This window comes from Cibotium barometz, chromosome 52, assembly GCF_041138505.1.
Source record: "Cibotium barometz isolate CiBa-2024 chromosome 52, ASM4113850v1, whole genome shotgun sequence".
Lineage (NCBI taxonomy): Eukaryota > Viridiplantae > Streptophyta > Polypodiopsida > Cyatheales > Cibotiaceae > Cibotium > Cibotium barometz.
The window spans coordinates 37337429-37481607 of NC_141097.1; positions in this window are offsets into that span (position 1 = coordinate 37337429).

The following is a 144179-nucleotide window of genomic DNA, read 5'->3' on the forward strand; positions in this document are numbered from 1 at the left end:
CGGTTGGCTAACCCATGGGATTGGATGGGGTTAGGCTGGACTGATGGATCCGTAAATCGAGACTCAAACTTTTGTTTTTACGATCGATAAAATAAATTCCGGACAGTAACTGTTCTATGGATAAGAATCAATGGCTGTGCCTCTTAAATGGGGAAAAAAGCGTTGATCCCAATGATCCAAGTGCAAGTTTCTTCCTTAATCTGACCAAGTATCTTATAGATGTAATTAGATCAGCTCGATCAGAAATGACCTTGACTACGCTAGAGTAAAAAGTTATCCTGGAGGAATCGCCCGTGTTTTCCGGCAAAGGAAGTTTTTTCGGGTTCGGTTTTGGAACAACCGACGGATTAGTCTCTTATCCAAATATCCGTGGGTGAGGCCCCGAATGTGGGACCCCTGTCCCGCGCGAGAAGTGCTACTTCCGCTGCTAGTATCCCGAATCTGTTGCTCGGTGGGAACAGGGATCTTACAGTAAATATCTCAATTTTTATAAGTTTAAACTTCATTCAAGCATGTAAAATATGCACCTCCTTTAAAGAACTCTCCTTCCTTACATATGAGTCATAGTTTTTTTATTAATAAACCTTGTACATTTTCAACTCTTCATCTTATGTGAAATATGCACCTCCTTTAAAGAACTCCCCTTCCTTACATATGTGTTTTTTTACTAATAAACCTTGTACATTTTCAACTCTTCATCTTATGTGAGCATTTACTCCTTTTTGGATACCCAAAATATCTCATATTTTTAATATTGCTCATAGTTTTTTACTAATAAACCTTGTACATTTTTAACTCTTCACCTTATGTGAGCATTTACTCATTTTTGGGTATCTTCTTTTTACAAATTGGATTTATCTCCTCCCTACACATGGATTGATGCTATTGGCCCATAGGAACCTTAATTGGACCCTAAAGATTTCTGAAAATCTAGACCCTTAGACTAAGGTTCTTTATACCTATTTCCAATTAATTCCAATTGCACATTGGAAAATTCTTTTTGAATTTCTATTTCAGGGGAACTTATTTTAATAAGATGAGTTATTTTTCTATCCAAAAATATTCATAATCTGAATATTCTCTCTCTAGAATAATTTTTTCTCTCTAGACTAAAACAGTTAGAAACAAGGTCTTTATATTTCTGAAGAGTGATTGATTACAGGGGAAGATACTAGACATCAAAAAAAGGGGTTGGGGGAGGAATCTTACATTCTACCCCACTTAAAAAAACGCGAGATGTCCTCATCTCGCAACTTGGGATAATTTCGCAAGATGCACGAATATGAGACTTAGAGAAAAATTTTAATCAAGATTAACCACCAAGAAAGTCTTAAAGAGGGCAAGATAAGAACAAGATTTAAACTTTATTCATTTTCAGAACTTATACAGTAAAGATAGAAGAACTCTTTACACTTCCATAAGCCCGTCCATCATATGGTCACAAAAGCAGTCCTCACAAGCTGCACAAGTATAGGGTAACTCATCTATGGGAATGATTCTGCTAGTTATTGCCGCACCTATCTCAGTGGTATGAGGTGATCCAACAAAAGGACCTCTGAGAGGCAAGCCAAAAACGGGGTAAAGGCATATCTTCTCATGAGGAAGAAAACACGCCAGTAAGAAGACCCGCTCAGAAAACCCAAGATGCCTTGATCTCATGACGCAGTATTATCGGGGACCCAAACCCAAGGCTTCGATAACCATGGCCAAGCGGACATTGTTACGAAAGTGCTGCTGACCCCAGGGTGTTACCCTAGTTATGTTTTGATAGGTCCGCCATTTGGTCTGCGCTACAGAAGTTCCTAGGTGAGGAAAAAGTGAGCGCTCATACTGTTCTATAAAGTCTTTCTTCACAGACTCTCTTGCGTCTTGAAGGTGAGAAATCATCATGGATAAAACTAGTTCTTGTTGCCAAGCCATGAAGGAGATTAAGAAAGAAAGGAGATTGATGGGAGTAAGATTACTGTGAGCGACAGCTAAAGGTTACGACTTATATATAAAGGAAGGAGCTAGCGTAACCTAGAAGCCAACGATAACTTGCCACCACTGAAGTTTTTCCGTCTTTCCATGATTTGAGTTTGACACAATTTTCTATAGAAGGCATTAAGAATTTTGAGATGAGGAGATAAAAGAAACTTGTAGGCTAAGTCACCTACTTTCATTGAATTCAGAATATAAGGGTCACAATATCTGGGGGATAACTTCTTATACTCCCCAAAAGATAAAGAACTTCTTTTGGGCCGTACTCGAATGAAAACCAAAACCTTGGTATCCAAAACACCAATTCTCACTTCTGAACTCATTGTTCTAAATCCTTAAAATAGGTGGGACTCCTGAGAAGTATTCTAGGAAAAGGGTCTTCCTTTTTTAAACAGAAACTTTCTTTTATTTTAGAGAGGGAATAATTATAAGATCAGAAAGGGAGATTCTTACTCCTATATACCTCGACGCGGCTGGGGAGGAATCTTACATTCTACCCCACTTAAAAAGTGCGAGATGTCCTCATCTCGCAAGGTAGAGGACAGCTCTTTTTCTTAAGATCCAATTTTATTCTGGGGTTCCTTATATTCTGGTCAACCCAATAGAACACTGGGATAAAATATCCCTTATATAGAACTCATCATTAAATAACAATTCATTCAGATCATATCATTCAAATCTTTAACATGATAATGGTCCATTAGACCGAAAAGTTTCCTTCGGAACATTCCTCCACGGAAATTTCAGTTAAGCAAGTTCTCAATTTGACATCCCTTAACTTGATCTACCGATCAAGTATTAATAGTAGCAATCTGACAGCACAACCCACTAATCTCATAGTGATTTGCTGAATTCATTATCATCATTCTAGTTATGAATATCATCACAGGGACTCGTCCCATTCCCCCTCATTGTAGTTTCATTATATTTCAACTAATTTTTAAAAATCATCATTTTTCAATCAGAATTTTCAATCAGAATCCAAATCAATTCATCAATTCTCAAACAGAATTAAAAATCATATCAATCACATTCGAAATCATCATCTGGATAGCATTAACGCTTATAATTTCAAGTCTTAGATTTACTCGTATATACTGTCAGTAAAGAGCTACAGTATACTCTCGATATATACGGGTAGTCACGGCCCTTGGAATTATAAGGTAAATAAATGGATGAGTCCATGGCTCTTTATATGGATCTGCTGGTTGATCTTGCTGATCTTCAACGAGAGTCCATCTTGATAAGTGATTATATTGCCGAGTATTATGGGCTAGGAACTATGGAAACGGCCCCTGAGCGTTCTAGTTGCCAATGATGCCATAGATACTCTGATGAAGGAATGATGGAAAAATTAAGAATCAACTGGATAAATTGGAAGATGGTGATTAGTGATACTATGGTTTTATTAAAGGATTGTTTTAAACTGGTTGAATCTAGTTGAAAAAGGCAATTTCATATTGGGTGTGTGAGTGGTGTGACTAGTTTTATTTTGCATGAACATCCGGCTAGGGGGCCTTGGAACTCTTTTCCTTGGTACCCGGGACAAAACCTAACCAAATTCTTAATTGGATCCCATCACTACAGTGGTTGGGCGGTTGGCTAACCCATGGGATTGGATGGGTTAGGCTGGACTGATGGATCCGTAAATCGAGACTCAAACTTTTGTTTTTACGATCGATAAAATAAATTCCGGACAGTAACTGTTCTATGGATAAGAATCAATGGCTGTGCCTCTTAAATGGGGAAAAAAGCGTTGATCCCAATGATCCAAGTGCAAGTTTCTTCCTTAATCTGACCAAGTATCTTATAGATGTAATTAGATCAGCTCGATCAGAAATGACCTTGACTACGCTAGAGTAAAAAGTTATCCTGGAGGAATCGCCCGTGTTTTCCGGTAAAGGAAGTTTTTTTGGGTTCGGTTTTGGAACAACCGACGGATTAGTCTCTTATCCAAATATCCGTGGGTGAGGCCCCGAATGTGGGACCCCTGTCCCGCGCGAGAAGTGCTACTTCCGCTGCTAGTATCCCGAATCTGTTGCTCGGTGGGAACAGGGATCTTACAGTAAATATCTCAATTTTTATGAGTTTAAAACTCATTCAAGCATGTAAAATATGCACCTCCTTTAAAGAACTCTCCTTCCTTACATATGAGTCATAGTTTTTTTATTAATAAACCTTGTACATTTTCAACTCTTCATCTTATGTGAAATATGCACCTCCTTTAAAGAACTCCCCTCCCTTACATATGTGTTTTTTTACTAATAAACCTTGTACATTTTCAACTCTTCATCTTATGTGAGCATTTACTCCTTTTTGGATACCCAAAATATCTCATATTTTTAATATTGCTCATAGTTTTTTACTAATAAACCTTGTACATTTTTAACTCTTCACCTTATGTGAGCATTTACTCACTTTTGGGTATCTTCTTTTTACAAATTGGATTTATCTCCTCCCTACACATGGATTGATGCTATTGGCCCATAGGAACCTTAATTGGACCCTAAAGATTTCTGAAAATCTAGACCCTTAGACTAAGGTTCTTTATACCTATTTCCAATTAATTCCAATTGCACATTGGAAAATTCTTTTTGAATTTCTATTTCAGGGGAACTTATTTTAATAAGATGAGTTATTTTTCTATCCAAAAATATTCATAATCTGAATATTCTCTCTCTAGAATAATTTTTTCTCTCTAGACTAAAACAGTTAGAAACAAGGTCTTTATATTTCTGAAGAGTGATTGATTACAGGGGAAGATACTAGACATCAAAAAAAGGGGTTGGGGGAGGAATCTTACATTCTACCCCACTTAAAAAAACGCGAGATGTCCTCATCTCGCAACTTGGGATAATTTCGCAAGATGCACGAATATGAGACTTAGAGAAAAATTTTAATCAAGATTAACCACCAAGAAAGTCTTAAAGAGGGCAAGATAAGAACAAGATTTAAACTTTATTCATTTTCAGAACTTATACAGTAAAGATAGAAGAACTCTTTACACTTCCATAAGCCCGTCCATCATATGGTCACAAAAGCAGTCCTCACAAGCTGCACAAGTATAGGGTAACTCATCTATGGGAATGATTCTGCTAGTTATTGCCGCACCTATCTCAGTGGTATGAGGTGATCCAACAAAAGGACCTCTGAGAGGCAAGCCAAAAACGGGGTAAAGGCATATCTTCTCATGAGGAAGAAAACACGCCAGTAAGAAGACCCGCTCAGAAAACCCAAGATGCCTTGATCTCATGACGCAGTATTATCGGGGACCCAAACCCAAGGCTTCGATAACCATGGCCAAGCGGACATTGTTACGAAAGTGCTGCTGACCCCAGGGTGTTACCCTAGTTATGTTTTGATAGGTCCACCATTTGGTCTGCGCTACAGAAGTTCCTAGGTGAGGAAAAAGTGAGCGCTCATACTGTTCTATAAAGTCTTTCTTCACAGACTCTCTTGCGTCTTGAAGGTGAGAAATCATCATGGATAAAACTAGTTCTTGTTGCCAAGCCATGAAGGAGATTAAGAAAGAAAGGAGATTGATGGGAGTAAGATTACTGTGAGCGACAGCTAAAGGTTACGACTTATATAAAGGAAGGAGCTAGCTAACCTAGAAGCCAACGATAACTTGCCACCACTGAAGTTTTTCCGTCTTTCCATTATTTGAGTTTGACACAATTTTCTATAGAAGGCATTAAGAATTTTGAGATGAGGAGATAAAAGAAACTTGTAGGCTAAGTCACCTACTTTCATTGAATTCAGAATATAAGGGTCACAATATCTGGGGGATAACTTCTTATACTCCCCAAAAGATAAAGAACTTCTTTTGGGCCGTACTCGAATGAAAACCAAAACCTTGGTATCCAAAACACCAATTCTCACTTCTGAACTCATTGTTCTAAATCCTTAAAATAGGTGGGACTCCTGAGAAGTATTCTAGGAAAAGGGTCTTCCTTTTTTAAACAGAAACTTTCTTTTATTTTAGAGAGGGAATAATTATAAGATCAGAAAGGGAGATTCTTACTCCTATATACCTCGACGCGGCTGGGGAGGAATCTTACATTCTACCCCACTTAAAAAGTGCGAGATGTCCTCATCTCGCAAGGTAGAGGACAGCTCTTTTTCTTAAGATCCAATTTTATTCTGGGGTTCCTTATATTCTGGTCAACCCAACAGAACACTGGGATAAAATATCCCTTATATAGAACTCATCATTAAATAACAATTCATTCAGATCATATCATTCAAATCTTTAACATGACAATGGTCCATTAGACCGAAAAGTTTCCTTCGGAACATTCCTCCACGGAAATTTCAGTTAAGCAAGTTCTCAATTTGACATCCCTTAACTTGATCTACCGGTCAAGTATTAATAGTAGCAATCTGACAGCACAACCCACTAATCTCATAGTGATTTGCTGAATTCATTATCATCATTCTAGTTATGAATATCATCACAGGGACTCGTCCCATTCCCCCTCATTGTAGTTTCATTATATTTCAACTAATTTTTAAAAATCATCATTTTTCAATCAGAATTTTCAATCAGAATCCAAATCAATTCATCAATTCTCAAACAGAATTAAAAATCATATCAATCACATTCGAAATCATCATCTGGATAGCATTAACGCTTATAATTTCAAGTCTTAGATTTACTCGTATATACTGTCAGTAAAGAGCTACAGTATACTCTCGATATATACGGGTAGTCACGGCCCTTGGAATTATAAGGTAAATAAATGGATGAGTCCATGGCTCTTTATATGGATCTGCTGGTTGATCTTGCTGATCTTCAACGAGAGTCCATCTTGATAAGTGATTATATTGCCGAGTATTATGGGCTAGGAACTATCGAAACGGCCCCTGAGCGTTCTAGTTGCCAATGATGCCATAGATACTCTGATGAAGGAATGATGGAAAAATTAAGAATCAACTGGATAAATTGGAAGATGGTGATTAGTGATACTATGGTTTTATTAAAGGATTGTTTTAAACTGGTTGAATCTAGTTGAAAAAGGCAATTTCATATTGGGTGTGTGAGTGGTGTGACTAGTTTTATTTTGCATGAACATCCGGCTAGGGGGCCTTGGAACTCTTTTCCTTGGTACCCGGGACAAAACCTAACCAAATTCTTAATTGGATCTCATCACTACAGTGGTTGGGCGGTTGGCTAACCCATGGGATTGGATGGGGTTAGGCTGGACTGATGGATCCGTAAATCGAGACTCAAACTTTTGTTTTTACGATAGATAAAATAAATTCCGGACAGTAACTGTTCTATGGATAAGAATCAATGGCTGTGCCTCTTAAATGGGGGAAAAAGCGTTGATCCCAATGATCCAAGTGCAAGTTTCTTCCTTAATCTGACCAAGTATCTTATAGATGTAATTAGATCAGCTCGATCAGAAATGACCTTGACTACGCTAGAGTAAAAAGTTATCCTGGAGGAATCGCCCGTGTTTTCCGGTAAAGGAAGTTTTTTCGGGTTCGGTTTTGGAACAACCGACGGATTAGTCTCTTATCCGAATATCCGTGGGTGAGGCCCCGAATGTGGGACCCCTGTCCCGCGCGAGAAGTGCTACTTCCGCTGCTAGTATCCCGAATCTGTTGCTCGATGGGAACAGGGATCTTACAGTAAATATCTCAATTTTTATGAGTTTAAAACTCATTCAAGCATGTAAAATATGCACCTCCTTTAAAGAACTCTCCTTCCTTACATATGTGTCATAGTTTTTTTATTAATAAACCTTGTACATTTTCAACTCTTCATCTTATGTGAAATATGCACCTCCTTTAAAGAACTCCCCTTCCTTACATATGTGTTTTTTTACTAATAAACCTTGTACATTTTCAACTCTTCATCTTATGTGAGCATTTACTCCTTTTTGGATACCCAAAATATCTCATATTTTTAATATTGCTCATAGTTTTTTACTAATAAACCTTGTACATTTTCAACTCTTCACCTTATGTGAGCATTTACTCATTTTTGGGTATCTTCTTTTTACAAATTGGATTTATCTCCTCCCTACACATGGATTGATGCTATTGGCCCATAGGAACCTTAATTGGACCCTAAAGATTTCTGAAAATCTAGACCCTTAGACTAAGGTTCTTTATACCTATTTCCAATTAATTCCAATTGCACATTGGAAAATTCTTTTTGAATTTTTGTTTCAGGGGAACTTATTTTAATAAGATGAGTTATTTTTCTATCCAAAAATATTCATAATCTGAATATTCTCTCTCTAGAATAATTTTCTCTCTCTAGGCTAAAACAGTTAGAAACAAGGTCTTTATATTTCTGAAGAGTGATTGATTACAGGGGAAGATACTAGATATCAAAAAAAGGGGTTGGGGGAGGAATCTTACATTCTACCCCACTTAAAAAAACGCGAGATGTCCTCATCTCGCAACTTGGGATAATTTCGCAAGATGCACGAATATGAGACTTAGAGAAAAATTTTAATCAAGATTAACCACCAAGAAAGTCTTAAAGAGGGCAAGATAAGAACAAGATTTAAACTTTATTCATTTTCAGAACTTATACAGTAAAGATAGAAGAACTCTTTACACTTCCATAAGCCCGTCCATCATATGGTCACAAAAGCAGTCCTCACAAGCTGCACAAGTATAGGGTAACTCATCTATGGGAATGATTCTGCTAGTTATTGCCGCACCTATCTCAGTGGTATGAGGTGATCCAACAAAAGGACCTCTGAGAGGCAAGCCAAAAACGGGGTAAAGGCATATCTTCTCATGAGGAAGAAAACACGCCAGTAAGAAGACCCGCTCAGAAAACCCAAGATGCCTTGATCTCATGACGCAGTAGTATCGGGGACCCAAACCCAAGGCTTCGATAACCATGGCCAAGCGGACATTGTTACGAAAGTGCTGCTGACCCCAGGGTGTTACCCTAGTTATGTTTTGATAGGTCCGCCATTTGGTCTGCGCTACAGAAGTTCCTAGGTGAGGAAAAAGTGAGCGCTCATACTGTTCTATAAAGTCTTTCTTCACAGACTCTCTTGCGTCTTGAAGGTGAGAAATCATCATGGATAAAACTAGTTCTTGTTGCCAAGCCATGAAGGAGATTAAGAAAGAAAGGAGATTGATGGGAGTAAGATTACTGTGAGCGACAGCTAAAGGTTACGACTTATATATAAAGGAAGGAGCTAGCGTAACCTAGAAGCCAACGATAACTTGCCACCACTGAAGTTTTTCCGTCTTTCCATGATTTGAGTTTGACACAATTTTCTATAGAAGGCATTAAGAATTTTGAGATGAGGAGATAAAAGAAACTTGTAGGCTAAGTCACCTACTTTCATTGAATTCAGAATATAAGGGTCACAATATCTGGGGGATAACTTCTTATACTCCCCAAAAGATAAAGAACTTCTTTTGGGCCGTACTCGAATGAAAACCAAAACCTTGGTATCCAAAACACCAATTCTCACTTCTGAACTCATTGTTCTAAATCCTTAAAATAGGTGGGACTCCTGAGAAGTATTCTAGGAAAAGGGTCTTCCTTTTTTAAACAGAAACTTTCTTTTATTTTAGAGAGGGAATAATTATAAGATCAGAAAGGGAGATTCTTACTCCTATATACCTCGACGCGGCTGGGGAGGAATCTTACATTCTACCCCACTTAAAAAGTGCGAGATGTCCTCATCTCGCAAGGTAGAGGACAGCTCTTTTTCTTAAGATCCAATTTTATTCTGGGGTTCCTTATATTCTGGTCAACCCAACAGAACACTGGGATAAAATATCCCTTATATAGAACTCATCATTAAATAACAATTCATTCAGATCATATCATTCAAATCTTTAACATGACAATGGTCCATTAGACCGAAAAGTTTCCTTCGGAACATTCCTCCACGGAAATTTCAGTTAAGCAAGTTCTCAATTTGACATCCCTTAACTTGATCTACCGGTCAAGTATTAATAGTAGCAATCTGACAGCACAACCCACTAATCTCATAGTGATTTGCTGAATTCATTATCATCATTCTAGTTATGAATATCATCACAGGGACTCGTCCCATTCCCCCTCATTGTAGTTTCATTATATTTCAACTAATTTTTAAAAATCATCATTTTTCAATTAGAATTTTCAATCAGAATCCAAATCAATTCATCAATTTTCAAACAGAATTAAAAATCATATCAATCACATTCGAAATCATCATCTGGATAGCATTAACGCTTATAATTTCAAGTCTTAGATTTACTCGTATATACTGTCAATAAAGAGCTGCAGTATACTCTCGATATATACGGGTAGTCACGGCCCTTGGAATTATAAGGTAAATAAATGGATGAGTCCATGGCTCTTTATATGGATCTGTTGGTTGATCTTGCTGATCTTCAACGAGAGTCCATCTTGATAAGTGATTATATTGCCGAGTATTATGGGCTAGGAACTATCGAAACGGCCCCTGAGCGTTCTAGTTGCCAATGATGCCATAGATACTCTGATGAAGGAATGATGGAAAAATTAAGAATCAACTGGATAAATTGGAAGATGGTGATTAGTGATACTATGGTTTTATTAAAGGATTGTTTTAAACTGGTTGAATCTAGTTGAAAAAGGCAATTTCATATTGGGTGTGTGAGTGGTGTGACTAGTTTTATTTTGCATGAACATCCGGCTAGGGGGCCTTGGAACTCTTTTCCTTGGTACCCGGGACAAAACCTAACCAAATTCTTAATTGGATCCCATCACTACAGTGGTTGGGCGGTTGGCTAACCCATGGGATTGGATGGGGTTAGGCTGGACTGATGGATCCGTAAATCGAGACTCAAACTTTTGTTTTTACGATCGATAAAATAAATTCCGGACAGTAACTGTTCTATGGATAAGAATCAATGGCTGTGCCTCTTAAATGGGGAAAAAAGCGTTGATCCCAATGATCCAAGTGCAAGTTTCTTCCTTAATCTGACCAAGTATCTTATAGATGTAATTAGATCAGCTCGATCAGAAATGACCTTGACTACGTTAGAGTAAAAAGTTATCCTGGAGGAATCGCCCGTGTTTTCCGGTAAAAGAAGTTTTTTCGGGTTCGGTTTTGGAACAACCGACGGATTAGTCTCTTATCCGAATATCCGTGGGTGAGGCTCTGAATGTGGGACCCCTGTCCCGCGCGAGAAGTGCTACTTCCGCTGCTAGTATCCCGAATCTGTTGCTCGGTGGGAACAGGGATCTTACAGTAAATATCTCAATTTTTATGAGTTTAAAACTCATTCAAGCATGTAAAATATGCACCTCCTTTAAAGAACTCTCCTTCCTTACATATGTGTCATAGTTTTTTTATTAATAAACCTTGTACATTTTCAACTCTTCATCTTATGTGAAATATGCACCTCCTTTAAAGAACTCCCCTTCCTTACATATGTGTTTTTTTACTAATAAACCTTGTACATTTTCAACTCTTCATCTTATGCATTTACTCCTTTTTGGATACCCAAAATATCTCATATTTTTAATATTGCTCATAGTTTTTTACTAATAAACCTTGTACATTTTCAAGTCTTCACCTTATGTGAGTATTTACTCATTTTTGGGTATCTTCTTTTTACAAATTGGATTTATCTCCTCCCTACACATGGATTGATGCTATTGGCCCATAGGAACCTTAATTGGACCATAGTCTAAAGATTTCTGAAAATCTAGACCCTTAGACTAAGGTTCTTTATACCTATTTCCAATTAATTCCAATTGCACATTGGAAAATTCTTTTTGAATTTCTGTTTCAGGGAAACTTATTTTAATAAGATGAGTTATTTTTCTATCCAAAAATATTCATAATCTGAATATTATCTCTCTAGAATAATTTTCTCTCTCTAGGCTAAAACAGTTAGAAACAAGGTCTTTATATTTCTGAAGAGTGATTGATTACAGGGGAAGATACTAGACATCAAAAAAAGGGGTTGGGGGAGGAATCTTATATTCTACCCCACTTAAAAAAACGCGAGATGTCCTCATCTCGCAACTTGGGATAATTTCGCAAGATGCACGAATATGAGACTTAGAGAAAAATTTTAATCAAGATTAACCACCAAGAAAGTCTTAAAGAGGGCAAGATAAGAACAAGATTTAAACTTTATTCATTTTTAGAACTTATACAGTAAAGATAGAAGAACTCTTTACACTTCCATAAGGCCGTCCATCATATGGTCACAAAAGCAGTCCTCACAAGCTGCACAAGTATAGGGTAACTCATCTATGGGAATGATTCTGCTAGTTATTGCCGCACCTATCTCAGTGGTATGAGGTGATCCAACAAAAGGACCTCTGAGAGGCAAGCCAAAAACGGGGTAAAGGCATATCTTCTCATGAGGAAGAAAACACGCCAGTAAGAAGACCCGCTCAGAAAACCCAAGATGCCTTGATCTCATAACGCAGTAGTATCGGGGACCCAAACCCAAGGCTTCGATAACCATGGCCAAGCAGACATTGTTACGAAAGTGCTGCTGACCCCAGGGTGTTACCCTAGTTATGTTTTGATAGGTCCGCCATTTGGTCTGCGCTACAGAAGTTCCTAGGTGAGGAAAAAGTGAGCGCTCATACTGTTCTATAAAGTCTTTCTTCACAGACTCTCTTGCGTCTTGAAGGTGAGAAATCATCATGGATAAAACTAGTTCTTGTTGCCAAGCCATGAAGGAGATTAAGAAAGAAAGGAGATTGATGGGAGTAAGATTACTGTGAGCGACAGCTAAAGGTTACGACTTATATAAAGGAAGGAGCTAGCGTAACCTAGAAGCCAACGATAACTTGCCACTGAAGTTTTTTTGTCTTTCCATGATTTGAGTTTGACACAATTTTCTATAGAAGGCATTAAGAATTTTGAGATGAGGAGATAAAAGAAACTTGTAGGCTAAGTCACCTACTTTCATTGAATTCAGAATATAAGGGTCACAATATCTGGGGGATAACTTCTTAAAAGATAAAGAACTTCTTTTGGCCGTACTCGAATGAAAACCAAAACCTTGGTATCCAAAACACCAATTCTCACTTCTGAACTCATTGTTCTAAATCCTTAAAATAGGTGGGACTCCTGAGAAGTATTCTAGGAAAAGGGTCTTCCTTTTTTAAACAGAAACTTTCTTTTATTTTAGAGAGGGAATAATTATAAGATCAGAAAGGGAGATTCTTACTCCTATATACCTCGACGCGGCTGGGGAGGAATCTTACAGGTATCATGTCCACTTTACCACTTGCACTCCGTGTTGGTACTCTGACGACACACTTTGGATGAGAGGTGGGCTCAAGTAACAAGATAAAACAATCACTCGCGCAGGCATAGATAGCCTGGTGTTCCATAAGCATTTCTGCTACACATAGTTTATAGGCATTTCGGCCACCAATAGTTTGTAGGCATTTCGGCCACCAACTCACACTACCCTCTCAAGTGCTCATGTTCCCTTCCATCTTCTCTCTATGGTTCCACCCACACATGGTAGAAACAATCTTCAAGAGAGCACGTAGGACAAGAGAACACTACACAGGGTATGTTGTGCTTGTCACTACTCTTTGAGATACCCATGTTCCCCTCCATCTGCTCTCTATTGTTCACCCCACACATGGTAGAAACGATCTTCAAGAGAGCACGTAAGACAAGAGAACACTACACAAGGGGCAAAACAATGCCAATCTTATGAAATTGTAAGAGCAAACCCTAATTTTGGAAAAACTCCCAAATTGGAAAAAAAAAGGTCAAGAAACCCTAATCCCATGGTTTGAGAGTTAACCAATGCATGAGTGAGTAGGAGGAAGCATAAGGAAGAAGATTATGGAATCAATTTTGGCAAAAATCTCCCAAAAACCCTAATTTGGTGAGAAATCCTAGATCTCAAGAAATTTCTCAAATCTTGTAAGAAAGCATGAGATAAGCAAAATTCAAGCTCAAGAAGGTATGATGAAATGGTTAATGCAAAAAAAAAAATTGTGATTAGGGTTGGAGAAAACACCAAAGCCGACGGTCGTTTTTGAGCTTCAATCTCTTGTTAGCATCAACCGTTCACCCTTCTCTTGCGAAGATCCATAGTATAATTTCCCTCCCAAATGCTTAATGCTAACAGAGAGTTGGTTTAGGGTTTGCGAATGCCTCCATTAATAGGTGACAATGGCTAGCAGATCCCATTCACACAGATTTATCTTCCTTATCCTCTCGGTTGTGCCTTCTACAACCTGGTAAGTCTCCCAATGCTTATTTAGCCACCATGTTACTTCATGGTTTCTCCAAGTCTCCATCTCCACCAATCTTCCATTTATAAGTGAGGGGGAGAAAGATGTTTTTTTTTTTTTTGCAAGTCCACACCTCGAAACTTTGCCTGTCCTAATCAAATTTTGATCCAAAATGTGCTCGGTCATCAAAATTTCTCCAAAATTGATGCAATTTCTCCCAAAATGACATCAAATCTTGTGGCCAAGCTCCATGATCTTCATGCCCACCACTAATCCATGTATAATCAGCTTGAAGCACTTCATTCATGTAACAAAGTTTTCAAGAAAATCAAGAACTCTTGCATTCTATAGAAATTTGCTCAAATCGAGCCAAGAGCTCTAGTACCGATTGGAATGAAGTGATAATAAAGCTGAGATATGGGATAATCACCACATTAATTAATGCAAGATTAAGGAGATAATCTCATACAAAGAGCCATGATGCCTAAGTGAGTTAACCTCTCAGCAGCAGCAGCGAGAGGATGGAAATATCCTTCTATAAGCCTATGCTAGCCAAAGGCTCCAAGGACATACAAATGTCCAAGAGAGATAATGTCCAAAGATCATAAAAGTTCATAAAAGGTACAAATGACAACCCATGAGCCCCTTTTATACCTGATCCCATGACCATGGTCCTAGACCTAATCTAAAGGTTGTTGCGTCATTACAATCCTTTGAGTCCTGACCCAACTCAGAAGGATAGGGATCCGTGCTCCAATTGTTGTGCCAATGCAAGGGTTGGTCAAATCCCTTGACAATATCAAGCTAGTGCAGGTGTCTATAGATTTCCTAGGCAATGCCAATGTAGAGAATTATCTTTGGGCCTTCCTTTTTTCCAGCACAGAGGTTATGAGACTCTAGGTATTTGGAGCATGTATACAAGATATGCCCTTCCTAGTAATCTGAGACCAAAATTTTGTGAGTCAAAGAACACCAAGGTAATTTATCTAGCTGCTTCTTGAATATATCTTGCATGAGCCTATTGCAAGCTGCTGGGGAATTAGTCATTCCAAATGTCATCATCACGGTGTATTCACAATGCCCATATATGGAGTTGAATGTTATCTTTGGGGTGTCTTCCCTCCTCCTTGAATCTAATCTGATAATTACCAGACTTTAAATCAATCTTGGTGAAGACTTGGTCTTCGTGAAATCGATCTAAAAGTTTGACAATCTTAGGGATTGAATACTTATTTTTTAGAGTGAGTTAATTTAGACCCCTATAGTCAATGCATAATCGTAAGGTTCCATCCTTCTTTTGAAATAGGACCAAAGCTCCCCAAGGCAATACACTTGGTTTGATGAACGTTTTCTCTAACATCGGTCAAAGTTATTCCTTGAGTTCTATTGACTCTGGAACTAACATTTTATATACCCTTTTTGCCACAGGTTGTGCTCCGTGAATAAGCTCAATCTCATGGTAAATTTCCCTTTGTGGGCATCTAGGTAAGTTCCTTTGGGAAGAGATCTTTGTAGTCTTATATCCAGTCAGGGGTTTACTCCCTATAGTATCTTTCTCTACCTTGTTGAGTTTTACAACAAACATCCTTTGATTCTTCCTGATACCCATTAGTAACTTACTGCCCTTGACTAGCTGTAAGCTGGGTCTACCAGTCCTCCCTGAAGCCACTACTTCTTCATTTTTGGCATCCTTAAATGAGATTTCTCCATTCTCACAGTGGATGGTGGGCTTTTATTCTTTTAGCCAATCCATTCCAAGAAATGAATATCCAGGGGCATCATATGGAAATAGCAACTCGTTAGTTTGCCAATAAGATCAAACTCTATATCTCCTATGGTATATTGGGAAAGTACTTCCTTGTCATTATCTAGCTCGATGCCATTTTCATGGATGGGTTTTATCAAACTCTAGATCTCCTATGGTATATTGGTACATTACTTCCTTGCCACTAGCTAGCTCGATGCCATTTTCTTGGATGGTTTTTATTAAGACCTAATTGTCTGATGCACTTTGGTGAAGGAAATGAATGAGTACTTCTATAATCAATCAACAATTTAAAATGTTTACCATGATATGATGCTGGTGTCTGGATCACTGAAAATTGTTTATTTTCACCTTGGTGCTCTTTCAACATGAACCTAGGCTCTATCCTCCTCTTCATCTTCAAGGGTTTTTTCTTTAGCTTGGATCATAGCAACTCTTCCTCTTCCACAACCTCTTCAATGATACCCACCTTTGGGGCTGTGAACTCCATTTCTTACTTGACCGGGTTGTTGAATGGAAGCAGATCTTCTCCTAGGATCAGTTTGTGGGTTCTTGGGAAAGTTTAGAGGGGGTAATTTTGAAAGGTTAACAGCCTTGGGTAGAAGAGGGCATTAACATGTCGGTGACCTGGTTGGTGGCAATTGTAGTCATTCCTCTTTGCCATGCTAGGTCATTGTGTAAGGTTTTCGCGAGCGAGGCAATAATGGCCATGAAATTTGACCACTAAATGGCAGTTGATTGAAGGGCAATCTAGAAGGTCACCCTGCATTGGACGATTCAAGGTAAGGTCTTTTCCTAAAGTTGTTGCTATTTCTATCCTTCAACTCATCTTCTAAAAGTCTAGCTCAAAAAATCACATCCTAAAAGCTAGTCGACTGCATGGATTCTAGACGATGGTTGAGGAGAGGGGTTAAAACCTTGTACAAGTTGGCTAATGGATTGAGCCAAGGTCATAGTTGGAGCATACTTCTTGGGCCTAACAAATTGGGAGTAGTAAGCATCCACTGAGGAGTTCTTTTGGGTCAGGCTATAAAACTCATTTATCTTTTTAGGGTTTAAAGTCTAAAGGTAAGTACCTCTCCTTAATAGCTCCCTTGATTTGTTCCTATAGGTGATAGAGCTTTCTTGGACATCCTTTTCTCTACACCACTCCTTCCACCATAGCTTAGCATCATCGATTAGTCAAAAACACGCCACCATAGATTGGTTGGCTTTATTAGTACCAAATAAGAGAGAAATCATCGGTCATGGACTCTATACATGCCTCTGTGCATATTTAACAACATATTTTCCTTCTCTTGAGAAGGAAGAGGGTTTCAACTGCTTAAGTAGGAATTTCCTTTCAGCTTCGTCATCTTGTTGCCATGAAAAAAAAAGAGAGCATGCATTAGCGCCAAATTTGAGGAAAACTAAAGAGGTGCAAAAGATAATGTTCACTTTTTTTACATTTTGTGAACAAGATTGCATATGCTTATTTATAATACTTTCTCAGAGATTGTTTATCCCTAGGAAAAACTCGGGAGGTTGGTTGGTAAGATCTAAGGCATAGATTTGAATCCCACCAATTCTACCCTCAATAGCTTCTTCATTGTGTTGATTCATGGATTGACCCAACTGATTGATCTTCAATAGCTTCCATCTTGGTAGTCATAGATTCAAACTTTGAAGTCAAGGTTTGGTTAATGATATCCAATCTATCTACCATGAGTGGCGTAAAATCAAGTTTACTCACGAGCAATTGTCATTTGAAATGGCTTGCGAACTTATAGAGGTGCTCTTATGGGCACTACCCACCTTAGCATCCTCTTCAACTCCCTTTGAAGTTTGACCCATAGATTAAGAGGAATTTTTAGAGTGATTCCCAAAGAATTTGCTCTTCAAGCTCTTCCATTGTGTCCATAGTGTCGTGTTCCATCAATTCCTCCCCTTCCATATCCTCCACCACCATTGCTAATGATAGCTTTCTAGGTCTACCTTTTGGCTTTATATCGGCAGCCATAATAGGTTGTTCTGGCAATTTTGTGATAGGATGTCAGATTTCGGTGTTCTAGGACTCTATGGGAAGGTGTTAGGATAAGGGGTATGATGTTAATTTTGGTTTAATCAACCCTCTAAATGACATTGTTTTGACATTTTCCTACAGTCAACAAATAGTGATAGCCTGGTGCACCGCTTGTACTCCAATGCTCCAAATGAGTTAAAGCTTGGTGGTTAAGGTATTTGCCTAGTGGAGAATGCAATGGTGAAGTCAAATTTATGATCTGAGACTTGGCTCAAATTTTGTCCAAACATGGTATGCGGTAGAGAAACGGGCATAGCTCATTAACTTGAAAACAAAACGGGGTAGTTGAGGGCTCTATGGGAATCCTTAATGGTGTGGAATAAATCCTAATATTCAATTCAGGTTTAGTCCAAAATCTCCCAGATCGAATCACACTTTTCTAAAAACTATAGATTATGTCAAATTGTTAACATGTAAGCAACCAACTTGCAAACCACTGCATGTATGCATCCCGGCATATCTAAAGCATCATAATGCATCCAAATCGCATCCATCCAAGGCATTTTGACTAGACTTTGGAAAAATTTTGGCATGACCTTAGTGCATTTATGAGCCAATCTCAATCACTATATCTAATATCAATGTGCCCAATAATGCCAACTATGCCTCCTTATAAAACCCCATTGATTTGTCAATTGCATTTCAATTCATTCCCACTTGTATACATATAACTATTGCTGATTTGATTCGATGTAGCAAGTCAATGAAGAGATTTTACTTTGCCAGTTTTCTAGCCAAGCTTTCTCACCCCCTTACCAAAGTTTGGAATCCAATGGCAAGGGTTGAGGCCATGTCTTGATCACCATGTACATAATCTCCCTCCTTGTGCTACTTTTCCAAAAGCACTTAGGACAAGGAGAGTTCAAGCATGCTCCCCCTTGGCCTCTCAACCAATGCCAAGGGTACCCTCTCCACATGCTAGATATACTAGTGCTTATTTGAATTGAGACTGCACAATGGAAATGCTAGAAATGTAAAGAGAATAATGTATAGGAGCTTACAGTCCAAATCTTAGCATGACTCATGCCAAGTGACGATTTACAGTATTCTTTCCACAAGATCAATCTCCCATATTGCCACACACCACCAAACTCAATCGCCACATTACGGTGAGAGTGTAATGCAAGGAATCAATGCAGCACCGAATGCACTCAAGAAACCTTGATTTTTGAGAAACCCTAATTAGTGTGTGATACAATGAAGTTTGTGGATATAAGGGTGAATTATGGTATGAGAAAGCATGATTGACACACTTATGAAGAGAGTTCAATCCCAATCATTCCAAAACCTTAATTTTGATAAAACCTTTATTTCCCCATGAAATGGATTGAAATTCTTGAACATAAGGGAGGGAAAGGGTTCATAGGAGCTTAAAATACATGCTTTATGAAGAAACAAAGTTTCAAGATCTTCAAAGTTTGCTTATGCGCTAGTAGAATGGGGTATTGAGATAGTGTAGAAGGCTATTGGCAATGATAAATTTTAGAAAATGAATGCCATAAACCCTGATTTGCAAAAATTTCCCAAAAACAACAAAGTTTCCAAGAAACCCTAATTTCCCTTCAAGAATGTAGCGAGGGTGGCATGTATGGATAGAGGAGAACATGGGGAAAAGAAGTTACACCTTGGACCTCAAAAATTTTAGGTGGAGACTCTAATTTTGGTAAGAAATCCCAAATTAATGCCAATCCACATGACCCTTGGCGTACACATAAGTCCCTTGCCAACCAGGTATCATGTCCACTTTACCACTTGCACTCCGTGTTGGTACTCTGACCACACACTTTGGATGAGAGGTGGGCTCAAGTAACAAGATAAAACAATCACTCGCGCAGGCATAGATAGCCTGGTGTTCCATAAGCATTTCTGCTACACATAGTTTATAGGCATTTCGGCCACCAATAGTTTGTAGGCATTTCGGCCACCAACTCACACTACCCTCTCAAGTGCTCATGTTTCCTTCCATCTTCTCTCTATGGTTCCACCCACACATGGTAGAAACAATCTTCAAGAGAGCACGTAGGACAAGAGAACACTACACAGGGTATGTTGTGCTTGTCACTACTCTTTGAGGTACCCATGTTCCCTTCCATCTGCTCTCTATTGTTCCACCCACACATGGTAGAAACGATCTTCAAGAGAGCACGTAAGACAAGAGAACACTACACAAGGGGCAAAACAATGCCAATCTTATGAAATTGTAAGAGCAAACCCTAATTTTGGAAAAACCCCCAAATTGGAAAAAAAAGGTGAAGAAACCCTAATCCCATGGTTTGAGAGTTAACCAATGCATGAGTGAGTAGGAGGAAGCATAAGGAAGAAGATTATGGAATCAATTTTGGCAAAAATCCCCCAAAAACCCTAATTTGGTGAGAAATCCTAGATCTCAAGAAATTTCTCAAATCTTGTAAGAAAGCATGAGATAAGCAAAATTCAAGCTCAAGAAGGTATGATGAAATGGTTAATGCAAAAAAAAAAAATTGTGATTAGGGTTGGAGAAAACACCAAAGCCGACGGTCGTTTTTGAGCTTCAATCTCTTGTTAGCATCAACCGTTCACCCTTCTCTTGCGAAGATCCATAGTATAATTTCCCTCCCAAATGCTTAATGCTAACAGAGAGTTGGTTTAGGGTTTGCGAATGCCTCCATTAATAGGTGACAATGGCTAGCAGATCCCATTCACACAGATTTATCTTCATTATCCTCTCGGTTGTGCCTTCTACAACCTGGTAAGTCTCCCAATGCTTATTTAGCCACCATGTTACTTCATGGTTGCTCCAAGTCTCCATCTCCACCAATCTTCCATTTATAAGTGAGGGGGAGAAAAATGTTTTTTTTTTTTGCAAGTCCACACCTCGAAACTTTGCCTGTCCTAATCAAATTTTGATCCAAAATGTGCTCGGTCATCAAAATTTCTCCAAAATTGATGCAATTTCTCCCAAAATGACATCAAATCTTGTGGCCAAGCTCCATGATCTTCATGCCCACCACTAATCCATGTATAATCAGCTTGAAGCACTTCATTCATGTAACAAAGTTTTCAAGAAAATCAAGAACTCTTGCATTCTATAGAAATTTGCTCAAATCGAGCCAAGAGCTCTAGTACCGATTGGAATGAAGTGATAATAAAGCTGAGATATGGGATAATCACCACATTAATTAATGCAACATTAAGGAGATAATCTCATACAAAGAGCCATGATGCCTAAGTGAGTTAACCTCTCAGCAGCAGCGAGAGGATGGAAATATCCTTCTATAAGCCTATGCTAGCCAAAGGCTCCAAGGACATACAAATGTCCAAGAGAGATAATGTCCAAAGATCATAAAAGTTCATAAAAGGTACAAATGACAACCCATGAGCCCCTTTTATACCTGATCCCATGACCATGGTCCTAGACCTAATCTAAAGGTTGTTGCGTCATTACAATCCTTTGAGTCCTGACCCAACTCAGAAGGATAGGGATCCGTGCTCCAATTGTTGTGCCAATGCAAGGGTTGGTCAAATCCCTTGACAATATCAAGCTAGTGCAGGTGTCTATAGATTTCCTAGGCAATGCCAATGTAGAGAATTATCTTTGGGCCTTCCTTTTTTCCAGCACAGAGGTTATGAGACTCTAGGTATTTGGAGCATGTATACAAGATATGCCCTTCCTAGTAATCTGAGACCAAAATTTTGTGAGTCAAAGAACACCAAGGTAATTTATCTAGCTGCTTCTTGGATATATCGTGCACGAGCCTATTGCAAGTTGCTGGGGAATTAGTCAACCCAAATGTCATCATCACGGTGTATTCACAATGCCCATATATGGAGTTGAATGTTATCTTTGGGGTGTCTTCCCTCCTCCTTGAATCTAATCTGATAATTACCAGACTTTAAATCAATCTTGGTGAAGACTTGGTCTTCGTGAAATCGATCTAAAAGTTTGACAATCTTAGGGATTGAATACTTATTTTTTAGAGTGAGTTAATTTAGACCCCTATAGTCAATGCATAATCGTAAGGTTCCATCCTTCTTTTGAAATAGGACCGAAGCTCCCCAAGGCAATACACTTGGTTTGATGAACGTTTTCTCTAACATCGGTCAAAGTTATTCCTTGAGTTCTATTGACTTTGGAACTAACATTTTATATACCCTTTTTGCCACAGGTTGTGCTCCGTGAATAAGCTCAATCTCATGGTAAATTTCCCTTTGTGGGCATCTAGGTAAGTTCCTTTGGGAAGAGATCTTTGTAGTCTTATATCCAGTCAGGTTTACTCCCTATAGTATCTTTCTCTACCTTGTTGAGTTTTACAACAAACATCCTTTGATTCTTCCTGATACCCATTAGTAACTTACTGCCCTTGACTAGCTGTAAGCTGGGTCTACCAGTCCTCCCTGAAGCCACTACTTCTTCATTTTTGGCATCCTTAAATGAGATTTCTCCATTCTCACAGTGGATGGTGGGCTTTTATTCTTTTAGCCAATCCATTCCAAGAAATGAATATCCAGGGGCATCATATGGAAATAGCAACTCGTTAGTTTGCCAATAAGATCAAACTCTATATCTCCTATGGTATATTGGGAAAGTACTTCCTTGTCATTATCTAGCTCGATGCCATTTTCATGGATGGGTTTTATCAAACTCTAGATCTCCTATGGTATATTGGTAAATTACTTCCTTGCCACTAGCTTGCTCTCGATGCCATTTTCTTGGATGGTTTTTATTAAGACCTAATTGTCTGATGCACTTTGGTGAAGGAAATGAATGAGTACTTCTATAATCAATCAACAATTTAAAATGTTTGCCATGATATGATGCTGGTGTCTGGATCACTGAAAATTGTTTATTTTCACCTTGGTGCTCTTTCAACATGAACCTAGGCTCTATCCTCCTCTTCATCTTCAAGGGTTTTTTCTTTAGCTTGGATCATAGCAACTCTTCCTCTTCCACAACCTCTTAAATGATACCCACCTTTGGGGCTGTGAACTCCATTTCTTACTTGGCCGGGTTGTTGAATGGAAGCAGATCTTCTCCTAGGATCAGTTTGTGGGTTCTTGGGAAAGTTTAGAGGAGGTAATTTTGAAAGGTTAACAGCCTTGGGTAGAAGAGGGCATTAACATGTCGGTGACCTGGTTGGTGGCAATTGTAGTCATTCCTCTTTGCCATGCTAGGTCATTGTGTAAGGTTTTCGCGAGCGAGGCAATAATGGCCATGAAATTTGACCACTAAAGGGTAGTTGATTGTAGGGCAATCCAGAAGGTCACCCTGCATTGGACGATTCAAGGTAAGGTCTTTTCCTAAAGTTGTTGCTATTTCTATCCTTCAACTCATCTTCTAAAAGTCTAGCTCAAAAAATCACATCCTAAAAGCTAGTCGACTGCATGGATTCTAGACGATGGTTGAGGAGAGGGGTTAAAACCTTGTACAAATTGGCTAATGGATTGAGCCAAGGTCATAGTTGGAGCATACTTCTTGGGCCTAACAAATTGGGAGTAGTAAGCATCCACTGAGGAGTTCTTTTGGGTCAGGCTATAAAACTCATTTATCTTTTTAGGGTTTAAAGTCTAAAGGCAAGTACCTCTCCTTAATAGCTCCCTTGATTTGTTCCTATAGGTGATAGAGCTTTCTTGGACATCCTTTTCTCTACACCACTCCTTCCACCATAGCTTAGCATCATCGATTAGTCAAAAACACGCCACCATAGATTGGTTGGCTTTATTAGTACCAAACAAGAGAGAAATCGTCGGTCATGGACTCTATACATGCCTCTGTGCATATTTAACAACATATTTTCCTTCTCTTGAGAAGGAAGAGGGTTTCAACTGCTTAAGTAGGAATTTCCTTTCAGCTTCGTCATCTTGTTGCCATGAAAAAAAAAAGAGAGCATGCATTAGCGCCAAATTTGAGTAAAACTAAAGAGGTGCAAAAGATAATGTTCACTTTTTTTACATTTTGTGAACAAGATTGCATATGCTTATTTATAATACTTTCTCAGAGATTGTTAACATGTAAGCAACCAACTTGCAAACCACTGCATGTATGCATCCCGGCATATCTAAAGCATCATAATGCATCCAAATCGCATCCATCCAAGGCATTTTGACTAGACTTTGGAAAAATTTTGGCATGACCTTAGTGCATTTATGAGCCAATCTCAATCACTATATCTAATATCAATGTGCCCAATAATGCCAACTATGCCTCCTTATAAAACCCCATTGATTTGTCAATTGCATTTCAATTCATTCCCACTTGTATACATATAACTATTGCTGATTTGATTCGATGTAGCAAGTCAATGAAGAGATTTTACTTTGCCAGTTTCCTAGCCAAGCTTTCTCACCCCCTTACCAAAGTTTGGAATCCAATGGCAAGGGTTGAGGCCATGTCTTGATCACCATGTACATAATCTCCCTCCTTGTGCTACTTTTCCAAAAGCAGTTAGGACAAGGAGAGTTCAAGCATGCTCCCCCTTGGCCTCTCAACCAATGCCAAGGGTACCCTCTCCACATGCTAGATATACTAGTGCTTATTTGAATTGAGACTGCACAATGGAAATGCTAGAAATGTAAAGAGAGTAATGTATAGGAGCTTACAGTCGAAATCTTAGCATGACTCATGCCAAGTGACGATTTACAGTATTCTTTCCACAAGATCAATCTCCCATATTGCCACACACCACCAAACTCAATCGCCACATTACGGTGAGAGTGTAATGCAAGGAATCAATGCAGCACCGAATGCACTCAAGAAACCTTGATTTTTGAGAAACCCTAATTAGTGTGTGATACAATGAAGTTTGTGGATATAAGGGTGAATTATGGTATGAGAAAGCATGATTGACACACTTATGAAGAGAGTTCAATCCCAATCATTCCAAAACCTTAATTTTGATAAAACCTTTATTTTCCCATGAAATGGATTGAAATTCTTGAACATAAGGGAGGGAAAGGGTTCATAGGAGCTTAAAATACATGCTTTATGAAGAAACAAAGTTTCAAGATCTTCAAAGTTTGCTTATGCGCTAGTAGAATGGGCTATTGAGATAGTGTAGAAGGCTATTGGCAATGATAAATTTTAGAAAATGAATGCCATAAATCCTGATTTGCAAAAATTTCCCAAAAACAACAAAGTTTCCAAGAAACCCTAATTTCCCTTCAAGAATGTAGCGAGGGTGGCATGTATGGATAGAGGAGAACGTGGGGAAAAGAAGTTATACCTTGGACCTCAAAAATTTTAGGTGGAGACTCTAATTTTGGTAAGAAATCCCAAATTAATGCCAATCCACATGACCCTTGGCGTACACATAAGTCCCTTGCCAACCAGGTATCATGTCCACTTTACCACTTGCACTCCGTGCTGGTACTCTGACCACACACTTTGGATGAGAGGTGGGCTCAAGTAACAAGATAAAATAATCACTCGCACAGGCATAGATAGCCTGGTGTTCCATAAGCATTTCTGCTACACATAGTTTATAGGCATTTCGGCCACCAATAGTTTGTAGGCATTTCGGCCACCAACTCACACTACCCTCTCAAGTGCTCATGTTCCCTTCCATCTTCTCTCTATGGTTCCACCCACACATGGTAGAAACAATCTTCAAGAGAGCACGTAGGACAAGAGAACACTATGTCACTACTCTTTGAAGTGCCCATGTTCCCTTCCATCTGCTCTCTATTGTTCCACCCGCACATGGTAGAAACGATCTTCAAGAGAGCACGTAAGACAAGAGAACACTACACAAGGGGCAAAACAATGCCAATCTTATGAAATTGTAAGAGCAAACTCTAATTTTAGAAAAACCCCCAAATTGGAAAAAAAAGGTGAAGAAACCCTAATCCCATGGTTTGAGAGTTAACCAATGCATGAGTGAGTAGGAGGAAGCATAAGGAAGAAGATTATGGAATCAATTTTGGCAAAAATCCCCCAAAAACCCTAATTTGGTGAGAAATCCTAGATCTCAAGAAATTTCTCAAATCTTGTAAGAAAGCATGAGATAAGCAAAATTCAAGCTCAAGAAGGTATGATGAAATGGTTAATGCAAAAAAAAAAATCGTGATTAGGGTTGGAGAAAACACCAAAGCCGACGGTCGTTTTTGAGCTTCAATCTCTTGTTAGCATCAACCATTCACCCTTCTCTTGCGAAGATCCATAGTATAATTTCCCTCCCAAATGCTTAATGCTAACAGAGAGTTGGTTTAGGGTTTGCAAATGCCTCCATTAATAGGTGACAATGGCTAGCAGATCCCATTCACACAGATTTATCTTCGTTATCCTCTCGGTTGTGCCTTCTACAACCTGCTAAGTCTCCCAATGCTTATTTAGCCACCATGTTACTTCATGGTTGCTCCAAGTCTCCATCTCCACCAATCTTCCATTTATAAGTGAGGGGGAGAAAGATGTTTTTTTTTTGCAAGTCCACACCTCGAAACTTTGCCTGTCCTAATCAAATTTTGATCCAAAATGTGCTCGGTCATCAAAATTTCTCCAAAATTGATGCAATTTCTCCCAAAATGACATCAAATCTTGTGGCCAAGCTCCATGATCTTCATGCCCACCACTAATCCATGTATAATCAGCTTGAAGCACTTCATTCATGTAACAAAGTTTTCAAGAAAATCAAGAACTCTTGCATTCTATAGAAATTTGCTCAAATCGAGCCAAGAGCTCTAGTACCGATTGGAATGAAGTGATAATAAAGCTGAGATATGGGATAATCACCACATTAATTAATGCAACATTAAGGAGATAATCTCATACAAAGAGCCATGATGCCTAAGTGAGTTAACCTCTCAGCAGCAGCGAGAGGATGGAAATATCCTTCTATAAGCCTATGCTAGCCAAAGGCTCCAAGGACATACAAATGTCCAAGAGAGATAATGTCCAAAGATCATAAAAGTTCATAAAAGGTACAAATGACAACCCATGAGCCCCTTTTATACCTGATCCCATGACCATGGTCCTAGACCTAATCTAAAGGTTGTTGCGTCATTACAATCCTTTGAGTCCTGACCCAACTCAGAAGGATAGGGATCCGTGCTCCAATTGTTGTGCCAATGCAAGGGTTGGTCAAATCCCTTGACAATATCAAGCTAGTGCAGGTGTCTATAGATTTCCTAGGCAATGCCAATGTAGAGAATTATCTTTGGGCCTTCCTTTTTTCCAGCACAGAGGTTATGAGACTCTAGGTATTTGGAGCATGTATACAAGATATGCCCTTCCTAGTAATCTGAGACCAAAATTTTGTGAGTCAAAGAACACCAAGGTAATTTATCTAGCTGCTTCTTGGATATATCGTGCACGAGCCTATTGCAAGTTGCTGGGGAATTAGTCAACCCAAATGTCATCATCACGGTGTATTCACAATGCCCATATATGGAGTTGAATGTTATCTTTGGGGTGTCTTCCCTCCTCCTTGAATCTAATCTGATAATTACCAGACTTTAAATCAATCTTGGTGAAGACTTGGTCTTCCTGAAATCGATCTAAAAGTTTGACAATCTTAGGGATTGAATACTTATTTTTTAGAGTGAGTTAATTTAGACCCCTATAGTCAATGCATAATCGTAAGGTTCCATCCTTCTTTTGAAATAGGACCGAAGCTCCCCAAGGCAATACACTTGGTTTGATGAACGTTCTCTCTAACATCGGTCAAAGTTATTCCTTGAGTTCTATTGACTCTGGAACTAACATTTTATATACCCTTTTTGCCACAGGTTGTGCTCCGTGAATAAGCTCAATCTCATGGTAAATTTCCCTTTGTGGGCATCTAGGTAAGTTCCTTTTTGCCACAGGTTGTGCTCCGTGAATAAGCTCAATCTCATGGTAAATTTCCCTTTGTGGGCATCTAGGTAAGTTCCTTTGGGAAGAGATCTTTGTAGTCTTATATCCAGTCAGGTTTACTCCCTATAGTATCTTTCTCTACCTTGTTGAGTTTTACAACAAACATCCTTTGATTCTTCCTGATACCCATTAGTAACTTATTGCCCTTGACTAGCTGTAAGCTGGGTCTACCAGTCCTCCCTGAAGCCACTACTTCTTCATTTTTGGCATCCTTAAATGAGATTTCTCCATTCTCACAGTGGATGGTGGGCTTTTATTCTTTTAGCCAATCCATTCCAAGAAATGAATATCCAGGGGCATCATATGGAAATAGCAACTCGTTAGTTTGCCAATAAGATCAAACTCTATATCTCCTATGGTATATTGGGAAAGTACTTTCTTGTCATTATCTAGCTCGATGCCATTTTCATGGATGGGTTTTATCAAACTCTAGATCTCCTATGGTATATTGGTAAATTACTTCCTTGCCACTAGCTAGCTCGATGCCATTTTCTTGGATGGTTTTTATTAAGACCTAATTGTCTGATGCACTTTGGTGAAGGAAATGAATGAGTACTTCTATAATCAATCAACAATTTAAAATGTTTGCCATGATATGATGCTGGTGTTTGGATCACTGAAAATTGTTTATTTTCACCTTGGTGCTCTTTCAACATGAACCTAGGCTCTATCCTCCTCTTCATCTTCAAGGGTTTTTTCTTTAGCTTGGATCATAGCAACTCTTCCTCTTCCACAACCTCTTCAATGATACCCACCTTTGGGGCTATGAACTCCATTTCTTACTTGACCGGGTTGTTGAATGGAAGCAAATCTTCTCCTAGGATCAGTTTGTGGGTTCTTGGGAAAGTTTAGAGGAGGTAATTTTGAAAGGTTAACAGCCTTGGGTAGAAGAGGGCATTAACATGTCGGCGGTGACCTGGTTGGTGGCAATTGTAGTCATTCCTCTTTGCCATGCTAGGTCATTGTGTAAGGTTTTCGCGAGCGAGGCAACAATGGCCATGAAATTTGACCACTAAATGGCAGTTGATTGAAGGGCAATCCAGAAGGTCACCCTGCATTGTTGCTATTTCTATCCTTCAACTCATCTTCTAAAAGTCTAGCTCAAAAAATCACATCCTAAAAGCTAGTCGACTGCATGGATTCTAGACGATGGTTGAGGAGAGGGGTTAAAACCTTGTACAAATTGGCTAATGGATTGAGCCAAGGTCATAGTTGGAGCATACTTCTTGGGCCTAACAAATTGGGAGTAGTAAGCATCCACTGAGGAGTTCTTTTGGGTCAGGCTATAAAACTCATTTATCTTTTTAGGGTTTAAAGTCTAAAGGCAAGTACCTCTCCTTAATAGCTCCCTTGATTTGTTCCTATAGGTGATAGAGCTTTCTTGGACATCCTTTTCTCTACACCACTCCTTCCACCATAGCTTAGCATCATCGATTAGTCAAAAACACGCCACCATAGATTGGTTGGCTTTATTAGTACCAAACAAGAGAGAAATCGTCGGTCATGGACTCTATACATGCCTCTGTGCATATTTAACAACATATTTTCCTTCTCTTGAGAAGGAAGAGGGTTTCAACTGCTTAAGTAGGAATTTCCTTTCAGCTTCGTCATCTTGTTGCCATGAAAAAAAAAAGAGAGCATGCATTAGCGCCAAATTTGAGTAAAACTAAAGAGGTGCAAAAGATAATGTTCACTTTTTTTACATTTTGTGAACAAGATTGCATATGCTTATTTATAATACTTTCTCAGAGATTGTTAACATGTAAGCAACCAACTTGCAAACCACTGCATGTATGCATCCCGGCATATCTAAAGCATCATAATGCATCCAAATCGCATCCATCCAAGGCATTTTGACTAGACTTTGGAAAAATTTTGGCATGACCTTAGTGCATTTATGAGCCAATCTCAATCACTATATCTAATATCAATGTGCCCAATAATGCCAACTATGCCTCCTTATAAAACCCCATTGATTTGTCAATTGCATTTCAATTCATTCCCACTTGTATACATATAACTATTGCTGATTTGATTCGATGTAGCAAGTCAATGAAGAGATTTTACTTTGCCAGTTTCCTAGCCAAGCTTTCTCACCCCCTTACCAAAGTTTGGAATCCAATGGCAAGGGTTGAGGCCATGTCTTGATCACCATGTACATAATCTCCCTCCTTGTGCTACTTTTCCAAAAGCAGTTAGGACAAGGAGAGTTCAAGCATGCTCCCCCTTGGCCTCTCAACCAATGCCAAGGGTACCCTCTCCACATGCTAGATATACTAGTGCTTATTTGAATTGAGACTGCACAATGGAAATGCTAGAAATGTAAAGAGAGTAATGTATAGGAGCTTACAGTCGAAATCTTAGCATGACTCATGCCAAGTGACGATTTACAGTATTCTTTCCACAAGATCAATCTCCCATATTGCCACACACCACCAAACTCAATCGCCACATTACGGTGAGAGTGTAATGCAAGGAATCAATGCAGCACCGAATGCACTCAAGAAACCTTGATTTTTGAGAAACCCTAATTAGTGTGTGATACAATGAAGTTTGTGGATATAAGGGTGAATTATGGTATGAGAAAGCATGATTGACACACTTATGAAGAGAGTTCAATCCCAATCATTCCAAAACCTTAATTTTGATAAAACCTTTATTTCCCCATGAAATGGATTGAAATTCTTGAACATAAGGGAGGGAAAGGGTTCATAGGAGCTTAAAATACATGCTTTATGAAGAAACAAAGTTTCAAGATCTTCAAAGTTTGCTTATGCGCTAGTAGAATGGGCTATTGAGATAGTGTAGAAGGCTATTGGCAATGATAAATTTTAGAAAATGAATGCCATAAATCCTGATTTGCAAAAATTTCCCAAAAACAACAAAGTTTCCAAGAAACCCTAATTTCCCTTCAAGAATGTAGCGAGGGTGGCATGTATGGATAGAGGAGAACGTGGGGAAAAGAAGTTATACCTTGGACCTCAAAAATTTTAGGTGGAGACTCTAATTTTGGTAAGAAATCCCAAATTAATGCCAATCCACATGACCCTTGGCGTACACATAAGTCCCTTGCCAACCAGGTATCATGTCCACTTTACCACTTGCACTCCGTGCTGGTACTCTGACCACACACTTTGGATGAGAGGTGGGCTCAAGTAACAAGATAAAATAATCACTCGCACAGGCATAGATAGCCTGGTGTTCCATAAGCATTTCTGCTACACATAGTTTATAGGCATTTCGGCCACCAATAGTTTGTAGGCATTTCGGCCACCAACTCACACTACCCTCTCAAGTGCTCATGTTCCCTTCCATCTTCTCTCTATGGTTCCACCCACACATGGTAGAAACAATCTTCAAGAGAGCACGTAGGACAAGAGAACACTATGTCACTACTCTTTGAAGTGCCCATGTTCCCTTCCATCTGCTCTCTATTGTTCCACCCGCACATGGTAGAAACGATCTTCAAGAGAGCACGTAAGACAAGAGAACACTACACAAGGGGCAAAACAATGCCAATCTTATGAAATTGTAAGAGCAAACTCTAATTTTAGAAAAACCCCCAAATTGGAAAAAAAAGGTGAAGAAACCCTAATCCCATGGTTTGAGAGTTAACCAATGCATGAGTGAGTAGGAGGAAGCATAAGGAAGAAGATTATGGAATCAATTTTGGCAAAAATCCCCCAAAAACCCTAATTTGGTGAGAAATCCTAGATCTCAAGAAATTTCTCAAATCTTGTAAGAAAGCATGAGATAAGCAAAATTCAAGCTCAAGAAGGTATGATGAAATGGTTAATGCAAAAAAAAAAATCGTGATTAGGGTTGGAGAAAACACCAAAGCCGACGGTCGTTTTTGAGCTTCAATCTCTTGTTAGCATCAACCATTCACCCTTCTCTTGCGAAGATCCATAGTATAATTTCCCTCCCAAATGCTTAATGCTAACAGAGAGTTGGTTTAGGGTTTGCAAATGCCTCCATTAATAGGTGACAATGGCTAGCAGATCCCATTCACACAGATTTATCTTCGTTATCCTCTCGGTTGTGCCTTCTACAACCTGCTAAGTCTCCCAATGCTTATTTAGCCACCATGTTACTTCATGGTTGCTCCAAGTCTCCATCTCCACCAATCTTCCATTTATAAGTGAGGGGGAGAAAGATGTTTTTTTTTTGCAAGTCCACACCTCGAAACTTTGCCTGTCCTAATCAAATTTTGATCCAAAATGTGCTCGGTCATCAAAATTTCTCCAAAATTGATGCAATTTCTCCCAAAATGACATCAAATCTTGTGGCCAAGCTCCATGATCTTCATGCCCACCACTAATCCATGTATAATCAGCTTGAAGCACTTCATTCATGTAACAAAGTTTTCAAGAAAATCAAGAACTCTTGCATTCTATAGAAATTTGCTCAAATCGAGCCAAGAGCTCTAGTACCGATTGGAATGAAGTGATAATAAAGCTGAGATATGGGATAATCACCACATTAATTAATGCAACATTAAGGAGATAATCTCATACAAAGAGCCATGATGCCTAAGTGAGTTAACCTCTCAGCAGCAGCGAGAGGATGGAAATATCCTTCTATAAGCCTATGCTAGCCAAAGGCTCCAAGGACATACAAATGTCCAAGAGAGATAATGTCCAAAGATCATAAAAGTTCATAAAAGGTACAAATGACAACCCATGAGCCCCTTTTATACCTGATCCCATGACCATGGTCCTAGACCTAATCTAAAGGTTGTTGCGTCATTACAATCCTTTGAGTCCTGACCCAACTCAGAAGGATAGGGATCCGTGCTCCAATTGTTGTGCCAATGCAAGGGTTGGTCAAATCCCTTGACAATATCAAGCTAGTGCAGGTGTCTATAGATTTCCTAGGCAATGCCAATGTAGAGAATTATCTTTGGGCCTTCCTTTTTTCCAGCACAGAGGTTATGAGACTCTAGGTATTTGGAGCATGTATACAAGATATGCCCTTCCTAGTAATCTGAGACCAAAATTTTGTGAGTCAAAGAACACCAAGGTAATTTATCTAGCTGCTTCTTGGATATATCGTGCACGAGCCTATTGCAAGTTGCTGGGGAATTAGTCAACCCAAATGTCATCATCACGGTGTATTCACAATGCCCATATATGGAGTTGAATGTTATCTTTGGGGTGTCTTCCCTCCTCCTTGAATCTAATCTGATAATTACCAGACTTTAAATCAATCTTGGTGAAGACTTGGTCTTCCTGAAATCGATCTAAAAGTTTGACAATCTTAGGGATTGAATACTTATTTTTTAGAGTGAGTTAATTTAGACCCCTATAGTCAATGCATAATCGTAAGGTTCCATCCTTCTTTTGAAATAGGACCGAAGCTCCCCAAGGCAATACACTTGGTTTGATGAACGTTCTCTCTAACATCGGTCAAAGTTATTCCTTGAGTTCTATTGACTCTGGAACTAACATTTTATATACCCTTTTTGCCACAGGTTGTGCTCCGTGAATAAGCTCAATCTCATGGTAAATTTCCCTTTGTGGGCATCTAGGTAAGTTCCTTTTTGCCACAGGTTGTGCTCCGTGAATAAGCTCAATCTCATGGTAAATTTCCCTTTGTGGGCATCTAGGTAAGTTCCTTTGGGAAGAGATCTTTGTAGTCTTATATCCAGTCAGGTTTACTCCCTATAGTATCTTTCTCTACCTTGTTGAGTTTTACAACAAACATCCTTTGATTCTTCCTGATACCCATTAGTAACTTATTGCCCTTGACTAGCTGTAAGCTGGGTCTACCAGTCCTCCCTGAAGCCACTACTTCTTCATTTTTGGCATCCTTAAATGAGATTTCTCCATTCTCACAGTGGATGGTGGGCTTTTATTCTTTTAGCCAATCCATTCCAAGAAATGAATATCCAGGGGCATCATATGGAAATAGCAACTCGTTAGTTTGCCAATAAGATCAAACTCTATATCTCCTATGGTATATTGGGAAAGTACTTTCTTGTCATTATCTAGCTCGATGCCATTTTCATGGATGGGTTTTATCAAACTCTAGATCTCCTATGGTATATTGGTAAATTACTTCCTTGCCACTAGCTAGCTCGATGCCATTTTCTTGGATGGTTTTTATTAAGACCTAATTGTCTGATGCACTTTGGTGAAGGAAATGAATGAGTACTTCTATAATCAATCAACAATTTAAAATGTTTGCCATGATATGATGCTGGTGTTTGGATCACTGAAAATTGTTTATTTTCACCTTGGTGCTCTTTCAACATGAACCTAGGCTCTATCCTCCTCTTCATCTTCAAGGGTTTTTTCTTTAGCTTGGATCATAGCAACTCTTCCTCTTCCACAACCTCTTCAATGATACCCACCTTTGGGGCTATGAACTCCATTTCTTACTTGACCGGGTTGTTGAATGGAAGCAAATCTTCTCCTAGGATCAGTTTGTGGGTTCTTGGGAAAGTTTAGAGGAGGTAATTTTGAAAGGTTAACAGCCTTGGGTAGAAGAGGGCATTAACATGTCGGCGGTGACCTGGTTGGTGGCAATTGTAGTCATTCCTCTTTGCCATGCTAGGTCATTGTGTAAGGTTTTCGCGAGCGAGGCAACAATGGCCATGAAATTTGACCACTAAATGGCAGTTGATTGAAGGGCAATCCAGAAGGTCACCCTGCATTGTTGCTATTTCTATCCTTCAACTCATCTTCTAAAAGTCTAGCTCAAAAAATCACATCCTAAAAGCTAGTCGACTGCATGGATTCTAGACGATGGTTGAGGAGAGGGGTTAAAACCTTGTACAAATTGGCTAATGGATTGAGCCAAGGTCATAGTTGGAGCATACTTCTTGGGCCTAACAAATTGGGAGTAGTAAGCATCCACTGAGGAGTTCTTTTGGGTCAGGCTATAAAACTCATTTATCTTTTTAGGGTTTAAAGTCTAAAGGCAAGTACCTCTCCTTAATAGCTCCCTTGATTTGTTCCTATAGGTGATAGAGCTTTCTTGGACATCCTTTTCTCTACACCACTCCTTCCACCATAGCTTAGCATCATCGATTAGTCAAAAACACGCCACCATAGATTGGTTGGCTTTATTAGTACCAAACAAGAGAGAAATCGTCGGTCATGGACTCTATACATGCCTCTGTGCATATTTAACAACATATTTTCCTTCTCTTGAGAAGGAAGAGGGTTTCAACTGCTTAAGTAGGAATTTCCTTTCAGCTTCGTCATCTTGTTGCCATGAAAAAAAAAAGAGAGCATGCATTAGCGCCAAATTTGAGTAAAACTAAAGAGGTGCAAAAGATAATGTTCACTTTTTTTACATTTTGTGAACAAGATTGCATATGCTTATTTATAATACTTTCTCAGAGATTGTTAACATGTAAGCAACCAACTTGCAAACCACTGCATGTATGCATCCCGGCATATCTAAAGCATCATAATGCATCCAAATCGCATCCATCCAAGGCATTTTGACTAGACTTTGGAAAAATTTTGGCATGACCTTAGTGCATTTATGAGCCAATCTCAATCACTATATCTAATATCAATGTGCCCAATAATGCCAACTATGCCTCCTTATAAAACCCCATTGATTTGTCAATTGCATTTCAATTCATTCCCACTTGTATACATATAACTATTGCTGATTTGATTCGATGTAGCAAGTCAATGAAGAGATTTTACTTTGCCAGTTTCCTAGCCAAGCTTTCTCACCCCCTTACCAAAGTTTGGAATCCAATGGCAAGGGTTGAGGCCATGTCTTGATCACCATGTACATAATCTCCCTCCTTGTGCTACTTTTCCAAAAGCAGTTAGGACAAGGAGAGTTCAAGCATGCTCCCCCTTGGCCTCTCAACCAATGCCAAGGGTACCCTCTCCACATGCTAGATATACTAGTGCTTATTTGAATTGAGACTGCACAATGGAAATGCTAGAAATGTAAAGAGAGTAATGTATAGGAGCTTACAGTCGAAATCTTAGCATGACTCATGCCAAGTGACGATTTACAGTATTCTTTCCACAAGATCAATCTCCCATATTGCCACACACCACCAAACTCAATCGCCACATTACGGTGAGAGTGTAATGCAAGGAATCAATGCAGCACCGAATGCACTCAAGAAACCTTGATTTTTGAGAAACCCTAATTAGTGTGTGATACAATGAAGTTTGTGGATATAAGGGTGAATTATGGTATGAGAAAGCATGATTGACACACTTATGAAGAGAGTTCAATCCCAATCATTCCAAAACCTTAATTTTGATAAAACCTTTATTTCCCCATGAAATGGATTGAAATTCTTGAACATAAGGGAGGGAAAGGGTTCATAGGAGCTTAAAATACATGCTTTATGAAGAAACAAAGTTTCAAGATCTTCAAAGTTTGCTTATGCGCTAGTAGAATGGGCTATTGAGATAGTGTAGAAGGCTATTGGCAATGATAAATTTTAGAAAATGAATGCCATAAATCCTGATTTGCAAAAATTTCCCAAAAACAACAAAGTTTCCAAGAAACCCTAATTTCCCTTCAAGAATGTAGCGAGGGTGGCATGTATGGATAGAGGAGAACGTGGGGAAAAGAAGTTATACCTTGGACCTCAAAAATTTTAGGTGGAGACTCTAATTTTGGTAAGAAATCCCAAATTAATGCCAATCCACATGACCCTTGGCGTACACATAAGTCCCTTGCCAACCAGGTATCATGTCCACTTTACCACTTGCACTCCGTGCTGGTACTCTGACCACACACTTTGGATGAGAGGTGGGCTCAAGTAACAAGATAAAATAATCACTCGCACAGGCATAGATAGCCTGGTGTTCCATAAGCATTTCTGCTACACATAGTTTATAGGCATTTCGGCCACCAATAGTTTGTAGGCATTTCGGCCACCAACTCACACTACCCTCTCAAGTGCTCATGTTCCCTTCCATCTTCTCTCTATGGTTCCACCCACACATGGTAGAAACAATCTTCAAGAGAGCACGTAGGACAAGAGAACACTATGTCACTACTCTTTGAAGTGCCCATGTTCCCTTCCATCTGCTCTCTATTGTTCCACCCGCACATGGTAGAAACGATCTTCAAGAGAGCACGTAAGACAAGAGAACACTACACAAGGGGCAAAACAATGCCAATCTTATGAAATTGTAAGAGCAAACTCTAATTTTAGAAAAACCCCCAAATTGGAAAAAAAAGGTGAAGAAACCCTAATCCCATGGTTTGAGAGTTAACCAATGCATGAGTGAGTAGGAGGAAGCATAAGGAAGAAGATTATGGAATCAATTTTGGCAAAAATCCCCCAAAAACCCTAATTTGGTGAGAAATCCTAGATCTCAAGAAATTTCTCAAATCTTGTAAGAAAGCATGAGATAAGCAAAATTCAAGCTCAAGAAGGTATGATGAAATGGTTAATGCAAAAAAAAAAATCGTGATTAGGGTTGGAGAAAACACCAAAGCCGACGGTCGTTTTTGAGCTTCAATCTCTTGTTAGCATCAACCATTCACCCTTCTCTTGCGAAGATCCATAGTATAATTTCCCTCCCAAATGCTTAATGCTAACAGAGAGCTTAATGCTAACAGAGAGTTGGTTTAGGGTTTGCAGGCGACATCCTAGGACATTCCTCGTGAGTTTTTTTTGTACACAACCATTCATAAACTCGGGACCAAGAACTCCATTGGCCTAACCGCTTAAGTACCATAGGTCAAATTGAAGGGTGTCGCATTGGTAGCCGCCTCGTAGGATGTTCGATAGGCCCAGAGTGCTATCGGTAACTTTTGTTTCCAATCATTGTAGCAGCTGGCCTCAACCGTCTTGGCGAGAATGGCACATAAAACTTTGCATTAGGACTTTTTTGGACCCAAAAAGGGCCTCCTAATGATTCCTAATTAATACGTGACAATGGCTAGCAGATCCCATTCACACAGATTTATCTTCGTTATCCTCTCGGTTGTGCCTTCTACAACCTGCTAAGTCTCCCAATGCTTATTTAGCCACCATGTTACTTCATGGTTGCTCCAAGTCTCCATCTCCACCAATCTTCCATTTATAAGTGAGGGGGAGAAAGATGTTTTTTTTTTTGCAAGTCCACACCTCGAAACTTTGCCTGTCCTAATCAAATTTTGATCCAAAATGTGCTCGGTCATCAAAATTTCTCCAAAATTGATGCAATTTCTCCCAAAATGACATCAAATCTTGTGGCCAAGCTCCATGATCTTCATGCCCACCACTAATCCATGTATAATCAGCTTGAAGCACTTCATTCATGTAACAAAGTTTTCAAGAAAATCAAGAACTCTTGCATTCTATAGAAATTTGCTCAAATCGAGCCAAGAGCTCTAGTACCGATTGGAATGAAGTGATAATAAAGCTGAGATATGGGATAATCACCACATTAATTAATGCAACATTAAGGAGATAATCTCATACAAAGAGCCATGATGCCTAAGTGAGTTAACCTCTCAGCAGCAGCGAGAGGATGGAAATATCCTTCTATAAGCCTATGCTAGCCAAAGGCTCCAAGGACATACAAATGTCCAAGAGAGATAATGTCCAAAGATCATAAAAGTTCATAAAAGGTACAAATGACAACCCATGAGCCCCTTTTATACCTGATCCCATGACCATGGTCCTAGACCTAATCTAAAGGTTGTTGCGTCATTACAATCCTTTGAGTCCTGACCCAACTCAGAAGGATAGGGATCCGTGCTCCAATTGTTGTGCCAATGCAAGGGTTGGTCAAATCCCTTGACAATATCAAGCTAGTGCAGGTGTCTATAGATTTCCTAGGCAATGCCAATGTAGAGAATTATCTTTGGGCCTTCCTTTTTTCCAGCACAGAGGTTATGAGACTCTAGGTATTTGGAGCATGTATACAAGATATGCCCTTCCTAGTAATCTGAGACCAAAATTTTGTGAGTCAAAGAACACCAAGGTAATTTATCTAGCTGCTTCTTGGATATATCGTGCACGAGCCTATTGCAAGTTGCTGGGGAATTAGTCAACCCAAATGTCATCATCACGGTGTATTCACAATGCCCATATATGGAGTTGAATGTTATCTTTGGGGTGTCTTCCCTCCTCCTTGAATCTAATCTGATAATTACCAGACTTTAAATCAATCTTGGTGAAGACTTGGTCTTCCTGAAATCGATCTAAAAGTTTGACAATCTTAGGGATTGAATACTTATTTTTTAGAGTGAGTTAATTTAGACCCCTATAGTCAATGCATAATCGTAAGGTTCCATCCTTCTTTTGAAATAGGACCGAAGCTCCCCAAGGCAATACACTTGGTTTGATGAACGTTCTCTCTAACATCGGTCAAAGTTATTCCTTGAGTTCTATTGACTCTGGAACTAACATTTTATATACCCTTTTTGCCACAGGTTGTGCTCCGTGAATAAGCTCAATCTCATGGTAAATTTCCCTTTGTGGGCATCTAGGTAAGTTCCTTTTTGCCACAGGTTGTGCTCCGTGAATAAGCTCAATCTCATGGTAAATTTCCCTTTGTGGGCATCTAGGTAAGTTCCTTTGGGAAGAGATCTTTGTAGTCTTATATCCAGTCAGGTTTACTCCCTATAGTATCTTTCTCTACCTTGTTGAGTTTTACAACAAACATCCTTTGATTCTTCCTGATACCCATTAGTAACTTATTGCCCTTGACTAGCTGTAAGCTGGGTCTACCAGTCCTCCCTGAAGCCACTACTTCTTCATTTTTGGCATCCTTAAATGAGATTTCTCCATTCTCACAGTGGATGGTGGGCTTTTATTCTTTTAGCCAATCCATTCCAAGAAATGAATATCCAGGGGCATCATATGGAAATAGCAACTCGTTAGTTTGCCAATAAGATCAAACTCTATATCTCCTATGGTATATTGGGAAAGTACTTTCTTGTCATTATCTAGCTCGATGCCATTTTCATGGATGGGTTTTATCAAACTCTAGATCTCCTATGGTATATTGGTAAATTACTTCCTTGCCACTAGCTAGCTCGATGCCATTTTCTTGGATGGTTTTTATTAAGACCTAATTGTCTGATGCACTTTGGTGAAGGAAATGAATGAGTACTTCTATAATCAATCAACAATTTAAAATGTTTGCCATGATATGATGCTGGTGTTTGGATCACTGAAAATTGTTTATTTTCACCTTGGTGCTCTTTCAACATGAACCTAGGCTCTATCCTCCTCTTCATCTTCAAGGGTTTTTTCTTTAGCTTGGATCATAGCAACTCTTCCTCTTCCACAACCTCTTCAATGATACCCACCTTTGGGGCTATGAACTCCATTTCTTACTTGACCGGGTTGTTGAATGGAAGCAAATCTTCTCCTAGGATCAGTTTGTGGGTTCTTGGGAAAGTTTAGAGGAGGTAATTTTGAAAGGTTAACAGCCTTGGGTAGAAGAGGGCATTAACATGTCGGCGGTGACCTGGTTGGTGGCAATTGTAGTCATTCCTCTTTGCCATGCTAGGTCATTGTGTAAGGTTTTCGCGAGCGAGGCAACAATGGCCATGAAATTTGACCACTAAATGGCAGTTGATTGAAGGGCAATCCAGAAGGTCACCCTGCATTGTTGCTATTTCTATCCTTCAACTCATCTTCTAAAAGTCTAGCTCAAAAAATCACATCCTAAAAGCTAGTCGACTGCATGGATTCTAGACGATGGTTGAGGAGAGGGGTTAAAACCTTGTACAAATTGGCTAATGGATTGAGCCAAGGTCATAGTTGGAGCATACTTCTTGGGCCTAACAAATTGGGAGTAGTAAGCATCCACTGAGGAGTTCTTTTGGGTCAGGCTATAAAACTCATTTATCTTTTTAGGGTTTAAAGTCTAAAGGCAAGTACCTCTCCTTAATAGCTCCCTTGATTTGTTCCTATAGGTGATAGAGCTTTCTTGGACATCCTTTTCTCTACACCACTCCTTCCACCATAGCTTAGCATCATCGATTAGTCAGAAACACGCCACCATAGATTGGTTGGCTTTATTAGTACCAAACAAGAGAGAAATCGTCGGTCATGGACTCTATACATGCCTCTGTGCATATTTAACAACATATTTTCCTTCTCTTGAGAAGGAAGAGGGTTTCAACTGCTTAAGTAGGAATTTCCTTTCAGCTTCGTCATCTTGTTGCCATGAAAAAAAAAAGAGAGCATGCATTAGCGCCAAATTTGAGTAAAACTAAAGAGGTGCAAAAGATAATGTTCACTTTTTTTACATTTTGTGAACAAGATTGCATATGCTTATTTATAATACTTTCTCAGAGATTGTTAACATGTAAGCAACCAACTTGCAAACCACTGCATGTATGCATCCCGGCATATCTAAAGCATCATAATGCATCCAAATCGCATCCATCCAAGGCATTTTGACTAGACTTTGGAAAAATTTTGGCATGACCTTAGTGCATTTATGAGCCAATCTCAATCACTATATCTAATATCAATGTGCCCAATAATGCCAACTATGCCTCCTTATAAAACCCCATTGATTTGTCAATTGCATTTCAATTCATTCCCACTTGTATACATATAACTATTGCTGATTTGATTCGATGTAGCAAGTCAATGAAGAGATTTTACTTTGCCAGTTTCCTAGCCAAGCTTTCTCACCCCCTTACCAAAGTTTGGAATCCAATGGCAAGGGTTGAGGCCATGTCTTGATCACCATGTACATAATCTCCCTCCTTGTGCTACTTTTCCAAAAGCAGTTAGGACAAGGAGAGTTCAAGCATGCTCCCCCTTGGCCTCTCAACCAATGCCAAGGGTACCCTCTCCACATGCTAGATATACTAGTGCTTATTTGAATTGAGACTGCACAATGGAAATGCTAGAAATGTAAAGAGAGTAATGTATAGGAGCTTACAGTCGAAATCTTAGCATGACTCATGCCAAGTGACGATTTACAGTATTCTTTCCACAAGATCAATCTCCCATATTGCCACACACCACCAAACTCAATCGCCACATTACGGTGAGAGTGTAATGCAAGGAATCAATGCAGCACCGAATGCACTCAAGAAACCTTGATTTTTGAGAAACCCTAATTAGTGTGTGATACAATGAAGTTTGTGGATATAAGGGTGAATTATGGTATGAGAAAGCATGATTGACACACTTATGAAGAGAGTTCAATCCCAATCATTCCAAAACCTTAATTTTGATAAAACCTTTATTTCCCCATGAAATGGATTGAAATTCTTGAACATAAGGGAGGGAAAGGGTTCATAGGAGCTTAAAATACATGCTTTATGAAGAAACAAAGTTTCAAGATCTTCAAAGTTTGCTTATGCGCTAGTAGAATGGGCTATTGAGATAGTGTAGAAGGCTATTGGCAATGATAAATTTTAGAAAATGAATGCCATAAATCCTGATTTGCAAAAATTTCCCAAAAACAACAAAGTTTCCAAGAAACCCTAATTTCCCTTCAAGAATGTAGCGAGGGTGGCATGTATGGATAGAGGAGAACGTGGGGAAAAGAAGTTATACCTTGGACCTCAAAAATTTTAGGTGGAGACTCTAATTTTGGTAAGAAATCCCAAATTAATGCCAATCCACATGACCCTTGGCGTACACATAAGTCCCTTGCCAACCAGGTATCATGTCCACTTTACCACTTGCACTCCGTGCTGGTACTCTGACCACACACTTTGGATGAGAGGTGGGCTCAAGTAACAAGATAAAATAATCACTCGCACAGGCATAGATAGCCTGGTGTTCCATAAGCATTTCTGCTACACATAGTTTATAGGCATTTCGGCCACCAATAGTTTGTAGGCATTTCGGCCACCAACTCACACTACCCTCTCAAGTGCTCATGTTCCCTTCCATCTTCTCTCTATGGTTCCACCCACACATGGTAGAAACAATCTTCAAGAGAGCACGTAGGACAAGAGAACACTACACAGGGTATGTTGTGCTTGTCACTACTCTTTGAAGTGCCCATGTTCCCTTCCATCTGCTCTCTATTGTTCCACCCGCACATGGTAGAAACGATCTTCAAGAGAGCACGTAAGACAAGAGAACACTACACAAGGGGCAAAACAATGCCAATCTTATGAAATTGTAAGAGCAAACCCTAATTTTAGAAAAACCCCCAAATTGGAAAAAAAAGGTGAAGAAACCCTAATCCCATGGTTTGAGAGTTAACCAATGCATGAGTGAGTAGGAGGAAGCATAAGGAAGAAGATTATGGAATCAATTTTGGCAAAAATCCCCCAAAAACCCTAATTTGGTGAGAAATCCTAGATCTCAAGAAATTTCTCAAATCTTGTAAGAAAGCATGAGATAAGCAAAATTCAAGCTCAAGAAGGTATGATGAAATGGTTAATGCAAAAAAAAAATCGTGATTAGGGTTGGAGAAAACACCAAAGCCGACGGTCGTTTTTGAGCTTCAATCTCTTGTTAGCATCAACCATTCACCCTTCTCTTGCGAAGATCCATAGTATAATTTCCCTCCCAAATGCTTAATGCTAACAGAGAGTTGGTTTAGGGTTTGCAAATGCCTCCATTAATAGGTGACAATGGCTAGCAGATCCCATTCACACAGATTTATCTTCGTTATCCTCTCGGTTGTGCCTTCTACAACCTGCTAAGTCTCCCAATGCTTATTTAGCCACCATGTTACTTCATGGTTGCTCCAAGTCTCCATCTCCACCAATCTTCCATTTATAAGTGAGGGGGAGAAAGATGTTTTTTTTTTTGCAAGTCCACACCTCGAAACTTTGCCTGTCCTAATCAAATTTTGATCCAAAATGTGCTCGGTCATCAAAATTTCTCCAAAATTGATGCAATTTCTCCCAAAATGACATCAAATCTTGTGGCCAAGCTCCATGATCTTCATGCCCACCACTAATCCATGTATAATCAGCTTGAAGCACTTCATTCATGTAACAAAGTTTTCAAGAAAATCAAGAACTCTTGCATTCTATAGAAATTTGCTCAAATCGAGCCAAGAGCTCTAGTACCGATTGGAATGAAGTGATAATAAAGCTGAGATATGGGATAATCACCACATTAATTAATGCAACATTAAGGAGATAATCTCATACAAAGAGCCATGATGCCTAAGTGAGTTAACCTCTCAGCAGCAGCGAGAGGATGGAAATATCCTTCTATAAGCCTATGCTAGCCAAAGGCTCCAAGGACATACAAATGTCCAAGAGAGATAATGTCCAAAGATCATAAAAGTTCATAAAAGGTACAAATGACAACCCATGAGCCCCTTTTATACCTGATCCCATGACCATGGTCCTAGACCTAATCTAAAGGTTGTTGCGTCATTACAATCCTTTGAGTCCTGACCCAACTCAGAAGGATAGGGATCCGTGCTCCAATTGTTGTGCCAATGCAAGGGTTGGTCAAATCCCTTGACAATATCAAGCTAGTGCAGGTGTCTATAGATTTCCTAGGCAATGCCAATGTAGAGAATTATCTTTGGGCCTTCCTTTTTTCCAGCACAGAGGTTATGAGACTCTAGGTATTTGGAGCATGTATACAAGATATGCCCTTCCTAGTAATCTGAGACCAAAATTTTGTGAGTCAAAGAACACCAAGGTAATTTATCTAGCTGCTTCTTGGATATATCGTGCACGAGCCTATTGCAAGTTGCTGGGGAATTAGTCAACCCAAATGTCATCATCACGGTGTATTCACAATGCCCATATATGGAGTTGAATGTTATCTTTGGGGTGTCTTCCCTCCTCCTTGAATCTAATCTGATAATTACCAGACTTTAAATCAATCTTGGTGAAGACTTGGTCTTCGTGAAATCGATCTAAAAGTTTGACAATCTTAGGGATTGAATACTTATTTTTTAGAGTGAGTTAATTTAGACCCCTATAGTCAATGCATAATCGTAAGGTTCCATCCTTCTTTTGAAATAGGACCGAAGCTCCCCAAGGCAATACACTTGGTTTGATGAACGTTTTCTCTAACATCGGTCAAAGTTATTCCTTGAGTTCTATTGACTTTGGAACTAACATTTTATATACCCTTTTTGCCACAGGTTGTGCTCCGTGAATAAGCTCAATCTCATGGTAAATTTCCCTTTGTGGGCATCTAGGTAAGTTCCTTTGGGAAGAGATCTTTGTAGTCTTATATCCAGTCAGGTTTACTCCCTATAGTATCTTTCTCTACCTTGTTGAGTTTTACAACAAACATCCTTTGATTCTTCCTGATACCCATTAGTAACTTACTGCCCTTGACTAGCTGTAAGCTGGGTCTACCAGTCCTCCCTGAAGCCACTACTTCTTCATTTTTGGCATCCTTAAATGAGATTTCTCCATTCTCACAGTGGATGGTGGGCTTTTATTCTTTTAGCCAATCCATTCCAAGAAATGAATATCCAGGGGCATCATATGGAAATAGCAACTCGTTAGTTTGCCAATAAGATCAAACTCTATATCTCCTATGGTATATTGGGAAAGTACTTCCTTGTCATTATCTAGCTCGATGCCATTTTCATGGATGGGTTTTATCAAACTCTAGATCTCCTATGGTATATTGGTAAATTACTTCCTTGCCACTAGCTTGCTCTCGATGCCATTTTCTTGGATGGTTTTTATTAAGACCTAATTGTCTGATGCACTTTGGTGAAGGAAATGAATGAGTACTTCTATAATCAATCAACAATTTAAAATGTTTGCCATGATATGATGCTGGTGTCTGGATCACTGAAAATTGTTTATTTTCACCTTGGTGCTCTTTCAACATGAACCTAGGCTCTATCCTCCTCTTCATCTTCAAGGGTTTTTTCTTTAGCTTGGATCATAGCAACTCTTCCTCTTCCACAACCTCTTAAATGATACCCACCTTTGGGGCTGTGAACTCCATTTCTTACTTGGCCGGGTTGTTGAATGGAAGCAGATCTTCTCCTAGGATCAGTTTGTGGGTTCTTGGGAAAGTTTAGAGGAGGTAATTTTGAAAGGTTAACAGCCTTGGGTAGAAGAGGGCATTAACATATCGGTGACCTGGTTGGTGGCAATTGTAGTCATTCCTCTTTGCCATGCTAGGTCATTGTGTAAGGTTTTCGCGAGCGAGGCAATAATGGCCATGAAATTTGACCACTAAATGGCAGTTGATTGAAGGGCAATCTAGAAGGTCACCCTGCATTGGACGATTCAAGGTAAGGTCTTTTCCTAAAGTTGTTGCTATTTCTATCCTTCAACTCATCTTCTAAAAGTCTAGCTCAAAAAATCACATCCTAAAAGCTAGTCGACTGCATGGATTCTAGACGATGGTTGAGGAGAGGGGTTAAAACCTTGTACAAGTTGGCTAATGGATTGAGCCAAGGTCATAGTTGGAGCATACTTCTTGGGCCTAACAAATTGGGAGTAGTAAGCATCCACTGAGGAGTTCTTTTGGGTCAGGCTATAAAACTCATTTATCTTTTTAGGGTTTAAAGTCTAAAGGTAAGTACCTCTCCTTAATAGCTCCCTTGATTTGTTCCTATAGGTGATAGAGCTTTCTTGGACATCCTTTTCTCTACACCACTCCTTCCACCATAGCTTAGCATCATCGATTAGTCAAAAACACGCCACCATAGATTGGTTGGCTTTATTAGTACCAAATAAGAGAGAAATCATCGGTCATGGACTCTATACATGCCTCTGTGCATATTTAACAACATATTTTCCTTCTCTTGAGAAGGAAGAGGGTTTCAACTGCTTAAGTAGGAATTTCCTTTCAGCTTCGTCATCTTGTTGCCATGAAAAAAAAAGAGAGCATGCATTAGCGCCAAATTTGAGGAAAACTAAAGAGGTGCAAAAGATAATGTTCACTTTTTTTACATTTTGTGAACAAGATTGCATATGCTTATTTATAATACTTTCTCAGAGATTGTTTATCCCTAGGAAAAACTCGGGAGGTTGGTTGGTAAGATCTAAGGCATAGATTTGAATCCCACCAATTCTACCCTCAATAGCTTCTTCATTGTGTTGATTCATGGATTGACCCAACTGATTGATCTTCAATAGCTTCCATCTTGGTAGTCATAGATTCAAACTTTGAAGTCAAGGTTTGGTTAATGATATCCAATCTATCTACCATGAGTGGCGTAAAATCAAGTTTACTCACGAGCAATTGTCATTTGAAATGGCTTGCGAACTTATAGAGGTGCTCTTATGGGCACTACCCACCTTAGCATCCTCTTCAACTCCCTTTGAAGTTTGACCCATAGATTAAGAGGAATTTTTAGAGTGATTCCCAAAGAATTTGCTCTTCAAGCTCTTCCATTGTGTCCATAGTGTCGTGTTCCATCAATTCCTCCCCTTCCATATCCTCCACCACCATTGCTAATGATAGCTTTCTAGGTCTACCTTTTGGCTTTATATCGGCAGCCATAATAGGTTGTTCTGGCAATTTTGTGATAGGATGTCAGATTTCGGTGTTCTAGGACTCTATGGGAAGGTGTTAGGATAAGGGGTATGATGTTAATTTTGGTTTAATCAACCCTCTAAATGACATTGTTTTGACATTTTCCTACAGTCAACAAATAGTGATAGCCTGGTGCACCGCTTGTACTCCAATGCTCCAAATGAGTTAAAGCTTGGTGGTTAAGGTATTTGCCTAGTGGAGAATGCAATGGTGAAGTCAAATTTATGATCTGAGACTTGGCTCAAATTTTGTCCAAACATGGTATGCGGTAGAGAAACGGGCATAGCTCATTAACTTGAAAACAAAACGGGGTAGTTGAGGGCTCTATGGGAATCCTTAATGGTGTGGAATAAATCCTAATATTCAATTCAGGTTTAGTCCAAAATCTCCCAGATCGAATCACACTTTTCTAAAAACTATAGATTATGTCAAATTGTTAACATGTAAGCAACCAACTTGCAAACCACTGCATGTATGCATCCCGGCATATCTAAAGCATCATAATGCATCCAAATCGCATCCATCCAAGGCATTTTGACTAGACTTTGGAAAAATTTTGGCATGACCTTAGTGCATTTATGAGCCAATCTCAATCACTATATCTAATATCAATGTGCCCAATAATGCCAACTATGCCTCCTTATAAAACCCCATTGATTTGTCAATTGCATTTCAATTCATTCCCACTTGTATACATATAACTATTGCTGATTTGATTCGATGTAGCAAGTCAATGAAGAGATTTTACTTTGCCAGTTTTCTAGCCAAGCTTTCTCACCCCCTTACCAAAGTTTGGAATCCAATGGCAAGGGTTGAGGCCATGTCTTGATCACCATGTACATAATCTCCCTCCTTGTGCTACTTTTCCAAAAGCACTTAGGACAAGGAGAGTTCAAGCATGCTCCCCCTTGGCCTCTCAACCAATGCCAAGGGTACCCTCTCCACATGCTAGATATACTAGTGCTTATTTGAATTGAGACTGCACAATGGAAATGCTAGAAATGTAAAGAGAATAATGTATAGGAGCTTACAGTCCAAATCTTAGCATGACTCATGCCAAGTGACGATTTACAGTATTCTTTCCACAAGATCAATCTCCCATATTGCCACACACCACCAAACTCAATCGCCACATTACGGTGAGAGTGTAATGCAAGGAATCAATGCAGCACCGAATGCACTCAAGAAACCTTGATTTTTGAGAAACCCTAATTAGTGTGTGATACAATGAAGTTTGTGGATATAAGGGTGAATTATGGTATGAGAAAGCATGATTGACACACTTATGAAGAGAGTTCAATCCCAATCATTCCAAAACCTTAATTTTGATAAAACCTTTATTTCCCCATGAAATGGATTGAAATTCTTGAACATAAGGGAGGGAAAGGGTTCATAGGAGCTTAAAATACATGCTTTATGAAGAAACAAAGTTTCAAGATCTTCAAAGTTTGCTTATGCGCTAGTAGAATGGGGTATTGAGATAGTGTAGAAGGCTATTGGCAATGATAAATTTTAGAAAATGAATGCCATAAACCCTGATTTGCAAAAATTTCCCAAAAACAACAAAGTTTCCAAGAAACCCTAATTTCCCTTCAAGAATGTAGCGAGGGTGGCATGTATGGATAGAGGAGAACATGGGGAAAAGAAGTTACACCTTGGACCTCAAAAATTTTAGGTGGAGACTCTAATTTTGGTAAGAAATCCCAAATTAATGCCAATCCACATGACCCTTGGCGTACACATAAGTCCCTTGCCAACCAGGTATCATGTCCACTTTACCACTTGCACTCCGTGTTGGTACTCTGACCACACACTTTGGATGAGAGGTGGGCTCAAGTAACAAGATAAAACAATCACTCGCGCAGGCATAGATAGCCTGGTGTTCCATAAGCATTTCTGCTACACATAGTTTATAGGCATTTCGGCCACCAATAGTTTGTAGGCATTTCGGCCACCAACTCACACTACCCTCTCAAGTGCTCATGTTTCCTTCCATCTTCTCTCTATGGTTCCACCCACACATGGTAGAAACAATCTTCAAGAGAGCACGTAGGACAAGAGAACACTACACAGGGTATGTTGTGCTTGTCACTACTCTTTGAGGTACCCATGTTCCCTTCCATCTGCTCTCTATTGTTCCACCCACACATGGTAGAAACGATCTTCAAGAGAGCACGTAAGACAAGAGAACACTACACAAGGGGCAAAACAATGCCAATCTTATGAAATTGTAAGAGCAAACCCTAATTTTGGAAAAACCCCCAAATTGGAAAAAAAAGGTGAAGAAACCCTAATCCCATGGTTTGAGAGTTAACCAATGCATGAGTGAGTAGGAGGAAGCATAAGGAAGAAGATTATGGAATCAATTTTGGCAAAAATCCCCCAAAAACCCTAATTTGGTGAGAAATCCTAGATCTCAAGAAATTTCTCAAATCTTGTAAGAAAGCATGAGATAAGCAAAATTCAAGCTCAAGAAGGTATGATGAAATGGTTAATGCAAAAAAAAAAAATTGTGATTAGGGTTGGAGAAAACACCAAAGCCGACGGTCGTTTTTGAGCTTCAATCTCTTGTTAGCATCAACCGTTCACCCTTCTCTTGCGAAGATCCATAGTATAATTTCCCTCCCAAATGCTTAATGCTAACAGAGAGTTGGTTTAGGGTTTGCGAATGCCTCCATTAATAGGTGACAATGGCTAGCAGATCCCATTCACACAGATTTATCTTCATTATCCTCTCGGTTGTGCCTTCTACAACCTGGTAAGTCTCCCAATGCTTATTTAGCCACCATGTTACTTCATGGTTGCTCCAAGTCTCCATCTCCACCAATCTTCCATTTATAAGTGAGGGGGAGAAAAATGTTTTTTTTTTTTGCAAGTCCACACCTCGAAACTTTGCCTGTCCTAATCAAATTTTGATCCAAAATGTGCTCGGTCATCAAAATTTCTCCAAAATTGATGCAATTTCTCCCAAAATGACATCAAATCTTGTGGCCAAGCTCCATGATCTTCATGCCCACCACTAATCCATGTATAATCAGCTTGAAGCACTTCATTCATGTAACAAAGTTTTCAAGAAAATCAAGAACTCTTGCATTCTATAGAAATTTGCTCAAATCGAGCCAAGAGCTCTAGTACCGATTGGAATGAAGTGATAATAAAGCTGAGATATGGGATAATCACCACATTAATTAATGCAACATTAAGGAGATAATCTCATACAAAGAGCCATGATGCCTAAGTGAGTTAACCTCTCAGCAGCAGCGAGAGGATGGAAATATCCTTCTATAAGCCTATGCTAGCCAAAGGCTCCAAGGACATACAAATGTCCAAGAGAGATAATGTCCAAAGATCATAAAAGTTCATAAAAGGTACAAATGACAACCCATGAGCCCCTTTTATACCTGATCCCATGACCATGGTCCTAGACCTAATCTAAAGGTTGTTGCGTCATTACAATCCTTTGAGTCCTGACCCAACTCAGAAGGATAGGGATCCGTGCTCCAATTGTTGTGCCAATGCAAGGGTTGGTCAAATCCCTTGACAATATCAAGCTAGTGCAGGTGTCTATAGATTTCCTAGGCAATGCCAATGTAGAGAATTATCTTTGGGCCTTCCTTTTTTCCAGCACAGAGGTTATGAGACTCTAGGTATTTGGAGCATGTATACAAGATATGCCCTTCCTAGTAATCTGAGACCAAAATTTTGTGAGTCAAAGAACACCAAGGTAATTTATCTAGCTGCTTCTTGGATATATCGTGCACGAGCCTATTGCAAGTTGCTGGGGAATTAGTCAACCCAAATGTCATCATCACGGTGTATTCACAATGCCCATATATGGAGTTGAATGTTATCTTTGGGGTGTCTTCCCTCCTCCTTGAATCTAATCTGATAATTACCAGACTTTAAATCAATCTTGGTGAAGACTTGGTCTTCGTGAAATCGATCTAAAAGTTTGACAATCTTAGGGATTGAATACTTATTTTTTAGAGTGAGTTAATTTAGACCCCTATAGTCAATGCATAATCGTAAGGTTCCATCCTTCTTTTGAAATAGGACCGAAGCTCCCCAAGGCAATACACTTGGTTTGATGAACGTTTTCTCTAACATCGGTCAAAGTTATTCCTTGAGTTCTATTGACTTTGGAACTAACATTTTATATACCCTTTTTGCCACAGGTTGTGCTCCGTGAATAAGCTCAATCTCATGGTAAATTTCCCTTTGTGGGCATCTAGGTAAGTTCCTTTGGGAAGAGATCTTTGTAGTCTTATATCCAGTCAGGTTTACTCCCTATAGTATCTTTCTCTACCTTGTTGAGTTTTACAACAAACATCCTTTGATTCTTCCTGATACCCATTAGTAACTTACTGCCCTTGACTAGCTGTAAGCTGGGTCTACCAGTCCTCCCTGAAGCCACTACTTCTTCATTTTTGGCATCCTTAAATGAGATTTCTCCATTCTCACAGTGGATGGTGGGCTTTTATTCTTTTAGCCAATCCATTCCAAGAAATGAATATCCAGGGGCATCATATGGAAATAGCAACTCGTTAGTTTGCCAATAAGATCAAACTCTATATCTCCTATGGTATATTGGGAAAGTACTTCCTTGTCATTATCTAGCTCGATGCCATTTTCATGGATGGGTTTTATCAAACTCTAGATCTCCTATGGTATATTGGTAAATTACTTCCTTGCCACTAGCTTGCTCTCGATGCCATTTTCTTGGATGGTTTTTATTAAGACCTAATTGTCTGATGCACTTTGGTGAAGGAAATGAATGAGTACTTCTATAATCAATCAACAATTTAAAATGTTTGCCATGATATGATGCTGGTGTCTGGATCACTGAAAATTGTTTATTTTCACCTTGGTGCTCTTTCAACATGAACCTAGGCTCTATCCTCCTCTTCATCTTCAAGGGTTTTTTCTTTAGCTTGGATCATAGCAACTCTTCCTCTTCCACAACCTCTTAAATGATACCCACCTTTGGGGCTGTGAACTCCATTTCTTACTTGGCCGGGTTGTTGAATGGAAGCAGATCTTCTCCTAGGATCAGTTTGTGGGTTCTTGGGAAAGTTTAGAGGAGGTAATTTTGAAAGGTTAACAGCCTTGGGTAGAAGAGGGCATTAACATGTCGGTGACCTGGTTGGTGGCAATTGTAGTCATTCCTCTTTGCCATGCTAGGTCATTGTGTAAGGTTTTCGCGAGCGAGGCAATAATGGCCATGAAATTTGACCACTAAAGGGTAGTTGATTGTAGGGCAATCCAGAAGGTCACCCTGCATTGGACGATTCAAGGTAAGGTCTTTTCCTAAAGTTGTTGCTATTTCTATCCTTCAACTCATCTTCTAAAAGTCTAGCTCAAAAAATCACATCCTAAAAGCTAGTCGACTGCATGGATTCTAGACGATGGTTGAGGAGAGGGGTTAAAACCTTGTACAAATTGGCTAATGGATTGAGCCAAGGTCATAGTTGGAGCATACTTCTTGGGCCTAACAAATTGGGAGTAGTAAGCATCCACTGAGGAGTTCTTTTGGGTCAGGCTATAAAACTCATTTATCTTTTTAGGGTTTAAAGTCTAAAGGCAAGTACCTCTCCTTAATAGCTCCCTTGATTTGTTCCTATAGGTGATAGAGCTTTCTTGGACATCCTTTTCTCTACACCACTCCTTCCACCATAGCTTAGCATCATCGATTAGTCAGAAACACGCCACCATAGATTGGTTGGCTTTATTAGTACCAAACAAGAGAGAAATCATCGGTCATGGACTCTATACATGCCTCTGTGCATATTTAACAACATATTTTCCTTCTCTTGAGAAGGAAGAGGGTTTCAACTGCTTAAGTAGGAATTTCCTTTCAGCTTCATCATCTTGTTGCCATGAAAAAAAAAGAGAGCATGCATTAGCGCCAAATTTGAGTAAAACTAAAGAGGTGCAAAAGATAATGTTCACTTTTTTTACATTTTGTGAACAAGATTGCATATGCTTATTTATAATACTTTCTCAGAGATTGTTAACATGTAAGCAACCAACTTGCAAACCACTGCATGTATGCATCCCGGCATATCTAAAGCATCATAATGCATCCAAATCGCATCCATCCAAGGCATTTTGACTAGACTTTGGAAAAATTTTGGCATGACCTTAGTGCATTTATGAGCCAATCTCAATCACTATATCTAATATCAATGTGCCCAATAATGCCAACTATGCCTCCTTATAAAACCCCATTGATTTGTCAATTGCATTTCAATTCATTCCCACTTGTATACATATAACTATTGCTGATTTGATTCGATGTAGCAAGTCAATGAAGAGATTTTACTTTGCCAGTTTCCTAGCCAAGCTTTCTCACCCCCTTACCAAAGTTTGGAATCCAATGGCAAGGGTTGAGGCCATGTCTTGATCACCATGTACATAATCTCCCTCCTTGTGCTACTTTTCCAAAAGCAGTTAGGACAAGGAGAGTTCAAGCATGCTCCCCCTTGGCCTCTCAACCAATGCCAAGGGTACCCTCTCCACATGCTAGATATACTAGTGCTTATTTGAATTGAGACTGCACAATGGAAATGCTAGAAATGTAAAGAGAGTAATGTATAGGAGCTTACAGTCGAAATCTTAGCATGACTCATGCCAAGTGACGATTTACAGTATTCTTTCCACAAGATCAATCTCCCATATTGCCACACACCACCAAACTCAATCGCCACATTACGGTGAGAGTGTAATGCAAGGAATCAATGCAGCACCGAATGCACTCAAGAAACCTTGATTTTTGAGAAACCCTAATTAGTGTGTGATACAATGAAGTTTGTGGATATAAGGGTGAATTATGGTATGAGAAAGCATGATTGACACACTTATGAAGAGAGTTCAATCCCAATCATTCCAAAACCTTAATTTTGATAAAACCTTTATTTCCCCATGAAATGGATTGAAATTCTTGAACATAAGGGAGGGAAAGGGTTCATAGGAGCTTAAAATACATGCTTTATGAAGAAACAAAGTTTCAAGATCTTCAAAGTTTGCTTATGCGCTAGTAGAATGGGCTATTGAGATAGTGTAGAAGGCTATTGGCAATGATAAATTTTAGAAAATGAATGCCATAAATCCTGATTTGCAAAAATTTCCCAAAAACAACAAAGTTTCCAAGAAACCCTAATTTCCCTTCAAGAATGTAGCGAGGGTGGCATGTATGGATAGAGGAGAACGTGGGGAAAAGAAGTTATACCTTGGACCTCAAAAATTTTAGGTGGAGACTCTAATTTTGGTAAGAAATCCCAAATTAATGCCAATCCACATGACCCTTGGCGTACACATAAGTCCCTTGCCAACCAGGTATCATGTCCACTTTACCACTTGCACTCCGTGCTGGTACTCTGACCACACACTTTGGATGAGAGGTGGGCTCAAGTAACAAGATAAAATAATCACTCGCACAGGCATAGATAGCCTGGTGTTCCATAAGCATTTCTGCTACACATAGTTTATAGGCATTTCGGCCACCAATAGTTTGTAGGCATTTCGGCCACCAACTCACACTACCCTCTCAAGTGCTCATGTTCCCTTCCATCTTCTCTCTATGGTTCCACCCACACATGGTAGAAACAATCTTCAAGAGAGCACGTAGGACAAGAGAACACTACACAGGGTATGTTGTGCTTGTCACTACTCTTTGAAGTGCCCATGTTCCCTTCCATCTGCTCTCTATTGTTCCACCCGCACATGGTAGAAACGATCTTCAAGAGAGCACGTAAGACAAGAGAACACTACACAAGGGGCAAAACAATGCCAATCTTATGAAATTGTAAGAGCAAACCCTAATTTTAGAAAAACCCCCAAATTGGAAAAAAAAGGTGAAGAAACCCTAATCCCATGGTTTGAGAGTTAACCAATGCATGAGTGAGTAGGAGGAAGCATAAGGAAGAAGATTATGGAATCAATTTTGGCAAAAATCCCCCAAAAACCCTAATTTGGTGAGAAATCCTAGATCTCAAGAAATTTCTCAAATCTTGTAAGAAAGCATGAGATAAGCAAAATTCAAGCTCAAGAAGGTATGATGAAATGGTTAATGCAAAAAAAAAAATCGTGATTAGGGTTGGAGAAAACACCAAAGCCGACGGTCGTTTTTGAGCTTCAATCTCTTGTTAGCATCAACCATTCACCCTTCTCTTGCGAAGATCCATAGTATAATTTCCCTCCCAAATGCTTAATGCTAACAGAGAGTTGGTTTAGGGTTTGCAAATGCCTCCATTAATAGGTGACAATGGCTAGCAGATCCCATTCACACAGATTTATCTTCGTTATCCTCTCGGTTGTGCCTTCTACAACCTGCTAAGTCTCCCAATGCTTATTTAGCCACCATGTTACTTCATGGTTGCTCCAAGTCTCCATCTCCACCAATCTTCCATTTATAAGTGAGGGGGAGAAAGATGTTTTTTTTTTTGCAAGTCCACACCTCGAAACTTTGCCTGTCCTAATCAAATTTTGATCCAAAATGTGCTCGGTCATCAAAATTTCTCCAAAATTGATGCAATTTCTCCCAAAATGACATCAAATCTTGTGGCCAAGCTCCATGATCTTCATGCCCACCACTAATCCATGTATAATCAGCTTGAAGCACTTCATTCATGTAACAAAGTTTTCAAGAAAATCAAGAACTCTTGCATTCTATAGAAATTTGCTCAAATCGAGCCAAGAGCTCTAGTACCGATTGGAATGAAGTGATAATAAAGCTGAGATATGGGATAATCACCACATTAATTAATGCAACATTAAGGAGATAATCTCATACAAAGAGCCATGATGCCTAAGTGAGTTAACCTCTCAGCAGCAGCGAGAGGATGGAAATATCCTTCTATAAGCCTATGCTAGCCAAAGGCTCCAAGGACATACAAATGTCCAAGAGAGATAATGTCCAAAGATCATAAAAGTTCATAAAAGGTACAAATGACAACCCATGAGCCCCTTTTATACCTGATCCCATGACCATGGTCCTAGACCTAATCTAAAGGTTGTTGCGTCATTACAATCCTTTGAGTCCTGACCCAACTCAGAAGGATAGGGATCCGTGCTCCAATTGTTGTGCCAATGCAAGGGTTGGTCAAATCCCTTGACAATATCAAGCTAGTGCAGGTGTCTATAGATTTCCTAGGCAATGCCAATGTAGAGAATTATCTTTGGGCCTTCCTTTTTTCCAGCACAGAGGTTATGAGACTCTAGGTATTTGGAGCATGTATACAAGATATGCCCTTCCTAGTAATCTGAGACCAAAATTTTGTGAGTCAAAGAACACCAAGGTAATTTATCTAGCTGCTTCTTGGATATATCGTGCACGAGCCTATTGCAAGTTGCTGGGGAATTAGTCAACCCAAATGTCATCATCACGGTGTATTCACAATGCCCATATATGGAGTTGAATGTTATCTTTGGGGTGTCTTCCCTCCTCCTTGAATCTAATCTGATAATTACCAGACTTTAAATCAATCTTGGTGAAGACTTGGTCTTCCTGAAATCGATCTAAAAGTTTGACAATCTTAGGGATTGAATACTTATTTTTTAGAGTGAGTTAATTTAGACCCCTATAGTCAATGCATAATCGTAAGGTTCCATCCTTCTTTTGAAATAGGACCGAAGCTCCCCAAGGCAATACACTTGGTTTGATGAACGTTCTCTCTAACATCGGTCAAAGTTATTCCTTGAGTTCTATTGACTCTGGAACTAACATTTTATATACCCTTTTTGCCACAGGTTGTGCTCCGTGAATAAGCTCAATCTCATGGTAAATTTCCCTTTGTGGGCATCTAGGTAAGTTCCTTTTTGCCACAGGTTGTGCTCCGTGAATAAGCTCAATCTCATGGTAAATTTCCCTTTGTGGGCATCTAGGTAAGTTCCTTTGGGAAGAGATCTTTGTAGTCTTATATCCAGTCAGGTTTACTCCCTATAGTATCTTTCTCTACCTTGTTGAGTTTTACAACAAACATCCTTTGATTCTTCCTGATACCCATTAGTAACTTATTGCCCTTGACTAGCTGTAAGCTGGGTCTACCAGTCCTCCCTGAAGCCACTACTTCTTCATTTTTGGCATCCTTAAATGAGATTTCTCCATTCTCACAGTGGATGGTGGGCTTTTATTCTTTTAGCCAATCCATTCCAAGAAATGAATATCCAGGGGCATCATATGGAAATAGCAACTCGTTAGTTTGCCAATAAGATCAAACTCTATATCTCCTATGGTATATTGGGAAAGTACTTTCTTGTCATTATCTAGCTCGATGCCATTTTCATGGATGGGTTTTATCAAACTCTAGATCTCCTATGGTATATTGGTAAATTACTTCCTTGCCACTAGCTAGCTCGATGCCATTTTCTTGGATGGTTTTTATTAAGACCTAATTGTCTGATGCACTTTGGTGAAGGAAATGAATGAGTACTTCTATAATCAATCAACAATTTAAAATGTTTGCCATGATATGATGCTGGTGTTTGGATCACTGAAAATTGTTTATTTTCACCTTGGTGCTCTTTCAACATGAACCTAGGCTCTATCCTCCTCTTCATCTTCAAGGGTTTTTTCTTTAGCTTGGATCATAGCAACTCTTCCTCTTCCACAACCTCTTCAATGATACCCACCTTTGGGGCTATGAACTCCATTTCTTACTTGACCGGGTTGTTGAATGGAAGCAAATCTTCTCCTAGGATCAGTTTGTGGGTTCTTGGGAAAGTTTAGAGGAGGTAATTTTGAAAGGTTAACAGCCTTGGGTAGAAGAGGGCATTAACATGTCGGCGGTGACCTGGTTGGTGGCAATTGTAGTCATTCCTCTTTGCCATGCTAGGTCATTGTGTAAGGTTTTCGCGAGCGAGGCAACAATGGCCATGAAATTTGACCACTAAATGGCAGTTGATTGAAGGGCAATCCAGAAGGTCACCCTGCATTGTTGCTATTTCTATCCTTCAACTCATCTTCTAAAAGTCTAGCTCAAAAAATCACATCCTAAAAGCTAGTCGACTGCATGGATTCTAGACGATGGTTGAGGAGAGGGGTTAAAACCTTGTACAAATTGGCTAATGGATTGAGCCAAGGTCATAGTTGGAGCATACTTCTTGGGCCTAACAAATTGGGAGTAGTAAGCATCCACTGAGGAGTTCTTTTGGGTCAGGCTATAAAACTCATTTATCTTTTTAGGGTTTAAAGTCTAAAGGCAAGTACCTCTCCTTAATAGCTCCCTTGATTTGTTCCTATAGGTGATAGAGCTTTCTTGGACATCCTTTTCTCTACACCACTCCTTCCACCATAGCTTAGCATCATCGATTAGTCAAAAACACGCCACCATAGATTGGTTGGCTTTATTAGTACCAAACAAGAGAGAAATCGTCGGTCATGGACTCTATACATGCCTCTGTGCATATTTAACAACATATTTTCCTTCTCTTGAGAAGGAAGAGGGTTTCAACTGCTTAAGTAGGAATTTCCTTTCAGCTTCGTCATCTTGTTGCCATGAAAAAAAAAAGAGAGCATGCATTAGCGCCAAATTTGAGTAAAACTAAAGAGGTGCAAAAGATAATGTTCACTTTTTTTACATTTTGTGAACAAGATTGCATATGCTTATTTATAATACTTTCTCAGAGATTGTTAACATGTAAGCAACCAACTTGCAAACCACTGCATGTATGCATCCCGGCATATCTAAAGCATCATAATGCATCCAAATCGCATCCATCCAAGGCATTTTGACTAGACTTTGGAAAAATTTTGGCATGACCTTAGTGCATTTATGAGCCAATCTCAATCACTATATCTAATATCAATGTGCCCAATAATGCCAACTATGCCTCCTTATAAAACCCCATTGATTTGTCAATTGCATTTCAATTCATTCCCACTTGTATACATATAACTATTGCTGATTTGATTCGATGTAGCAAGTCAATGAAGAGATTTTACTTTGCCAGTTTCCTAGCCAAGCTTTCTCACCCCCTTACCAAAGTTTGGAATCCAATGGCAAGGGTTGAGGCCATGTCTTGATCACCATGTACATAATCTCCCTCCTTGTGCTACTTTTCCAAAAGCAGTTAGGACAAGGAGAGTTCAAGCATGCTCCCCCTTGGCCTCTCAACCAATGCCAAGGGTACCCTCTCCACATGCTAGATATACTAGTGCTTATTTGAATTGAGACTGCACAATGGAAATGCTAGAAATGTAAAGAGAGTAATGTATAGGAGCTTACAGTCGAAATCTTAGCATGACTCATGCCAAGTGACGATTTACAGTATTCTTTCCACAAGATCAATCTCCCATATTGCCACACACCACCAAACTCAATCGCCACATTACGGTGAGAGTGTAATGCAAGGAATCAATGCAGCACCGAATGCACTCAAGAAACCTTGATTTTTGAGAAACCCTAATTAGTGTGTGATACAATGAAGTTTGTGGATATAAGGGTGAATTATGGTATGAGAAAGCATGATTGACACACTTATGAAGAGAGTTCAATCCCAATCATTCCAAAACCTTAATTTTGATAAAACCTTTATTTCCCCATGAAATGGATTGAAATTCTTGAACATAAGGGAGGGAAAGGGTTCATAGGAGCTTAAAATACATGCTTTATGAAGAAACAAAGTTTCAAGATCTTCAAAGTTTGCTTATGCGCTAGTAGAATGGGCTATTGAGATAGTGTAGAAGGCTATTGGCAATGATAAATTTTAGAAAATGAATGCCATAAATCCTGATTTGCAAAAATTTCCCAAAAACAACAAAGTTTCCAAGAAACCCTAATTTCCCTTCAAGAATGTAGCGAGGGTGGCATGTATGGATAGAGGAGAACGTGGGGAAAAGAAGTTATACCTTGGACCTCAAAAATTTTAGGTGGAGACTCTAATTTTGGTAAGAAATCCCAAATTAATGCCAATCCACATGACCCTTGGCGTACACATAAGTCCCTTGCCAACCAGGTATCATGTCCACTTTACCACTTGCACTCCGTGCTGGTACTCTGACCACACACTTTGGATGAGAGGTGGGCTCAAGTAACAAGATAAAATAATCACTCGCACAGGCATAGATAGCCTGGTGTTCCATAAGCATTTCTGCTACACATAGTTTATAGGCATTTCGGCCACCAATAGTTTGTAGGCATTTCGGCCACCAACTCACACTACCCTCTCAAGTGCTCATGTTCCCTTCCATCTTCTCTCTATGGTTCCACCCACACATGGTAGAAACAATCTTCAAGAGAGCACGTAGGACAAGAGAACACTACACAGGGTATGTTGTGCTTGTCACTACTCTTTGAAGTGCCCATGTTCCCTTCCATCTGCTCTCTATTGTTCCACCCGCACATGGTAGAAACGATCTTCAAGAGAGCACGTAAGACAAGAGAACACTACACAAGGGGCAAAACAATGCCAATCTTATGAAATTGTAAGAGCAAACCCTAATTTTAGAAAAACCCCCAAATTGGAAAAAAAAGGTGAAGAAACCCTAATCCCATGGTTTGAGAGTTAACCAATGCATGAGTGAGTAGGAGGAAGCATAAGGAAGAAGATTATGGAATCAATTTTGGCAAAAATCCCCCAAAAACCCTAATTTGGTGAGAAATCCTAGATCTCAAGAAATTTCTCAAATCTTGTAAGAAAGCATGAGATAAGCAAAATTCAAGCTCAAGAAGGTATGATGAAATGGTTAATGCAAAAAAAAAAATCGTGATTAGGGTTGGAGAAAACACCAAAGCCGACGGTCGTTTTTGAGCTTCAATCTCTTGTTAGCATCAACCATTCACCCTTCTCTTGCGAAGATCCATAGTATAATTTCCCTCCCAAATGCTTAATGCTAACAGAGAGTTGGTTTAGGGTTTGCAAATGCCTCCATTAATAGGTGACAATGGCTAGCAGATCCCATTCACACAGATTTATCTTCGTTATCCTCTCGGTTGTGCCTTCTACAACCTGCTAAGTCTCCCAATGCTTATTTAGCCACCATGTTACTTCATGGTTGCTCCAAGTCTCCATCTCCACCAATCTTCCATTTATAAGTGAGGGGGAGAAAGATGTTTTTTTTTTTGCAAGTCCACACCTCGAAACTTTGCCTGTCCTAATCAAATTTTGATCCAAAATGTGCTCGGTCATCAAAATTTCTCCAAAATTGATGCAATTTCTCCCAAAATGACATCAAATCTTGTGGCCAAGCTCCATGATCTTCATGCCCACCACTAATCCATGTATAATCAGCTTGAAGCACTTCATTCATGTAACAAAGTTTTCAAGAAAATCAAGAACTCTTGCATTCTATAGAAATTTGCTCAAATCGAGCCAAGAGCTCTAGTACCGATTGGAATGAAGTGATAATAAAGCTGAGATATGGGATAATCACCACATTAATTAATGCAACATTAAGGAGATAATCTCATACAAAGAGCCATGATGCCTAAGTGAGTTAACCTCTCAGCAGCAGCGAGAGGATGGAAATATCCTTCTATAAGCCTATGCTAGCCAAAGGCTCCAAGGACATACAAATGTCCAAGAGAGATAATGTCCAAAGATCATAAAAGTTCATAAAAGGTACAAATGACAACCCATGAGCCCCTTTTATACCTGATCCCATGACCATGGTCCTAGACCTAATCTAAAGGTTGTTGCGTCATTACAATCCTTTGAGTCCTGACCCAACTCAGAAGGATAGGGATCCGTGCTCCAATTGTTGTGCCAATGCAAGGGTTGGTCAAATCCCTTGACAATATCAAGCTAGTGCAGGTGTCTAGATTTCCTAGGCAATGCCAATGTAGAGAATTATCTTTGGGCCTTCCTTTTTTCCAGCACAGAGGTTATGAGACTCTAGGTATTTGGAGCATGTATACAAGATATGCCCTTCCTAGTAATCTGAGACCAAAATTTTGTGAGTCAAAGAACACCAAGGTAATTTATCTAGCTGCTTCTTGGATATATCGTGCACGAGCCTATTGCAAGTTGCTGGGGAATTAGTCAACCCAAATGTCATCATCACGGTGTATTCACAATGCCCATATATGGAGTTGAATGTTATCTTTGGGGTGTCTTCCCTCCTCCTTGAATCTAATTTGATAATTACCAGACTTTAAATCAATCTTGGTGAAGACTTGGTCTTCCTGAAATCGATCTAAAAGTTTGACAATCTTAGGGATTGAATACTTATTTTTTAGAGTGAGTTAATTTAGACCCCTATAGTCAATGCATAATCGTAAGGTTCCATCCTTCTTTTGAAATAGGACCGAAGCTCCCCAAGGCAATACACTTGGTTTGATGAACGTTCTCTCTAACATCGGTCAAAGTTATTCCTTGAGTTCTATTGACTCTGGAACTAACATTTTATATACCCTTTTTGCCACAGGTTGTGCTCCGTGAATAAGCTCAATCTCATGGTAAATTTCCCTTTGTGGGCATCTAGGTAAGTTCCTTTTTGCCACAGGTTGTGCTCCGTGAATAAGCTCAATCTCATGGTAAATTTCCCTTTGTGGGCATCTAGGTAAGTTCCTTTGGGAAGAGATCTTTGTAGTCTTATATCCAGTCAGGTTTACTCCCTATAGTATCTTTCTCTACCTTGTTGAGTTTTACAACAAACATCCTTTGATTCTTCCTGATACCCATTAGTAACTTATTGCCCTTGACTAGCTGTAAGCTGGGTCTACCAGTCCTCCCTGAAGCCACTACTTCTTCATTTTTGGCATCCTTAAATGAGATTTCTCCATTCTCACAGTGGATGGTGGGCTTTTATTCTTTTAGCCAATCCATTCCAAGAAATGAATATCCAGGGGCATCATATGGAAATAGCAACTCGTTAGTTTGCCAATAAGATCAAACTCTATATCTCCTATGGTATATTGGGAAAGTACTTTCTTGTCATTATCTAGCTCGATGCCATTTTCATGGATGGGTTTTATCAAACTCTAGATCTCCTATGGTATATTGGTAAATTACTTCCTTGCCACTAGCTAGCTCGATGCCATTTTCTTGGATGGTTTTTATTAAGACCTAATTGTCTGATGCACTTTGGTGAAGGAAATGAATGAGTACTTCTATAATCAATCAACAATTTAAAATGTTTGCCATGATATGATGCTGGTGTTTGGATCACTGAAAATTGTTTATTTTCACCTTGGTGCTCTTTCAACATGAACCTAGGCTCTATCCTCCTCTTCATCTTCAAGGGTTTTTTCTTTAGCTTGGATCATAGCAACTCTTCCTCTTCCACAACCTCTTCAATGATACCCACCTTTGGGGCTATGAACTCCATTTCTTACTTGACCGGGTTGTTGAATGGAAGCAAATCTTCTCCTAGGATCAGTTTGTGGGTTCTTGGGAAAGTTTAGAGGAGGTAATTTTGAAAGGTTAACAGCCTTGGGTAGAAGAGGGCATTAACATGTCGGCGGTGACCTGGTTGGTGGCAATTGTAGTCATTCCTCTTTGCCATGCTAGGTCATTGTGTAAGGTTTTCGCGAGCGAGGCAACAATGGCCATGAAATTTGACCACTAAATGGCAGTTGATTGAAGGGCAATCCAGAAGGTCACCCTGCATTGTTGCTATTTCTATCCTTCAACTCATCTTCTAAAAGTCTAGCTCAAAAAATCACATCCTAAAAGCTAGTCGACTGCATGGATTCTAGACGATGGTTGAGGAGAGGGGTTAAAACCTTGTACAAATTGGCTAATGGATTGAGCCAAGGTCATAGTTGGAGCATACTTCTTGGGCCTAACAAATTGGGAGTAGTAAGCATCCACTGAGGAGTTCTTTTGGGTCAGGCTATAAAACTCATTTATCTTTTTAGGGTTTAAAGTCTAAAGGCAAGTACCTCTCCTTAATAGCTCCTTTGATTTGTTCCTATAGGTGATAGAGCTTTCTTGGACATCCTTTTCTCTACACCACTCCTTCCACCATAGCTTAGCATCATCGATTAGTCAAAAACACGCCACCATAGATTGGTTGGCTTTATTAGTACCAAACAAGAGAGAAATCGTCGGTCATGGACTCTATACATGCCTCTGTGCATATTTAACAACATATTTTCCTTCTCTTGAGAAGGAAGAGGGTTTCAACTGCTTAAGTAGGAATTTCCTTTCAGCTTCGTCATCTTGTTGCCATGAAAAAAAAAAGAGAGCATGCATTAGCGCCAAATTTGAGTAAAACTAAAGAGGTGCAAAAGATAATGTTCACTTTTTTTACATTTTGTGAACAAGATTGCATATGCTTATTTATAATACTTTCTCAGAGATTGTTAACATGTAAGCAACCAACTTGCAAACCACTGCATGTATGCATCCCGGCATATCTAAAGCATCATAATGCATCCAAATCGCATCCATCCAAGGCATTTTGACTAGACTTTGGAAAAATTTTGGCATGACCTTAGTGCATTTATGAGCCAATCTCAATCACTATATCTAATATCAATGTGCCCAATAATGCCAACTATGCCTCCTTATAAAACCCCATTGATTTGTCAATTGCATTTCAATTCATTCCCACTTGTATACATATAACTATTGCTGATTTGATTCGATGTAGCAAGTCAATGAAGAGATTTTACTTTGCCAGTTTCCTAGCCAAGCTTTCTCACCCCCTTACCAAAGTTTGGAATCCAATGGCAAGGGTTGAGGCCATGTCTTGATCACCATGTACATAATCTCCCTCCTTGTGCTACTTTTCCAAAAGCAGTTAGGACAAGGAGAGTTCAAGCATGCTCCCCCTTGGCCTCTCAACCAATGCCAAGGGTACCCTCTCCACATGCTAGATATACTAGTGCTTATTTGAATTGAGACTGCACAATGGAAATGCTAGAAATGTAAAGAGAGTAATGTATAGGAGCTTACAGTCGAAATCTTAGCATGACTCATGCCAAGTGACGATTTACAGTATTCTTTCCACAAGATCAATCTCCCATATTGCCACACACCACCAAACTCAATCGCCACATTACGGTGAGAGTGTAATGCAAGGAATCAATGCAGCACCGAATGCACTCAAGAAACCTTGATTTTTGAGAAACCCTAATTAGTGTGTGATACAATGAAGTTTGTGGATATAAGGGTGAATTATGGTATGAGAAAGCATGATTGACACACTTATGAAGAGAGTTCAATCCCAATCATTCCAAAACCTTAATTTTGATAAAACCTTTATTTCCCCATGAAATGGATTGAAATTCTTGAACATAAGGGAGGGAAAGGGTTCATAGGAGCTTAAAATACATGCTTTATGAAGAAACAAAGTTTCAAGATCTTCAAAGTTTGCTTATGCGCTAGTAGAATGGGCTATTGAGATAGTGTAGAAGGCTATTGGCAATGATAAATTTTAGAAAATGAATGCCATAAATCCTGATTTGCAAAAATTTCCCAAAAACAACAAAGTTTCCAAGAAACCCTAATTTCCCTTCAAGAATGTAGCGAGGGTGGCATGTATGGATAGAGGAGAACGTGGGGAAAAGAAGTTATACCTTGGACCTCAAAAATTTTAGGTGGAGACTCTAATTTTGGTAAGAAATCCCAAATTAATGCCAATCCACATGACCCTTGGCGTACACATAAGTCCCTTGCCAACCAGGTATCATGTCCACTTTACCACTTGCACTCCGTGCTGGTACTCTGACCACACACTTTGGATGAGAGGTGGGCTCAAGTAACAAGATAAAATAATCACTCGCACAGGCATAGATAGCCTGGTGTTCCATAAGCATTTCTGCTACACATAGTTTATAGGCATTTCGGCCACCAATAGTTTGTAGGCATTTCGGCCACCAACTCACACTACCCTCTCAAGTGCTCATGTTCCCTTCCATCTTCTCTCTATGGTTCCACCCACACATGGTAGAAACAATCTTCAAGAGAGCACGTAGGACAAGAGAACACTACACAGGGTATGTTGTGCTTGTCACTACTCTTTGAAGTGCCCATGTTCCCTTCCATCTGCTCTCTATTGTTCCACCCGCACATGGTAGAAACGATCTTCAAGAGAGCACGTAAGACAAGAGAACACTACACAAGGGGCAAAACAATGCCAATCTTATGAAATTGTAAGAGCAAACCCTAATTTTAGAAAAACCCCCAAATTGGAAAAAAAAGGTGAAGAAACCCTAATCCCATGGTTTGAGAGTTAACCAATGCATGAGTGAGTAGGAGGAAGCATAAGGAAGAAGATTATGGAATCAATTTTGGCAAAAATCCCCCAAAAACCCTAATTTGGTGAGAAATCCTAGATCTCAAGAAATTTCTCAAATCTTGTAAGAAAGCATGAGATAAGCAAAATTCAAGCTCAAGAAGGTATGATGAAATGGTTAATGCAAAAAAAAAAATCGTGATTAGGGTTGGAGAAAACACCAAAGCCGACGGTCGTTTTTGAGCTTCAATCTCTTGTTAGCATCAACCATTCACCCTTCTCTTGCGAAGATCCATAGTATAATTTCCCTCCCAAATGCTTAATGCTAACAGAGAGTTGGTTTAGGGTTTGCAAATGCCTCCATTAATAGGTGACAATGGCTAGCAGATCCCATTCACACAGATTTATCTTCGTTATCCTCTCGGTTGTGCCTTCTACAACCTGCTAAGTCTCCCAATGCTTATTTAGCCACCATGTTACTTCATGGTTGCTCCAAGTCTCCATCTCCACCAATCTTCCATTTATAAGTGAGGGGGAGAAAGATGTTTTTTTTTTTGCAAGTCCACACCTCGAAACTTTGCCTGTCCTAATCAAATTTTGATCCAAAATGTGCTCGGTCATCAAAATTTCTCCAAAATTGATGCAATTTCTCCCAAAATGACATCAAATCTTGTGGCCAAGCTCCATGATCTTCATGCCCACCACTAATCCATGTATAATCAGCTTGAAGCACTTCATTCATGTAACAAAGTTTTCAAGAAAATCAAGAACTCTTGCATTCTATAGAAATTTGCTCAAATCGAGCCAAGAGCTCTAGTACCGATTGGAATGAAGTGATAATAAAGCTGAGATATGGGATAATCACCACATTAATTAATGCAACATTAAGGAGATAATCTCATACAAAGAGCCATGATGCCTAAGTGAGTTAACCTCTCAGCAGCAGCGAGAGGATGGAAATATCCTTCTATAAGCCTATGCTAGCCAAAGGCTCCAAGGACATACAAATGTCCAAGAGAGATAATGTCCAAAGATCATAAAAGTTCATAAAAGGTACAAATGACAACCCATGAGCCCCTTTTATACCTGATCCCATGACCATGGTCCTAGACCTAATCTAAAGGTTGTTGCGTCATTACAATCCTTTGAGTCCTGACCCAACTCAGAAGGATAGGGATCCGTGCTCCAATTGTTGTGCCAATGCAAGGGTTGGTCAAATCCCTTGACAATATCAAGCTAGTGCAGGTGTCTATAGATTTCCTAGGCAATGCCAATGTAGAGAATTATCTTTGGGCCTTCCTTTTTTCCAGCACAGAGGTTATGAGACTCTAGGTATTTGGAGCATGTATACAAGATATGCCCTTCCTAGTAATCTGAGACCAAAATTTTGTGAGTCAAAGAACACCAAGGTAATTTATCTAGCTGCTTCTTGGATATATCGTGCACGAGCCTATTGCAAGTTGCTGGGGAATTAGTCAACCCAAATGTCATCATCACGGTGTATTCACAATGCCCATATATGGAGTTGAATGTTATCTTTGGGGTGTCTTCCCTCCTCCTTGAATCTAATTTGATAATTACCAGACTTTAAATCAATCTTGGTGAAGACTTGGTCTTCCTGAAATCGATCTAAAAGTTTGACAATCTTAGGGATTGAATACTTATTTTTTAGAGTGAGTTAATTTAGACCCCTATAGTCAATGCATAATCGTAAGGTTCCATCCTTCTTTTGAAATAGGACCGAAGCTCCCCAAGGCAATACACTTGGTTTGATGAACGTTCTCTCTAACATCGGTCAAAGTTATTCCTTGAGTTCTATTGACTCTGGAACTAACATTTTATATACCCTTTTTGCCACAGGTTGTGCTCCGTGAATAAGCTCAATCTCATGGTAAATTTCCCTTTGTGGGCATCTAGGTAAGTTCCTTTTTGCCACAGGTTGTGCTCCGTGAATAAGCTCAATCTCATGGTAAATTTCCCTTTGTGGGCATCTAGGTAAGTTCCTTTGGGAAGAGATCTTTGTAGTCTTATATCCAGTCAGGTTTACTCCCTATAGTATCTTTCTCTACCTTGTTGAGTTTTACAACAAACATCCTTTGATTCTTTCTGATACCCATTAGTAACTTATTGCCCTTGACTAGCTGTAAGCTGGGTCTACCAGTCCTCCCTGAAGCCACTACTTCTTCATTTTTGGCATCCTTAAATGAGATTTCTCCATTCTCACAGTGGATGGTGGGCTTTTATTCTTTTAGCCAATCCATTCCAAGAAATGAATATCCAGGGGCATCATATGGAAATAGCAACTCGTTAGTTTGCCAATAAGATCAAACTCTATATCTCCTATGGTATATTGGGAAAGTACTTTCTTGTCATTATCTAGCTCGATGCCATTTTCATGGATGGGTTTTATCAAACTCTAGATCTCCTATGGTATATTGGTAAATTACTTCCTTGCCACTAGCTAGCTCGATGCCATTTTCTTGGATGGTTTTTATTAAGACCTAATTGTCTGATGCACTTTGGTGAAGGAAATGAATGAGTACTTCTATAATCAATCAACAATTTAAAATGTTTGCCATGATATGATGCTGGTGTTTGGATCACTGAAAATTGTTTATTTTCACCTTGGTGCTCTTTCAACATGAACCTAGGCTCTATCCTCCTCTTCATCTTCAAGGGTTTTTTCTTTAGCTTGGATCATAGCAACTCTTCCTCTTCCACAACCTCTTCAATGATACCCACCTTTGGGGCTATGAACTCCATTTCTTACTTGACCGGGTTGTTGAATGGAAGCAAATCTTCTCCTAGGATCAGTTTGTGGGTTCTTGGGAAAGTTTAGAGGAGGTAATTTTGAAAGGTTAACAGCCTTGGGTAGAAGAGGGCATTAACATGTCGGCGGTGACCTGGTTGGTGGCAATTGTAGTCATTCCTCTTTGCCATGCTAGGTCATTGTGTAAGGTTTTCGCGAGCGAGGCAACAATGGCCATGAAATTTGACCACTAAATGGCAGTTGATTGAAGGGCAATCCAGAAGGTCACCCTGCATTGTTGCTATTTCTATCCTTCAACTCATCTTCTAAAAGTCTAGCTCAAAAAATCACATCCTAAAAGCTAGTCGACTGCATGGATTCTAGACGATGGTTGAGGAGAGGGGTTAAAACCTTGTACAAATTGGCTAATGGATTGAGCCAAGGTCATAGTTGGAGCATACTTCTTGGGCCTAACAAATTGGGAGTAGTAAGCATCCACTGAGGAGTTCTTTTGGGTCAGGCTATAAAACTCATTTATCTTTTTAGGGTTTAAAGTCTAAAGGCAAGTACCTCTCCTTAATAGCTCCCTTGATTTGTTCCTATAGGTGATAGAGCTTTCTTGGACATCCTTTTCTCTACACCACTCCTTCCACCATAGCTTAGCATCATCGATTAGTCAAAAACACGCCACCATAGATTGGTTGGCTTTATTAGTACCAAACAAGAGAGAAATCGTCGGTCATGGACTCTATACATGCCTCTGTGCATATTTAACAACATATTTTCCTTCTCTTGAGAAGGAAGAGGGTTTCAACTGCTTAAGTAGGAATTTCCTTTCAGCTTCGTCATCTTGTTGCCATGAAAAAAAAAAGAGAGCATGCATTAGCGCCAAATTTGAGTAAAACTAAAGAGGTGCAAAAGATAATGTTCACTTTTTTTACATTTTGTGAACAAGATTGCATATGCTTATTTATAATACTTTCTCAGAGATTGTTAACATGTAAGCAACCAACTTGCAAACCACTGCATGTATGCATCCCGGCATATCTAAAGCATCATAATGCATCCAAATCGCATCCATCCAAGGCATTTTGACTAGACTTTGGAAAAATTTTGGCATGACCTTAGTGCATTTATGAGCCAATCTCAATCACTATATCTAATATCAATGTGCCCAATAATGCCAACTATGCCTCCTTATAAAACCCCATTGATTTGTCAATTGCATTTCAATTCATTCCCACTTGTATACATATAACTATTGCTGATTTGATTCGATGTAGCAAGTCAATGAAGAGATTTTACTTTGCCAGTTTCCTAGCCAAGCTTTCTCACCCCCTTACCAAAGTTTGGAATCCAATGGCAAGGGTTGAGGCCATGTCTTGATCACCATGTACATAATCTCCCTCCTTGTGCTACTTTTCCAAAAGCAGTTAGGACAAGGAGAGTTCAAGCATGCTCCCCCTTGGCCTCTCAACCAATGCCAAGGGTACCCTCTCCACATGCTAGATATACTAGTGCTTATTTGAATTGAGACTGCACAATGGAAATGCTAGAAATGTAAAGAGAGTAATGTATAGGAGCTTACAGTCGAAATCTTAGCATGACTCATGCCAAGTGACGATTTACAGTATTCTTTCCACAAGATCAATCTCCCATATTGCCACACACCACCAAACTCAATCGCCACATTACGGTGAGAGTGTAATGCAAGGAATCAATGCAGCACCGAATGCACTCAAGAAACCTTGATTTTTGAGAAACCCTAATTAGTGTGTGATACAATGAAGTTTGTGGATATAAGGGTGAATTATGGTATGAGAAAGCATGATTGACACACTTATGAAGAGAGTTCAATCCCAATCATTCCAAAACCTTAATTTTGATAAAACCTTTATTTCCCCATGAAATGGATTGAAATTCTTGAACATAAGGGAGGGAAAGGGTTCATAGGAGCTTAAAATACATGCTTTATGAAGAAACAAAGTTTCAAGATCTTCAAAGTTTGCTTATGCGCTAGTAGAATGGGCTATTGAGATAGTGTAGAAGGCTATTGGCAATGATAAATTTTAGAAAATGAATGCCATAAATCCTGATTTGCAAAAATTTCCCAAAAACAACAAAGTTTCCAAGAAACCCTAATTTCCCTTCAAGAATGTAGCGAGGGTGGCATGTATGGATAGAGGAGAACGTGGGGAAAAGAAGTTATACCTTGGACCTCAAAAATTTTAGGTGGAGACTCTAATTTTGGTAAGAAATCCCAAATTAATGCCAATCCACATGACCCTTGGCGTACACATAAGTCCCTTGCCAACCAGGTATCATGTCCACTTTACCACTTGCACTCCGTGCTGGTACTCTGACCACACACTTTGGATGAGAGGTGGGCTCAAGTAACAAGATAAAATAATCACTCGCACAGGCATAGATAGCCTGGTGTTCCATAAGCATTTCTGCTACACATAGTTTATAGGCATTTCGGCCACCAATAGTTTGTAGGCATTTCGGCCACCAACTCACACTACCCTCTCAAGTGCTCATGTTCCCTTCCATCTTCTCTCTATGGTTCCACCCACACATGGTAGAAACAATCTTCAAGAGAGCACGTAGGACAAGAGAACACTACACAGGGTATGTTGTGCTTGTCACTACTCTTTGAAGTGCCCATGTTCCCTTCCATCTGCTCTCTATTGTTCCACCCGCACATGGTAGAAACGATCTTCAAGAGAGCACGTAAGACAAGAGAACACTACACAAGGGGCAAAACAATGCCAATCTTATGAAATTGTAAGAGCAAACCCTAATTTTAGAAAAACCCCCAAATTGGAAAAAAAAGGTGAAGAAACCCTAATCCCATGGTTTGAGAGTTAACCAATGCATGAGTGAGTAGGAGGAAGCATAAGGAAGAAGATTATGGAATCAATTTTGGCAAAAATCCCCCAAAAACCCTAATTTGGTGAGAAATCCTAGATCTCAAGAAATTTCTCAAATCTTGTAAGAAAGCATGAGATAAGCAAAATTCAAGCTCAAGAAGGTATGATGAAATGGTTAATGCAAAAAAAAAAATCGTGATTAGGGTTGGAGAAAACACCAAAGCCGACGGTCGTTTTTGAGCTTCAATCTCTTGTTAGCATCAACCATTCACCCTTCTCTTGCGAAGATCCATAGTATAATTTCCCTCCCAAATGCTTAATGCTAACAGAGAGTTGGTTTAGGGTTTGCAAATGCCTCCATTAATAGGTGACAATGGCTAGCAGATCCCATTCACACAGATTTATCTTCGTTATCCTCTCGGTTGTGCCTTCTACAACCTGCTAAGTCTCCCAATGCTTATTTAGCCACCATGTTACTTCATGGTTGCTCCAAGTCTCCATCTCCACCAATCTTCCATTTATAAGTGAGGGGGAGAAAGATGTTTTTTTTTTTGCAAGTCCACACCTCGAAACTTTGCCTGTCCTAATCAAATTTTGATCCAAAATGTGCTCGGTCATCAAAATTTCTCCAAAATTGATGCAATTTCTCCCAAAATGACATCAAATCTTGTGGCCAAGCTCCATGATCTTCATGCCCACCACTAATCCATGTATAATCAGCTTGAAGCACTTCATTCATGTAACAAAGTTTTCAAGAAAATCAAGAACTCTTGCATTCTATAGAAATTTGCTCAAATCGAGCCAAGAGCTCTAGTACCGATTGGAATGAAGTGATAATAAAGCTGAGATATGGGATAATCACCACATTAATTAATGCAACATTAAGGAGATAATCTCATACAAAGAGCCATGATGCCTAAGTGAGTTAACCTCTCAGCAGCAGCGAGAGGATGGAAATATCCTTCTATAAGCCTATGCTAGCCAAAGGCTCCAAGGACATACAAATGTCCAAGAGAGATAATGTCCAAAGATCATAAAAGTTCATAAAAGGTACAAATGACAACCCATGAGCCCCTTTTATACCTGATCCCATGACCATGGTCCTAGACCTAATCTAAAGGTTGTTGCGTCATTACAATCCTTTGAGTCCTGACCCAACTCAGAAGGATAGGGATCCGTGCTCCAATTGTTGTGCCAATGCAAGGGTTGGTCAAATCCCTTGACAATATCAAGCTAGTGCAGGTGTCTATAGATTTCCTAGGCAATGCCAATGTAGAGAATTATCTTTGGGCCTTCCTTTTTTCCAGCACAGAGGTTATGAGACTCTAGGTATTTGGAGCATGTATACAAGATATGCCCTTCCTAGTAATCTGAGACCAAAATTTTGTGAGTCAAAGAACACCAAGGTAATTTATCTAGCTGCTTCTTGGATATATCGTGCACGAGCCTATTGCAAGTTGCTGGGGAATTAGTCAACCCAAATGTCATCATCACGGTGTATTCACAATGCCCATATATGGAGTTGAATGTTATCTTTGGGGTGTCTTCCCTCCTCCTTGAATCTAATTTGATAATTACCAGACTTTAAATCAATCTTGGTGAAGACTTGGTCTTCCTGAAATCGATCTAAAAGTTTGACAATCTTAGGGATTGAATACTTATTTTTTAGAGTGAGTTAATTTAGACCCCTATAGTCAATGCATAATCGTAAGGTTCCATCCTTCTTTTGAAATAGGACCGAAGCTCCCCAAGGCAATACACTTGGTTTGATGAACGTTCTCTCTAACATCGGTCAAAGTTATTCCTTGAGTTCTATTGACTCTGGAACTAACATTTTATATACCCTTTTTGCCACAGGTTGTGCTCCGTGAATAAGCTCAATCTCATGGTAAATTTCCCTTTGTGGGCATCTAGGTAAGTTCCTTTTTGCCACAGGTTGTGCTCCGTGAATAAGCTCAATCTCATGGTAAATTTCCCTTTGTGGGCATCTAGGTAAGTTCCTTTGGGAAGAGATCTTTGTAGTCTTATATCCAGTCAGGTTTACTCCCTATAGTATCTTTCTCTACCTTGTTGAGTTTTACAACAAACATCCTTTGATTCTTTCTGATACCCATTAGTAACTTATTGCCCTTGACTAGCTGTAAGCTGGGTCTACCAGTCCTCCCTGAAGCCACTACTTCTTCATTTTTGGCATCCTTAAATGAGATTTCTCCATTCTCACAGTGGATGGTGGGCTTTTATTCTTTTAGCCAATCCATTCCAAGAAATGAATATCCAGGGGCATCATATGGAAATAGCAACTCGTTAGTTTGCCAATAAGATCAAACTCTATATCTCCTATGGTATATTGGGAAAGTACTTTCTTGTCATTATCTAGCTCGATGCCATTTTCATGGATGGGTTTTATCAAACTCTAGATCTCCTATGGTATATTGGTAAATTACTTCCTTGCCACTAGCTAGCTCGATGCCATTTTCTTGGATGGTTTTTATTAAGACCTAATTGTCTGATGCACTTTGGTGAAGGAAATGAATGAGTACTTCTATAATCAATCAACAATTTAAAATGTTTGCCATGATATGATGCTGGTGTTTGGATCACTGAAAATTGTTTATTTTCACCTTGGTGCTCTTTCAACATGAACCTAGGCTCTATCCTCCTCTTCATCTTCAAGGGTTTTTTCTTTAGCTTGGATCATAGCAACTCTTCCTCTTCCACAACCTCTTCAATGATACCCACCTTTGGGGCTATGAACTCCATTTCTTACTTGACCGGGTTGTTGAATGGAAGCAAATCTTCTCCTAGGATCAGTTTGTGGGTTCTTGGGAAAGTTTAGAGGAGGTAATTTTGAAAGGTTAACAGCCTTGGGTAGAAGAGGGCATTAACATGTCGGCGGTGACCTGGTTGGTGGCAATTGTAGTCATTCCTCTTTGCCATGCTAGGTCATTGTGTAAGGTTTTCGCGAGCGAGGCAACAATGGCCATGAAATTTGACCACTAAATGGCAGTTGATTGAAGGGCAATCCAGAAGGTCACCCTGCATTGTTGCTATTTCTATCCTTCAACTCATCTTCTAAAAGTCTAGCTCAAAAAATCACATCCTAAAAGCTAGTCGACTGCATGGATTCTAGACGATGGTTGAGGAGAGGGGTTAAAACCTTGTACAAATTGGCTAATGGATTGAGCCAAGGTCATAGTTGGAGCATACTTCTTGGGCCTAACAAATTGGGAGTAGTAAGCATCCACTGAGGAGTTCTTTTGGGTCAGGCTATAAAACTCATTTATCTTTTTAGGGTTTAAAGTCTAAAGGCAAGTACCTCTCCTTAATAGCTCCCTTGATTTGTTCCTATAGGTGATAGAGCTTTCTTGGACATCCTTTTCTCTACACCACTCCTTCCACCATAGCTTAGCATCATCGATTAGTCAAAAACACGCCACCATAGATTGGTTGGCTTTATTAGTACCAAACAAGAGAGAAATCGTCGGTCATGGACTCTATACATGCCTCTGTGCATATTTAACAACATATTTTCCTTCTCTTGAGAAGGAAGAGGGTTTCAACTGCTTAAGTAGGAATTTCCTTTCAGCTTCGTCATCTTGTTGCCATGAAAAAAAAAAGAGAGCATGCATTAGCGCCAAATTTGAGTAAAACTAAAGAGGTGCAAAAGATAATGTTCACTTTTTTTACATTTTGTGAACAAGATTGCATATGCTTATTTATAATACTTTCTCAGAGATTGTTAACATGTAAGCAACCAACTTGCAAACCACTGCATGTATGCATCCCGGCATATCTAAAGCATCATAATGCATCCAAATCGCATCCATCCAAGGCATTTTGACTAGACTTTGGAAAAATTTTGGCATGACCTTAGTGCATTTATGAGCCAATCTCAATCACTATATCTAATATCAATGTGCCCAATAATGCCAACTATGCCTCCTTATAAAACCCCATTGATTTGTCAATTGCATTTCAATTCATTCCCACTTGTATACATATAACTATTGCTGATTTGATTCGATGTAGCAAGTCAATGAAGAGATTTTACTTTGCCAGTTTCCTAGCCAAGCTTTCTCACCCCCTTACCAAAGTTTGGAATCCAATGGCAAGGGTTGAGGCCATGTCTTGATCACCATGTACATAATCTCCCTCCTTGTGCTACTTTTCCAAAAGCAGTTAGGACAAGGAGAGTTCAAGCATGCTCCCCCTTGGCCTCTCAACCAATGCCAAGGGTACCCTCTCCACATGCTAGATATACTAGTGCTTATTTGAATTGAGACTGCACAATGGAAATGCTAGAAATGTAAAGAAAGTAATGTATAGGAGCTTACAGTCGAAATCTTAGCATGACTCATGCCAAGTGACGATTTACAGTATTCTTTCCACAAGATCAATCTCCCATATTGCCACACACCACCAAACTCAATCGCCACATTACGGTGAGAGTGTAATGCAAGGAATCAATGCAGCACCGAATGCACTCAAGAAACCTTGATTTTTGAGAAACCCTAATTAGTGTGTGATACAATGAAGTTTGTGGATATAAGGGTGAATTATGGTATGAGAAAGCATGATTGACACACTTATGAAGAGAGTTCAATCCCAATCATTCCAAAACCTTAATTTTGATAAAACCTTTATTTCCCCATGAAATGGATTGAAATTCTTGAACATAAGGGAGGGAAAGGGTTCATAGGAGCTTAAAATACATGCTTTATGAAGAAACAAAGTTTCAAGATCTTCAAAGTTTGCTTATGCGCTAGTAGAATGGGCTATTGAGATAGTGTAGAAGGCTATTGGCAATGATAAATTTTAGAAAATGAATGCCATAAATCCTGATTTGCAAAAATTTCCCAAAAACAACAAAGTTTCCAAGAAACCCTAATTTCCCTTCAAGAATGTAGCGAGGGTGGCATGTATGGATAGAGGAGAACGTGGGGAAAAGAAGTTATACCTTGGACCTCAAAAATTTTAGGTGGAGACTCTAATTTTGGTAAGAAATCCCAAATTAATGCCAATCCACATGACCCTTGGCGTACACATAAGTCCCTTGCCAACCAGGTATCATGTCCACTTTACCACTTGCACTCCGTGCTGGTACTCTGACCACACACTTTGGATGAGAGGTGGGCTCAAGTAACAAGATAAAATAATCACTCGCACAGGCATAGATAGCCTGGTGTTCCATAAGCATTTCTGCTACACATAGTTTATAGGCATTTCGGCCACCAATAGTTTGTAGGCATTTCGGCCACCAACTCACACTACCCTCTCAAGTGCTCATGTTCCCTTCCATCTTCTCTCTATGGTTCCACCCACACATGGTAGAAACAATCTTCAAGAGAGCACGTAGGACAAGAGAACACTACACAGGGTATGTTGTGCTTGTCACTACTCTTTGAAGTGCCCATGTTCCCTTCCATCTGCTCTCTATTGTTCCACCCGCACATGGTAGAAACGATCTTCAAGAGAGCACGTAAGACAAGAGAACACTACACAAGGGGCAAAACAATGCCAATCTTATGAAATTGTAAGAGCAAACCCTAATTTTAGAAAAACCCCCAAATTGGAAAAAAAAGGTGAAGAAACCCTAATCCCATGGTTTGAGAGTTAACCAATGCATGAGTGAGTAGGAGGAAGCATAAGGAAGAAGATTATGGAATCAATTTTGGCAAAAATCCCCCAAAAACCCTAATTTGGTGAGAAATCCTAGATCTCAAGAAATTTCTCAAATCTTGTAAGAAAGCATGAGATAAGCAAAATTCAAGCTCAAGAAGGTATGATGAAATGGTTAATGCAAAAAAAAAAATCGTGATTAGGGTTGGAGAAAACACCAAAGCCGACGGTCGTTTTTGAGCTTCAATCTCTTGTTAGCATCAACCATTCACCCTTCTCTTGCGAAGATCCATAGTATAATTTCCCTCCCAAATGCTTAATGCTAACAGAGAGTTGGTTTAGGGTTTGCAAATGCCTCCATTAATAGGTGACAATGGCTAGCAGATCCCATTCACACAGATTTATCTTCGTTATCCTCTCGGTTGTGCCTTCTACAACCTGCTAAGTCTCCCAATGCTTATTTAGCCACCATGTTACTTCATGGTTGCTCCAAGTCTCCATCTCCACCAATCTTCCATTTATAAGTGAGGGGGAGAAAGATGTTTTTTTTTTTGCAAGTCCACACCTCGAAACTTTGCCTGTCCTAATCAAATTTTGATCCAAAATGTGCTCGGTCATCAAAATTTCTCCAAAATTGATGCAATTTCTCCCAAAATGACATCAAATCTTGTGGCCAAGCTCCATGATCTTCATGCCCACCACTAATCCATGTATAATCAGCTTGAAGCACTTCATTCATGTAACAAAGTTTTCAAGAAAATCAAGAACTCTTGCATTCTATAGAAATTTGCTCAAATCGAGCCAAGAGCTCTAGTACCGATTGGAATGAAGTGATAATAAAGCTGAGATATGGGATAATCACCACATTAATTAATGCAACATTAAGGAGATAATCTCATACAAAGAGCCATGATGCCTAAGTGAGTTAACCTCTCAGCAGCAGCGAGAGGATGGAAATATCCTTCTATAAGCCTATGCTAGCCAAAGGCTCCAAGGACATACAAATGTCCAAGAGAGATAATGTCCAAAGATCATAAAAGTTCATAAAAGGTACAAATGACAACCCATGAGCCCCTTTTATACCTGATCCCATGACCATGGTCCTAGACCTAATCTAAAGGTTGTTGCGTCATTACAATCCTTTGAGTCCTGACCCAACTCAGAAGGATAGGGATCCGTGCTCCAATTGTTGTGCCAATGCAAGGGTTGGTCAAATCCCTTGACAATATCAAGCTAGTGCAGGTGTCTATAGATTTCCTAGGCAATGCCAATGTAGAGAATTATCTTTGGGCCTTCCTTTTTTCCAGCACAGAGGTTATGAGACTCTAGGTATTTGGAGCATGTATACAAGATATGCCCTTCCTAGTAATCTGAGACCAAAATTTTGTGAGTCAAAGAACACCAAGGTAATTTATCTAGCTGCTTCTTGGATATATCGTGCACGAGCCTATTGCAAGTTGCTGGGGAATTAGTCAACCCAAATGTCATCATCACGGTGTATTCACAATGCCCATATATGGAGTTGAATGTTATCTTTGGGGTGTCTTCCCTCCTCCTTGAATCTAATTTGATAATTACCAGACTTTAAATCAATCTTGGTGAAGACTTGGTCTTCCTGAAATCGATCTAAAAGTTTGACAATCTTAGGGATTGAATACTTATTTTTTAGAGTGAGTTAATTTAGACCCCTATAGTCAATGCATAATCGTAAGGTTCCATCCTTCTTTTGAAATAGGACCGAAGCTCCCCAAGGCAATACACTTGGTTTGATGAACGTTCTCTCTAACATCGGTCAAAGTTATTCCTTGAGTTCTATTGACTCTGGAACTAACATTTTATATACCCTTTTTGCCACAGGTTGTGCTCCGTGAATAAGCTCAATCTCATGGTAAATTTCCCTTTGTGGGCATCTAGGTAAGTTCCTTTTTGCCACAGGTTGTGCTCCGTGAATAAGCTCAATCTCATGGTAAATTTCCCTTTGTGGGCATCTAGGTAAGTTCCTTTGGGAAGAGATCTTTGTAGTCTTATATCCAGTCAGGTTTACTCCCTATAGTATCTTTCTCTACCTTGTTGAGTTTTACAACAAACATCCTTTGATTCTTTCTGATACCCATTAGTAACTTATTGCCCTTGACTAGCTGTAAGCTGGGTCTACCAGTCCTCCCTGAAGCCACTACTTCTTCATTTTTGGCATCCTTAAATGAGATTTCTCCATTCTCACAGTGGATGGTGGGCTTTTATTCTTTTAGCCAATCCATTCCAAGAAATGAATATCCAGGGGCATCATATGGAAATAGCAACTCGTTAGTTTGCCAATAAGATCAAACTCTATATCTCCTATGGTATATTGGGAAAGTACTTTCTTGTCATTATCTAGCTCGATGCCATTTTCATGGATGGGTTTTATCAAACTCTAGATCTCCTATGGTATATTGGTAAATTACTTCCTTGCCACTAGCTAGCTCGATGCCATTTTCTTGGATGGTTTTTATTAAGACCTAATTGTCTGATGCACTTTGGTGAAGGAAATGAATGAGTACTTCTATAATCAATCAACAATTTAAAATGTTTGCCATGATATGATGCTGGTGTTTGGATCACTGAAAATTGTTTATTTTCACCTTGGTGCTCTTTCAACATGAACCTAGGCTCTATCCTCCTCTTCATCTTCAAGGGTTTTTTCTTTAGCTTGGATCATAGCAACTCTTCCTCTTCCACAACCTCTTCAATGATACCCACCTTTGGGGCTATGAACTCCATTTCTTACTTGACCGGGTTGTTGAATGGAAGCAAATCTTCTCCTAGGATCAGTTTGTGGGTTCTTGGGAAAGTTTAGAGGAGGTAATTTTGAAAGGTTAACAGCCTTGGGTAGAAGAGGGCATTAACATGTCGGCGGTGACCTGGTTGGTGGCAATTGTAGTCATTCCTCTTTGCCATGCTAGGTCATTGTGTAAGGTTTTCGCGAGCGAGGCAACAATGGCCATGAAATTTGACCACTAAATGGCAGTTGATTGAAGGGCAATCCAGAAGGTCACCCTGCATTGTTGCTATTTCTATCCTTCAACTCATCTTCTAAAAGTCTAGCTCAAAAAATCACATCCTAAAAGCTAGTCGACTGCATGGATTCTAGACGATGGTTGAGGAGAGGGGTTAAAACCTTGTACAAATTGGCTAATGGATTGAGCCAAGGTCATAGTTGGAGCATACTTCTTGGGCCTAACAAATTGGGAGTAGTAAGCATCCACTGAGGAGTTCTTTTGGGTCAGGCTATAAAACTCATTTATCTTTTTAGGGTTTAAAGTCTAAAGGCAAGTACCTCTCCTTAATAGCTCCCTTGATTTGTTCCTATAGGTGATAGAGCTTTCTTGGACATCCTTTTCTCTACACCACTCCTTCCACCATAGCTTAGCATCATCGATTAGTCAAAAACACGCCACCATAGATTGGTTGGCTTTATTAGTACCAAACAAGAGAGAAATCGTCGGTCATGGACTCTATACATGCCTCTGTGCATATTTAACAACATATTTTCCTTCTCTTGAGAAGGAAGAGGGTTTCAACTGCTTAAGTAGGAATTTCCTTTCAGCTTCGTCATCTTGTTGCCATGAAAAAAAAAAGAGAGCATGCATTAGCGCCAAATTTGAGTAAAACTAAAGAGGTGCAAAAGATAATGTTCACTTTTTTTACATTTTGTGAACAAGATTGCATATGCTTATTTATAATACTTTCTCAGAGATTGTTAACATGTAAGCAACCAACTTGCAAACCACTGCATGTATGCATCCCGGCATATCTAAAGCATCATAATGCATCCAAATCGCATCCATCCAAGGCATTTTGACTAGACTTTGGAAAAATTTTGGCATGACCTTAGTGCATTTATGAGCCAATCTCAATCACTATATCTAATATCAATGTGCCCAATAATGCCAACTATGCCTCCTTATAAAACCCCATTGATTTGTCAATTGCATTTCAATTCATTCCCACTTGTATACATATAACTATTGCTGATTTGATTCGATGTAGCAAGTCAATGAAGAGATTTTACTTTGCCAGTTTCCTAGCCAAGCTTTCTCACCCCCTTACCAAAGTTTGGAATCCAATGGCAAGGGTTGAGGCCATGTCTTGATCACCATGTACATAATCTCCCTCCTTGTGCTACTTTTCCAAAAGCAGTTAGGACAAGGAGAGTTCAAGCATGCTCCCCCTTGGCCTCTCAACCAATGCCAAGGGTACCCTCTCCACATGCTAGATATACTAGTGCTTATTTGAATTGAGACTGCACAATGGAAATGCTAGAAATGTAAAGAAAGTAATGTATAGGAGCTTACAGTCGAAATCTTAGCATGACTCATGCCAAGTGACGATTTACAGTATTCTTTCCACAAGATCAATCTCCCATATTGCCACACACCACCAAACTCAATCGCCACATTACGGTGAGAGTGTAATGCAAGGAATCAATGCAGCACCGAATGCACTCAAGAAACCTTGATTTTTGAGAAACCCTAATTAGTGTGTGATACAATGAAGTTTGTGGATATAAGGGTGAATTATGGTATGAGAAAGCATGATTGACACACTTATGAAGAGAGTTCAATCCCAATCATTCCAAAACCTTAATTTTGATAAAACCTTTATTTCCCCATGAAATGGATTGAAATTCTTGAACATAAGGGAGGGAAAGGGTTCATAGGAGCTTAAAATACATGCTTTATGAAGAAACAAAGTTTCAAGATCTTCAAAGTTTGCTTATGCGCTAGTAGAATGGGCTATTGAGATAGTGTAGAAGGCTATTGGCAATGATAAATTTTAGAAAATGAATGCCATAAATCCTGATTTGCAAAAATTTCCCAAAAACAACAAAGTTTCCAAGAAACCCTAATTTCCCTTCAAGAATGTAGCGAGGGTGGCATGTATGGATAGAGGAGAACGTGGGGAAAAGAAGTTATACCTTGGACCTCAAAAATTTTAGGTGGAGACTCTAATTTTGGTAAGAAATCCCAAATTAATGCCAATCCACATGACCCTTGGCGTACACATAAGTCCCTTGCCAACCAGGTATCATGTCCACTTTACCACTTGCACTCCGTGCTGGTACTCTGACCACACACTTTGGATGAGAGGTGGGCTCAAGTAACAAGATAAAATAATCACTCGCACAGGCATAGATAGCCTGGTGTTCCATAAGCATTTCTGCTACACATAGTTTATAGGCATTTCGGCCACCAATAGTTTGTAGGCATTTCGGCCACCAACTCACACTACCCTCTCAAGTGCTCATGTTCCCTTCCATCTTCTCTCTATGGTTCCACCCACACATGGTAGAAACAATCTTCAAGAGAGCACGTAGGACAAGAGAACACTACACAGGGTATGTTGTGCTTGTCACTACTCTTTGAAGTGCCCATGTTCCCTTCCATCTGCTCTCTATTGTTCCACCCGCACATGGTAGAAACGATCTTCAAGAGAGCACGTAAGACAAGAGAACACTACACAAGGGGCAAAACAATGCCAATCTTATGAAATTGTAAGAGCAAACCCTAATTTTAGAAAAACCCCCAAATTGGAAAAAAAAGGTGAAGAAACCCTAATCCCATGGTTTGAGAGTTAACCAATGCATGAGTGAGTAGGAGGAAGCATAAGGAAGAAGATTATGGAATCAATTTTGGCAAAAATCCCCCAAAAACCCTAATTTGGTGAGAAATCCTAGATCTCAAGAAATTTCTCAAATCTTGTAAGAAAGCATGAGATAAGCAAAATTCAAGCTCAAGAAGGTATGATGAAATGGTTAATGCAAAAAAAAAAATCGTGATTAGGGTTGGAGAAAACACCAAAGCCGACGGTCGTTTTTGAGCTTCAATCTCTTGTTAGCATCAACCATTCACCCTTCTCTTGCGAAGATCCATAGTATAATTTCCCTCCCAAATGCTTAATGCTAACAGAGAGTTGGTTTAGGGTTTGCAAATGCCTCCATTAATAGGTGACAATGGCTAGCAGATCCCATTCACACAGATTTATCTTCGTTATCCTCTCGGTTGTGCCTTCTACAACCTGCTAAGTCTCCCAATGCTTATTTAGCCACCATGTTACTTCATGGTTGCTCCAAGTCTCCATCTCCACCAATCTTCCATTTATAAGTGAGGGGGAGAAAGATGTTTTTTTTTTTGCAAGTCCACACCTCGAAACTTTGCCTGTCCTAATCAAATTTTGATCCAAAATGTGCTCGGTCATCAAAATTTCTCCAAAATTGATGCAATTTCTCCCAAAATGACATCAAATCTTGTGGCCAAGCTCCATGATCTTCATGCCCACCACTAATCCATGTATAATCAGCTTGAAGCACTTCATTCATGTAACAAAGTTTTCAAGAAAATCAAGAACTCTTGCATTCTATAGAAATTTGCTCAAATCGAGCCAAGAGCTCTAGTACCGATTGGAATGAAGTGATAATAAAGCTGAGATATGGGATAATCACCACATTAATTAATGCAACATTAAGGAGATAATCTCATACAAAGAGCCATGATGCCTAAGTGAGTTAACCTCTCAGCAGCAGCGAGAGGATGGAAATATCCTTCTATAAGCCTATGCTAGCCAAAGGCTCCAAGGACATACAAATGTCCAAGAGAGATAATGTCCAAAGATCATAAAAGTTCATAAAAGGTACAAATGACAACCCATGAGCCCCTTTTATACCTGATCCCATGACCATGGTCCTAGACCTAATCTAAAGGTTGTTGCGTCATTACAATCCTTTGAGTCCTGACCCAACTCAGAAGGATAGGGATCCGTGCTCCAATTGTTGTGCCAATGCAAGGGTTGGTCAAATCCCTTGACAATATCAAGCTAGTGCAGGTGTCTATAGATTTCCTAGGCAATGCCAATGTAGAGAATTATCTTTGGGCCTTCCTTTTTTCCAGCACAGAGGTTATGAGACTCTAGGTATTTGGAGCATGTATACAAGATATGCCCTTCCTAGTAATCTGAGACCAAAATTTTGTGAGTCAAAGAACACCAAGGTAATTTATCTAGCTGCTTCTTGGATATATCGTGCACGAGCCTATTGCAAGTTGCTGGGGAATTAGTCAACCCAAATGTCATCATCACGGTGTATTCACAATGCCCATATATGGAGTTGAATGTTATCTTTGGGGTGTCTTCCCTCCTCCTTGAATCTAATTTGATAATTACCAGACTTTAAATCAATCTTGGTGAAGACTTGGTCTTCCTGAAATCGATCTAAAAGTTTGACAATCTTAGGGATTGAATACTTATTTTTTAGAGTGAGTTAATTTAGACCCCTATAGTCAATGCATAATCGTAAGGTTCCATCCTTCTTTTGAAATAGGACCGAAGCTCCCCAAGGCAATACACTTGGTTTGATGAACGTTCTCTCTAACATCGGTCAAAGTTATTCCTTGAGTTCTATTGACTCTGGAACTAACATTTTATATACCCTTTTTGCCACAGGTTGTGCTCCGTGAATAAGCTCAATCTCATGGTAAATTTCCCTTTGTGGGCATCTAGGTAAGTTCCTTTTTGCCACAGGTTGTGCTCCGTGAATAAGCTCAATCTCATGGTAAATTTCCCTTTGTGGGCATCTAGGTAAGTTCCTTTGGGAAGAGATCTTTGTAGTCTTATATCCAGTCAGGTTTACTCCCTATAGTATCTTTCTCTACCTTGTTGAGTTTTACAACAAACATCCTTTGATTCTTCCTGATACCCATTAGTAACTTATTGCCCTTGACTAGCTGTAAGCTGGGTCTACCAGTCCTCCCTGAAGCCACTACTTCTTCATTTTTGGCATCCTTAAATGAGATTTCTCCATTCTCACAGTGGATGGTGGGCTTTTATTCTTTTAGCCAATCCATTCCAAGAAATGAATATCCAGGGGCATCATATGGAAATAGCAACTCGTTAGTTTGCCAATAAGATCAAACTCTATATCTCCTATGGTATATTGGGAAAGTACTTTCTTGTCATTATCTAGCTCGATGCCATTTTCATGGATGGGTTTTATCAAACTCTAGATCTCCTATGGTATATTGGTAAATTACTTCCTTGCCACTAGCTAGCTCGATGCCATTTTCTTGGATGGTTTTTATTAAGACCTAATTGTCTGATGCACTTTGGTGAAGGAAATGAATGAGTACTTCTATAATCAATCAACAATTTAAAATGTTTGCCATGATATGATGCTGGTGTTTGGATCACTGAAAATTGTTTATTTTCACCTTGGTGCTCTTTCAACATGAACCTAGGCTCTATCCTCCTCTTCATCTTCAAGGGTTTTTTCTTTAGCTTGGATCATAGCAACTCTTCCTCTTCCACAACCTCTTCAATGATACCCACCTTTGGGGCTATGAACTCCATTTCTTACTTGACCGGGTTGTTGAATGGAAGCAAATCTTCTCCTAGGATCAGTTTGTGGGTTCTTGGGAAAGTTTAGAGGAGGTAATTTTGAAAGGTTAACAGCCTTGGGTAGAAGAGGGCATTAACATGTCGGCGGTGACCTGGTTGGTGGCAATTGTAGTCATTCCTCTTTGCCATGCTAGGTCATTGTGTAAGGTTTTCGCGAGCGAGGCAACAATGGCCATGAAATTTGACCACTAAATGGCAGTTGATTGAAGGGCAATCCAGAAGGTCACCCTGCATTGTTGCTATTTCTATCCTTCAACTCATCTTCTAAAAGTCTAGCTCAAAAAATCACATCCTAAAAGCTAGTCGACTGCATGGATTCTAGACGATGGTTGAGGAGAGGGGTTAAAACCTTGTACAAATTGGCTAATGGATTGAGCCAAGGTCATAGTTGGAGCATACTTCTTGGGCCTAACAAATTGGGAGTAGTAAGCATCCACTGAGGAGTTCTTTTGGGTCAGGCTATAAAACTCATTTATCTTTTTAGGGTTTAAAGTCTAAAGGCAAGTACCTCTCCTTAATAGCTCCCTTGATTTGTTCCTATAGGTGATAGAGCTTTCTTGGACATCCTTTTCTCTACACCACTCCTTCCACCATAGCTTAGCATCATCGATTAGTCAAAAACACGCCACCATAGATTGGTTGGCTTTATTAGTACCAAACAAGAGAGAAATCGTCGGTCATGGACTCTATACATGCCTCTGTGCATATTTAACAACATATTTTCCTTCTCTTGAGAAGGAAGAGGGTTTCAACTGCTTAAGTAGGAATTTCCTTTCAGCTTCGTCATCTTGTTGCCATGAAAAAAAAAAGAGAGCATGCATTAGCGCCAAATTTGAGTAAAACTAAAGAGGTGCAAAAGATAATGTTCACTTTTTTTACATTTTGTGAACAAGATTGCATATGCTTATTTATAATACTTTCTCAGAGATTGTTAACATGTAAGCAACCAACTTGCAAACCACTGCATGTATGCATCCCGGCATATCTAAAGCATCATAATGCATCCAAATCGCATCCATCCAAGGCATTTTGACTAGACTTTGGAAAAATTTTGGCATGACCTTAGTGCATTTATGAGCCAATCTCAATCACTATATCTAATATCAATGTGCCCAATAATGCCAACTATGCCTCCTTATAAAACCCCATTGATTTGTCAATTGCATTTCAATTCATTCCCACTTGTATACATATAACTATTGCTGATTTGATTCGATGTAGCAAGTCAATGAAGAGATTTTACTTTGCCAGTTTCCTAGCCAAGCTTTCTCACCCCCTTACCAAAGTTTGGAATCCAATGGCAAGGGTTGAGGCCATGTCTTGATCACCATGTACATAATCTCCCTCCTTGTGCTACTTTTCCAAAAGCAGTTAGGACAAGGAGAGTTCAAGCATGCTCCCCCTTGGCCTCTCAACCAATGCCAAGGGTACCCTCTCCACATGCTAGATATACTAGTGCTTATTTGAATTGAGACTGCACAATGGAAATGCTAGAAATGTAAAGAGAGTAATGTATAGGAGCTTACAGTCGAAATCTTAGCATGACTCATGCCAAGTGACGATTTACAGTATTCTTTCCACAAGATCAATCTCCCATATTGCCACACACCACCAAACTCAATCGCCACATTACGGTGAGAGTGTAATGCAAGGAATCAATGCAGCACCGAATGCACTCAAGAAACCTTGATTTTTGAGAAACCCTAATTAGTGTGTGATACAATGAAGTTTGTGGATATAAGGGTGAATTATGGTATGAGAAAGCATGATTGACACACTTATGAAGAGAGTTCAATCCCAATCATTCCAAAACCTTAATTTTGATAAAACCTTTATTTCCCCATGAAATGGATTGAAATTCTTGAACATAAGGGAGGGAAAGGGTTCATAGGAGCTTAAAATACATGCTTTATGAAGAAACAAAGTTTCAAGATCTTCAAAGTTTGCTTATGCGCTAGTAGAATGGGCTATTGAGATAGTGTAGAAGGCTATTGGCAATGATAAATTTTAGAAAATGAATGCCATAAATCCTGATTTGCAAAAATTTCCCAAAAACAACAAAGTTTCCAAGAAACCCTAATTTCCCTTCAAGAATGTAGCGAGGGTGGCATGTATGGATAGAGGAGAACGTGGGGAAAAGAAGTTATACCTTGGACCTCAAAAATTTTAGGTGGAGACTCTAATTTTGGTAAGAAATCCCAAATTAATGCCAATCCACATGACCCTTGGCGTACACATAAGTCCCTTGCCAACCAGGTATCATGTCCACTTTACCACTTGCACTCCGTGCTGGTACTCTGACCACACACTTTGGATGAGAGGTGGGCTCAAGTAACAAGATAAAATAATCACTCGCACAGGCATAGATAGCCTGGTGTTCCATAAGCATTTCTGCTACACATAGTTTATAGGCATTTCGGCCACCAATAGTTTGTAGGCATTTCGGCCACCAACTCACACTACCCTCTCAAGTGCTCATGTTCCCTTCCATCTTCTCTCTATGGTTCCACCCACACATGGTAGAAACAATCTTCAAGAGAGCACGTAGGACAAGAGAACACTACACAGGGTATGTTGTGCTTGTCACTACTCTTTGAAGTGCCCATGTTCCCTTCCATCTGCTCTCTATTGTTCCACCCGCACATGGTAGAAACGATCTTCAAGAGAGCACGTAAGACAAGAGAACACTACACAAGGGGCAAAACAATGCCAATCTTATGAAATTGTAAGAGCAAACCCTAATTTTAGAAAAACCCCCAAATTGGAAAAAAAAGGTGAAGAAACCCTAATCCCATGGTTTGAGAGTTAACCAATGCATGAGTGAGTAGGAGGAAGCATAAGGAAGAAGATTATGGAATCAATTTTGGCAAAAATCCCCCAAAAACCCTAATTTGGTGAGAAATCCTAGATCTCAAGAAATTTCTCAAATCTTGTAAGAAAGCATGAGATAAGCAAAATTCAAGCTCAAGAAGGTATGATGAAATGGTTAATGCAAAAAAAAAAAATCGTGATTAGGGTTGGAGAAAACACCAAAGCCGACGGTCGTTTTTGAGCTTCAATCTCTTGTTAGCATCAACCATTCACCCTTCTCTTGCGAAGATCCATAGTATAATTTCCCTCCCAAATGCTTAATGCTAACAGAGAGTTGGTTTAGGGTTTGCAAATGCCTCCATTAATAGGTGACAATGGCTAGCAGATCCCATTCACACAGATTTATCTTCGTTATCCTCTCGGTTGTGCCTTCTACAACCTGCTAAGTCTCCCAATGCTTATTTAGCCACCATGTTACTTCATGGTTGCTCCAAGTCTCCATCTCCACCAATCTTCCATTTATAAGTGAGGGGGAGAAAGATGTTTTTTTTTTTGCAAGTCCACACCTCGAAACTTTGCCTGTCCTAATCAAATTTTGATCCAAAATGTGCTCGGTCATCAAAATTTCTCCAAAATTGATGCAATTTCTCCCAAAATGACATCAAATCTTGTGGCCAAGCTCCATGATCTTCATGCCCACCACTAATCCATGTATAATCAGCTTGAAGCACTTCATTCATGTAACAAAGTTTTCAAGAAAATCAAGAACTCTTGCATTCTATAGAAATTTGCTCAAATCGAGCCAAGAGCTCTAGTACCGATTGGAATGAAGTGATAATAAAGCTGAGATATGGGATAATCACCACATTAATTAATGCAACATTAAGGAGATAATCTCATACAAAGAGCCATGATGCCTAAGTGAGTTAACCTCTCAGCAGCAGCGAGAGGATGGAAATATCCTTCTATAAGCCTATGCTAGCCAAAGGCTCCAAGGACATACAAATGTCCAAGAGAGATAATGTCCAAAGATCATAAAAGTTCATAAAAGGTACAAATGACAACCCATGAGCCCCTTTTATACCTGATCCCATGACCATGGTCCTAGACCTAATCTAAAGGTTGTTGCGTCATTACAATCCTTTGAGTCCTGACCCAACTCAGAAGGATAGGGATCCGTGCTCCAATTGTTGTGCCAATGCAAGGGTTGGTCAAATCCCTTGACAATATCAAGCTAGTGCAGGTGTCTATAGATTTCCTAGGCAATGCCAATGTAGAGAATTATCTTTGGGCCTTCCTTTTTTCCAGCACAGAGGTTATGAGACTCTAGGTATTTGGAGCATGTATACAAGATATGCCCTTCCTAGTAATCTGAGACCAAAATTTTGTGAGTCAAAGAACACCAAGGTAATTTATCTAGCTGCTTCTTGGATATATCGTGCACGAGCCTATTGCAAGTTGCTGGGGAATTAGTCAACCCAAATGTCATCATCACGGTGTATTCACAATGCCCATATATGGAGTTGAATGTTATCTTTGGGGTGTCTTCCCTCCTCCTTGAATCTAATCTGATAATTACCAGACTTTAAATCAATCTTGGTGAAGACTTGGTCTTCCTGAAATCGATCTAAAAGTTTGACAATCTTAGGGATTGAATACTTATTTTTTAGAGTGAGTTAATTTAGACCCCTATAGTCAATGCATAATCGTAAGGTTCCATCCTTCTTTTGAAATAGGACCGAAGCTCCCCAAGGCAATACACTTGGTTTGATGAACGTTCTCTCTAACATCGGTCAAAGTTATTCCTTGAGTTCTATTGACTCTGGAACTAACATTTTATATACCCTTTTTGCCACAGGTTGTGCTCCGTGAATAAGCTCAATCTCATGGTAAATTTCCCTTTGTGGGCATCTAGGTAAGTTCCTTTTTGCCACAGGTTGTGCTCCGTGAATAAGCTCAATCTCATGGTAAATTTCCCTTTGTGGGCATCTAGGTAAGTTCCTTTGGGAAGAGATCTTTGTAGTCTTATATCCAGTCAGGTTTACTCCCTATAGTATCTTTCTCTACCTTGTTGAGTTTTACAACAAACATCCTTTGATTCTTCCTGATACCCATTAGTAACTTATTGCCCTTGACTAGCTGTAAGCTGGGTCTACCAGTCCTCCCTGAAGCCACTACTTCTTCATTTTTGGCATCCTTAAATGAGATTTCTCCATTCTCACAGTGGATGGTGGGCTTTTATTCTTTTAGCCAATCCATTCCAAGAAATGAATATCCAGGGGCATCATATGGAAATAGCAACTCGTTAGTTTGCCAATAAGATCAAACTCTATATCTCCTATGGTATATTGGGAAAGTACTTTCTTGTCATTATCTAGCTCGATGCCATTTTCATGGATGGGTTTTATCAAACTCTAGATCTCCTATGGTATATTGGTAAATTACTTCCTTGCCACTAGCTAGCTCGATGCCATTTTCTTGGATGGTTTTTATTAAGACCTAATTGTCTGATGCACTTTGGTGAAGGAAATGAATGAGTACTTCTATAATCAATCAACAATTTAAAATGTTTGCCATGATATGATGCTGGTGTTTGGATCACTGAAAATTGTTTATTTTCACCTTGGTGCTCTTTCAACATGAACCTAGGCTCTATCCTCCTCTTCATCTTCAAGGGTTTTTTCTTTAGCTTGGATCATAGCAACTCTTCCTCTTCCACAACCTCTTCAATGATACCCACCTTTGGGGCTATGAACTCCATTTCTTACTTGACCGGGTTGTTGAATGGAAGCAAATCTTCTCCTAGGATCAGTTTGTGGGTTCTTGGGAAAGTTTAGAGGAGGTAATTTTGAAAGGTTAACAGCCTTGGGTAGAAGAGGGCATTAACATGTCGGCGGTGACCTGGTTGGTGGCAATTGTAGTCATTCCTCTTTGCCATGCTAGGTCATTGTGTAAGGTTTTCGCGAGCGAGGCAACAATGGCCATGAAATTTGACCACTAAATGGCAGTTGATTGAAGGGCAATCCAGAAGGTCACCCTGCATTGTTGCTATTTCTATCCTTCAACTCATCTTCTAAAAGTCTAGCTCAAAAAATCACATCCTAAAAGCTAGTCGACTGCATGGATTCTAGACGATGGTTGAGGAGAGGGGTTAAAACCTTGTACAAATTGGCTAATGGATTGAGCCAAGGTCATAGTTGGAGCATACTTCTTGGGCCTAACAAATTGGGAGTAGTAAGCATCCACTGAGGAGTTCTTTTGGGTCAGGCTATAAAACTCATTTATCTTTTTAGGGTTTAAAGTCTAAAGGCAAGTACCTCTCCTTAATAGCTCCCTTGATTTGTTCCTATAGGTGATAGAGCTTTCTTGGACATCCTTTTCTCTACACCACTCCTTCCACCATAGCTTAGCATCATCGATTAGTCAAAAACACGCCACCATAGATTGGTTGGCTTTATTAGTACCAAACAAGAGAGAAATCGTCGGTCATGGACTCTATACATGCCTCTGTGCATATTTAACAACATATTTTCCTTCTCTTGAGAAGGAAGAGGGTTTCAACTGCTTAAGTAGGAATTTCCTTTCAGCTTCGTCATCTTGTTGCCATGAAAAAAAAAAGAGAGCATGCATTAGCGCCAAATTTGAGTAAAACTAAAGAGGTGCAAAAGATAATGTTCACTTTTTTTACATTTTGTGAACAAGATTGCATATGCTTATTTATAATACTTTCTCAGAGATTGTTAACATGTAAGCAACCAACTTGCAAACCACTGCATGTATGCATCCCGGCATATCTAAAGCATCATAATGCATCCAAATCGCATCCATCCAAGGCATTTTGACTAGACTTTGGAAAAATTTTGGCATGACCTTAGTGCATTTATGAGCCAATCTCAATCACTATATCTAATATCAATGTGCCCAATAATGCCAACTATGCCTCCTTATAAAACCCCATTGATTTGTCAATTGCATTTCAATTCATTCCCACTTGTATACATATAACTATTGCTGATTTGATTCGATGTAGCAAGTCAATGAAGAGATTTTACTTTGCCAGTTTCCTAGCCAAGCTTTCTCACCCCCTTACCAAAGTTTGGAATCCAATGGCAAGGGTTGAGGCCATGTCTTGATCACCATGTACATAATCTCCCTCCTTGTGCTACTTTTCCAAAAGCAGTTAGGACAAGGAGAGTTCAAGCATGCTCCCCCTTGGCCTCTCAACCAATGCCAAGGGTACCCTCTCCACATGCTAGATATACTAGTGCTTATTTGAATTGAGACTGCACAATGGAAATGCTAGAAATGTAAAGAGAGTAATGTATAGGAGCTTACAGTCGAAATCTTAGCATGACTCATGCCAAGTGACGATTTACAGTATTCTTTCCACAAGATCAATCTCCCATATTGCCACACACCACCAAACTCAATCGCCACATTACGGTGAGAGTGTAATGCAAGGAATCAATGCAGCACCGAATGCACTCAAGAAACCTTGATTTTTGAGAAACCCTAATTAGTGTGTGATACAATGAAGTTTGTGGATATAAGGGTGAATTATGGTATGAGAAAGCATGATTGACACACTTATGAAGAGAGTTCAATCCCAATCATTCCAAAACCTTAATTTTGATAAAACCTTTATTTCCCCATGAAATGGATTGAAATTCTTGAACATAAGGGAGGGAAAGGGTTCATAGGAGCTTAAAATACATGCTTTATGAAGAAACAAAGTTTCAAGATCTTCAAAGTTTGCTTATGCGCTAGTAGAATGGGCTATTGAGATAGTGTAGAAGGCTATTGGCAATGATAAATTTTAGAAAATGAATGCCATAAATCCTGATTTGCAAAAATTTCCCAAAAACAACAAAGTTTCCAAGAAACCCTAATTTCCCTTCAAGAATGTAGCGAGGGTGGCATGTATGGATAGAGGAGAACGTGGGGAAAAGAAGTTATACCTTGGACCTCAAAAATTTTAGGTGGAGACTCTAATTTTGGTAAGAAATCCCAAATTAATGCCAATCCACATGACCCTTGGCGTACACATAAGTCCCTTGCCAACCAGGTATCATGTCCACTTTACCACTTGCACTCCGTGCTGGTACTCTGACCACACACTTTGGATGAGAGGTGGGCTCAAGTAACAAGATAAAATAATCACTCGCACAGGCATAGATAGCCTGGTGTTCCATAAGCATTTCTGCTACACATAGTTTATAGGCATTTCGGCCACCAATAGTTTGTAGGCATTTCGGCCACCAACTCACACTACCCTCTCAAGTGCTCATGTTCCCTTCCATCTTCTCTCTATGGTTCCACCCACACATGGTAGAAACAATCTTCAAGAGAGCACGTAGGACAAGAGAACACTATGTCACTACTCTTTGAAGTGCCCATGTTCCCTTCCATCTGCTCTCTATTGTTCCACCCGCACATGGTAGAAACGATCTTCAAGAGAGCACGTAAGACAAGAGAACACTACACAAGGGGCAAAACAATGCCAATCTTATGAAATTGTAAGAGCAAACCCTAATTTTAGAAAAACCCCCAAATTGGAAAAAAAAGGTGAAGAAACCCTAATCCCATGGTTTGAGAGTTAACCAATGCATGAGTGAGTAGGAGGAAGCATAAGGAAGAAGATTATGGAATCAATTTTGGCAAAAATCCCCCAAAAACCCTAATTTGGTGAGAAATCCTAGATCTCAAGAAATTTCTCAAATCTTGTAAGAAAGCATGAGATAAGCAAAATTCAAGCTCAAGAAGGTATGATGAAATGGTTAATGCAAAAAAAAAAATCGTGATTATGGTTGGAGAAAACACCAAAGCCGACGGTCGTTTTTGAGCTTCAATCTCTTGTTAGCATCAACCATTCACCCTTCTCTTGCGAAGATCCATAGTATAATTTCCCTCCCAAATGCTTAATGCTAACAGAGAGTTGGTTTAGGGTTTGCAAATGCCTCCATTAATAGGTGACAATGGCTAGCAGATCCCATTCACACAGATTTATCTTCGTTATCCTCTCGGTTGTGCCTTCTACAACCTGCTAAGTCTCCCAATGCTTATTTAGCCACCATGTTACTTCATGGTTGCTCCAAGTCTCCATCTCCACCAATCTTCCATTTATAAGTGAGGGGGAGAAAGATGTTTTTTTTTTTGCAAGTCCACACCTCGAAACTTTGCCTGTCCTAATCAAATTTTGATCCAAAATGTGCTCGGTCATCAAAATTTCTCCAAAATTGATGCAATTTCTCCCAAAATGACATCAAATCTTGTGGCCAAGCTCCATGATCTTCATGCCCACCACTAATCCATGTATAATCAGCTTGAAGCACTTCATTCATGTAACAAAGTTTTCAAGAAAATCAAGAACTCTTGCATTCTATAGAAATTTGCTCAAATCGAGCCAAGAGCTCTAGTACCGATTGGAATGAAGTGATAATAAAGCTGAGATATGGGATAATCACCACATTAATTAATGCAACATTAAGGAGATAATCTCATACAAAGAGCCATGATGCCTAAGTGAGTTAACCTCTCAGCAGCAGCGAGAGGATGGAAATATCCTTCTATAAGCCTATGCTAGCCAAAGGCTCCAAGGACATACAAATGTCCAAGAGAGATAATGTCCAAAGATCATAAAAGTTCATAAAAGGTACAAATGACAACCCATGAGCCCCTTTTATACCTGATCCCATGACCATGGTCCTAGACCTAATCTAAAGGTTGTTGCGTCATTACAATCCTTTGAGTCCTGACCCAACTCAGAAGGATAGGGATCCGTGCTCCAATTGTTGTGCCAATGCAAGGGTTGGTCAAATCCCTTGACAATATCAAGCTAGTGCAGGTGTCTATAGATTTCCTAGGCAATGCCAATGTAGAGAATTATCTTTGGGCCTTCCTTTTTTCCAGCACAGAGGTTATGAGACTCTAGGTATTTGGAGCATGTATACAAGATATGCCCTTCCTAGTAATCTGAGACCAAAATTTTGTGAGTCAAAGAACACCAAGGTAATTTATCTAGCTGCTTCTTGGATATATCGTGCACGAGCCTATTGCAAGTTGCTGGGGAATTAGTCAACCCAAATGTCATCATCACGGTGTATTCACAATGCCCATATATGGAGTTGAATGTTATCTTTGGGGTGTCTTCCCTCCTCCTTGAATCTAATCTGATAATTACCAGACTTTAAATCAATCTTGGTGAAGACTTGGTCTTCCTGAAATCGATCTAAAAGTTTGACAATCTTAGGGATTGAATACTTATTTTTTAGAGTGAGTTAATTTAGACCCCTATAGTCAATGCATAATCGTAAGGTTCCATCCTTCTTTTGAAATAGGACCGAAGCTCCCCAAGGCAATACACTTGGTTTGATGAACGTTCTCTCTAACATCGGTCAAAGTTATTCCTTGAGTTCTATTGACTCTGGAACTAACATTTTATATACCCTTTTTGCCACAGGTTGTGCTCCGTGAATAAGCTCAATCTCATGGTAAATTTCCCTTTGTGGGCATCTAGGTAAGTTCCTTTTTGCCACAGGTTGTGCTCCGTGAATAAGCTCAATCTCATGGTAAATTTCCCTTTGTGGGCATCTAGGTAAGTTCCTTTGGGAAGAGATCTTTGTAGTCTTATATCCAGTCAGGTTTACTCCCTATAGTATCTTTCTCTACCTTGTTGAGTTTTACAACAAACATCCTTTGATTCTTCCTGATACCCATTAGTAACTTATTGCCCTTGACTAGCTGTAAGCTGGGTCTACCAGTCCTCCCTGAAGCCACTACTTCTTCATTTTTGGCATCCTTAAATGAGATTTCTCCATTCTCACAGTGGATGGTGGGCTTTTATTCTTTTAGCCAATCCATTCCAAGAAATGAATATCCAGGGGCATCATATGGAAATAGCAACTCGTTAGTTTGCCAATAAGATCAAACTCTATATCTCCTATGGTATATTGGGAAAGTACTTTCTTGTCATTATCTAGCTCGATGCCATTTTCATGGATGGGTTTTATCAAACTCTAGATCTCCTATGGTATATTGGTAAATTACTTCCTTGCCACTAGCTAGCTCGATGCCATTTTCTTGGATGGTTTTTATTAAGACCTAATTGTCTGATGCACTTTGGTGAAGGAAATGAATGAGTACTTCTATAATCAATCAACAATTTAAAATGTTTGCCATGATATGATGCTGGTGTTTGGATCACTGAAAATTGTTTATTTTCACCTTGGTGCTCTTTCAACATGAACCTAGGCTCTATCCTCCTCTTCATCTTCAAGGGTTTTTTCTTTAGCTTGGATCATAGCAACTCTTCCTCTTCCACAACCTCTTCAATGATACCCACCTTTGGGGCTATGAACTCCATTTCTTACTTGACCGGGTTGTTGAATGGAAGCAAATCTTCTCCTAGGATCAGTTTGTGGGTTCTTGGGAAAGTTTAGAGGAGGTAATTTTGAAAGGTTAACAGCCTTGGGTAGAAGAGGGCATTAACATGTCGGCGGTGACCTGGTTGGTGGCAATTGTAGTCATTCCTCTTTGCCATGCTAGGTCATTGTGTAAGGTTTTCGCGAGCGAGGCAACAATGGCCATGAAATTTGACCACTAAATGGCAGTTGATTGAAGGGCAATCCAGAAGGTCACCCTGCATTGTTGCTATTTCTATCCTTCAACTCATCTTCTAAAAGTCTAGCTCAAAAAATCACATCCTAAAAGCTAGTCGACTGCATGGATTCTAGACGATGGTTGAGGAGAGGGGTTAAAACCTTGTACAAATTGGCTAATGGATTGAGCCAAGGTCATAGTTGGAGCATACTTCTTGGGCCTAACAAATTGGGAGTAGTAAGCATCCACTGAGGAGTTCTTTTGGGTCAGGCTATAAAACTCATTTATCTTTTTAGGGTTTAAAGTCTAAAGGCAAGTACCTCTCCTTAATAGCTCCCTTGATTTGTTCCTATAGGTGATAGAGCTTTCTTGGACATCCTTTTCTCTACACCACTCCTTCCACCATAGCTTAGCATCATCGATTAGTCAAAAACACGCCACCATAGATTGGTTGGCTTTATTAGTACCAAACAAGAGAGAAATCGTCGGTCATGGACTCTATACATGCCTCTGTGCATATTTAACAACATATTTTCCTTCTCTTGAGAAGGAAGAGGGTTTCAACTGCTTAAGTAGGAATTTCCTTTCAGCTTCGTCATCTTGTTGCCATGAAAAAAAAAAGAGAGCATGCATTAGCGCCAAATTTGAGTAAAACTAAAGAGGTGCAAAAGATAATGTTCACTTTTTTTACATTTTGTGAACAAGATTGCATATGCTTATTTATAATACTTTCTCAGAGATTGTTAACATGTAAGCAACCAACTTGCAAACCACTGCATGTATGCATCCCGGCATATCTAAAGCATCATAATGCATCCAAATCGCATCCATCCAAGGCATTTTGACTAGACTTTGGAAAAATTTTGGCATGACCTTAGTGCATTTATGAGCCAATCTCAATCACTATATCTAATATCAATGTGCCCAATAATGCCAACTATGCCTCCTTATAAAACCCCATTGATTTGTCAATTGCATTTCAATTCATTCCCACTTGTATACATATAACTATTGCTGATTTGATTCGATGTAGCAAGTCAATGAAGAGATTTTACTTTGCCAGTTTCCTAGCCAAGCTTTCTCACCCCCTTACCAAAGTTTGGAATCCAATGGCAAGGGTTGAGGCCATGTCTTGATCACCATGTACATAATCTCCCTCCTTGTGCTACTTTTCCAAAAGCAGTTAGGACAAGGAGAGTTCAAGCATGCTCCCCCTTGGCCTCTCAACCAATGCCAAGGGTACCCTCTCCACATGCTAGATATACTAGTGCTTATTTGAATTGAGACTGCACAATGGAAATGCTAGAAATGTAAAGAGAGTAATGTATAGGAGCTTACAGTCGAAATCTTAGCATGACTCATGCCAAGTGACGATTTACAGTATTCTTTCCACAAGATCAATCTCCCATATTGCCACACACCACCAAACTCAATCGCCACATTACGGTGAGAGTGTAATGCAAGGAATCAATGCAGCACCGAATGCACTCAAGAAACCTTGATTTTTGAGAAACCCTAATTAGTGTGTGATACAATGAAGTTTGTGGATATAAGGGTGAATTATGGTATGAGAAAGCATGATTGACACACTTATGAAGAGAGTTCAATCCCAATCATTCCAAAACCTTAATTTTGATAAAACCTTTATTTCCCCATGAAATGGATTGAAATTCTTGAACATAAGGGAGGGAAAGGGTTCATAGGAGCTTAAAATACATGCTTTATGAAGAAACAAAGTTTCAAGATCTTCAAAGTTTGCTTATGCGCTAGTAGAATGGGCTATTGAGATAGTGTAGAAGGCTATTGGCAATGATAAATTTTAGAAAATGAATGCCATAAATCCTGATTTGCAAAAATTTCCCAAAAACAACAAAGTTTCCAAGAAACCCTAATTTCCCTTCAAGAATGTAGCGAGGGTGGCATGTATGGATAGAGGAGAACGTGGGGAAAAGAAGTTATACCTTGGACCTCAAAAATTTTAGGTGGAGACTCTAATTTTGGTAAGAAATCCCAAATTAATGCCAATCCACATGACCCTTGGCGTACACATAAGTCCCTTGCCAACCAGGTATCATGTCCACTTTACCACTTGCACTCCGTGCTGGTACTCTGACCACACACTTTGGATGAGAGGTGGGCTCAAGTAACAAGATAAAATAATCACTCGCACAGGCATAGATAGCCTGGTGTTCCATAAGCATTTCTGCTACACATAGTTTATAGGCATTTCGGCCACCAATAGTTTGTAGGCATTTCGGCCACCAACTCACACTACCCTCTCAAGTGCTCATGTTCCCTTCCATCTTCTCTCTATGGTTCCACCCACACATGGTAGAAACAATCTTCAAGAGAGCACGTAGGACAAGAGAACACTACACAGGGTATGTTGTGCTTGTCACTACTCTTTGAAGTGCCCATGTTCCCTTCCATCTGCTCTCTATTGTTCCACCCCCACATGGTAGAAACGATCTTCAAGAGAGCACGTAAGACAAGAGAACACTACACAAGGGGCAAAACAATGCCAATCTTATGAAATTGAAAGAGCAAACCCTAATTTTAGAAAAACCCCCAAATTGGAAAAAAAAGGTGAAGAAACCCTAATCCCATGGTTTGAGAGTTAACCAATGCATGAGTGAGTAGGAGGAAGCATAAGGAAGAAGATTATGGAATCAATTTTGGCAAAAATCCCCCAAAAACCCTAATTTGGTGAGAAATCCTAGATCTCAAGAAATTTCTCAAATCTTGTAAGAAAGCATGAGATAAGCAAAATTCAAGCTCAAGAAGGTATGATGAAATGGTTAATGCAAAAAAAAAAATCGTGATTAGGGTTGGAGAAAACACCAAAGCCGACGGTCGTTTTTGAGCTTCAATCTCTTGTTAGCATCAACCATTCACCCTTCTCTTGCGAAGATCCATAGTATAATTTCCCTCCCAAATGCTTAATGCTAACAGAGAGTTGGTTTAGGGTTTGCAAATGCCTCCATTAATAGGTGACAATGGCTAGCAGATCCCATTCACACAGATTTATCTTCGTTATCCTCTCGGTTGTGCCTTCTACAACCTGCTAAGTCTCCCAATGCTTATTTAGCCACCATGTTACTTCATGGTTGCTCCAAGTCTCCATCTCCACCAATCTTCCATTTATAAGTGAGGGGGAGAAAGATGTTTTTTTTTTTGCAAGTCCACACCTCGAAACTTTGCCTGTCCTAATCAAATTTTGATCCAAAATGTGCTCGGTCATCAAAATTTCTCCAAAATTGATGCAATTTCTCCCAAAATGACATCAAATCTTGTGGCCAAGCTCCATGATCTTCATGCCCACCACTAATCCATGTATAATCAGCTTGAAGCACTTCATTCATGTAACAAAGTTTTCAAGAAAATCAAGAACTCTTGCATTCTATAGAAATTTGCTCAAATCGAGCCAAGAGCTCTAGTACCGATTGGAATGAAGTGATAATAAAGCTGAGATATGGGATAATCACCACATTAATTAATGCAACATTAAGGAGATAATCTCATACAAAGAGCCATGATGCCTAAGTGAGTTAACCTCTCAGCAGCAGCGAGAGGATGGAAATATCCTTCTATAAGCCTATGCTAGCCAAAGGCTCCAAGGACATACAAATGTCCAAGAGAGATAATGTCCAAAGATCATAAAAGTTCATAAAAGGTACAAATGACAACCCATGAGCCCCTTTTATACCTGATCCCATGACCATGGTCCTAGACCTAATCTAAAGGTTGTTGCGTCATTACAATCCTTTGAGTCCTGACCCAACTCAGAAGGATAGGGATCCGTGCTCCAATTGTTGTGCCAATGCAAGGGTTGGTCAAATCCCTTGACAATATCAAGCTAGTGCAGGTGTCTATAGATTTCCTAGGCAATGCCAATGTAGAGAATTATCTTTGGGCCTTCCTTTTTTCCAGCACAGAGGTTATGAGACTCTAGGTATTTGGAGCATGTATACAAGATATGCCCTTCCTAGTAATCTGAGACCAAAATTTTGTGAGTCAAAGAACACCAAGGTAATTTATCTAGCTGCTTCTTGGATATATCGTGCACGAGCCTATTGCAAGTTGCTGGGGAATTAGTCAACCCAAATGTCATCATCACGGTGTATTCACAATGCCCATATATGGAGTTGAATGTTATCTTTGGGGTGTCTTCCCTCCTCCTTGAATCTAATCTGATAATTACCAGACTTTAAATCAATCTTGGTGAAGACTTGGTCTTCCTGAAATCGATCTAAAAGTTTGACAATCTTAGGGATTGAATACTTATTTTTTAGAGTGAGTTAATTTAGACCCCTATAGTCAATGCATAATCGTAAGGTTCCATCCTTCTTTTGAAATAGGACCGAAGCTCCCCAAGGCAATACACTTGGTTTGATGAACGTTCTCTCTAACATCGGTCAAAGTTATTCCTTGAGTTCTATTGACTCTGGAACTAACATTTTATATACCCTTTTTGCCACAGGTTGTGCTCCGTGAATAAGCTCAATCTCATGGTAAATTTCCCTTTGTGGGCATCTAGGTAAGTTCCTTTTTGCCACAGGTTGTGCTCCGTGAATAAGCTCAATCTCATGGTAAATTTCCCTTTGTGGGCATCTAGGTAAGTTCCTTTGGGAAGAGATCTTTGTAGTCTTATATCCAGTCAGGTTTACTCCCTATAGTATCTTTCTCTACCTTGTTGAGTTTTACAACAAACATCCTTTGATTCTTCCTGATACCCATTAGTAACTTATTGCCCTTGACTAGCTGTAAGCTGGGTCTACCAGTCCTCCCTGAAGCCACTACTTCTTCATTTTTGGCATCCTTAAATGAGATTTCTCCATTCTCACAGTGGATGGTGGGCTTTTATTCTTTTAGCCAATCCATTCCAAGAAATGAATATCCAGGGGCATCATATGGAAATAGCAACTCGTTAGTTTGCCAATAAGATCAAACTCTATATCTCCTATGGTATATTGGGAAAGTACTTTCTTGTCATTATCTAGCTCGATGCCATTTTCATGGATGGGTTTTATCAAACTCTAGATCTCCTATGGTATATTGGTAAATTACTTCCTTGCCACTAGCTAGCTCGATGCCATTTTCTTGGATGGTTTTTATTAAGACCTAATTGTCTGATGCACTTTGGTGAAGGAAATGAATGAGTACTTCTATAATCAATCAACAATTTAAAATGTTTGCCATGATATGATGCTGGTGTTTGGATCACTGAAAATTGTTTATTTTCACCTTGGTGCTCTTTCAACATGAACCTAGGCTCTATCCTCCTCTTCATCTTCAAGGGTTTTTTCTTTAGCTTGGATCATAGCAACTCTTCCTCTTCCACAACCTCTTCAATGATACCCACCTTTGGGGCTATGAACTCCATTTCTTACTTGACCGGGTTGTTGAATGGAAGCAAATCTTCTCCTAGGATCAGTTTGTGGGTTCTTGGGAAAGTTTAGAGGAGGTAATTTTGAAAGGTTAACAGCCTTGGGTAGAAGAGGGCATTAACATGTCGGCGGTGACCTGGTTGGTGGCAATTGTAGTCATTCCTCTTTGCCATGCTAGGTCATTGTGTAAGGTTTTCGCGAGCGAGGCAACAATGGCCATGAAATTTGACCACTAAATGGCAGTTGATTGAAGGGCAATCCAGAAGGTCACCCTGCATTGTTGCTATTTCTATCCTTCAACTCATCTTCTAAAAGTCTAGCTCAAAAAATCACATCCTAAAAGCTAGTCGACTGCATGGATTCTAGACGATGGTTGAGGAGAGGGGTTAAAACCTTGTACAAATTGGCTAATGGATTGAGCCAAGGTCATAGTTGGAGCATACTTCTTGGGCCTAACAAATTGGGAGTAGTAAGCATCCACTGAGGAGTTCTTTTGGGTCAGGCTATAAAACTCATTTATCTTTTTAGGGTTTAAAGTCTAAAGGCAAGTACCTCTCCTTAATAGCTCCCTTGATTTGTTCCTATAGGTGATAGAGCTTTCTTGGACATCCTTTTCTCTACACCACTCCTTCCACCATAGCTTAGCATCATCGATTAGTCAAAAACACGCCACCATAGATTGGTTGGCTTTATTAGTACCAAACAAGAGAGAAATCGTCGGTCATGGACTCTATACATGCCTCTGTGCATATTTAACAACATATTTTCCTTCTCTTGAGAAGGAAGAGGGTTTCAACTGCTTAAGTAGGAATTTCCTTTCAGCTTCGTCATCTTGTTGCCATGAAAAAAAAAAGAGAGCATGCATTAGCGCCAAATTTGAGTAAAACTAAAGAGGTGCAAAAGATAATGTTCACTTTTTTTACATTTTGTGAACAAGATTGCATATGCTTATTTATAATACTTTCTCAGAGATTGTTAACATGTAAGCAACCAACTTGCAAACCACTGCATGTATGCATCCCGGCATATCTAAAGCATCATAATGCATCCAAATCGCATCCATCCAAGGCATTTTGACTAGACTTTGGAAAAATTTTGGCATGACCTTAGTGCATTTATGAGCCAATCTCAATCACTATATCTAATATCAATGTGCCCAATAATGCCAACTATGCCTCCTTATAAAACCCCATTGATTTGTCAATTGCATTTCAATTCATTCCCACTTGTATACATATAACTATTGCTGATTTGATTCGATGTAGCAAGTCAATGAAGAGATTTTACTTTGCCAGTTTCCTAGCCAAGCTTTCTCACCCCCTTACCAAAGTTTGGAATCCAATGGCAAGGGTTGAGGCCATGTCTTGATCACCATGTACATAATCTCCCTCCTTGTGCTACTTTTCCAAAAGCAGTTAGGACAAGGAGAGTTCAAGCATGCTCCCCCTTGGCCTCTCAACCAATGCCAAGGGTACCCTCTCCACATGCTAGATATACTAGTGCTTATTTGAATTGAGACTGCACAATGGAAATGCTAGAAATGTAAAGAGAGTAATGTATAGGAGCTTACAGTCGAAATCTTAGCATGACTCATGCCAAGTGACGATTTACAGTATTCTTTCCACAAGATCAATCTCCCATATTGCCACACACCACCAAACTCAATCGCCACATTACGGTGAGAGTGTAATGCAAGGAATCAATGCAGCACCGAATGCACTCAAGAAACCTTGATTTTTGAGAAACCCTAATTAGTGTGTGATACAATGAAGTTTGTGGATATAAGGGTGAATTATGGTATGAGAAAGCATGATTGACACACTTATGAAGAGAGTTCAATCCCAATCATTCCAAAACCTTAATTTTGATAAAACCTTTATTTCCCCATGAAATGGATTGAAATTCTTGAACATAAGGGAGGGAAAGGGTTCATAGGAGCTTAAAATACATGCTTTATGAAGAAACAAAGTTTCAAGATCTTCAAAGTTTGCTTATGCGCTAGTAGAATGGGCTATTGAGATAGTGTAGAAGGCTATTGGCAATGATAAATTTTAGAAAATGAATGCCATAAATCCTGATTTGCAAAAATTTCCCAAAAACAACAAAGTTTCCAAGAAACCCTAATTTCCCTTCAAGAATGTAGCGAGGGTGGCATGTATGGATAGAGGAGAACGTGGGGAAAAGAAGTTATACCTTGGACCTCAAAAATTTTAGGTGGAGACTCTAATTTTGGTAAGAAATCCCAAATTAATGCCAATCCACATGACCCTTGGCGTACACATAAGTCCCTTGCCAACCAGGTATCATGTCCACTTTACCACTTGCACTCCGTGCTGGTACTCTGACCACACACTTTGGATGAGAGGTGGGCTCAAGTAACAAGATAAAATAATCACTCGCACAGGCATAGATAGCCTGGTGTTCCATAAGCATTTCTGCTACACATAGTTTATAGGCATTTCGGCCACCAATAGTTTGTAGGCATTTCGGCCACCAACTCACACTACCCTCTCAAGTGCTCATGTTCCCTTCCATCTTCTCTCTATGGTTCCACCCACACATGGTAGAAACAATCTTCAAGAGAGCACGTAGGACAAGAGAACACTATGTCACTACTCTTTGAAGTGCCCATGTTCCCTTCCATCTGCTCTCTATTGTTCCACCCGCACATGGTAGAAACGATCTTCAAGAGAGCACGTAAGACAAGAGAACACTACACAAGGGGCAAAACAATGCCAATCTTATGAAATTGTAAGAGCAAACCCTAATTTTAGAAAAACCCCCAAATTGGAAAAAAAAGGTGAAGAAACCCTAATCCCATGGTTTGAGAGTTAACCAATGCATGAGTGAGTAGGAGGAAGCATAAGGAAGAAGATTATGGAATCAATTTTGGCAAAAATCCCCCAAAAACCCTAATTTGGTGAGAAATCCTAGATCTCAAGAAATTTCTCAAATCTTGTAAGAAAGCATGAGATAAGCAAAATTCAAGCTCAAGAAGGTATGATGAAATGGTTAATGCAAAAAAAAAAATCGTGATTAGGGTTGGAGAAAACACCAAAGCCGACGGTCGTTTTTGAGCTTCAATCTCTTGTTAGCATCAACCATTCACCCTTCTCTTGCGAAGATCCATAGTATAATTTCCCTCCCAAATGCTTAATGCTAACAGAGAGTTGGTTTAGGGTTTGCAAATGCCTCCATTAATAGGTGACAATGGCTAGCAGATCCCATTCACACAGATTTATCTTCGTTATCCTCTCGGTTGTGCCTTCTACAACCTGCTAAGTCTCCCAATGCTTATTTAGCCACCATGTTACTTCATGGTTGCTCCAAGTCTCCATCTCCACCAATCTTCCATTTATAAGTGAGGGGGAGAAAGATGTTTTTTTTTTTGCAAGTCCACACCTCGAAACTTTGCCTGTCCTAATCAAATTTTGATCCAAAATGTGCTCGGTCATCAAAATTTCTCCAAAATTGATGCAATTTCTCCCAAAATGACATCAAATCTTGTGGCCAAGCTCCATGATCTTCATGCCCACCACTAATCCATGTATAATCAGCTTGAAGCACTTCATTCATGTAACAAAGTTTTCAAGAAAATCAAGAACTCTTGCATTCTATAGAAATTTGCTCAAATCGAGCCAAGAGCTCTAGTACCGATTGGAATGAAGTGATAATAAAGCTGAGATATGGGATAATCACCACATTAATTAATGCAACATTAAGGAGATAATCTCATACAAAGAGCCATGATGCCTAAGTGAGTTAACCTCTCAGCAGCAGCGAGAGGATGGAAATATCCTTCTATAAGCCTATGCTAGCCAAAGGCTCCAAGGACATACAAATGTCCAAGAGAGATAATGTCCAAAGATCATAAAAGTTCATAAAAGGTACAAATGACAACCCATGAGCCCCTTTTATACCTGATCCCATGACCATGGTCCTAGACCTAATCTAAAGGTTGTTGCGTCATTACAATCCTTTGAGTCCTGACCCAACTCAGAAGGATAGGGATCCGTGCTCCAATTGTTGTGCCAATGCAAGGGTTGGTCAAATCCCTTGACAATATCAAGCTAGTGCAGGTGTCTATAGATTTCCTAGGCAATGCCAATGTAGAGAATTATCTTTGGGCCTTCCTTTTTTCCAGCACAGAGGTTATGAGACTCTAGGTATTTGGAGCATGTATACAAGATATGCCCTTCCTAGTAATCTGAGACCAAAATTTTGTGAGTCAAAGAACACCAAGGTAATTTATCTAGCTGCTTCTTGGATATATCGTGCACGAGCCTATTGCAAGTTGCTGGGGAATTAGTCAACCCAAATGTCATCATCACGGTGTATTCACAATGCCCATATATGGAGTTGAATGTTATCTTTGGGGTGTCTTCCCTCCTCCTTGAATCTAATCTGATAATTACCAGACTTTAAATCAATCTTGGTGAAGACTTGGTCTTCCTGAAATCGATCTAAAAGTTTGACAATCTTAGGGATTGAATACTTATTTTTTAGAGTGAGTTAATTTAGACCCCTATAGTCAATGCATAATCGTAAGGTTCCATCCTTCTTTTGAAATAGGACCGAAGCTCCCCAAGGCAATACACTTGGTTTGATGAACGTTCTCTCTAACATCGGTCAAAGTTATTCCTTGAGTTCTATTGACTCTGGAACTAACATTTTATATACCCTTTTTGCCACAGGTTGTGCTCCGTGAATAAGCTCAATCTCATGGTAAATTTCCCTTTGTGGGCATCTAGGTAAGTTCCTTTTTGCCACAGGTTGTGCTCCGTGAATAAGCTCAATCTCATGGTAAATTTCCCTTTGTGGGCATCTAGGTAAGTTCCTTTGGGAAGAGATCTTTGTAGTCTTATATCCAGTCAGGTTTACTCCCTATAGTATCTTTCTCTACCTTGTTGAGTTTTACAACAAACATCCTTTGATTCTTCCTGATACCCATTAGTAACTTATTGCCCTTGACTAGCTGTAAGCTGGGTCTACCAGTCCTCCCTGAAGCCACTACTTCTTCATTTTTGGCATCCTTAAATGAGATTTCTCCATTCTCACAGTGGATGGTGGGCTTTTATTCTTTTAGCCAATCCATTCCAAGAAATGAATATCCAGGGGCATCATATGGAAATAGCAACTCGTTAGTTTGCCAATAAGATCAAACTCTATATCTCCTATGGTATATTGGGAAAGTACTTTCTTGTCATTATCTAGCTCGATGCCATTTTCATGGATGGGTTTTATCAAACTCTAGATCTCCTATGGTATATTGGTAAATTACTTCCTTGCCACTAGCTAGCTCGATGCCATTTTCTTGGATGGTTTTTATTAAGACCTAATTGTCTGATGCACTTTGGTGAAGGAAATGAATGAGTACTTCTATAATCAATCAACAATTTAAAATGTTTGCCATGATATGATGCTGGTGTTTGGATCACTGAAAATTGTTTATTTTCACCTTGGTGCTCTTTCAACATGAACCTAGGCTCTATCCTCCTCTTCATCTTCAAGGGTTTTTTCTTTAGCTTGGATCATAGCAACTCTTCCTCTTCCACAACCTCTTCAATGATACCCACCTTTGGGGCTATGAACTCCATTTCTTACTTGACCGGGTTGTTGAATGGAAGCAAATCTTCTCCTAGGATCAGTTTGTGGGTTCTTGGGAAAGTTTAGAGGAGGTAATTTTGAAAGGTTAACAGCCTTGGGTAGAAGAGGGCATTAACATGTCGGCGGTGACCTGGTTGGTGGCAATTGTAGTCATTCCTCTTTGCCATGCTAGGTCATTGTGTAAGGTTTTCGCGAGCGAGGCAACAATGGCCATGAAATTTGACCACTAAATGGCAGTTGATTGAAGGGCAATCCAGAAGGTCACCCTGCATTGTTGCTATTTCTATCCTTCAACTCATCTTCTAAAAGTCTAGCTCAAAAAATCACATCCTAAAAGCTAGTCGACTGCATGGATTCTAGACGATGGTTGAGGAGAGGGGTTAAAACCTTGTACAAATTGGCTAATGGATTGAGCCAAGGTCATAGTTGGAGCATACTTCTTGGGCCTAACAAATTGGGAGTAGTAAGCATCCACTGAGGAGTTCTTTTGGGTCAGGCTATAAAACTCATTTATCTTTTTAGGGTTTAAAGTCTAAAGGCAAGTACCTCTCCTTAATAGCTCCCTTGATTTGTTCCTATAGGTGATAGAGCTTTCTTGGACATCCTTTTCTCTACACCACTCCTTCCACCATAGCTTAGCATCATCGATTAGTCAAAAACACGCCACCATAGATTGGTTGGCTTTATTAGTACCAAACAAGAGAGAAATCGTCGGTCATGGACTCTATACATGCCTCTGTGCATATTTAACAACATATTTTCCTTCTCTTGAGAAGGAAGAGGGTTTCAACTGCTTAAGTAGGAATTTCCTTTCAGCTTCGTCATCTTGTTGCCATGAAAAAAAAAAGAGAGCATGCATTAGCGCCAAATTTGAGTAAAACTAAAGAGGTGCAAAAGATAATGTTCACTTTTTTTACATTTTGTGAACAAGATTGCATATGCTTATTTATAATACTTTCTCAGAGATTGTTAACATGTAAGCAACCAACTTGCAAACCACTGCATGTATGCATCCCGGCATATCTAAAGCATCATAATGCATCCAAATCGCATCCATCCAAGGCATTTTGACTAGACTTTGGAAAAATTTTGGCATGACCTTAGTGCATTTATGAGCCAATCTCAATCACTATATCTAATATCAATGTGCCCAATAATGCCAACTATGCCTCCTTATAAAACCCCATTGATTTGTCAATTGCATTTCAATTCATTCCCACTTGTATACATATAACTATTGCTGATTTGATTCGATGTAGCAAGTCAATGAAGAGATTTTACTTTGCCAGTTTCCTAGCCAAGCTTTCTCACCCCCTTACCAAAGTTTGGAATCCAATGGCAAGGGTTGAGGCCATGTCTTGATCACCATGTACATAATCTCCCTCCTTGTGCTACTTTTCCAAAAGCAGTTAGGACAAGGAGAGTTCAAGCATGCTCCCCCTTGGCCTCTCAACCAATGCCAAGGGTACCCTCTCCACATGCTAGATATACTAGTGCTTATTTGAATTGAGACTGCACAATGGAAATGCTAGAAATGTAAAGAGAGTAATGTATAGGAGCTTACAGTCGAAATCTTAGCATGACTCATGCCAAGTGACGATTTACAGTATTCTTTCCACAAGATCAATCTCCCATATTGCCACACACCACCAAACTCAATCGCCACATTACGGTGAGAGTGTAATGCAAGGAATCAATGCAGCACCGAATGCACTCAAGAAACCTTGATTTTTGAGAAACCCTAATTAGTGTGTGATACAATGAAGTTTGTGGATATAAGGGTGAATTATGGTATGAGAAAGCATGATTGACACACTTATGAAGAGAGTTCAATCCCAATCATTCCAAAACCTTAATTTTGATAAAACCTTTATTTCCCCATGAAATGGATTGAAATTCTTGAACATAAGGGAGGGAAAGGGTTCATAGGAGCTTAAAATACATGCTTTATGAAGAAACAAAGTTTCAAGATCTTCAAAGTTTGCTTATGCGCTAGTAGAATGGGCTATTGAGATACTGTAGAAGGCTATTGGCAATGATAAATTTTAGAAAATGAATGCCATAAATCCTGATTTGCAAAAATTTCCCAAAAACAACAAAGTTTCCAAGAAACCCTAATTTCCCTTCAAGAATGTAGCGAGGGTGGCATGTATGGATAGAGGAGAACGTGGGGAAAAGAAGTTATACCTTGGACCTCAAAAATTTTAGGTGGAGACTCTAATTTTGGTAAGAAATCCCAAATTAATGCCAATCCACATGACCCTTGGCGTACACATAAGTCCCTTGCCAACCAGGTATCATGTCCACTTTACCACTTGCACTCCGTGCTGGTACTCTGACCACACACTTTGGATGAGAGGTGGGCTCAAGTAACAAGATAAAATAATCACTCGCACAGGCATAGATAGCCTGGTGTTCCATAAGCATTTCTGCTACACATAGTTTATAGGCATTTCGGCCACCAATAGTTTGTAGGCATTTCGGCCACCAACTCACACTACCCTCTCAAGTGCTCATGTTCCCTTCCATCTTCTCTCTATGGTTCCACCCACACATGGTAGAAACAATCTTCAAGAGAGCACGTAGGACAAGAGAACACTATGTCACTACTCTTTGAAGTGCCCATGTTCCCTTCCATCTGCTCTCTATTGTTCCACCCGCACATGGTAGAAACGATCTTCAAGAGAGCACGTAAGACAAGAGAACACTACACAAGGGGCAAAACAATGCCAATCTTATGAAATTGAAAGAGCAAACCCTAATTTTAGAAAAACCCCCAAATTGGAAAAAAAAGGTGAAGAAACCCTAATCCCATGGTTTGAGAGTTAACCAATGCATGAGTGAGTAGGAGGAAGCATAAGGAAGAAGATTATGGAATCAATTTTGGCAAAAATCCCCCAAAAACCCTAATTTGGTGAGAAATCCTAGATCTCAAGAAATTTCTCAAATCTTGTAAGAAAGCATGAGATAAGCAAAATTCAAGCTCAAGAAGGTATGATGAAATGGTTAATGCAAAAAAAAAAATCGTGATTAGGGTTGGAGAAAACACCAAAGCCGACGGTCGTTTTTGAGCTTCAATCTCTTGTTAGCATCAACCATTCACCCTTCTCTTGCGAAGATCCATAGTATAATTTCCCTCCCAAATGCTTAATGCTAACAGAGAGTTGGTTTAGGGTTTGCAAATGCCTCCATTAATAGGTGACAATGGCTAGCAGATCCCATTCACACAGATTTATCTTCGTTATCCTCTCGGTTGTGCCTTCTACAACCTGCTAAGTCTCCCAATGCTTATTTAGCCACCATGTTACTTCATGGTTGCTCCAAGTCTCCATCTCCACCAATCTTCCATTTATAAGTGAGGGGGAGAAAGATGTTTTTTTTTTTGCAAGTCCACACCTCGAAACTTTGCCTGTCCTAATCAAATTTTGATCCAAAATGTGCTCGGTCATCAAAATTTCTCCAAAATTGATGCAATTTCTCCCAAAATGACATCAAATCTTGTGGCCAAGCTCCATGATCTTCATGCCCACCACTAATCCATGTATAATCAGCTTGAAGCACTTCATTCATGTAACAAAGTTTTCAAGAAAATCAAGAACTCTTGCATTCTATAGAAATTTGCTCAAATCGAGCCAAGAGCTCTAGTACCGATTGGAATGAAGTGATAATAAAGCTGAGATATGGGATAATCACCACATTAATTAATGCAACATTAAGGAGATAATCTCATACAAAGAGCCATGATGCCTAAGTGAGTTAACCTCTCAGCAGCAGCGAGAGGATGGAAATATCCTTCTATAAGCCTATGCTAGCCAAAGGCTCCAAGGACATACAAATGTCCAAGAGAGATAATGTCCAAAGATCATAAAAGTTCATAAAAGGTACAAATGACAACCCATGAGCCCCTTTTATACCTGATCCCATGACCATGGTCCTAGACCTAATCTAAAGGTTGTTGCGTCATTACAATCCTTTGAGTCCTGACCCAACTCAGAAGGATAGGGATCCGTGCTCCAATTGTTGTGCCAATGCAAGGGTTGGTCAAATCCCTTGACAATATCAAGCTAGTGCAGGTGTCTATAGATTTCCTAGGCAATGCCAATGTAGAGAATTATCTTTGGGCCTTCCTTTTTTCCAGCACAGAGGTTATGAGACTCTAGGTATTTGGAGCATGTATACAAGATATGCCCTTCCTAGTAATCTGAGACCAAAATTTTGTGAGTCAAAGAACACCAAGGTAATTTATCTAGCTGCTTCTTGGATATATCGTGCACGAGCCTATTGCAAGTTGCTGGGGAATTAGTCAACCCAAATGTCATCATCACGGTGTATTCACAATGCCCATATATGGAGTTGAATGTTATCTTTGGGGTGTCTTCCCTCCTCCTTGAATCTAATCTGATAATTACCAGACTTTAAATCAATCTTGGTGAAGACTTGGTCTTCCTGAAATCGATCTAAAAGTTTGACAATCTTAGGGATTGAATACTTATTTTTTAGAGTGAGTTAATTTAGACCCCTATAGTCAATGCATAATCGTAAGGTTCCATCCTTCTTTTGAAATAGGACCGAAGCTCCCCAAGGCAATACACTTGGTTTGATGAACGTTCTCTCTAACATCGGTCAAAGTTATTCCTTGAGTTCTATTGACTCTGGAACTAACATTTTATATACCCTTTTTGCCACAGGTTGTGCTCCGTGAATAAGCTCAATCTCATGGTAAATTTCCCTTTGTGGGCATCTAGGTAAGTTCCTTTTTGCCACAGGTTGTGCTCCGTGAATAAGCTCAATCTCATGGTAAATTTCCCTTTGTGGGCATCTAGGTAAGTTCCTTTGGGAAGAGATCTTTGTAGTCTTATATCCAGTCAGGTTTACTCCCTATAGTATCTTTCTCTACCTTGTTGAGTTTTACAACAAACATCCTTTGATTCTTCCTGATACCCATTAGTAACTTATTGCCCTTGACTAGCTGTAAGCTGGGTCTACCAGTCCTCCCTGAAGCCACTACTTCTTCATTTTTGGCATCCTTAAATGAGATTTCTCCATTCTCACAGTGGATGGTGGGCTTTTATTCTTTTAGCCAATCCATTCCAAGAAATGAATATCCAGGGGCATCATATGGAAATAGCAACTCGTTAGTTTGCCAATAAGATCAAACTCTATATCTCCTATGGTATATTGGGAAAGTACTTTCTTGTCATTATCTAGCTCGATGCCATTTTCATGGATGGGTTTTATCAAACTCTAGATCTCCTATGGTATATTGGTAAATTACTTCCTTGCCACTAGCTAGCTCGATGCCATTTTCTTGGATGGTTTTTATTAAGACCTAATTGTCTGATGCACTTTGGTGAAGGAAATGAATGAGTACTTCTATAATCAATCAACAATTTAAAATGTTTGCCATGATATGATGCTGGTGTTTGGATCACTGAAAATTGTTTATTTTCACCTTGGTGCTCTTTCAACATGAACCTAGGCTCTATCCTCCTCTTCATCTTCAAGGGTTTTTTCTTTAGCTTGGATCATAGCAACTCTTCCTCTTCCACAACCTCTTCAATGATACCCACCTTTGGGGCTATGAACTCCATTTCTTACTTGACCGGGTTGTTGAATGGAAGCAAATCTTCTCCTAGGATCAGTTTGTGGGTTCTTGGGAAAGTTTAGAGGAGGTAATTTTGAAAGGTTAACAGCCTTGGGTAGAAGAGGGCATTAACATGTCGGCGGTGACCTGGTTGGTGGCAATTGTAGTCATTCCTCTTTGCCATGCTAGGTCATTGTGTAAGGTTTTCGCGAGCGAGGCAACAATGGCCATGAAATTTGACCACTAAATGGCAGTTGATTGAAGGGCAATCCAGAAGGTCACCCTGCATTGTTGCTATTTCTATCCTTCAACTCATCTTCTAAAAGTCTAGCTCAAAAAATCACATCCTAAAAGCTAGTCGACTGCATGGATTCTAGACGATGGTTGAGGAGAGGGGTTAAAACCTTGTACAAATTGGCTAATGGATTGAGCCAAGGTCATAGTTGGAGCATACTTCTTGGGCCTAACAAATTGGGAGTAGTAAGCATCCACTGAGGAGTTCTTTTGGGTCAGGCTATAAAACTCATTTATCTTTTTAGGGTTTAAAGTCTAAAGGCAAGTACCTCTCCTTAATAGCTCCCTTGATTTGTTCCTATAGGTGATAGAGCTTTCTTGGACATCCTTTTCTCTACACCACTCCTTCCACCATAGCTTAGCATCATCGATTAGTCAAAAACACGCCACCATAGATTGGTTGGCTTTATTAGTACCAAACAAGAGAGAAATCGTCGGTCATGGACTCTATACATGCCTCTGTGCATATTTAACAACATATTTTCCTTCTCTTGAGAAGGAAGAGGGTTTCAACTGCTTAAGTAGGAATTTCCTTTCAGCTTCGTCATCTTGTTGCCATGAAAAAAAAAAGAGAGCATGCATTAGCGCCAAATTTGAGTAAAACTAAAGAGGTGCAAAAGATAATGTTCACTTTTTTTACATTTTGTGAACAAGATTGCATATGCTTATTTATAATACTTTCTCAGAGATTGTTAACATGTAAGCAACCAACTTGCAAACCACTGCATGTATGCATCCCGGCATATCTAAAGCATCATAATGCATCCAAATCGCATCCATCCAAGGCATTTTGACTAGACTTTGGAAAAATTTTGGCATGACCTTAGTGCATTTATGAGCCAATCTCAATCACTATATCTAATATCAATGTGCCCAATAATGCCAACTATGCCTCCTTATAAAACCCCATTGATTTGTCAATTGCATTTCAATTCATTCCCACTTGTATACATATAACTATTGCTGATTTGATTCGATGTAGCAAGTCAATGAAGAGATTTTACTTTGCCAGTTTCCTAGCCAAGCTTTCTCACCCCCTTACCAAAGTTTGGAATCCAATGGCAAGGGTTGAGGCCATGTCTTGATCACCATGTACATAATCTCCCTCCTTGTGCTACTTTTCCAAAAGCAGTTAGGACAAGGAGAGTTCAAGCATGCTCCCCCTTGGCCTCTCAACCAATGCCAAGGGTACCCTCTCCACATGCTAGATATACTAGTGCTTATTTGAATTGAGACTGCACAATGGAAATGCTAGAAATGTAAAGAGAGTAATGTATAGGAGCTTACAGTCGAAATCTTAGCATGACTCATGCCAAGTGACGATTTACAGTATTCTTTCCACAAGATCAATCTCCCATATTGCCACACACCACCAAACTCAATCGCCACATTACGGTGAGAGTGTAATGCAAGGAATCAATGCAGCACCGAATGCACTCAAGAAACCTTGATTTTTGAGAAACCCTAATTAGTGTGTGATACAATGAAGTTTGTGGATATAAGGGTGAATTATGGTATGAGAAAGCATGATTGACACACTTATGAAGAGAGTTCAATCCCAATCATTCCAAAACCTTAATTTTGATAAAACCTTTATTTCCCCATGAAATGGATTGAAATTCTTGAACATAAGGGAGGGAAAGGGTTCATAGGAGCTTAAAATACATGCTTTATGAAGAAACAAAGTTTCAAGATCTTCAAAGTTTGCTTATGCGCTAGTAGAATGGGCTATTGAGATAGTGTAGAAGGCTATTGGCAATGATAAATTTTAGAAAATGAATGCCATAAATCCTGATTTGCAAAAATTTCCCAAAAACAACAAAGTTTCCAAGAAACCCTAATTTCCCTTCAAGAATGTAGCGAGGGTGGCATGTATGGATAGAGGAGAACGTGGGGAAAAGAAGTTATACCTTGGACCTCAAAAATTTTAGGTGGAGACTCTAATTTTGGTAAGAAATCCCAAATTAATGCCAATCCACATGACCCTTGGCGTACACATAAGTCCCTTGCCAACCAGGTATCATGTCCACTTTACCACTTGCACTCCGTGCTGGTACTCTGACCACACACTTTGGATGAGAGGTGGGCTCAAGTAACAAGATAAAATAATCACTCGCACAGGCATAGATAGCCTGGTGTTCCATAAGCATTTCTGCTACACATAGTTTATAGGCATTTCGGCCACCAATAGTTTGTAGGCATTTCGGCCACCAACTCACACTACCCTCTCAAGTGCTCATGTTCCCTTCCATCTTCTCTCTATGGTTCCACCCACACATGGTAGAAACAATCTTCAAGAGAGCACGTAGGACAAGAGAACACTATGTCACTACTCTTTGAAGTGCCCATGTTCCCTTCCATCTGCTCTCTATTGTTCCACCCGCACATGGTAGAAACGATCTTCAAGAGAGCACGTAAGACAAGAGAACACTACACAAGGGGCAAAACAATGCCAATCTTATGAAATTGTAAGAGCAAACTCTAATTTTAGAAAAACCCCCAAATTGGAAAAAAAAAGGTGAAGAAACCCTAATCCCATGGTTTGAGAGTTAACCAATGCATGAGTGAGTAGGAGGAAGCATAAGGAAGAAGATTATGGAATCAATTTTGGCAAAAATCCCCCAAAAACCCTAATTTGGTGAGAAATCCTAGATCTCAAGAAATTTCTCAAATCTTGTAAGAAAGCATGAGATAAGCAAAATTCAAGCTCAAGAAGGTATGATGAAATGGTTAATGCAAAAAAAAAAATCGTGATTAGGGTTGGAGAAAACACCAAAGCCGACGGTCGTTTTTGAGCTTCAATCTCTTGTTAGCATCAACCATTCACCCTTCTCTTGCGAAGATCCATAGTATAATTTCCCTCCCAAATGCTTAATGCTAACAGAGAGTTGGTTTAGGGTTTGCAAATGCCTCCATTAATAGGTGACAATGGCTAGCAGATCCCATTCACACAGATTTATCTTCGTTATCCTCTCGGTTGTGCCTTCTACAACCTGCTAAGTCTCCCAATGCTTATTTAGCCACCATGTTACTTCATGGTTGCTCCAAGTCTCCATCTCCACCAATCTTCCATTTATAAGTGAGGGGGAGAAAGATGTTTTTTTTTTTGCAAGTCCACACCTCGAAACTTTGCCTGTCCTAATCAAATTTTGATCCAAAATGTGCTCGGTCATCAAAATTTCTCCAAAATTGATGCAATTTCTCCCAAAATGACATCAAATCTTGTGGCCAAGCTCCATGATCTTCATGCCCACCACTAATCCATGTATAATCAGCTTGAAGCACTTCATTCATGTAACAAAGTTTTCAAGAAAATCAAGAACTCTTGCATTCTATAGAAATTTGCTCAAATCGAGCCAAGAGCTCTAGTACCGATTGGAATGAAGTGATAATAAAGCTGAGATATGGGATAATCACCACATTAATTAATGCAACATTAAGGAGATAATCTCATACAAAGAGCCATGATGCCTAAGTGAGTTAACCTCTCAGCAGCAGCGAGAGGATGGAAATATCCTTCTATAAGCCTATGCTAGCCAAAGGCTCCAAGGACATACAAATGTCCAAGAGAGATAATGTCCAAAGATCATAAAAGTTCATAAAAGGTACAAATGACAACCCATGAGCCCCTTTTATACCTGATCCCATGACCATGGTCCTAGACCTAATCTAAAGGTTGTTGCGTCATTACAATCCTTTGAGTCCTGACCCAACTCAGAAGGATAGGGATCCGTGCTCCAATTGTTGTGCCAATGCAAGGGTTGGTCAAATCCCTTGACAATATCAAGCTAGTGCAGGTGTCTATAGATTTCCTAGGCAATGCCAATGTAGAGAATTATCTTTGGGCCTTCCTTTTTTCCAGCACAGAGGTTATGAGACTCTAGGTATTTGGAGCATGTATACAAGATATGCCCTTCCTAGTAATCTGAGACCAAAATTTTGTGAGTCAAAGAACACCAAGGTAATTTATCTAGCTGCTTCTTGGATATATCGTGCACGAGCCTATTGCAAGTTGCTGGGGAATTAGTCAACCCAAATGTCATCATCACGGTGTATTCACAATGCCCATATATGGAGTTGAATGTTATCTTTGGGGTGTCTTCCCTCCTCCTTGAATCTAATCTGATAATTACCAGACTTTAAATCAATCTTGGTGAAGACTTGGTCTTCCTGAAATCGATCTAAAAGTTTGACAATCTTAGGGATTGAATACTTATTTTTTAGAGTGAGTTAATTTAGACCCCTATAGTCAATGCATAATCGTAAGGTTCCATCCTTCTTTTGAAATAGGACCGAAGCTCCCCAAGGCAATACACTTGGTTTGATGAACGTTCTCTCTAACATCGGTCAAAGTTATTCCTTGAGTTCTATTGACTCTGGAACTAACATTTTATATACCCTTTTTGCCACAGGTTGTGCTCCGTGAATAAGCTCAATCTCATGGTAAATTTCCCTTTGTGGGCATCTAGGTAAGTTCCTTTTTGCCACAGGTTGTGCTCCGTGAATAAGCTCAATCTCATGGTAAATTTCCCTTTGTGGGCATCTAGGTAAGTTCCTTTGGGAAGAGATCTTTGTAGTCTTATATCCAGTCAGGTTTACTCCCTATAGTATCTTTCTCTACCTTGTTGAGTTTTACAACAAACATCCTTTGATTCTTCCTGATACCCATTAGTAACTTATTGCCCTTGACTAGCTGTAAGCTGGGTCTACCAGTCCTCCCTGAAGCCACTACTTCTTCATTTTTGGCATCCTTAAATGAGATTTCTCCATTCTCACAGTGGATGGTGGGCTTTTATTCTTTTAGCCAATCCATTCCAAGAAATGAATATCCAGGGGCATCATATGGAAATAGCAACTCGTTAGTTTGCCAATAAGATCAAACTCTATATCTCCTATGGTATATTGGGAAAGTACTTTCTTGTCATTATCTAGCTCGATGCCATTTTCATGGATGGGTTTTATCAAACTCTAGATCTCCTATGGTATATTGGTAAATTACTTCCTTGCCACTAGCTAGCTCGATGCCATTTTCTTGGATGGTTTTTATTAAGACCTAATTGTCTGATGCACTTTGGTGAAGGAAATGAATGAGTACTTCTATAATCAATCAACAATTTAAAATGTTTGCCATGATATGATGCTGGTGTTTGGATCACTGAAAATTGTTTATTTTCACCTTGGTGCTCTTTCAACATGAACCTAGGCTCTATCCTCCTCTTCATCTTCAAGGGTTTTTTCTTTAGCTTGGATCATAGCAACTCTTCCTCTTCCACAACCTCTTCAATGATACCCACCTTTGGGGCTATGAACTCCATTTCTTACTTGACCGGGTTGTTGAATGGAAGCAAATCTTCTCCTAGGATCAGTTTGTGGGTTCTTGGGAAAGTTTAGAGGAGGTAATTTTGAAAGGTTAACAGCCTTGGGTAGAAGAGGGCATTAACATGTCGGCGGTGACCTGGTTGGTGGCAATTGTAGTCATTCCTCTTTGCCATGCTAGGTCATTGTGTAAGGTTTTCGCGAGCGAGGCAACAATGGCCATGAAATTTGACCACTAAATGGCAGTTGATTGAAGGGCAATCCAGAAGGTCACCCTGCATTGTTGCTATTTCTATCCTTCAACTCATCTTCTAAAAGTCTAGCTCAAAAAATCACATCCTAAAAGCTAGTCGACTGCATGGATTCTAGACGATGGTTGAGGAGAGGGGTTAAAACCTTGTACAAATTGGCTAATGGATTGAGCCAAGGTCATAGTTGGAGCATACTTCTTGGGCCTAACAAATTGGGAGTAGTAAGCATCCACTGAGGAGTTCTTTTGGGTCAGGCTATAAAACTCATTTATCTTTTTAGGGTTTAAAGTCTAAAGGCAAGTACCTCTCCTTAATAGCTCCCTTGATTTGTTCCTATAGGTGATAGAGCTTTCTTGGACATCCTTTTCTCTACACCACTCCTTCCACCATAGCTTAGCATCATCGATTAGTCAAAAACACGCCACCATAGATTGGTTGGCTTTATTAGTACCAAACAAGAGAGAAATCGTCGGTCATGGACTCTATACATGCCTCTGTGCATATTTAACAACATATTTTCCTTCTCTTGAGAAGGAAGAGGGTTTCAACTGCTTAAGTAGGAATTTCCTTTCAGCTTCGTCATCTTGTTGCCATGAAAAAAAAAAGAGAGCATGCATTAGCGCCAAATTTGAGTAAAACTAAAGAGGTGCAAAAGATAATGTTCACTTTTTTTACATTTTGTGAACAAGATTGCATATGCTTATTTATAATACTTTCTCAGAGATTGTTAACATGTAAGCAACCAACTTGCAAACCACTGCATGTATGCATCCCGGCATATCTAAAGCATCATAATGCATCCAAATCGCATCCATCCAAGGCATTTTGACTAGACTTTGGAAAAATTTTGGCATGACCTTAGTGCATTTATGAGCCAATCTCAATCACTATATCTAATATCAATGTGCCCAATAATGCCAACTATGCCTCCTTATAAAACCCCATTGATTTGTCAATTGCATTTCAATTCATTCCCACTTGTATACATATAACTATTGCTGATTTGATTCGATGTAGCAAGTCAATGAAGAGATTTTACTTTGCCAGTTTCCTAGCCAAGCTTTCTCACCCCCTTACCAAAGTTTGGAATCCAATGGCAAGGGTTGAGGCCATGTCTTGATCACCATGTACATAATCTCCCTCCTTGTGCTACTTTTCCAAAAGCAGTTAGGACAAGGAGAGTTCAAGCATGCTCCCCCTTGGCCTCTCAACCAATGCCAAGGGTACCCTCTCCACATGCTAGATATACTAGTGCTTATTTGAATTGAGACTGCACAATGGAAATGCTAGAAATGTAAAGAGAGTAATGTATAGGAGCTTACAGTCGAAATCTTAGCATGACTCATGCCAAGTGACGATTTACAGTATTCTTTCCACAAGATCAATCTCCCATATTGCCACACACCACCAAACTCAATCGCCACATTACGGTGAGAGTGTAATGCAAGGAATCAATGCAGCACCGAATGCACTCAAGAAACCTTGATTTTTGAGAAACCCTAATTAGTGTGTGATACAATGAAGTTTGTGGATATAAGGGTGAATTATGGTATGAGAAAGCATGATTGACACACTTATGAAGAGAGTTCAATCCCAATCATTCCAAAACCTTAATTTTGATAAAACCTTTATTTCCCCATGAAATGGATTGAAATTCTTGAACATAAGGGAGGGAAAGGGTTCATAGGAGCTTAAAATACATGCTTTATGAAGAAACAAAGTTTCAAGATCTTCAAAGTTTGCTTATGCGCTAGTAGAATGGGCTATTGAGATAGTGTAGAAGGCTATTGGCAATGATAAATTTTAGAAAATGAATGCCATAAATCCTGATTTGCAAAAATTTCCCAAAAACAACAAAGTTTCCAAGAAACCCTAATTTCCCTTCAAGAATGTAGCGAGGGTGGCATGTATGGATAGAGGAGAACGTGGGGAAAAGAAGTTATACCTTGGACCTCAAAAATTTTAGGTGGAGACTCTAATTTTGGTAAGAAATCCCAAATTAATGCCAATCCACATGACCCTTGGCGTACACATAAGTCCCTTGCCAACCAGGTATCATGTCCACTTTACCACTTGCACTCCGTGCTGGTACTCTGACCACACACTTTGGATGAGAGGTGGGCTCAAGTAACAAGATAAAATAATCACTCGCACAGGCATAGATAGCCTGGTGTTCCATAAGCATTTCTGCTACACATAGTTTATAGGCATTTCGGCCACCAATAGTTTGTAGGCATTTCGGCCACCAACTCACACTACCCTCTCAAGTGCTCATGTTCCCTTCCATCTTCTCTCTATGGTTCCACCCACACATGGTAGAAACAATCTTCAAGAGAGCACGTAGGACAAGAGAACACTATGTCACTACTCTTTGAAGTGCCCATGTTCCCTTCCATCTGCTCTCTATTGTTCCACCCGCACATGGTAGAAACGATCTTCAAGAGAGCACGTAAGACAAGAGAACACTACACAAGGGGCAAAACAATGCCAATCTTATGAAATTGTAAGAGCAAACTCTAATTTTAGAAAAACCCCCAAATTGGAAAAAAAAGGTGAAGAAACCCTAATCCCATGGTTTGAGAGTTAACCAATGCATGAGTGAGTAGGAGGAAGCATAAGGAAGAAGATTATGGAATCAATTTTGGCAAAAATCCCCCAAAAACCCTAATTTGGTGAGAAATCCTAGATCTCAAGAAATTTCTCAAATCTTGTAAGAAAGCATGAGATAAGCAAAATTCAAGCTCAAGAAGGTATGATGAAATGGTTAATGCAAAAAAAAAAATCGTGATTAGGGTTGGAGAAAACACCAAAGCCGACGGTCGTTTTTGAGCTTCAATCTCTTGTTAGCATCAACCATTCACCCTTCTCTTGCGAAGATCCATAGTATAATTTCCCTCCCAAATGCTTAATGCTAACAGAGAGTTGGTTTAGGGTTTGCAAATGCCTCCATTAATAGGTGACAATGGCTAGCAGATCCCATTCACACAGATTTATCTTCGTTATCCTCTCGGTTGTGCCTTCTACAACCTGCTAAGTCTCCCAATGCTTATTTAGCCACCATGTTACTTCATGGTTGCTCCAAGTCTCCATCTCCACCAATCTTCCATTTATAAGTGAGGGGGAGAAAGATGTTTTTTTTTTTGCAAGTCCACACCTCGAAACTTTGCCTGTCCTAATCAAATTTTGATCCAAAATGTGCTCGGTCATCAAAATTTCTCCAAAATTGATGCAATTTCTCCCAAAATGACATCAAATCTTGTGGCCAAGCTCCATGATCTTCATGCCCACCACTAATCCATGTATAATCAGCTTGAAGCACTTCATTCATGTAACAAAGTTTTCAAGAAAATCAAGAACTCTTGCATTCTATAGAAATTTGCTCAAATCGAGCCAAGAGCTCTAGTACCGATTGGAATGAAGTGATAATAAAGCTGAGATATGGGATAATCACCACATTAATTAATGCAACATTAAGGAGATAATCTCATACAAAGAGCCATGATGCCTAAGTGAGTTAACCTCTCAGCAGCAGCGAGAGGATGGAAATATCCTTCTATAAGCCTATGCTAGCCAAAGGCTCCAAGGACATACAAATGTCCAAGAGAGATAATGTCCAAAGATCATAAAAGTTCATAAAAGGTACAAATGACAACCCATGAGCCCCTTTTATACCTGATCCCATGACCATGGTCCTAGACCTAATCTAAAGGTTGTTGCGTCATTACAATCCTTTGAGTCCTGACCCAACTCAGAAGGATAGGGATCCGTGCTCCAATTGTTGTGCCAATGCAAGGGTTGGTCAAATCCCTTGACAATATCAAGCTAGTGCAGGTGTCTATAGATTTCCTAGGCAATGCCAATGTAGAGAATTATCTTTGGGCCTTCCTTTTTTCCAGCACAGAGGTTATGAGACTCTAGGTATTTGGAGCATGTATACAAGATATGCCCTTCCTAGTAATCTGAGACCAAAATTTTGTGAGTCAAAGAACACCAAGGTAATTTATCTAGCTGCTTCTTGGATATATCGTGCACGAGCCTATTGCAAGTTGCTGGGGAATTAGTCAACCCAAATGTCATCATCACGGTGTATTCACAATGCCCATATATGGAGTTGAATGTTATCTTTGGGGTGTCTTCCCTCCTCCTTGAATCTAATCTGATAATTACCAGACTTTAAATCAATCTTGGTGAAGACTTGGTCTTCCTGAAATCGATCTAAAAGTTTGACAATCTTAGGGATTGAATACTTATTTTTTAGAGTGAGTTAATTTAGACCCCTATAGTCAATGCATAATCGTAAGGTTCCATCCTTCTTTTGAAATAGGACCGAAGCTCCCCAAGGCAATACACTTGGTTTGATGAACGTTCTCTCTAACATCGGTCAAAGTTATTCCTTGAGTTCTATTGACTCTGGAACTAACATTTTATATACCCTTTTTGCCACAGGTTGTGCTCCGTGAATAAGCTCAATCTCATGGTAAATTTCCCTTTGTGGGCATCTAGGTAAGTTCCTTTTTGCCACAGGTTGTGCTCCGTGAATAAGCTCAATCTCATGGTAAATTTCCCTTTGTGGGCATCTAGGTAAGTTCCTTTGGGAAGAGATCTTTGTAGTCTTATATCCAGTCAGGTTTACTCCCTATAGTATCTTTCTCTACCTTGTTGAGTTTTACAACAAACATCCTTTGATTCTTCCTGATACCCATTAGTAACTTATTGCCCTTGACTAGCTGTAAGCTGGGTCTACCAGTCCTCCCTGAAGCCACTACTTCTTCATTTTTGGCATCCTTAAATGAGATTTCTCCATTCTCACAGTGGATGGTGGGCTTTTATTCTTTTAGCCAATCCATTCCAAGAAATGAATATCCAGGGGCATCATATGGAAATAGCAACTCGTTAGTTTGCCAATAAGATCAAACTCTATATCTCCTATGGTATATTGGGAAAGTACTTTCTTGTCATTATCTAGCTCGATGCCATTTTCATGGATGGGTTTTATCAAACTCTAGATCTCCTATGGTATATTGGTAAATTATTTCCTTGCCACTAGCTAGCTCGATGCCATTTTCTTGGATGGTTTTTATTAAGACCTAATTGTCTGATGCACTTTGGTGAAGGAAATGAATGAGTACTTCTATAATCAATCAACAATTTAAAATGTTTGCCATGATATGATGCTGGTGTTTGGATCACTGAAAATTGTTTATTTTCACCTTGGTGCTCTTTCAACATGAACCTAGGCTCTATCCTCCTCTTCATCTTCAAGGGTTTTTTCTTTAGCTTGGATCATAGCAACTCTTCCTCTTCCACAACCTCTTCAATGATACCCACCTTTGGGGCTATGAACTCCATTTCTTACTTGACCGGGTTGTTGAATGGAAGCAAATCTTCTCCTAGGATCAGTTTGTGGGTTCTTGGGAAAGTTTAGAGGAGGTAATTTTGAAAGGTTAACAGCCTTGGGTAGAAGAGGGCATTAACATGTCGGCGGTGACCTGGTTGGTGGCAATTGTAGTCATTCCTCTTTGCCATGCTAGGTCATTGTGTAAGGTTTTCGCGAGCGAGGCAACAATGGCCATGAAATTTGACCACTAAATGGCAGTTGATTGAAGGGCAATCCAGAAGGTCACCCTGCATTGTTGCTATTTCTATCCTTCAACTCATCTTCTAAAAGTCTAGCTCAAAAAATCACATCCTAAAAGCTAGTCGACTGCATGGATTCTAGACGATGGTTGAGGAGAGGGGTTAAAACCTTGTACAAATTGGCTAATGGATTGAGCCAAGGTCATAGTTGGAGCATACTTCTTGGGCCTAACAAATTGGGAGTAGTAAGCATCCACTGAGGAGTTCTTTTGGGTCAGGCTATAAAACTCATTTATCTTTTTAGGGTTTAAAGTCTAAAGGCAAGTACCTCTCCTTAATAGCTCCCTTGATTTGTTCCTATAGGTGATAGAGCTTTCTTGGACATCCTTTTCTCTACACCACTCCTTCCACCATAGCTTAGCATCATCGATTAGTCAAAAACACGCCACCATAGATTGGTTGGCTTTATTAGTACCAAACAAGAGAGAAATCGTCGGTCATGGACTCTATACATGCCTCTGTGCATATTTAACAACATATTTTCCTTCTCTTGAGAAGGAAGAGGGTTTCAACTGCTTAAGTAGGAATTTCCTTTCAGCTTCGTCATCTTGTTGCCATGAAAAAAAAAAGAGAGCATGCATTAGCGCCAAATTTGAGGAAAACTAAAGAGGTGCAAAAGATAATGTTCACTTCTTTTACATTTTGTGAACAAGATTGCATATGCTTATTTATAATACTTTCTCAGAGATTGTTTATCCCTAGGAAAAACTTGGGAGGTTGGTCAAGGTAAGATCTAAGGCATAGTTTTTTGTGGAATCAGTGATCCCACAAAATCCTGGGTGAAACCTACCACAACAATGAATCCTACGCTTAGGGATGAATTGAGTGATCTAATCATAGATGTGTTGGGATGCGTAACGAGTCTCCCCATTCAAAATTACAACTTGATCTGGGAAAAGAGTCCCAGAGAATATGAAATACTTTAGTACCCTAAGCTTCTCTCTAAAATCTGAAGGATGCATAGCTTAGCACATCTATAAGTTTGAATCTACTATAGTGAATATACATTCATGAGTGGAGGGAAATTGAAGAAACTTCATCTGTGATGTTGGTCGATAGAAGTCTAAAAAGTAACTTGCCCAAGCTCTCCGTTCGTTAATTGGTTTGAACGCTAAGTAGTGAGAGGTTAATTTTAGTATTTCTACTGTTTGATCAATACTCATTTGGGATTGTATTTGTAATTTAATCGTAAAAAATAAATTATCTCTCTACTCTTAATGTGGCTCTGATACCACCTGTAAGATACCTCTCGTACCCTTCCTTCTTTCGAGATAGGGAGGGATCTCACTCTGGTAAGTAACATCCCAACTTCCTATGAAGATCACCTAATCGGGAGGAGCCAATCCTTGAATATCTAATATATGAATACATTCATGGTCTTAGGGGTGTCTTACCTAATATTTACCTATATTTTTTTTCTTTAGAAAGTACCTAACTAGTCGGGTCCACCCTACCTCCCACTTTCCAGATTCAGGATACGGTCATCTACTATGAGGTTTTTAATTCCTAAGCACATTGTTGGTGTACCAGATGCATCACATAACAGAGTTCCTTAATTTAATTCCTTTCATTGGTTCCTTTATCCCTTAATGCCAACAAATCATTTAAAATAATAATAAATTATAATCATAAAGTTAAATTACAACACATAGTCTAGAAAAGCATGCCTTGGCGCACCGAGTTACATACTATCTAGGCATTACAACGGTCGTGCAATAAACTATCACCTATTAGTAAGGTGAAATGTCCCCTCACTAACCTGCACAAACATGAAACCTATCAAGCTTTGGTTTGCAATCCCAAAAGGAACCCTCACCCTACCTTGTGATGTGTCACCTGCACTAACATGAAACCTATCAAGCTTGGGTTTACAACCCTCACTCTACCTTGTGATGGGTTAACCATCATAGGTAGTTGCCCCAACTTCGTAAATACTTAAGAGTTGGTCTCTTTGGGTGGGGGAATGCCTAGTTGCCTCAAACCGATCACTTCAGAATGGTTATCCCCAAGAGAACACGTCCCTTGGTTTATTTTACAACAATTTTATAATATATTACCGGTCTTGTAATGTTGCATCCACATCTCAAGCACAAACATTCTCACATAAGAGAAATAACCTTTGAGTGATTCCCAAAGAATTTGCTCTTCAAGCTCTTCCATTGTGTCCATAGTGTCGTGTTCTTAATCAAAAACGTCTAGGGTTTGTACCCACTTACACGACAAGGTCGAGGCCCAATAATCATGATTATGGGGAGGTGAGCCGGTCCTCCACTTGCTTGGGAGACATTTACAACTACGGTTAACCTCATCATGGTCAGATACCCTTAGACACTCATGTCCTCTATATTTTGCACGTGCTCTGTATTCTGCACATCCTCCATGAGCCATTAGGTGGTTGAGCCTTTCCTTGCCTGGAAGTAACTAATGCGGTGCAATTAAAAGAGAAGGAAAGATCATAATGGTATGGTTGGTACTTGGGTTCTGAATCCACTTTGGGATATACTTAAACTTAATCTTACAAGCTCTTAGGGTATAGTAGTGGTGATAGTAAAGGATATAGATGAGCTCAAAGGAAGAGTGGGATTAAGAGGGGGTATGGTAATTACCATAGGAGGAGGGTTGCCAACCTCTTAATGCATGCCTCACATTACATTACATCATAATCAACCTGTTAGTGCATGCCTCACAAGGCTCTAAAAATGAACGTTGTTGAAAATTAACGCATGTCCAATCAAGGCTCAGACACAATTTGCACACAGCAGACATAACATATCAGTAACACACTAGATAGACAATGGCACGGGGCTGATTTCAATGCTCATAGAATAAACTACATTTTGAAACATGGTGTGTTCTACTAAGGCTTAAGGTTTTAGTATCATTGCTCGTAAGACAGATTGTGTTTTGAAACACAGTGTATTCATACCTGGCTGGCTTTGTTTGAAATGGAGAGGAGGGGTAGGCATGATTTGAAATGGAGAGGAGGGGGGCGGGCATGCTTTGAAATAAAGAGGAAGGACGAGCATGCATAGAGGTAGCGTTTATCCCACACAAAGGTAGTGATTTCAATGCTCGTAGAATAAACTACATTTTGAAACATGGTGTGTTCTACTAAGGCTGAAGGTTTTAGTATCATTGCTCGTAAAACAGATTGTGTTATGAAATACAGTGTATTCATACTTGGCTAGCTTCATTTGAAATGGAGAGTAGGGGGCGGGCATGCTTTGAAATAAAGAGGAAGGACGAGCATGCAAAGAGGGGATGGATGCCCCGATGATGCCATCCTTAGATGGGTGGACCCAATGAGTAGGGTAAATTTTCAACAAATTTATTTATTTACGATCCAAAGTAAGAATAGGGCCCAAACAAGTTTGGTTCTATGAGAACGAGACACCGGCCATGCCTCCTAAAGCGGAGGAAAAAGGTGTTGGCTTCTATGAACCAAGTGCAGACTCGTTCCATCCTCGATCATGCACATTGATGAGTGCCATTTGATCAGAGGAATAAATTCCTATTAGAATGACTACGTTTCCCTTGCGAGATATAGTTAGGTCCCTCCATTTTCTCCTATCCTCGTATTTCCAAGAGATCGAGGTGTCATCAACAATCAAGGGGATTTAGCTACCTATCAAAAGGATCCCCTTGGCCCCCCACCTAGGGCAGGACCTTACACATGGTATTAGAGCACACTTGAGGTTTAAGAAATTGTATATTGTTGTATTCTTCGGTTGCCTATTAGACTAATTTAGTTATGGCTAGATGTAGGACAGGATGGATCCGTATTCCTGATTCTTGGTGTTCCAGTACATGTTCATGGTGGCTGCTTGTCACTCCTTGAACTTTGAGTTCCACGACACCATGGTGCACATCGTAGATAAGCTAACCCTTCCTCACTACAGTCGCATTGAGAGGGGATGGATAGGGATGAATACTAGTGCCATGAACCATCCTATTTCATCATTTGGGTAGATTTGGTTGGAAATCTTTCCATCGACCTTAGGCAAATCTGTTATATTGAGATGTTTGCGAGTGATTTGCTTGTTTTGGTTCTTTGGTACTCCTCAAAATGATACCCATGTAACCATCAATGGAACTTGTATACTATATAATTGATGGGTCTATGTGACAAAGTGATCGTGGTTTTGCCTCCCAATAGAGTAGTTGTCAGACAAAGCTTAGCTCATGGTTTTGCCTCCCGACGATAAAGTAGTTGTCAGACAAAGCTCAGCTCATGGTTTGCCTCCCTTGCCAATGACTTATCGAGTTTTAGAAACCTTGGCAAATCCCCTTTACTTTTTCAATGCTAATGCCTCACAACTTCACTAGAAGCCTACCATACACATAAATAAGAATTGAGTTGTATAACTCAATCCTTGCAACAATCAGCTAGTTTACTTGTAAATATTAAAGCTTGGAATAAAGGATTTGGAATTCTTGCACTTATTGTTCTTGTGATTGTTATATGACTGATACTAGGTAGCCTAAGTGTTATAATTCTAAACTTAATCTCGTATTGATAGCTAGGGTCATCAACTTCTTACTCCCAATGCATTATACACAGACACACAAGAGAAGAAGCTCTTTCTCAAACAAATGCAGCCTCCCTCATTGAATAGGACAGGCTCAAAAATTGAAAGGGATACGTAAGTTTGGATTGAGGCTATGGATGATTATTTCTCACCCGCTCGCACAAAAGCTAGAAATCAATCCATGCTTGCTAGGTTTCATCTCACTCGAGATGCTAAACTTTGGTGTGGAAACAATGGTGTAGAGGCAAGGGGGTCAGTAAAGGTTCCCATTAAACAAGCTATGAAGGATCGCTACTTTCCCCCATCTCATGAATCCATTATGATGAATGAGTTCTTTAGCCTCAAGCAGCTTTGCTTCCAAAGGAATTTCTAGCCAAACCCTCACAATAACACTTGGGATTAGCACCCCAATAACTTTGTCCCCCGTACTTCTGTTATTCCTACCATGGAGCCCTATGGGAACCAAAGGTGTTTTTATCGTAATAAAGCTAGCCACTTTAGAGTTGAATGGCCCAAATTGGCAAGACCCTCTTTTAATCCTAGCGCCATTCCACAAGGTGGCCAAGTAAACTAGGGCTGTGGAGCCCCCAACCGCCAAGCCGCCAGACAAAGTGGTGGTGATGGACGTGGTAAAGGTCGTGGACTAGTTGCTCACACTTGTGCCATGATTGGTGAACCGACCTTAGAAATGGAAGAAGAAGAGCAAGCCACCCTCCACGTAGTTGTGTAACATCATTGCTCTTAAAAGATTACCCAGATTTTATATCGAGATGATGACATCTTGATTTTTTTTAAGGAGGGAGGGATGTAACATATCCATTGTAAATATAGCACATTTTGGCATATCCCATGCAAGTATAGTTCAACTAGTTCATTATGGTTGCATTTCATTGCATTTATTTTTTATCCGTGGGAAGCTACTATTTTGAGAGGTGATTGCAAATTAAGCGCTTTCTCCTCAGGAAATGAGAAAACTGAATTCAAATTTGGAATTTTTTCTGAGATTGAAATGAGTAACCAAAGTAGTCTGAATGGACCTGTGAAGTTTTGAAATCTTGTGGCTTCAAACCAAAATTAGCAGCATTCCATATGTCCAAAAGACGGACGAAAAGGGCCCACGGGATCCCGAGGCAATCCCAAACAATTTCTTGAAAAAAATCTTGACAACCCAATGGACAACCACGGGGCACGCACATGGTGGTGGGCCCTGCCACCCCACGACCCCCACCAAGTGACATACGACGCCTATGAACACCTTCCCCAAACACCTGAGAGCTCATTTCTCACCAATTATGCATGCACATATCTACATCGACCGCTACAACCTAGATTCACGGGCATTGCCAACTCGCCCCCCGGACACAATGCCCGCCATCCTCCCCTGGGGCACGCCTCCCTACAGGTACCCCTTGTCACCTTCAGCCCCTCTCTAGACCCTTCTTGGACAGATGGTGCATGTACTCCCTCCCCTTGCCACCTCTCCCCCCCTATGTACACACCTTCTACACACCTCTTAGACATGTGGTGCTCTCTCCCCTCCCCCACATCTACCATCCATGCAGCTAGCCCACATGGTGCGCCCACCTGGACCTGGACACACTTGCACCCCCTTTTGCTAGCACTCCCTCCATGCGCATACACCCCCTGCCCTCCCCCCCTCCCCATCTGGAAGGTAAGCACCCACGTAGAGGCTAGGCTCTAGCTCTCTAGGACATGTCCTACACTCTTCTCCTCCCCCGTGTGTGAATAGAATTAAAGTCACCCTCTTAGCCTCTCCATGCCAAGGCTAGACATACCCAAGCCTCACTCTCTCTTGTGAGCCCTCTGACTAAGGACACCCTCTCCAAAAGCACCCCCCCCCCCCGCGCGATGTGAATAGACTTAAAGGTGAGCTTAAGCCTTCTTTGTTTAGGATTTCAGACAAGCTTTTGGGGAAGCCCAAACGATGTTTATTTCTAGATCCATTTAATTCATTAGAATTCTCTCTCTCTCTCTCTCTCTCTCTCTCTCTCTCTCTCTCTCTCTCTCTCTCTCTCTCTCTCTCTCTCTCTCTCTCTCCTAGTGATCTCTAACGTTTCATATCCACCCCTCTCTTTCTATTCTATTTAATCACGGCTTTGCTATGGCACCAAAATGCCATCGAATTAAGAACAGTGCGCCATTCAAGGTGAAAATGACAAAGCACGCATTCATGAAAATGATTTGGCCCCTTCGATGATTAATCCTCATGCAAACGACAACCAAGTTGGTCATATTTTTAATTCTCTTAAATATGAGAAACTTCTTTCTTTAGGTCATAAACTTATTGGTTAAACCTATAACGATTATGATTAGCATTGTAAAAGCATCACACCTCCCTTCTAAGTTAAGTAGACAAAAGGACTAAGGCTCCAATATGGAGAATTGCCACTTTTGTCCTTGTATATGCCCTTACGTACTTAGCAAACTCCACTTTTGCTTGCATAGTAAGCTGGCGAAGCAATAGCAAGCCGGGGAGTCGGCCCAAGGCAATCCCCTCCTATTCCACTGGGAATCAGATTTCCACCCCGCAAGGACATGTGATTATGAATGTTGTCTAGTTCTGTGGGCCCAAGCTAGTGCAGTGAATTAGCTCACCTCATGAGTAGACATCCCCTCTAAGGAGCAAGAGGTTTTGGTACAAGCAACAGGACCTATGGGAGTGATAGGCCGGTTGGGCCCCCTCGCCAACTGGTCGACAATGAGGGAGCATGGTCCGTGAGGTATATCGGCAGTTTTGGTTTGGTTTTTTTTTGGATATGTCTATGGAAATGGATATGGAAGCCTAGATTTGGCTGGCTGAGCCGGTTTCAAGGTCTCTTTTGTGAACATTTTGCTGTAAGAACTATTTGATGTAAATATTGTTATTTTCAAAGGCTGTTTTACGGAACATTGTGGAACTTCTTTAATTAAAGAACCTATTTTTATGTTTCATAGTGTGGTAGGACCTAATTAGATAACAAAAATGAATGGGTGAGTGGGTGGATGGATGCCGCCCGACGATGGCACCATCCTTGGATGGGTGGACCGATGAATTAGGTAACTTTTCAACAAATTTATTTATTATGATCCAAAGTAAGAATAGGTCCCGCGAACAAGTTCCGTTTTAGGGGAATGAGCCAACGGCCATGCCTCTTAGAGAGGAGGAAAAAGGCATTGGCTTCTATGAACCAAATGCGGACTTGTTCCATCCTCGATCACGTACATTGAGTGTTGTTGATCATAGGAATAGATTCCTATCAGAATGACTATGTTTCCCTTGTAAGATAGAGTTCGGTCCCTCCGTTTGCTTGTATCCTTGTATTTTTTAGAGATCGAAGTGTTGTTAATCAGAGACAAGGGGATTTAGCTACCTATCAAAAGGATCCCCTTGGCCCACCTAGGGCAGGGACCTTACACACCCCATGAATCCCACCAATTCTATCCTCAATAGCTTCTTCATTGTGTTGATTCATGGATTGACCCAAGTGATTGATCTTTAATAGCTTCCATCTTGGTAGCCATAGATTCAAACTTTGAAGTCAAGGTTTGGTTAATGATATCCAATCTATCTACCATGAGTGGCTTAAAATCAAGTTTACTCACAAGCAATTGTCATTTGAAATGGCTTGCGAACTTATAGAGGTGCTCTTATGGGCACTACCCACCTTAGCATCCTCTTCAACTCCCTTTGAAGTTTGACCCATGGATTAAGAGAAATTTTTAGAGTGATTCCCAAAGAATTTGCTCTTCAAGCTCTTCCATTGTGTCCATAGTGTTGTGTTCCATCAATTCCTCCCCTTCCATATCCTCCACCATTGCTAATGATAGCTTTCTAGGTCTACCTTTTGGCTTTATATCGACAGCCATAATCGGTTGTTCTGGCAACTTTGTGATAGGATGTCAGATTTCGGTGTTCTAGGACTCTACGAGAAGGTGTTAGGATAAGGGGTATGATGTTAATTTTGGTTTAATCAACCCTCTAAATGACATTGTTTTGACTTTTTCCTACAGTCAAATAGTTAGCCTGGTGCACCGCTTGTACTCCAATGCTCCAAATGAGTTAAAGCTTGGTGGTTAAGGTATTTGCCTAGTAGAGAACGCAATGGTGAAGTCAAATTTATGATCTGAGACTTGGCTCAAATTTTATCCAAACATGGTATGCGGTAGAGAAACGGGCATAGCTCATTAACTTGAAAACAAAACGGGGTAGTTGAGGGCTCTATGGGAATCCTTAATGGTGTGGAATAAATCCTAATATTCAATTCAGGTTTAGTCCAAAATCTCCCAGATCGAATCACACTTTTCTAAAAACTATAGATTATGTCAAATTGTTAACATGTAAGCAACCAACTTGCAAACCACTCCATGTATGCATCCCGGCATATCTAAAGCATCATAATGCATACAAATCGCATCCATCCAAGGCATTTTGACTAGACTTTGGAAAAATTTTGGCATGACCTTAGTGCATTTATGAGCCAATCTCAATCACTATATCTAATATCAATGTGCCCAATAATGCCAACTATGCATCCTTATAAAACCCCATTGATTTGTCAATTGCATTTCAATTCATTGCCACTTGTATACATATAACTATTGCTGATTTGATTCGATGTAGCAAGTCAATGAAGAGATTTTACTTTGCCAGTTTCCTAGCCAAGCTTTCTCACCCCCTTACCAAAGTTTGGAATCCAATGGCAAGGGTTGATCACCATGTACATAATCTCCCTCCTTGTGCTACTGTTCCAAAAGCACTTAGGACAAGGAGAGTTCAAGCATGCTCCCCCTTGGCCTCTCAACCAATGCCAAGGGTACCCTCTCCACATGCTAGATATACTAGTGCTTATTTGAATTGAGACTGCACAATGGAAATGCTAGAAATGTAAAGAGAGTAATGTATAGGAGCTTACAGTCCAAATCTTAGCATGACTCATCCCAAGTTACGATTCACAGTATTCTTTCCACAAGATCAATCTCCCATATTGCCACACACCACCAAACTCAATCGCCACATTAGGGTGAGAGTGTAATGCAAGGAATCAATGCAGCACTGAATGCACCCAAGAAACCTTGATTTTTGAGAAACCCTAATTAGTGTGTGATACAATGAAGTTTGTGGATATAAGGGTGAATTATGGTATGAGAAAGCATGATTGACACACTTATCAAGAGAGTTCAATCCCAATCATTCCAAAACCTTAATTTTGATAAAACCTTTATTTCCCCATGAAATGAATTGAAATTCTTGAACATAAGGGAGGGAAAGGGTTCATAGGAGCTTAAAACACATGCTTTATAAAGAAACAAAGTTTCAAGATCTTCAAAGTTTGCTTATGCGCTAGTAGAATGGGGTATTGAGATAGTGTAGAAGGCTATTGGCAATGATAAATTCTAGAAAATGAATGCCATAAACCCTGATTTGCAAAAATTTTCCAAAAACAACAAAGTTTCCAAGAAACCCTAATTTCCCTTCAAGAATGTAGCAAGGGTGGCATGTATGGATAGAGGAGAACGTGGGGCAAAGAAGTTATACCTTGGACCTCAAAAATTTTAGGTGGAGACTCTAATTTTGGTAAGAAATCCCAAATTAATGCCAATCCACATGACCCTTGGCGTACACATAAGTCCCTTGCCAACCAGGTATCATGTCCACTTTACCACTTGCACTCCGTGTTGGTACTCTGACCACACACTTTGGATGAGAGGTGGGCTCAAGTAACAAGATAAAACAATCACTCGCGCAGGCATAGATAGCCTGGTGTTCCATAAGCATTTCTGCTACACATAGTTTATAGGCATTTCGGCCACCAATAGTTTGTAGGCATTTCGGCCACCAACTCACACTACCCTCTCAAGTGCTCATGTTCCCTTCCATCTTCTCTCTATTGTTCCATTCACACATGGTAGAAACAATCTTCAAGAGAGCACGTAGGACAAGAGAACACTACACAGGGTATGTTGTGCTTGTCACTACTCTTTGAAGTGCCCATGTTCCCTTCCATCTGCTCTCTATTGTTCCACCCACACATGGTAGAAACGATCTTCAAGAGAGCACGTAAGACAAGAGAACACTACACAAGGGGCAAAACAATGCCAATCTTATGAAATTGTAAGAGCAAACCCTAATTTTGGAAAAACTCCCAAATTGGAAAGAAAGGTCAAGAAACCCTAATCCCATGGTTTGAGAGTTAACCAATGCATGAGTGAGTAGGAGGAAGCATAAGGAAGAAGATTATGGAATCAATTTTGGCAAAACTCTCCCAGAAACCCTAATTTGGTGAGAAATACTATATCTCAAGAAATTTCTCAAATCTTGTAAGAAAGCATGAGATAAGCAAAATTCACGCTCAAGAAGGTATGATGAAATGGTTAATGCAAAAGAAAGGGTTCATAGGAGCTTAAAACACATGCTTTATGAAGAAACAAAGTTTCAAGATCTTCAAAGTTTGCTTGTGCGCTAGTAGAATGGGGTATTGAGATAGTGTAGAAGGCTATTGGCAATGATAAATTTTAGAAAATGAATGCCATAAACCCTGATTTGCAAAAATTTCCCAAAAACAACAAAGTTGCCAAGAAACCCTAATTTCCCTTCAAGAATGTAGCGAGGGTGGCATGTATGGATAGAGGAGAACGTGGGGAAAAGAAGTTACACCTTGGACCTCAAAAATTTTAGGTGGAGACTCTAATTTTGGCATGTATGGATAGAGGAGAACGTGGGGAAAAGAGGTTACACCTCGGACCCTTGGCGTACACATAAGTCCGTTGCCAACCAGGTATCATGTCCACTTTACCACTTGCACTCCGTGTTGGTACTCTGACCACACTATTTGGATGAGAGGTGGGCTCAAGTAACAAGATAAAACAATCACTCGCGCAGGCATAGATAGCCTCGTGTTCCATAAGCATTTCTGCTACACATAGTTTATAGGCATTTCGGCCACCAATAGTTGTAGGCATTTCGGCCACCAACTCACACTACCCTCTCAAGTGCTCATGTTCCCTTCCATCTTCTCTCTATGGTTCCACCCATACATGGTAGAAACAATCTTCAAGAGAGCACGTAGGACAAGAGAACACTACAGAGGGTATGTTGTGCTTGTCACTACTCTTTGAAGTGCCCATGTTTCCTTCCATCTGCTCTCTATTGTTCCACCCACACATGGTAGAAACGATCTTCAAGAGAGCACGTAAGACAAGAGAACACTACACAAGGGGCAAAACAATGCCAATCTTATGAAATTGTAAGAGCAAACCCTAATTTTGGAAAAACCCCCAAATTGGAAAAAAAGGTCAAGAAATCCTAATCCCATGGTTCCAATGCATGAGTGAGTAGGAGGAAGCATAAGGAAGAAGATTATGGAATCAATTTTGGCAAAACTCCCCCAAAAACCCTAATTTGGTGAGAAATCCTAGATCTCAAGAAATTTCTCAAATCTTGTAAGAAAGCATGAGATAAGCAAAATTCAAGCTCAAGAAGGTATGATGAAATGGTTAATGCAAAAAAAAAAATCGTGATTAGGGTTGGAGAAAACACCAAAGCCGAGACAGTCGTTTTTGAGCTTCAATCTCTTGTTAGCATCAACCGTTCACCCTTCTCTTGCGAAGATCCCTAGTATAATTTCCCTCCCAAATGCTTAATGCTAACAAAGAGTTGGTTTAGGGTTTGCAAATGCCTCCATTAATAGGTGACAATGGCTAGCAGATCCCATTCACACAGATTTATCTTCGTTATCCTCTCGGTTGTGCCTTCTACAACCTGCTAAGTCTCCCAATGCTTATTTAGCCACCATGTTACTTCATGGTTGCTCCAAGTCTCCATCTCCACCAATCTTCCATTTATAAGTGAGGGGGAGAAAGATGCTTTTTTTTTTGCAAGTCCACACCTCGAAACTTTGCCTGCCCTAATCAAATTTTGATCCAAAATGTGCTCGGTCATCAAAATTTCTCCAAAATTGATGCAATTTCTCCCAAAATGACATCAAATCTTGGCCAACCTCCATGATCTTCATGCCCACCACTAATCCATGTATAATCAGCTTGAAGCACTTCATTCATGTAACAAAGTTTTCAAGAAAATCAAGAACTCTTGCAGTCTATAGAAATTTGCTCAAATCGAGCCAAGAGCTCTAGTATCAATTGGAATAAAGTGATAATAAAGCTGAGATATGGGATAATCACCACATTAATTAATGCAAGATTAAAGAGATAATCTCATACAAAGAGCCATGATGCCTAAGTGAGTTAACCTCTCAGCAGCGAGAGGATGGAAATATCCTTCTATAAGCCTATGCTAGCCAAAGGCTCCAAGGACATACAAATGTCCAAGAGAGATAATGTCCAAAGATCATAAAAGTTCATAAAAGGTACAAATGACAACCCATGAGCCCCTTTTATACCTGATCCCATGACCATGGTCCTAGACCTAATCTAAAGGTTGTTGCTTCATTACAATCCTTTGAGTCCTGACCCAACTCAGAAGGATAGGGGTCCGTGCTCCAATTGTTGTGCCAATGCAAGGGTTGGTCAAATCCCTTGACAATATCAAGCTAGTGCAGGTGTCTATAGATTTCCTAGGCAATGCCAATGTAGAGAATTATCTTTGGGCCTTCCTTTTTTCCAACACAGAGGTTATGAGACTCTAGGTATTTGGAGCATGTATACAAGATATGCCCTTCCTACCAAGGTAATTTATCTAGCTGCTTCTTGAATATATCTTGCATGAGCCTATTGCAAGTTGCTGGGGAATTAGTCAACCCAAATGTCATCATCACGGTGTATTCACAATGCCCATATATGGAGTTGAATGTTATCTTTGGGGTGTCTTCCCTCCTCCTTGAATCTAATCTGATAATAACCAGACTTTAAATCAATCTTGGTGAAGACTTGGTCTTCGTGAAATCGATATAAAAGTTTGACAATCTTAGGGATTGAATACTTATTTTTTAGAGTGAGTTAATTTAGACCCCTATAGTCAATGCATAATCGTAAGGTTCCATCCTTCTTCTTTTGAAATAGGACCGAAGCTCCCCAAGGCAATACACTTGGTTTGATGAACGTTTTCTCTAACATCGATCAAAGTTATTCCTTTAGTTCTATTGACTCTGGAACTAACATTTTATATACCCTTTTTGCCACAAGTTGTGCTCCGTGAATAAGCTCAATCTCATGGTAAATTTCCCTTTGTGGGCATCTAGGTAAGTTCCTTTGGGAAGAGATCTTTGTAGTCTTATATCCAGTCAGGTTTACTCCCTAAAGTATCTTTCTCTACCTTGTTGAGTTTTACAACAAACATCCTTTGATTCTTCCTGATACCCATTAGTAACTTACTGCCCTTGACTAGCTGTAAGCTGGGTCTACCAGTCCTCCCTGAAGCCACTACTTCTTCATTTTTGGCATCCTTAAATGAGATTTCTCCATTCTCACAGTGGATGGTGGGCTTTTATTCTTTTAGCCAATCCATTCCAAGAAATGAATATCCAGGGGCATCATATGGAAATAGCAACTCGTTAGTTTGCCAATAAGATCAAACTCTATATCTCCTATGGTATATTGGGAAAGTACTTCCTTGTCATTATCTAGCTCGATGCCATTTTCATGGATGGGTTTTATCAAACTCTAGATCTCCTATGGTATATTGGTAAATTACTTCCTTGCCACTAGCTAGCTCGATGCCATTTTCTTGGATGGTTTTTATTAAGACCTAATTCTCTGATGCACTTTGGTGAAGGAAATGAATGAGTACTTCTATAATCAATCAACAATTTAAAATGTTTACCATGAAATGATGCTGGTGTCTGGATCACTGAAAATTATTTATTTTCACCTTGGTGCTCTTTCAACATGAACCTAGGCTCTATCCTCCTCTTCATCTTCAAGGGTTTTTTCTTTAGCTTGGATCATAGCAACTCTTCCTCTTCCACAACCTCTTCAATGATACCCACCTTTGGGGCTGTGAACTCCATTTCTTACTTGACTGGGTTGTTGAATGGAAGCAAATCTTCTCCTAGGATCAGTTTGTGGGTTCTTGGGAAAGTTTAGAGGAGGTAATCTTGAAAGGTTAACAGCCTTGGGTAGAAGAGGGCATTAACATGTCGGTGACCTGGTTGGTGGCAATTGTAGTCATTCCTCTTTGCCATGCTAGGTCATTGTGTAAGGTTTTCGCGAGCGAGGCAACAATGGCCATGAAATTTGACCACTAAATGGCAGTTGATTGAAGGGTAATCCAGAAGGTCACCCTGCATTGGACGATTCAAGGTAAGGTCTTTTCCTAAAGTTGTTGCTATTTCTATCCTTCAACTCATCTTCTAAAAGTTTAGCTCAAAAAATCACATCCTAAAAGCTAGTCGACTGCATGGATTCTAGACGATGGTTGAGGAGAGGGCTTAAACCTTGTACAAATTGGCTAATGGATTGAGCCAAGGTCATAGTTGGAGCATACTTCTTGGGCCTAACAAATTGGGAGTAGTAAGCATCCACTGAGGAGTTCTTTTGGGTCAGGCTATAAAACTCATTTATCTTTTTAGGGTTTAAAGTCTAAAGGCAAGTACCTCTCCTTAATAGCTCCCTTGATTTGTTCCTATAGGTGATAGAGCTTTCTTGGACATCCTTTTCTCTACACCACTCCTTCCACCACCATAGCTTAGCATCATCGATTAGTCAAAAACACGCCACCATAGATTGGTTGGCTTTATTAGTACCAAACAAGAGAGAAATCGTCGGTCATGGACTCTATACATGCCTCTGTGCATATTTAACAACATATTTTCCTTCTCTTGAGAAGGAAGAGTGTTTCAAGGAATTTCCTTTCAGCTTCGTCATCTTGTTGCCATGAAAAAAGAGAGAGCATGCATTAGCGCCAAATTTAAGGAAAACTAAAGAGGTGCAAAAGATAATGTTCACTTTTTTTACATTTTGTGAACAAGATTGCATATGCTTATTTATAATACTTTCTCAGAGATTGTTTATCCCTAGGAAAAACTTGGGAGGATGGTTGGTAAGATCTAAGGCATAGATTTGTGTGGAATCAGTGATCCCACAAAATCCTGGGTGAAACCTACCACAACCATAAATCCTACGCTTAGGGATGAATTGAGTGATCTAATCGTAGATGTGTTGGGATGCGTAATGAGTCTCCCCCATTCAAAATTACAGCTTGATCTGGGAAAAGAGTCCCAGAGAATATGAAATATTTTAGTACCCTAAGCTTCTCTCTAAAATCTGAAGGATGCATAGCTCGGCACATCTATAAGTTTGAATCTACTATAGTGAATATACATTCATGAGTGGAGGGAAATTGAAGAAACTTCATCTGTGATGTTGGTCGATAGAAGTCTAAAAAGTAACTTGCCCAAGCTCTCCGTTTGTTAATTGGTTTGAACGCTAAGTAGTCAGAGGTTAATTTTAGTATTTCTACTGTTTGATCAATACTCATTTGGGATTGTACCTGTAATTTAATCGTAAAAAATAAATTATCTCTCTACTCTTAATGTGGCTCTGATACCACCTGTAAGATACCTCTCGTACCCTTCCTTCTTTCGAGATAGGGAGGGATCTCACTCTGGTAAGTAACATCCCAACTTCCTATGAAGATCACCTAATCGGGAGGAGCCAATCCTTGAATATTTAATATATGAATACATTCATGGTCTTAGGGGTGTCTTACCTAATATTTACCTATATTTTTTTCTTTAGAAAGTACCTAACTAGTCGGGTCCACCCTACCTCCCACTTTCCAGATTCAGGATACGGTCATCTACTATGAGGTTTTTAATTCCTAAGCACATTGTTGGTGTACCAGATGCATCACATAACAGAGTTCCTTAAAATAATTCCTTTTATTGGTTCCTTTATCCCTTAATGCCAGTAAATCATTTAAAATAATAATAAATTATAATCATAAAGTTAAATTACAACACATAGTCTAGAAAAGCATGCCTTGGCGCACCGAGTTACATACTATCTAGGCATTATAACGGTCGTGCAATAAATTATCACCTATTAGTAAGGTGAAATGTCCCCTCACTAACCTGCACTAACATGAAACCTATCAAGCTTTGGTTTGCAATCCCAAAAGGAACCCTCACCCTACCTTGTGATGTGTCACCTGCACTAACATGAAACCTATCAAGCTTGGGTTTACAACCCTCACTCTACCTTGTGATGGGTTAACCATCATAGGTAGTTGCCCCAACTTTGTAAATACTTAAGAGTTGGTCTCTTTGGGTGGGGTAATGCCTAGTTGCCTCAAACCGCCGATCACTACAGAATGGTTATCCCCAAGAGAACACATCCCTTGGTTTATTTTACAACAATTTTATAATATATTACCGGTCTTGTAATGTTGCATCCACATCTCAAGCACAAACATTCTCACATAAGAGAAATAACTTTTGAGTGATTCTCAAAGAATTTGCTCTTCAAGCTCTTCCATCGTGTCCATAGTGTCGTGTTCTTAATCAAAAACTTATAGGGTTTGTACCCATTTACACGACAAGGTGGAGGCCCAATAATCATGATTATGGGGAGGTGAGCTGGTCCTCCACTTTCTTGGGAGACATTTACAACTACGGTTAACCTCATCGTGGTCAGATACCCTTAGACACTCATGTCCTCTGTATTCTGCACATCCTCCATGAGCCATTAGGTGGTTGAGCCTTTCCTTGCCTGGAAGTAACTTACTCCTCTTTGCGTATATTGCCAATCCTTGGCTAACCACTCATTTACTCAAACAAAAACATGTACATAGCAAGACCCTAGTTTAATGCGATTGGGCTAGGATGAAACTTTGGAAGTATTAGATATGAGAAGCAAGCCTAGATACCAAGATAATAATGTGGTGCAATTAGAAGAGAAGGAAAGATCATAATGGTATGGTTGGTACTTGGGTTCTGAATCCACTTTGGGATATACTTAAACTTAATCTTACAAGCTCTTAGGGTATAGTAGTGGTGATAGTAAAGGATATAGATGAGCTCAAAGGAAGAGTGGGATTAAGAGGGGGTATGGTAATTACCATAGGAGGAGGGTTGCCAACCTCTTAATACATGCCTCACATTACATTACATCATAATCAACCTGTTAGTGCATGCCTCACAAGGCTCTAAAAATGAACGTTGTTGAAAATTAACGCATGTCCAATCAAGTCTCAGACATAATTTGCACACAACAGACATACAGATCAGTAACACACTAGATAGACAATGGCACGGGACTGATTTCAATGCTCGTAGAATAAACTACATTTTGAAACATGGTGTGTTCTACTAAGGCTGAAGGTTTTAGTATCATTGCTCATAAAACAGATTGTGTTCTACTAAGGCTTAAGGTTTTAGTATCATTGCTCATAAAACAGATTGTGTCCAACACGGTGTATTCATACCTGGCTAGCTTTGTTTGAAACATGGTGTGTTCTACTAAGGCTGAAGGTTTTAGTATCATTGCTCGTAAAACAGTTTGTGTTTTGAAACACAGTGTATTCATACCTGGCTGGCTTCATTTGAAATGGAGAGGAGGGGGGCAGGCATGCTTTGAAATAAAGAGGAAGGACGAGCATGCATAGAGGTAGCGCTTATCCCACACAAAGGTAGTGATTTCAATGCTCGTAGAATAAACTACATTTTGAAACATGGTGTGTTCTACGATTGTGTTTTGAAACACAGTGTATTCATACCTAGCTGGCTTCATTTGAAATGGAGAGGAGGGGGGCGGGCATACTTTGAAATAAAGAGGAAGGATGAGCATGCATAGAGGGGATGGATGCCCGGATGATGCCATCCTTAGATGGGTGGACCCAATGAGTAGGTTAAATTTTCAACAAATTTATTTATTTACGATCCAAAGTAAGAATAGGGCCCAAACAAGTTTGGTTCTATGGGAACAAGACACCGACCATGCCTCCTAAAGCGGAGGAAAAAGGTGTTGGCTTCTATGAACCAAGTGCAGACTCGTTCCATCCTCGATCATGCACATTGAGTGCCATTTGATCAGAGGAATAAATTCCTATTAGAATGACTACGTTTCCCTTGCGAGATATAGTTAGGTCCCTCCATTTTCTCCTATCCTCGTATTTCCAAGAGATCGAGGTGTCATCAACATTCGGAGACAAGGGGATTTAGCTGTTGAGATTTGAGCTAAATGATGAACTATGGTGGATCAAACACTAGAATCAGCATAATTAACAAAGTGATTAGCAAGT